At 39.4% G+C, this 117,902-nt stretch overlaps 16 protein-coding genes, 2 long non-coding RNA genes and 3 pseudogenes across 30 annotated transcripts; 20 read left to right on the top strand and 1 right to left on the bottom strand.

Annotated features, from left to right (window-relative positions):
• The first annotated feature begins 400 nt into the window (after positions 1-400).
• LOC146306142 (uncharacterized) lies at positions 401-1,724 on the top strand. The gene is made up of 5 exons (XM_084713181.1): positions 401-486; positions 572-898; positions 982-1,323; positions 1,415-1,537; positions 1,714-1,724. The coding sequence occupies exons 1-5, from the start codon at positions 444-446 to the stop codon at positions 1,722-1,724; spliced, it is 846 nt and encodes a 281-aa protein (XP_084569307.1). The 5' UTR covers positions 401-443.
• A 6,661-nt stretch (positions 1,725-8,385) lies between these two features.
• Positions 8,386-11,008, top strand: LOC146306143 (uncharacterized; annotated as a pseudogene). Its single transcript, XR_014769039.1, has 4 exons — positions 8,386-9,285; positions 10,460-10,585; positions 10,674-10,702; positions 10,805-11,008. The product of XR_014769039.1 is annotated as an uncharacterized LOC146306143 (transcript).
• A 2,219-nt stretch (positions 11,009-13,227) lies between these two features.
• On the top strand, positions 13,228-16,094 carry LOC146306144 (signal-regulatory protein beta-2-like). Its single transcript, XM_084713182.1, has 3 exons — positions 13,228-13,266; positions 14,757-15,147; positions 15,712-16,094. Exons 1-3 carry the CDS (start codon positions 13,228-13,230, stop codon positions 16,092-16,094), a joined length of 813 nt encoding a protein of 270 aa, XP_084569308.1.
• A 354-nt stretch (positions 16,095-16,448) lies between these two features.
• Positions 16,449-17,301, top strand: LOC146306145 (uncharacterized). The gene is made up of 2 exons (XR_014769040.1): positions 16,449-16,592; positions 16,727-17,301. It is a non-coding gene; the product is annotated as an uncharacterized LOC146306145 (long non-coding RNA).
• A 3,572-nt stretch (positions 17,302-20,873) lies between these two features.
• On the top strand, positions 20,874-23,212 carry LOC146306146 (signal-regulatory protein beta-2-like; annotated as a pseudogene). The gene is made up of 6 exons (XR_014769095.1): positions 20,874-20,977; positions 21,037-21,362; positions 21,927-22,268; positions 22,373-22,507; positions 22,616-22,656; positions 23,042-23,212. The product of XR_014769095.1 is annotated as a signal-regulatory protein beta-2-like (transcript).
• A 1,716-nt stretch (positions 23,213-24,928) lies between these two features.
• On the bottom strand, positions 24,929-27,318 carry LOC146306147 (immunoglobulin kappa light chain-like). The gene is made up of 3 exons (XM_084712509.1): positions 27,264-27,318; positions 26,807-27,172; positions 24,929-26,020 (listed from the first exon to the last, which is right to left on the bottom strand). The coding sequence occupies exons 1-3, from the start codon at positions 27,292-27,294 to the stop codon at positions 25,563-25,565; spliced, it is 855 nt and encodes a 284-aa protein (XP_084568635.1). The 5' UTR covers positions 27,295-27,318; the 3' UTR covers positions 24,929-25,562.
• A 1,488-nt stretch (positions 27,319-28,806) lies between these two features.
• LOC146306148 (uncharacterized) lies at positions 28,807-31,903 on the top strand. Its single transcript, XM_084712720.1, has 6 exons — positions 28,807-28,919; positions 29,035-29,379; positions 29,470-29,511; positions 29,620-29,730; positions 29,856-29,890; positions 31,772-31,903. The coding sequence occupies exons 1-6, from the start codon at positions 28,874-28,876 to the stop codon at positions 31,892-31,894; spliced, it is 702 nt and encodes a 233-aa protein (XP_084568846.1). The 5' UTR covers positions 28,807-28,873; the 3' UTR covers positions 31,895-31,903.
• Positions 31,904-33,950: 2,047 nt separating this feature from the next.
• LOC146306149 (uncharacterized) lies at positions 33,951-36,290 on the top strand. Of its 2 annotated transcripts, none has more exons than XM_084712718.1 (6): positions 33,951-34,063; positions 34,179-34,523; positions 34,614-34,655; positions 34,764-34,874; positions 35,000-35,034; positions 36,063-36,290. In XM_084712718.1, the coding sequence occupies exons 1-6, from the start codon at positions 34,018-34,020 to the stop codon at positions 36,183-36,185; spliced, it is 702 nt and encodes a 233-aa protein (XP_084568844.1). In that variant the 5' UTR covers positions 33,951-34,017; the 3' UTR covers positions 36,186-36,290. The 2 variants fall into 2 exon arrangements, with proteins under 2 accessions (XP_084568844.1, XP_084568845.1); XM_084712719.1 differs by having other exon boundaries at positions 35,003-35,034.
• A 9,459-nt stretch (positions 36,291-45,749) lies between these two features.
• LOC146306150 (T-cell surface glycoprotein CD8 beta chain-like) lies at positions 45,750-48,254 on the top strand. 3 transcript variants are annotated; one of them, XM_084712721.1, is made up of 6 exons: positions 45,750-45,795; positions 45,952-46,296; positions 46,387-46,428; positions 46,537-46,647; positions 46,775-46,809; positions 47,557-48,254. In XM_084712721.1, the coding sequence occupies exons 1-6, from the start codon at positions 45,750-45,752 to the stop codon at positions 47,713-47,715; spliced, it is 738 nt and encodes a 245-aa protein (XP_084568847.1). In that variant the 3' UTR covers positions 47,716-48,254. The 3 variants fall into 3 exon arrangements, with proteins under 3 accessions (XP_084568847.1, XP_084568848.1, XP_084568849.1); XM_084712722.1 differs by having other exon boundaries at positions 47,593-48,254; XM_084712723.1 differs by lacking the exon at positions 46,387-46,428 and having other exon boundaries at positions 45,952-46,289; positions 46,539-46,647; positions 47,593-48,254.
• A 2,222-nt stretch (positions 48,255-50,476) lies between these two features.
• LOC146306151 (T-cell surface glycoprotein CD8 beta chain-like) lies at positions 50,477-52,815 on the top strand. 2 transcript variants are annotated; one of them, XM_084712724.1, is made up of 6 exons: positions 50,477-50,522; positions 50,638-50,982; positions 51,073-51,114; positions 51,223-51,333; positions 51,461-51,511; positions 52,172-52,815. In XM_084712724.1, exons 1-6 carry the CDS (start codon positions 50,477-50,479, stop codon positions 52,294-52,296), a joined length of 720 nt encoding a protein of 239 aa, XP_084568850.1. In that variant the 3' UTR covers positions 52,297-52,815. The 2 variants fall into 2 exon arrangements, with proteins under 2 accessions (XP_084568850.1, XP_084568851.1); XM_084712725.1 differs by having other exon boundaries at positions 51,461-51,495; positions 52,174-52,815.
• A 2,057-nt stretch (positions 52,816-54,872) lies between these two features.
• On the top strand, positions 54,873-57,164 carry LOC146306152 (uncharacterized). Its single transcript, XM_084713218.1, has 4 exons — positions 54,873-55,467; positions 55,574-55,603; positions 55,790-55,894; positions 56,734-57,164. The coding sequence occupies exons 1-4, from the start codon at positions 55,275-55,277 to the stop codon at positions 56,751-56,753; spliced, it is 348 nt and encodes a 115-aa protein (XP_084569344.1). The 5' UTR covers positions 54,873-55,274; the 3' UTR covers positions 56,754-57,164.
• A 1,040-nt stretch (positions 57,165-58,204) lies between these two features.
• On the top strand, positions 58,205-63,876 carry LOC146306153 (uncharacterized). The gene is made up of 7 exons (XM_084713184.1): positions 58,205-58,236; positions 58,379-58,479; positions 61,044-61,385; positions 61,574-61,615; positions 61,698-61,808; positions 63,108-63,142; positions 63,715-63,876. Exons 1-7 carry the CDS (start codon positions 58,205-58,207, stop codon positions 63,814-63,816), a joined length of 765 nt encoding a protein of 254 aa, XP_084569310.1. The 3' UTR covers positions 63,817-63,876.
• Positions 63,877-66,752: 2,876 nt separating this feature from the next.
• On the top strand, positions 66,753-69,840 carry LOC146306154 (uncharacterized). Its single transcript, XM_084713216.1, has 6 exons — positions 66,753-66,899; positions 67,037-67,378; positions 68,157-68,198; positions 68,342-68,452; positions 68,559-68,593; positions 69,739-69,840. Exons 1-6 carry the CDS (start codon positions 66,764-66,766, stop codon positions 69,838-69,840), a joined length of 768 nt encoding a protein of 255 aa, XP_084569342.1. The 5' UTR covers positions 66,753-66,763.
• Positions 69,841-72,160: 2,320 nt separating this feature from the next.
• Positions 72,161-74,442, top strand: LOC146306155 (uncharacterized). The gene is made up of 6 exons (XM_084713217.1): positions 72,161-72,206; positions 72,363-72,701; positions 72,885-72,926; positions 73,080-73,181; positions 73,357-73,391; positions 73,879-74,442. The coding sequence occupies exons 1-6, from the start codon at positions 72,161-72,163 to the stop codon at positions 73,999-74,001; spliced, it is 687 nt and encodes a 228-aa protein (XP_084569343.1). The 3' UTR covers positions 74,002-74,442.
• A 1,140-nt stretch (positions 74,443-75,582) lies between these two features.
• On the top strand, positions 75,583-78,437 carry LOC146306156 (uncharacterized). Of its 3 annotated transcripts, none has more exons than XM_084713213.1 (7): positions 75,583-75,853; positions 76,118-76,274; positions 76,431-76,769; positions 76,957-76,998; positions 77,152-77,262; positions 77,403-77,428; positions 78,010-78,437. In XM_084713213.1, exons 1-7 carry the CDS (start codon positions 75,713-75,715, stop codon positions 78,232-78,234), a joined length of 1,041 nt encoding a protein of 346 aa, XP_084569339.1. In that variant the 5' UTR covers positions 75,583-75,712; the 3' UTR covers positions 78,235-78,437. The 3 variants fall into 3 exon arrangements, with proteins under 3 accessions (XP_084569339.1, XP_084569341.1, XP_084569340.1); XM_084713214.1 differs by having other exon boundaries at positions 75,584-75,853; positions 77,406-77,428; XM_084713215.1 differs by having other exon boundaries at positions 75,583-76,274.
• Positions 78,438-81,541: 3,104 nt separating this feature from the next.
• On the top strand, positions 81,542-84,837 carry LOC146306157 (uncharacterized; annotated as a pseudogene). Its single transcript, XR_014769070.1, has 6 exons — positions 81,542-81,666; positions 81,823-82,161; positions 82,349-82,390; positions 82,544-82,645; positions 82,821-82,855; positions 84,522-84,837. The product of XR_014769070.1 is annotated as an uncharacterized LOC146306157 (transcript).
• Positions 84,838-90,335: 5,498 nt separating this feature from the next.
• On the top strand, positions 90,336-92,894 carry LOC146306158 (uncharacterized). Of its 2 annotated transcripts, XM_084712219.1 has the most exons (6): positions 90,336-90,487; positions 90,650-90,988; positions 91,176-91,217; positions 91,375-91,485; positions 91,617-91,651; positions 92,654-92,894. In XM_084712219.1, exons 1-6 carry the CDS (start codon positions 90,352-90,354, stop codon positions 92,753-92,755), a joined length of 765 nt encoding a protein of 254 aa, XP_084568345.1. In that variant the 5' UTR covers positions 90,336-90,351; the 3' UTR covers positions 92,756-92,894. The 2 variants fall into 2 exon arrangements, with proteins under 2 accessions (XP_084568345.1, XP_084568346.1); XM_084712220.1 differs by lacking the exon at positions 91,176-91,217.
• Positions 92,895-96,561: 3,667 nt separating this feature from the next.
• Positions 96,562-98,514, top strand: LOC146306159 (uncharacterized). Its single transcript, XM_084713185.1, has 4 exons — positions 96,562-96,631; positions 96,786-97,124; positions 97,312-97,406; positions 98,306-98,514. Exons 1-4 carry the CDS (start codon positions 96,586-96,588, stop codon positions 98,426-98,428), a joined length of 603 nt encoding a protein of 200 aa, XP_084569311.1. The 5' UTR covers positions 96,562-96,585; the 3' UTR covers positions 98,429-98,514.
• A 2,030-nt stretch (positions 98,515-100,544) lies between these two features.
• On the top strand, positions 100,545-103,084 carry LOC146306160 (uncharacterized). 2 transcript variants are annotated; one of them, XM_084712217.1, is made up of 6 exons: positions 100,545-100,696; positions 100,853-101,182; positions 101,370-101,411; positions 101,565-101,675; positions 101,807-101,841; positions 102,844-103,084. In XM_084712217.1, the coding sequence occupies exons 1-6, from the start codon at positions 100,561-100,563 to the stop codon at positions 102,943-102,945; spliced, it is 756 nt and encodes a 251-aa protein (XP_084568343.1). In that variant the 5' UTR covers positions 100,545-100,560; the 3' UTR covers positions 102,946-103,084. The 2 variants fall into 2 exon arrangements, with proteins under 2 accessions (XP_084568343.1, XP_084568344.1); XM_084712218.1 differs by lacking the exon at positions 101,370-101,411.
• A 2,135-nt stretch (positions 103,085-105,219) lies between these two features.
• Positions 105,220-106,339, top strand: LOC146306161 (uncharacterized). The gene is made up of 3 exons (XR_014769072.1): positions 105,220-105,564; positions 105,740-105,774; positions 106,102-106,339. It is a non-coding gene; the product is annotated as an uncharacterized LOC146306161 (long non-coding RNA).
• Positions 106,340-109,464: 3,125 nt separating this feature from the next.
• LOC146306162 (uncharacterized) lies at positions 109,465-113,647 on the top strand. Of its 2 annotated transcripts, none has more exons than XM_084712222.1 (6): positions 109,465-109,560; positions 109,719-110,057; positions 110,245-110,286; positions 110,440-110,541; positions 110,717-110,751; positions 113,397-113,647. In XM_084712222.1, exons 1-6 carry the CDS (start codon positions 109,515-109,517, stop codon positions 113,496-113,498), a joined length of 666 nt encoding a protein of 221 aa, XP_084568348.1. In that variant the 5' UTR covers positions 109,465-109,514; the 3' UTR covers positions 113,499-113,647. The 2 variants fall into 2 exon arrangements, with proteins under 2 accessions (XP_084568348.1, XP_084568347.1); XM_084712221.1 differs by lacking the exon at positions 113,397-113,647 and adding an exon at positions 111,239-111,798.
• The last annotated feature ends 4,255 nt before the right edge of the window (positions 113,648-117,902 follow it).

A 117,902-nucleotide genomic window follows, 5' to 3' on the forward strand; every position in this document is an offset into this window, starting at 1 on the left:
TTTTTCTCTATTAGGTTTATTAGTGCACACTGTATAAAACATGTTGGGTGGTCTTCTCTGTCTGTGAGACGTGACAATCATATGTATTTGTTTCTTTACAAAGCTTTCATTAGGAATTCTTATATCTCATCTTTGCTGTTTTGGTCATCGGGCCAAATCAAACACAGTCCAGTGACTAGCTGTCCCTCAAGTTTGCACATTTGTTGTTTGAACTGCAGGAAACAGTTCTATCTTAATACAAAATCAGAGAAATCTGTTAAATTATGTCAGTTAAGAGCCGCCAAGCAGAGCTTCTCACTTGTTTTTGTGTGACACAAAAACGCCCACAAATCGACTCCACATATGTCACATACAGACATTTTTCCGCTGAAGCTGTAGCTTTTTTCTTTGACCCCTTTACTGAAACCGCCATCATACAGCACAAGACCACCTGCGAGTGAAGGATGTTCATGTATTATGTGCTCTTCCTCCCTCTCTTTAGAGCCTGTAAGTCACTACATGCAATATTTTTAACACTAAGAATTATTTCAATCTTATTGAGGTCCCTGATTTTCTTCGATCTGTGTTTCAGATGGTGCTCTGCTCTACACTAACCCCGGAGACAACGTGACTTTACTGTGTTTCTGTGACAGCATCAACGACAAACATCTGAGTTGGTACAAGCAGGTTGCAGGGGAGCAACCTCAAGTAATATCCTCTTTTTACAAACATTTACCTGACAGCAACACCTTCTACAACCAGTTTAAAGATGACAAACGGTTTTCAGTTCACGCCGGACAAGGCTTCTACCATCTGAACATTTCTAATGTTCAAGACTCTGATTCGGCCCGATACTACTGCGGACGCACCACTATTACATTCACTGAATTTGATTATGGAATATTTTTGGTTTTAAAACGTAAGTATTTGGGGTATTTTCTGATAAAAAAATGTTTTATGTTTATTTTCTGTCGTAACTCTTTCTAAAATGTCTGTTTTCAGAGTCTAGTCACAGGTCTTTCCTCCTGCAGCCGATGTCCGACTCTGTGCAGCCCGGAGACTCCGTGACTCTAAACTGCACGGTGCAGACTGGGACCAGAGACGGTGAACGCAGTGTTTACTGGTTCAAAGAGGATTCAACAAACTCCGACATGGGTATCATGTACATCCCCACAGACAGCAGCAGTCAGTGTATAAAGAGCTCTGAGTCTGAGTCTCCTACACAGAGCTGTGTGTTTAGTTTATCCAAGAGGAATGTGAGCCAGTCTGATGCTGGAACGTACTACTGTGCTGTGGCTGCATGTGGAGAGATACTCTTTGGGAAAGGAACAAGACTGGATGTTGGTGTTGAAGGTGAGCAAAACATATTTTTAAAAAAATCTCTTTTTTTTTCTTATTTATTTATTTGCTTAGTCTACTTTTCATTGTTTCACAGGGACACATGACTTTTCTCCTGGATTTGTCTGGCTTTGCATGGTTGCAGTTCTGCTTGTGTTAAACATAATTCTCACCTGTATCATCTGCAAAATGCACAGAGGAAAACAACTTCATTCTGGAGGTACAATTAACTCATATTTATCAAAAAAAAAGTTTGTTTGGCTGTTGTTTTGATGAGAATAAGAGTAAAGTTTTACTATATTTTCTCATTTATCTCAAGTGGTATGTGGCCATGTAGACAGTTTTTATTTGCCCAGATTTTAAGGCATCAGTCTGAGGCTTGTTTCTAAACCTCAGTTAATGAATGAAAGTGAATGGTGGTAGACAACACTGAACAGGGAATTAAAATAAAGATCTTTTTCTGTTTCACAACCAGAGTCTCAAGCCAGATGTTCAGCTCCCTCCACAGCAACCGCAGAGGTGAATAAAAACTGCTGACTGTAAATTAATTGTTGAATTACATCTTAACTGCACGCTGCATTGTTCCCTTCATATTATTTTAATTTGTGTGAAGAACAAAATGATTATATGTGATATATTTATTTCCTTACCAGGATAACCAAAATGCAGACAACCTCTATTATGCTGCCTTAAGTGTCGACCTGCGCAAGAGATCAACAAAACAGAGTGATCCGACCTGGAGCGAGTGTGTGTACTACAGCGCAAAGCAGTAGAGGTGGACTAGAACAGGATTCTCTTAGAGTCTCTTTTGAGGTGTAATGCAGATTTAGATTTAAGTTTTAAGTAAGAACTAAACATGCTTTTATTATTTCTTTGTGGTCTGCATTGCTAATGAGCTTATACTGCTTTTGTCTGTTTTTGTTTCTTGCAAATAAAAACCATGTATCTAAAATGAGAAGGCTGAATGTATATCCGAGATATTTTAAGAAGAAACTTTGGTCAGCAGACAGTATCAGACCCTGTCTTAGGAGGAGTCTAACAGTGGGAAATAATCCACCTCAGTTTATGGTAAAGTTCTGTTGTAATGTGTCCTTAATATACTCTAAAGTATAACAAATAATGGGTCTATTGCTGTCTGATAAAGAACATATTTCTAGTTTTTGTATAATCTGATATAAAGTACAGCTTGTTATATCTTGTTAGAGCAGTGTTTCTCAATTCCGGTCCTCAGGCCCCGCTGTCCTGCATGTTTTAGATGTTTCCCTGCTCCAACACACCTGATTCAAATGATCAGCTCATCATCAAGCCTCTGCAGAAGCCTGACAACAACCTGATCATTTGAATCAGGTGTGTTGGAGCAGGGAAACATCTAAAACATGCAGGGCAGTGGGGCCTGAGGACCGGAATTGAGAAACACTGTGTTAGAGTATTGTAAAATAAGGTGAAATCAAAGAAGCCACTCGTGCTTTTAGGATCAAGATTATTTCATACTTTTTGTGTTTATCAGTGTTTTTTAAGCAAATCATATATGTGGATTTTATGTTGTTTATAATCAAATAAACATAATTAAAATTTGGACCACTTTGAGTTTGAGACATTATATGTGTGTGTGTGTGTGTGTGTGTGTGTGTGTGTGTGTGTGTGTGTGTGTGTGTGTGTGTTTAAACCAGAAGTAAATCAGGCTTCTTCATGCTGTTTATGATTGGCTGGTGGCACCATGTTTGATACGGTGACCTCACACAGCCCAGTAAGTGAGTAATGAGTTAACCTGTGTCTGCACTGATGACTTTTCTGATTCATATGAAAACAACTAGAAATGATACCTCTGATATTTTACATTCATCTGAATCATTTTCATAATATACATCTGACCTCGACCTCAACTTGATTATCCCAGGCTGCAGTGTGGGCACAAGATTGAACCCAGGGCAGGTTGATATGGACAAAATCAAATACCACAACACTGTGGCGATGACTATAAGTGCTTTCACAAGATATGAATACAATGAGATTTTACATAAATAACCATCACTATCAGTGTGAATATAATGACTAACAGTTGTTATGTCCCGGTCTAGGGGAACCCTGGCCACAACAGATAATGTGCTCCCTCCGTCTTCCCACACCAAAGAAGGCCAGCAACCACGTTTTCAGGTTCAAAAAAGGAGCAGTTTTTATTTTGCTTCAGGGGGAAACACAGGCCAAAACAATAAACAAAACAATCTAAGGAAAACCCTAAACTTACCTAACGAAGAAAAAACAAAAGGGGAAAGAATGACAAAATACTACCCTGATCTCCTAACAAAAACATAAACAGGAGAAAACAGGTTCACAAAATAAAGGCTGCTCCCCCCCTACTAAACTGCCCTGCTATTTACACGTATTTACAAAAGGTTTCAAGGATTCGAGGCTTCCTCGAAATATGCTCACAGTGCTAACAACAAATTACTCGGAGCTACTACAGTCATCTACTGATCTACAAAGATTACCAAAACCAAACAACTCGTAACACTGTGCTGGCGGTTCTTTGCGGTGGGGAGGCTGGGGAGAGGGAGAATGCAGGCCGTCGGCGCTCATGTAGGCCTAGGACTCTGCCCCCTGACCAATCGCGCGGCAGCAATCGTCGTCATCATCATCATCATCATCCAGCGCCACCTGTTCCCAATTCACACTGGAGCAGCAACACACACACACACTAGGGAGAGGAGACACTATAGCAAAAGGAAAAAACAAAAACACATTCACAAATGACCCACAGGGTCATAACACCCCCCTACCTAAAAATTGGACATTTACCCCCTACAGTAAATGTGCGATTCAAAGAGCTCTAGACAGGGTATCAGCAATGATGTTCTCTAGTCCCTTCTTATAACGGATCTCAACACTAAAGTCCTGAAGCAACAACGACCAGCGCATTAGGCGTTGGTTACTGTTCTGCATCTGGGTCAAAAACACAAGAGGGTTGTGGTCAGAGAACACGACGGTTGGCGTTGAGCTGGACCCAATGTACACTTCAAAATGTTGTAAAGCCAACAATAAAGCCAATGCTTCTTTTTCAATAGTGCCGTAGTGCAACTGGTGTTTTTTGAACTTTTTGAGAAGTAGCAGACTGGATGATCGACGCCTTGCTCATCCTCCTGCAGGAGCACCGCGCCCGCACCGAGCGTGCTGGCATCCACCTCCAACTTAAAGGGGCGCGTGAAGTTTGGCGCCGCGAGCACAGGAGCGATGCAGAGGAGAGCTTTGGCAGCTTCAAAGGCCGCTTGACATGTTTCTGACCATTTAAACAGGGATTTCTGACTTGCTAAGCTGGTAAGCAGAGCAACAACATCAGAAAAATTTTTACAAAACGCCTGGTAGTACCCGGCCATCCCCAAAAAACGGTGGAGCTCGCGGCGCATCCGGGGAGCCGGAAAATCAACGATGGCCCTTACCTTGGCCATAACAGGGCAAACTTGGCCTTGCCCTACTTTCTTACCTAGGTAGGTGACAACAGCCTTACCAAACTCGCATTTGGTCAGGTTGAGTGTCAAAGAGGCGGCACACAAACGGTCAAAAATCTCACGAAGTGTTTTCACATGTTCAGTCCACGTCGATGAATAGGCCACTATGTCATCGAGGTAGACCTCACAATTCCTGACCTCATAAAGGACAGTGTTCATCAGCCGCTGAAAAGTGGCTGGTGCGTTTCGCAACCCGAATGGCATGACCGTGTCCTGTAAAAAATGATCAGGAGTGACAAAGGCGCTGATTTCAGATGCGCGTCTAGTGAGTGGGACCTGCCAATAGCCCTTAAGGAGGTCTAATTTCGTGACGTATTTGGCAGAACCCACACGGTCGACGCAGTCATCCATTCAGGGTAGCGGGAACGAGTCTGGTTTTGTGACGGCATTAACCTTGCGGTAGTCATTACAAAAACGCGGGGTCTGATCAGATTTGGGCACGAGAAGCGAAGGAGACTTCCACGAGCTACAGCTCGGGACGGCGAAACCGTGGTCAAGGAGATACTTAACCTCCTGCTGCATAATGGCGTGTTTCGCAGGGTGCACACGATACGCGTGTTGTTTAATAGGTTGGTTGGCAAATAATAGAACAACTAGAACAGTCTGGTAAGTTCACTTTAATGTAATGCAGCTTTTAAAACAAGGAAAAGGCAACATTTATGTCATATCACAATATCAGAAATCAAAAATCTAAGATGATATCAATATTTTGCTGAGCTCCATTGAAATATACAAAACAGAAATGTAACTTTTCAAAGCAACACAAACTTCATTGTATGAAGATAGAGCAGCAACACCAATCACAGATGCATCTCAAAACCCAGTAAACTGGCCCTTTAATGTAGCACAGCATGGTGGGAACAGTAGTAGACAAAAGAGGTGTGTTCACAATTGACTCTGTCTGCTGTATGGGCTGGAACTTGAAAGCACCACACTGACACTGATGTGCAGACTAGCTGTAAATGATGACACCAGCACAATATGGCAGCGCTCGTATCTGGGATATTTTTGGCTTCATTTTTGGACAGTGGGAGGAAGTGGAGCCGCAGTGTCCATCTTTATTTGTCAATGGGCTCATCAGCCATCAGGGAATACAGTCCCCAATGAGTGTAAAAAAAGATGGACAACAATGTTGTACTTCCTCCCACAAAACAAAAATGAAACCAAAATATCCCAGATACAAGCGCTGCCATCTGACTCTAGTGACATCATTTGTAGTCAGAGTCTGCGCAGCAGTGACCAGTATTGGAGCTGCACTTTCGAGTTCCCGCCCACACAGCAGCTGACTCAGTTGTGAGCTGAGCTCAACTGTCAATCATGGCATAAAACTCCATTCTTATATCATTAAATATCTAATTAAAAACAAGCTAATTAGAAACACAAACATTTGGACAAACAACAGCATGATGAGACCTACTTGAAATGACAGAATCCATGAACTTTAATGTTTTAGTTTGGCCCATGTCCTATTTCTAAACATTTGGAGGAAGTTTTGACCTGTACTGCAGCCAGCCACTAGGGGGGCGCTCAACATGCTTCGGCTTCACTTTTGGAGAGCTGTGGTCCTGTTCACTTCTTATATATGCTGTTGACAGTCCAATGTCAGACAGCTGCAGAGTGTCCTGATGGAAAAATAGCTTTACTTGTTGCTAAAGTAACTAACCGCTAACTGACGTGGCAAACCCATCAACAGACCACCTTTCTACTGTTTTCACTGACATGAAACCTCCATCAGTCTCTGAGGTGGTGTTCTGTCCAAGTCTCACCATGTGCACCAGAAGCTCCCGAATCCAGGACTAGTCAGCTGGTTAATGCAAAGAGACCAAAGTACTTTAAGTATAGTATTTAGTATTTTAAGCACTCTGAAGCTGCAGATTAAAAAAAGACTGAGCAAAATTTTAACATTTCATTCACCCACTTGTGCTGCACATTAAAAAAAAGGGGTTCAGCTGAAAGATTTGATATCAAATACTTATGCTGTAAAGTAAAACGCTAAAAGACAATGCTGTAATATACAACACTGGATGCATGCAGACATAGACATAGCATCTTCAAAAACAAAATCCCCTCTGATCTATTAATACCTTTCTCTAACCAGAAATGTATGCAGAGGGTGCAGTGTTAAAGCCGGGCAGCTCTCTGTGTTTGACGTTTGTTTTAACTCCTGCGGTGAACAAGGTGTGAACTGCAGCGAGCTGGTTTCCGCTGGTGGAAACTTAAGCCTTAGCTAGAAAACAGGAAGACTGGCCTGTGGCCTCCAGGCCACAGCGTACAGCAGCTCAGACTGCAGCCAAGAGCAGAGAGAAGTCATTTTGAAAGGGCAGCTGTGTGAAATGAGAGTCGTGTCTTCAATGCAGATTGCACGCTATGTAGACAATGAGAAATACAAGCCCTCATTAGGAAAGGACAGAATGGTTAACGCTGGAATATAAGTACAGAATGTCATCTTATGTTAACTAATACTGTCAGAGTGAAGATTTCCCTAAATCATCATGACATCATGTATTATAAGCTTGGAACAACTCAATGACTAGAGTGGTTTCAGGCTGGTGTAGCAGTGAGTTCACACACACACACACACACACACACACACAAATAAGTGTCTTAACTGTCATCTCTCAGCCAATCAGCATGGTCTCTGCATGGTAAATCACAGAATGCACTCTAGCGTATCTATCCAATGGAGAACCCATGATGAAGTGCCCTCTACGATGAAAAAGTGATCAGGTGACACTTGGATGCCTCCTCCATGGTGAAAAGGTGATGACATGCCCTCTAGGACACCCAGTGAAAAAGTGATACAATTCTAGTGAAGAAAACATGGTGAAGTTCCCTTGGGTGAAGAGAGAAGAGTAAAGTGTCCTCTAATGTGCCCTTGCAGAGGATAAAATATAATGAAGTGCCCTCAAGGGTGTTATTCTATTGAGGAAAACATGGGAAAGTGACCCAGGGTGCCCCTCTAGTGGAGAAAATGTCATGAGGTGCTCTCTAGGGTGCCCTTTGAGAGAAAACATAATGAAATGCCTTCTAGGGTGCCCTCCCAATGGAGAAAATGTGATGAAGTCCACTAATGGGTGCCTATAAAATGGAGAAAATGCGATGCGGTGCCATACAGGTGGATCAAACAGCAGAAAATTAGAGGAATGACGGTTTAAATTAGGGTAAATTATGTTGAATATGTTGTTCCAGCGTTGTATGCCAACTTACATTGTATGGCATCATAAGCAGTCAAAAGTAGTTGTTTGGCCATATGCAAGTAATTCAGTCAAAATTCATTCAGAGGCTCCGTTGTATGATGTAAAATATAAACAGTATGTGTGATTTCTAATTCAGTGATTCTCCCTCTAAAGTTAATGTCAAGTTCAAGGCTCATGCTGTTGTTACTGTTGTTGTGGATAAAACTCTTGTCAAGGACCAACATTGCTATGGTAGGTGGCACTGAACATTGTGCTCACTGTTTCCAAAATAGGACATTCAATCTGATTGGTCGATCAAACACAGTCTTCTCTGTGAAGAGAGGAGAACGCACAGAGATTCAATTCACTCATCACAGCACCTGAACACGATGACTCCTCCAAACTTTGCTTTGTATCTCACGTGTCTGTTCACGGTGAATATAGGTAAGTCGTGTCTTGTTGCTGTCTGCTGTTTACTGTACTGTAGTACATTTTTATATACTATACTATTTTTGCTTTTGCTGATCCTAGCACAGATTATTACAACATAGTAGCATTAAATTAATTGTGTGTCTGTTTCTTCATTTACTCTTCAGCTCCTACAACAGCTTCAAAACAGTCATCATTACATTTTGTGTCAGTAGATCTTGGAGCTACTGTGACTCTGCAGTGCTTCTGTCAAGATGACGCAACAGTGATGTTTTACTGGTATAAACAAAGTCTGGGACAGAAACCAAAGCTGATGTCGACATTCTACAAGCATAATGATAACAGCACCTTTCATGATGAATTTATGAATAATCCACGTTTCTCCCTTAATTCGGAAAAAAGCAAATATAACTTGAAAATTTCAGATTTGCAAAGTTTGGACTCAGCTACCTATTACTGCTTAGGGAGCAACTTATTAGACTTTGAATTTTGCGATGGTACAACTGTCAGTGTAAAGGGTTCAGGTTTGAACGTCCCAGCTTTGGTCCATCAGTCAGAATCTGAAGGCGTCCAGCCAGGAGACTCTGTGACTCTGAACTGTACAGTACACACTGGGACCTGTGATGGAGAACACAGTGTTTACTGGTTCAAAAACTCTGAAGAATCTCATCCAGGACTCATTTACACCCATGGAGGCAGAAATGATCAGTGTGAGAGGAAACCTGACACACAAACACACACCTGTGTCTACAACTTGCAAATGAAGAACCTGGATCTTTCTCATGCTGGGACCTACTACTGTGCTGTTGCCTCATGTGGACACATATTGTTTGGAAACGGGACCAAGCTGGACCTTGAAGGTAAGTAACTTTCCAGCAGAGGTTGTCTTATTTAATACATAGTGATGATAAAAGGATAGGTTTGTATTTTAAGGGCTTTTTTGATATAATACACAAGGATTACAGAGACCAGAGTTTCCTATTGGCTTGTGATCATGTCTGTAGATGCCATGGGGCAATTCCTTTCTAGCACAACTCAACTGTGGGAGATCTAATCCGTGTTTAATGCAAATTTGTGTTCTAATATTTAGCCAAATTCAACATGAGGCTTCGGCATTCTGAGTTAACTCAGATCAAGTGGCTCTTACAGGGTTTGACATTAACCACGGCCCGATGCCACGAAAAGTTACTCTGTGGCCAACAAATTTTCAATGTAGGCTTGCCTCTGCTAATGCAAAGTTATAATTTCTCAAGTTTTCTTTACCTGGCCAAGAAGTCTTGTTCATTTCACCTGAAAGAATGGCCTTGCGAAACACCACATCACAAATCAAGTGTAATCAAGTGTAAAGTTGCGTTACATTGCCTTTTCTGTACTGTTTCACATTTGGGCCACCAAAAATGTACTTTGGCCACCAAATTTATAGACCTGGTGTCTCCGCCTGGGGCAGATGCTTGCATCTAACCTTGATTTTTGTCCTGGCAGTTGCATGTAGGAATATTTCTTGTATTGCGTCCAACTTACCTACATTCCTCTACCAAGTATCTCTTCGCCACAGCTCAGCAAAGAAACAATTCCCATGGCAACACAATGAGGGGAGTCGAGCCCGGGAGAATTGTTCACTGGCTATAAAACATTGACTGATTAGTCTTTTGAATGGTACATGACATCTGGTTATTGTATTTGGAAGATATGCACTTGACTCGTTTAATTCAGACTGCCGAAGCCTCATAATGAGTTTCATTTACACTTTTTTTAAAGCAGTTATACAGAGAATGAGGACTGTGGACTTTGTCCCCAGTAATTATTATTATATTACCTGTTACTTACATGTAAATCCCTTTACGAAAGGATCTCTTTGTGGCCAGCAGGAGCAAACAACACAACAACCAATAACTCTCTCAATGTACAAATGGGTGTGTCAGTAATTACTTGAAAGTACTCAAACACATCCTTTAATCAATAAGATACACAGATGTGAAAAAACACCTAGCAAAAAGAGCTCTGTAATGTCTCCTGGTGTTTGTCTCTCTACAGATAAGGTGGACTCTCCCAGCTCTGTTGTGTATTTCTTGAGCGGAGCTTTGGCATTCACCACCATCCTGGTTGTTTTACTTGCTGTCAAAGTGTACAAGATGAACAAAAGATGCAGCCAGTGTTCAGGCAAGTGTTACTCTTTGAAGCTGACAGATCGTATTGAGTGCATACTGCATTTGAATAAAAGGACTTTCATTTTGTGTGTCACAACCAGAGTCAGCAACGTCTACCACGAATGCAGTGGTAAGTATCATCTTGTAGTGAAAATATTTTTTAAAAACACAGCAGTATCTTTGTTTTATTTACCTGTACCTTTGTGTGCCTCTGTATGTTTTTTGTCTCCAGTCATGTCAGGATGCAGAGAGCCTCCATTACGCTGCTGTGAGGGTGAACAAGGCCAGCAGACCGAAAAGACAGACAGACAAGAACCAGAGTGAATGTGTGTACTCCAGTGTAAAGCAGTAGAGCTGGACCAGTTCTGTCCAGCAAACACTGTGTATGATTCCACCAAATTCAATAAATATAAAGGCTCACCTTGCAATGAACTAAGCTCGAGCGCTGAGGAAACACTTGTGTCACGTGTCTTCTTTGAAGGGACGACAGTTGTGAAACTTCTCTTGATTTCCATCATGTGTTGCCAAATGTCAAAAATACGTGTTCTGAGTTTTTCACACCACAAAAACATGTTATTAACCAACCAGCCAAAATTTGACTGCTAAGTATGTTTTTTTTTCTGCTCTCAATGTCTCAATGTCAAACACCACTACAACCTGAAACATGTTGTTCCTTCCTTTGTTGTGAATAATTTATTAAATGATTGATTGATTTAAAGACAAAGGTCCGTCCAAAAAATCCTGAACACAGAAATTGTGAACAGCGATTCAGAACTACATAGTTCCTAGTTTTCATATGTTTTCAGGACATATTTTCTATAATGTGTTTAGGAGAAACACTTTTTCCTTTACACGGACTTCAAAGAAGTACACTGACACCGCTGCAGTGCTGCTGGGGTTAGCTACTCTGAGAGTTTCCACAGCTCTAACCAGCCCAGCATCGCTGAGATCACATATACAGCATGTTCATACGTGAGACCAAAGTCATCAAAAAGAATCAAAGACACAATGCTCGTCTTTGTTTGTTGTTTATTGCACACACGATCACAAACAGAAGGGTCTCATGGTTATAGCAACAGTTACACAACAGTGAAGAGGAGAGTTCTCAGACCCTGTCATGTCTTCGTCTCTGTGGTTTCAGGCAGGATGTCTCTACATCAATGATTGTCGTTTTTTCTCTGAATCTGACCTATAGATCCTTTCCACATCTGAGCAGATCTTTGACATAAGTAAGCAGTGACAGAAGTGTTTACATACTTCAGATGAGGTAAAAGTAAGAGATGCTACAATTTTCTACATTAAAAATAATGGAGAGGGGAACACACGAAGACCAGTTAATTCATTCATCAGTTGTATAAAGTCAAGTTTTGTCTGACAAAATCGGTGGTTTTTAAGACTACTTTAGATATGGGCTGTTAAGGCACAGAGGGTCTGATGAAAAGATCCTATTGCAGTGCATTCTGGGAGCTTTAGGAGCTTGATATATACTGTACTAGGGGCTGTACTCACCATTTTAGGGCCTGGTTTTGTTAATTTTGGTCATTCTTTGAAGGCACAAAGGGCAAATGCTGGAACAGCAAGTGAAAAAATAGTGAAGTTCACAGAAATAATGAAGAGTTATTATTTTTGTTTAATTTTCAAAGTTATACGTTTGTTTCTCAAAATTGTGAGATCTATATGTTATTTTGATAAAGTTCCTCATTATATCATTTAAATGATCTTTTTTGTGATCAGTGGATCTGCATCTTGCCTGGAGGTAATCTTGAACACTGCTGGATCTATAGGCCTTTTTTTTATGCACATTCATGTCTGTCTGCTGATTCAGTAAACTCAAAAAATCTAAAAAAAATTAAAAAAAAAAAAAAAAGGTTTTTATGGCTGGAGGCATTATGTTTTCAGCTCATCCTATTTTTGTGAACATATCTCATTAACACCTTGAGGGACTTTCTTCAAACTTCACAAAAAGTTTTCACTGACTCAAAGATGAACTGATTAAAATTTGGTGGTCAAAAGTCAAGTCACAATGACCTCACTGAACACAATTTTGGCCATAACTCAAGATTTTTATGCACTAATTATGACAAAATTACACACAAATATCAAAGAGGATAAATAATGCGGTGATGATATTTTATATACTAAAGGTCAAAGGTCAGCTTCACAGTGACATCATAATGTTTCTCTGTACTCCTCTGTAAAATTAGTCTCTGTGTGAAGGCATCCTGTTTCTGATGACTTTATTCACTGGAATCACACATGTAAAGTGATAACTTACAGTTTTAGGTCGATGAAAGTCAAGACGCATGTTGACTGGTTGGTGGAGACACACAACTGTGAGGCAGTAGTTCTTGACTGCTTGACTGCTCTGTTTTATACAACCACTGACAGCTGACTTCTCACTCATGTGAATCTTGGTGTAACTTTACAAACCCATGTGGTGGCATTGCAGTAGGTGCTTCACCATCTGTTGCCTGGTGGGGATCTGCACTCTACTGAGTGGCCTCTTCTGGTTTGCACATTGCTTCTCTTTTGAACTATGACTGCGCGTTGATTGATGAAAACAAATTATATCTCATGTTTTACTACTACAGAGATATCAGAGCCAGCGGATTTCAAAAGGTCAAGCCGGGATAAGGCTGTTTTTAGCGGGTTAACATGAATGCTAACCGCCTGGTCATCTTGCTAGCTGGCGAGGTATGCTGGCCGTCCCGTTAGCAGGATGACACATCTCCGAAAACTTCGGAGCAAATCTTAAACTACATGCTATCGTGATGAATCGACCACAGATTTTAAGTTTTAATAATCTTAAAATGACATTCTGTGATGCTAATACAGTAGTATTTCAACACTTATAACTTTAAGTTGTGGGTCTTCTCCACTACCATTGTTGTTACGAAATGCATTCTGGGATACATGGCTGCCCCAACTCCACACAAGTCACCACCGGATGCATCCTCGATAAAACGGGCGTGGCAAGAACACATCCAGGTATTTGACTGTACTTGGCGAGATGCGGACTTTTGAATTGAGACTGATGACGTTTCTCAAGTACACAAGAACACAAGTACAGAGAAGAACGCAGACTGAGAAAGGGCTCACATTTTGGATTCGGTCTAATTATCTTCATACCTGTTGGGTTCTGTGAGAACCTCTAAAAGAAACAGACCTTTCAAGTATACTGTACAAAAGATGATGGACAAGCGCTTCTTCACAAGCAGTGGATGTCAGTGTGAAAAGGATGTGGTTACATGACAAGCCCTTTCTCTTCCTGTCATGTATTACAGGTGCAAGAAGAAAAACAATTGAACTTGCTTTTGACAACAACCAGTATTGTTTCATATAGACTGAAAGTTAAAAGAAAGACTTTGGAGCTGTGGTACCGAGGTAAAGTTAACCTTTCAAATAAAATATGTTCTCAGCCGTAAAGGATTCCAACAGAGTCTCTGAATGGATGCTGATTATAACTAAATCTATATATCTATTTTCAGTGGTCATCTTGATGTCAGGACTAACCCAGCAGTAAGGCTGGAGTAGGAAGTTAGAGGAGGATTCTGACACCCAGTGAAACACTACATAGATAGTAGTATCTTTTCCTGTATTAGCCTTATTAGCCGTAAAGAAAGAAAGAAAGTATGTCTGGTAGATTCTACTGCAGCAAGAGAGTAATTCTTACATTGAATCACAACACAGTCTATTTTATTTTGAGTAAACGGGTTATGATTTCTATAAAGAGACACTAGTTTTGAATTTTTCAAATGTATTTGTTGGTGCTTTAAGCACCACAAGCTTAGTACCATTTAGTGCCATAATATTGGTCAGAGGTCAAACATCTCTACGGCCGATATATCTCCAAAATTTGGCAACTCACACCAAAAAAATCTAGCACTTCAGGTAAGAGGAAAAATGTGTATTTTTGTGTTGGGGAGTGAGCTGTCCCTTTAATTGTGAAGACCAAAATGATTTGATTTACTAAGCAGCCAATCAGATGAGGCAGGCTGAAAATGGTGAACCAATCAGGTACTTGACAGATCTGGTATCCTTTCACAGCTGCACGGTGAATGTCAGTCTTCTGTCACTGTCACTCTGATGACCACGCTGGCAGAGAGGATGGTAGTGAGCCTTTTAAATGTTCTCCTGCTCTGGTTTGCGCGTAAGTAACAACAAATTTGTGAGATCTTTTTAAGCGGGAAGTGACTGTATTATTTAATCTCCTTGTTTTTCCGTTAGTTTCAGGTGAAGCACAGCCAAGTGAAATCTCTCAGCCTGCATCTTTCCAAACAGTGGAGCAAGGACAAACAGTTACCATTTCATGTCACATTAATAGTGCAGTAAGAACAAGGATATGGTGCAAACTGAACACTGCAAGGAGACTGCAGGTGGTGTCCTTAACGGATACCTTATACCATCTGACAACATATACTGAGCACACAGACCGATATTCAGTCAAATCTGATAACATCAACAGTCATCTGGTCATATCTGCAGCAATGATGGAAGATGTTGGCACCTACTTCTGTGGAGTGTTGGACTTAAACGATGTTCGTTTTGGACAAGGAACCTTTTTGATGGTTAAAGGTATTCATTCTCAGGGGCTTATCAGTCTACACCCATTCTTGAGAAGTCGGACAAATCAGGTCTTATCAAAAAGAAAAGTTACTACTAACCCTCTAAGTATAGTTTTTGGGGGTTAAAATGATTTATATCCATGAAAATTATGCAATTTATGAAATCTTTTGTTTTTTTTAACTTCTAATTTTACTCTGTGCTGAAAAACAAATCATTCAGAACGACAGACAATTATGAAATTTAAACGCCTTTAAAATCTAAACTAACACAACCTAAAGATAACACATGTGTCCCAGATTGATCTTACAGATTTGAAGTCGATGCTGACAGAAGTGACATAACTCTCAATTCTCAAGTTAATTAAATGAATAAATGTATAAAAGAAATGATTTTCTGTGTCTGATAAAGACAAAAATTCAAGTCCTCAGCTGCAAAAAAAATGCTATTTAATAAAAAAAATTTAATTACTAGGAGGTTGAGCTGTTGTTTTGTCCCAGTTCTCAAGAATGATTCATGATTCAGCTGAATGTGAACATCATGCCAGTGATCGCAGTTTTTGGTTTCTTCCCAAAGGTGCAAACATGATCAGTGACTCTGTGGTCCAGCAGCCAGAGTCTCAGTCGGTCCAGCCAGGAGACTCTGTGACTCTCAGCTGTTCTGTTCACGTCGGTCACTGCGCAGCAGAACTCACGAGCGTCATGTGGCTGAAAAACTCCCATCATTCTGCTCCACAAAGGATTCACTCCTCTGGAAGTCAGAACCACGTCTGTCAGAGGACAGCGAGTGGAGAAACTACGTGTGTGTTCGACTTTCCCGTGAGGAACGTGAGCTCTGATGATGCTGGAACCTACTACTGTGTTGTGACTTCGTGTGGACACACAACATCTGGAAACGGGACCAGGGTTAAAATTCACAGTAAGACAGAAAGATTTCAGTTCAAAAAACGTCTTGTATGAATAGTTTTTTAAGTTTGTTGCCAAAATCTTTAAATGGTTGTTCGTTCTCATAATGTTTAAAGGAGAGGCTACCTTAAATACATCTGTCCATCTGAGTCCAGCTGTTATTGCTCTGATGCTGTCAAATATTGCTCTTGGGATGGTGACACTTCTACTTGTATGGACACTTTGCAAGAATCAAAAGAAAGATCCCACAGGTGTGTAAAACTATATATCATGTTGATTATCTGTATATCTGAAGCAAAAGCAGAGAATAAGAGTAAAGTTTGACTATATTTTCTCATTTATCTCAAGTGGTATGTGGCCATGTAGACAGTTTTTATTTGCCCAGATTTTAAGGCATCAGTCTCTGAGGCTTCTGTCTAAACCTCAGTGAATGAATGAAAGTGAATGGTGGTAGAGAACACACTGAACAGGGAATTAAAATAAAGATCTTTTTCTGTTTCACAACCAGAGTCTCAAGCCAGATGTTCAGCTCCCTCCACAGCAACCGCAGAGGTGAATAAAAACTGCTGACTGTAAATTAATTGTTGAATTACATCTTAACTGCATGCTGCATTGTTCCCTTCATATTGTTTTAATTTGTGTGAAGAACAAAATGATTATATGTGATATATGTATTTCCTTACCAGGATAACCAAAATGCAGACAACCTCTATTATGCTGCCCTAAGTGTCGACCTGCGCAAGAGATCAACAAAACAGAGTGATCCGACCTGGAGCGAGTGTGTGTACTACAGCGCAAAGCAGTAGAGGTGGACTTATTACATTTAATGACTAGAACAGGATTCTCTTAGAGTCTCTTTTGAGGTGTAATCCAGATTTAAATTTAAGTTTTAAGTAAGAACTAAACATGCTTTTATTATTTCTTTGTGGTCTGCATTGCTAATGAGCTTATACTGCTTTTGTCTGTTTTTGTTTCTTGCAAATAAAAACCATGTATCTAAAATGAGAAGGTTGAATGTATATCCGAGATATATTAAGAAGAAACTTTGGTCAGCAGACAGTATCAGACCCTGTCTTAGGAGGAGTCTAACAGTGGGAAATAACCCACCTCAGTTTATGGTAAAGTTCTGTTGTAATGTGTCCTTAATATACTCTAAAGTATAACAAATAATGGGTCTCTTGCTGTCTAATAAAGAACATATTTCTAGTTTTTGTATAATCTGATATAAAGTACAGCTTGTTATATCTTGTTAGAGCAGTGTTTCTCAATTCCGGTCCTCAGGCCCCCTTGTCCTGCATGTTTTAGATGTTTCCCTGCTCCAACACACCTGATTCAAATGATCAGCTCATCATCAAGCCTCTGCAGAAGCCTGACAACAACCTGATCATTTGAATCAGGTGTGTTGGAGCAGAGAAACATCTAAAACATGCAGGGCAGTGGGGCCTGAGGACCGGAATTGAGAAACACTGTGTTAGAGTATTGTAAAATAAGGTGAAATCAAAGAAGCCACTCGTGCTTTTAGGATCAAGATTATTTCATACTTTTTGTGTTTATCAGTGTTTTTTAAGCAAATCATATATGTGGATTTTATGTTGTTTATAATCAAATAAACATAATTAAAATTTGGACCACTTTGAGTTTGAGACATTATATGTGTGTGTGTGTGTGTGTGTGTGTGTGTGTGTGTGTGTGTGTGTGTGTGTGTGTGTGTGTGTGTGTTTAAACCAGAAGTAAATCAGGCTTCTTCATGCTGTTTATGATTGGCTGGTGGCACCATGTTTGATACGGTGACCTCACACAGCCCAGTAAGTGAGTAATGAGTTAACCTGTGTCTGCACTGATGACTTTTCTGATTCATATGAAAACAACTAGAAATGATACCTCTGATATTTTACATTCATCTGAATCATTTTCATAATATACATCTGACCTCGACCTCAACTTGATTATCCCAGGCTGCAGTGTGGGCACAAGATTGAACCCAGGGCAGGTTGATATGGACAAAATCAAATACCACAACACTGTGGCGATGACTATAAGTGCTTTCACAAGATATGAATACAATGAGATTTTACATAAATAACCATCACTATCAGTGTGAATATAATGACTAACAGTGTAAAGGCAAATGATAGAACAACTAGAACAGTCTGGTAAGTTCACTTTAATGTAATGTAGTTTTTAAAACAAGGAAAAGACAACATTTATGTCATATCACAATATCAAGATATCAAAAATCTAAGATGATATCAACATTTTGCTGAGCCCCATTGAAATATACAAAACAGAAAGAGCTTGATCCATGAAATTTCAAATGTAACTTTTCAAAGCAACACAGATTTCATTGTATGAAGATAGAGCAGCAACACTAATCACAGATGCATCTCAAAACCCAGTAAACTGGCCCTTTAATGTAGCACAGCATGGTGGGAACAGTAGTAGACAAAAGAGGTGTGTTCACAATTGACTCTGTCTGCTGTATGGACTGGAACTTGAAAGCACCACACTGACACTGATGTGCAGACTAGCTGTAAATGATGTCACCAGCACAATATGGCAGCGCTCGTATCTGGGATATTTTTGGTTTCATTTTTGGACAGTGGGAGGAAGTGGAGCCGCAGTGTCCATCTTTATTTGTCAGTGGGCTCATCAGCCATCAGGGAATACAGTCCCCAATGAGTGTAAATAAAGATGGACAACAATGTTGTACTTCCTCCCACAAAACAAAAAGCAAGCCAAAATATCCCAGATACAAGCGCTGCCATCTGACTCTAGTGACATCATTTGTAGTCAGAGTCTGCGCAGCAGTGACCAGTATTGGAGCTGCACTTTCGAGTTCCCGCCCACACAGCCGCTGACTCAGTTGTGAGCTGAGTTCAACTGTCAATCATGGTATAAAACTCCATTCTTATATCATTAAATATCTAATTAAAAACAAGCTAATCAGAAACATGAACATTTGGACAAACAGCAGCGTGATGAGAACTACTTGAAATGACAGAATCCATCTTTGGGAAAAATGTGGTGTGTACTTTAATGTTTTAGTTTGGCCCATGTCCTATTTATAAACATTGGGAGGAATTGGGCCACCAAAAATGTATTTTGGCCACCAAATTTATAGACCTGGTGTCTCCGCCTGGGGCAGATGCTTGCGTCTAACCTTGATTTTTGTCCTGGCAGTTGCATGTAGGAATATTTTTTGTATTGCGTCCAATTTACCTACATTCCTCTACCAAGTATCTCTTCGCCACAGCTCAGCAAAGAAACAATTCCCATGGCAACACAATGAGGGGAGTCGAGCCCGGGAGAATTCTTCACTGGCTATAAAACATTGACTGATTAGTCTTTTGAATGGTACATGACATCTGGTTATTGTATTTGGAAGATATGCACTTGACTCATTTAATCCAGACTGCCGAAGCCTCATACTCAGTTTCATTTACACCTTTTTTTAAAGCAGTTATACAGAGAATGAGGACTGTGGACTTTGTCCCCAGTAATAATTATTATATTACCTGTTAAAGACAAAGGTCCATCCAAAAAATCCTGAACACAGAAATTGTGAACAGCGATTCAGAACTACATAGTTCCTAGTTTTCATATGTCTTCAGGACATATTTTCTATAATGTGTTTAGGAGAAAAACTTTTTCCTTTACACGGACTTCAAAGAAGTACACTGACACCGCTGCAGTGCTGCTGGGGTTAGCTACTCTGAGAGTTTCCACAGCTCTAACCAACCCAGCATCGCTGAGATCACATATAAAGCATGTTCATACATCCCATTAGCAGGACAACACGTCTCCGAAACGTAAAACAGTAGTATTTTGACACTTATAACATTTAGTTGTGGGTCTTCTCCTCTACCATTGTTGCTACGAAATGCATTCTGGGATACATGGCTGCCCCAACTCCACACAAGTCACCACCGGATGCATCCTCGATAAAACGGGCGTGGCAAGAACACATCCAGGTATTTGACTGTACTTGGCGAGATGCGGACTTTTGAATTGAGACTGATGACGTTTCTCAAGTACACAAGAACACAAGTACAGAGAAGAACGCAGACTGAGAAAGGGCTCACATTTTGGATTGGGTCTAATTATCTTCATACCTGTTGGGTTCTGTGAGAACCTCTAAAAGAAACAGACCTTTCAAGTATACTGTACAAAAGATGATGGACAAGCGCTTCTTCACAAGCAGTGGATGTCAGTGTGAAAAGGATGTGGTTACATGACAAGCCCTTTCTCTTCCTGTCATGTATTACAGGTGCAAGAGGAAAAACAATTGAACTTGCTTTTGACAACAACCAGTATTGTTTCATATAGACTGAAAGTTAAAAGAAAGACTTTGGAGCTGTGGTACCGAGGTAAAGTTAACCTTTCAAATAAAATATGTTCTCAGCCGTAAAGGATTCCAACAGAGTCTCTGAATGGATGCTGATTATAACTAAATCTATATATCTATTTTCAGTGGTCATCTTAATGCCAGGACTAACCCAGCAGTAAGGCTGGAGTAGGAAGTTAGAGGAGGAGCTTAGTACCATTTAGTGCCATAATATTGGTCAGAGGTCAAACATCTCTACGGCCGATATATCTCCAAAATTTGGCAACTCACACCAAAAAAATCTAGCACTTCAGGTAAGAGGAAAAATGTGTATTTTTGTGTTGGGGAGTGAGCTGTCCCTTTAATTGTGAAGACCAAAATGATTTGATTTACTAAGCAGCCAATCAGATGAGGCAGGCTGAAAATGGTGAACCAATCAGGTACTTGACAGATCTGGTATCCTTTCACAGCTGCACGGTGAATGTCAGTCTTCTGTCACTGTCACTCTGATGACCACGCTGGCAGAGAGGATGGTAGTGAGCCTTTTAAATGTTCTCCTGCTCTGGTTTGCGCGTAAGTAACAACAAATTTGTGAGATCTTTTTAAGCGGGAAGTGACTGTATTATTTAATCTCCTTGTTTTTCCGTTAGTTTCAGGTGAAGCACAGCCAAGTGAAATCTCTCAGCCTGCATCTTTCCAAACAGTGGAGCAAGGACAAACAGTTACCATTTCATGTCACATTAATAGTGCAGTAAGAACAAGGATATGGTGCAAACTGAACACTGCAAGGAGACTGCAGATGGTGTCCTTAACGGATACCTTATACCATCTGACAACATATACTGAGCACACAGACCGATATTCAGTCAAATCTGATAACATCAACAGTCATCTGGTCATATCTGCAGCAATGATGGAAGATGTTGGCACCTACTTCTGTGGAGTGTTGGACTTAAACGATGTTCGTTTTGGACAAGGAACCTTTTTGATGGTTAAAGGTATTCATTCTCAGGGGCTTATCAGTCTACACCCATTCTTGAGAAATCAGACAAATCATGTCTTCCCAGAAAGAAAAATTACTACTAACCCTCTAAGTACAGTTTTTGGGGGTTAAAATGATTTCTATCCATGAAAATTATGCAATTTATGAAATGTTTTGGGTTTTTTTTACTTCTAATTTTACTCTGTGCTGAAAAACAAATCATTCAGAACGACAGACAATTAAGAAATTTAAACGCCTTTAAAATCTAAATTAACACAACCTAAAGATAACAGATGTGTCCCAGATTGATCTTACAGATTTGAAGTCGATGCTGACAGAAGTGACATAACTCTCAATACTCAAGTTAATTAAATGAATAAATGTATAAAAGAAATGTTTTCTGTGTCTGATAAAGACAAAAATTCAAGTCCTCAGCTGCAAAAAAAATGCTATTTAATAAAAAAAATTTAATTACTAGGAGGTTGAGCTGTTGTTTTGTCCCAGTTCTCAAGAATGATTCATGATTCAGCTGAATGTGAACATCATGCCAGTGATCGCAGTTTTTGGTTTCTTCCCAAAGGTGCAAACATGATCAGTGACTCTGTGGTCCAGCAGCCAGAGTCTCAGTCGGTCCAGCCAGGAGACTCTGTGACTCTCAGCTGTTCTGTTCACGTCGGTCACTGCGCAGCAGAACTCACGAGCGTCATGTGGCTGAAAAACTCCCATCATTCTGCTCCACAAAGGATTCACTCCTCTGGAAGTCAGAACCACGTCTGTCAGAGGACAGCGAGTGGAGAAACTACGTGTGTGTTCGACTTTCCCGTGAGGAACGTGAGCTCTGATGATGCTGGAACCTACTACTGTGTTGTGACTTCGTGTGGACACACAACATCTGGAAACGGGACCAGGGTTAAAATTCACAGTAAGACAGAAAGATTTCAGTTCAAAAAACGTCTTGTATGAATAGTTTTTTTAAGTTTGTTGCCAAAATCTTTAAATGGTTGTTCGTTCTCATAATGTTTAAAGGAGAGGCTACCTTAAATACATCTGTCCATCTGAGTCCAGCTGTTATTGCTCTGATGCTGTCAAATATTGCTCTTGGGATGGTGACACTTCTACTTGTATGGACACTTTGCAAGAATCAAAAGAAAGATCCCACAGGTGTGTAAAACTATATATCATGTTGATTATCTGTATATCTGAAGCAAAAGTAGAGCAATATGTTGTGTCACATTCAGCAGCATTGACAGCTGATATCTGTGTTTGCAGCAGCATCAAGATCCAGTGATGAATCTCTCGAAGGCAACCAGGTAATTCATTTGTTTCTTTTAACTTTTTTTGCTCTTCTTCTTCTCGGTCAGCCCTCAACCATTCATCAATCCTCAAATCTCAGCCCTTTTTCCATCCCTGCAAAACCAAAGGGGTCTGTGCCTTTGTTGTTTTAGCCCTGACACCGGATCTTTCTCCAATCCATCAGATTTGCTGAATCTTTTGACTATAATTCATTATCTTTGGTCTGCTATTTATTTTTACTTTTTGTCTGAAAACACTTTGTATGTGTGTATTTTAAAGTGCCACATGAATAAAGCTTTATTTACTCACTTCATTTACAAGGAAGAACTGAATAAGGTCTGTGTGTCACCTCTCTGAGTCCAAACATTCAGAGCAAAATGTTTGCATTTGCATGTCTTTCAGACTGGAGATGCAGTCACCTATGCAGCCGTGTGTTCAGCTCCAAGACGCGCCGCCTGTAGACCAGCTCCAGTGAAATACAGTCCAGATGATACTGTACTTTATTCTGATGTCAGGTACCGTCAACAGGACTGACAGACTCATGAGTAAAGATTCCACCAGGATTTTTTCACCAGACTTGTGACCAATAAGTGTTATGCAGATTCTACTGCAGAAAGAAAGTAGTTCCTACATGAAACTGCTCTCAACAACGTCTGTGGATTATGTTGCGTAACTGAGTCATGATTCTTGGAAAAAGAATGGTTTTGATTTTTTTTATTATTTTTTTTATGCAGCACAACAAGCTATGTGCCATTTATTTGGAGGGAAGGATGACATCTTTATGGCTGATGTCTCCAAAACTCTGCAACTCACACCAAAAAAAATTTAGATGGACAAATAGCACTTGGCCAGGGGTGAAATATGTATTTTATTATTATTATTTTGGGGTGGCCTGCCTTTCAAACCTTTATTTTTTTTTTTTACTGCTAATAGTTTTACATTTTTGTATGATTAAAGATTGCAAATTAAAAATAAACAAGACTGAGAAAGGCCTAGACTTCTTTTTATTCAATATATGCAGAATTCAGGAGCTGAATGTGTGAGTCTGTGAGTTGCTCAGTGAGGTGGGACACCCACCTCTGATTAGAGAGTCAACATTATTTTTTTATGATAGAAATTTAATTATGTATATTTGCCATAAACAGCTGACTCTATGTTAGCACTGGGCTTGCATGTTTCAGGATGATTTGACCTGTGGAGCAAGTTTCAACCCATGAAATGCAGATTTTAGTGCTAGTAAATTTGAAGAAATTTCAGTATTAACAGCACTGATGTGTTTTATCACAATACAGTTATATTATTTAGTTCTAAAAACTTGTTTAAAAGGACCTGCATGTAAAATTTAGTGGCATCTAGCAGAGATCTTGCAGATTGCGAACTCCTCAACTCATCCTCACCTTCCAAACATGTAAGAGAACTTGAGAATTTGTGCTGGTCATATCTATAGACGGTGTTTGTTTTGTCAGTTTGTCTTGTCTGGGCTACTGTAGAAACATGGTGGTGCAACATGATGACCTCCATAGAAAAGGATCCACACCCTGTGTATAAACAGGACTCGTTTGAAAGTAATGAAGATATTCTTATTTTACGGTGATTACACACAAATGAAAACATACTTATGTATATTATAATGCATTTTTCTGCCATATTCTGCCAGTAATCCCCATAAATCTTATCTACTGTACCTTTAAGTGTGTAGTACTTCTTTGATGACACAAGTCAAAGAAAGCAGTTTGTTGTGTGTCAGATGTGTATTCAATGAACATAACACAAGTGACAACATTATTTTCTGAACCCACACAAGGAAGCTTTCCATCTGCGTCTCTTCTACACACAGAATACTTCAGTCATCTTTTAAACAACATAAACAAGCCACGTCTTTCACACTGAGTGTCTTTTTACAGCAATCTTGTGGTCGCCAGTGAAAAAGAACTTTCTATATATTGGCGACCAAATCATGGCCAAATGTGCCTTTAAGACTAGTAGGTGGTTTCAGGCAGGATTTCTATATTTTGCTGCAAAGGGACCTTCACCTCTAAGACCTGCAGTGCATCACAGGAGCCTATTTTTGTCATCAAACTGTAAGTTCAGAATCAAAAGTTCATTGATGTGCCACAACATAGTGCTTTGTGTTTAACCGCACACAGCTTGTTAGCAGAAATAACTGGTGTCATGTGCGCTGTAAAAACAAACTATTTGTTTCCACTTAAAAAAAAGTAAGTGCCTGGGCTGCCGTAAAATTTATTTGAAAAGAGAGGTTGAGGTAATTTTCCAGTGATTCAAAACAAATGAACTTTTTCTAGTTAAATCATTTTATATAATATTAATTCACTTGTACTTGAGAAAACATGTTCAATAAGCTTAAGGTAATAAGTCGAACCAACACTGACGTCACTCTGACACCCATTAGAAACAAATGTGATTATCTCTTACATTTTTTCAGTTTGAAAAGTCAGTTCTTCATTTCAAATTTTCAGGGGTTAGGAACATAATACAATACTAACCTTCATCATGGTTCACAGTGTTTTCATTATTGTGAAAAAAGCAGCCATGACTTATGTTGAAGTGTCATCATTATATGTTTGTATGTCAAGTTAGAAGAACTCATGTTCATAGGATTTTTTTACAGTGTAGTGCTGCTGTAGTTGGAAAGTTAATGGGTTGATTAGACAACTTTAAAAGTTAAATTGTTTTGTTGTTGTTCATACTTTCATTGTATGCTCTACTTTTATCTCCACCTAATTATTCATCCTCTACAAAATACTGACTTTGCATGGGAAGAACAAACAATAGCTTTTTCAAACTGACTTTTATTAATAAGTGTAATAAGGCTTAACAACAAAATTTATTTGGGATCATATATATAGTAATTTAACTGAAAGAGAGATTCTGATTCAAGTGAACATTTTGAGCTCAAACTGCATTAAGGGTTTTTCCTGGTCTTCCTGATGTAAACCAAGAAACAAATGACCACAAAGAAGAGGAGAATCCCGGCTCTAATGATGGAGAGCCAGAATAAGATTCTCATCTGTGCCATTTGGTCTTCAGCGTCAGTTTTGACCAGCAGCTCGCTTCCGGTACCGAACAGGATCCTCCCACAGGAGGCCACAGCGCAGTAGTAGGTTCCAGCGTCAGACGAGGTCAGGTTCGTCTTCTGCAGATGGTAGACACAGCTCTGCGAGGAAGACCCCGGTGTGGAGACACGTCTCCACCCGTTCCTGTGTGCGTGAAAGGTTTTATGGTGAAACCCATGTCTGAACCAGTGAACGGTGTACTCTTCATCACAGGTCCCAGTGTGGACTGTACAGTTGAAAGTCACAGAGCCTCCTGGGTGGACGGTCTCACATGCTGGCCCCTGGACTACTTCCTTAAAGCTGGCTCCTACAAATCCATAGGGACAATGGTCAGAGAATCTGCTGTAAGTCTGTGTAAAGCAACAATAAATTTGTGTTCAGAGTTTGTAACACCACGGAAACATGTTATTAATGATCCAGCCAAATTTAAATGAAATATATGACAACTGAATGTGATAACCATTAAGCACAGTATGTTTCAAATTGACATGTTTATTAGTGAGTTCTTACGCCTGAATCCATCAGATAAATTATCTGTGAGGTACCCACAGACTCCCGAGGTATACTTTTTGTCATATCTCACAGGTGCTTTATTCTATCATTCCAATTTTTCATGACTCACAGTGGGTTTTTTGTAAGGGGTACCAAGGGACTGCAGTCAAAAGCACCCAAACCCTATGCTGATACATATGACACAGATTTCCTCATGTGCTCTGCTATTATATTTATGGGACCCAGTCGTTCTATTAAATATCATCGCTGTCAGGCAGAAACCTTGTATATACAAAACGTTTCAGGCAAAGAAAAAACCGATTACAGTAATCAGTGAAAGTTTATAGCTATTTTTAATACTTTTCAAAAGTAACGTGTTTGTAAAACCCACAGTCAGACATTAAGGTTGGCCAATAGCATTTAAGAAAAAAATAAATACATATGGAGCTATGAGTTTTTTGGACGAGGGATAACATTATAAACAGTATAATTTTTAGTTTTGACTATACAAAAAGTAACACTGACAAATTGTGAATACTTTGGCGAAAGAAAAAAAGAAGAATATTTGGAATGCAAGTCTCTATAACAAAAAGCACAATACCTTCTACACTTAGAAAGACCCCCTCTCCGAATTCCACCACGTTGGAGTGTGAGCTTCCGCAGAAGTACGAAGCTGAATCTGAGAAGCGGACGTCAGAGATGTGTAAATGATTCATCCCGTCCTCCCATTGCACAGAGAATCGAGGGTTCTTCTCCATCCAGGGGAAGACTTTGGATGGTTTATCATACTTGTAAATACTGGACAGGAGCTCAGGTCCACCTCCTAAGGTTTGTCGGTACCAGGAGAAGTGCATCGCCACTTGGCTGTCATAGAAGCAACGTAAAGTCACACTGTCCCCAACACTGGCAGATATAACCCCAGTGTCCTGTTTGACTGCTGACATCTGGATCACAGCTGCCATTTGAACTAGGTCAAGAAGACATAATGTTATAGCAACATAAGCAGATATTTATTTAATAAATCATACGCTGAATGTTTATCAAATCAAGAGACTTACACACTCCAAAGAGGATCGTGTACAGGTGCATCGTCTCAGAGATGTAAAGAGCTGAATGTTTCGAGTGAAAAAGCAGACGACAGCTTAAAAATGAGGTTACATTTGATTGGCTGGTAAGAAGGTCAAACTGTGTGACATTTTACACTTTGGCCACAGTGGTAGGTGTATCATAACAATGACACAGAACATGTAAAATGCAGGTTTTTCCACTTTGTCATTCTAAAAAAGCTGACAATTACAATTTTGACAAATACTTTAAAGGAACAGTTCAGTCCAAAGTTAAATATATATATATTCCTCTGGTCAGTAGTGCTATTTATCCTTCTATATTGTTTTGGTGTGAGTTTTGGAGATATCGGCCGTAGAGATTTCTTCCTTCTTTCAAATATAATGGGACTTAATGGCACAAGTCCTGTGTTGCTCCAAGTACCAAAAAAATACATTTGAAAAAGTCTAAACCAGTGTCTCTTTCCAAGAACCATGACCAATTTGCTCAAAATAATCCACGGACCTTGTTGTGAGCAGTTTCATGTAGGAACTACTTTCTGCACTTCTGCACTTTCTGCTTGAACTTCTTTCTTTCTAAGACAAAGAAAACTTTTTTTTTTGGTGCTTTAGACTTTTGTCTGAATGTAAAAACAGCCTTTGAGGTGACAATAAGCAAACCACCATTTAAGAACAGGATATTTTGGTAGACAGAGATCTTTAGTGCCTCCTACAGGGGACAAGTTGCAATATGTGTTGAGCAGGAGTCAGATGTGATTTTAGATGCCTGTTCTCTTATAGCCCAGCAATTCAGTTGATTAGAAAGGGAAACTGATCTTTGAAGATCAACTAAATATGCAAGAGGATGGAGACTGGCAGTGTGCACATGCACAACAGCTTCTCTGGGTCTGATATAAGGATCTATATAAGAATCTCTCTTAAAGTGATGTCATGATAGCATTTCTTCCGCCCACGTAATCAACACCTCCCTCTGTCACTTTGAGGACTGAGACAACACAGAGAATTTCAAGCAGTGGCTTTCTAGGTACATCATGCTGACCACCGGTGCCCCTCAGGGCTATATGTTCGGCCCACTTCTCTTAACATTTATGCTGCATTCCATTTACCCTGGATGCTGAAATTTGGAGCTGGAAAGGATGTCAAACACATCCATGAAAACCTGTGATGTGCTTGACAAGAATGTAATACATGGTATTTTCTACATACAACTACCATAGCAACATAGGTGCCATGTGATTTTTATTCTATCTAGTTAAGTATTTATAATGCATCTGTTTTTGTTTTACTTGCTTATTTGGTACAACAAACTTGTATGTGCTTTATGCATGTCTCAGCTGCCGTATCAGACTGTTAATGATAATTAACATGTGTGGTGATAATGTGAGGATGTGTTCCATGATGGCTCGATAAAACAAGAGTGGCAGAGGAACTGATACATCAGAAATTCTTTGAGACACATCTTTGTCTTAAATGCCGTCAGATACAGATATTCAGAGAGGACAGATTTCAGCTTCCTTGATTTAACTCTTCAATACCCCGCCCCCTTCCAACGAAAGCCCCTTTACAATTATAAGTGCCCTAGATGTGACACAGTTAGACGCACAATGATGATCTTCGCCTTGATAACAGCTTTCCTTCTCTGCAGCCTCAGTAAGTAGAGCCACTGAATTATTCTGAGGAGCAAATACAATTCAAAGTTTTTCATATTTGTGTTGGTTTATCAGCTGAAGAGTAAATCTCTTGTTGTCTCTGCTGTGTGTTTCAGGCTGGATCTCTGTCTCAGGTTCTGAGTCTCAGACTGTGGACGTTCAGTCTGGTCAAGAAGTCACACTGATGTGCTCCAACATGTCCAGTAGTCCAACGCAGGCAGAGTGGTTCAGAATGATCAACAGAACCAAGCCCCACTGTATCGCCTCTATGTACGGCTCTGATGGTGAAGCTTCATTCTGTGATGGATTTCAAAGAGGAAAGTTTGAAATGAGCTCCAACATGTCCACCATCTTTCTTAAAATCAAGCCAGTGGATTTATCAGACTCTGGACTGTATTTCTGTGGATGTTACATAAAGGGACACACTGTCATTTCCACCGCAACACTTTTAAATGTTCAAGGTAAGATTCAAGCCTCTTTGAAAATATTATTTTCCCATCATATTTACACTGTATCTCAAACATTATTTCATTCCCATCTCTGATTCAAAGGTGATGGTGAATCTGATGATGAAGTGGATCATAGCTCTCAGAGTAAGGTTCTCCTGTCCTCTCTTAAGATTATTTTTGTTTTTCAAGTTACCATAGAGCCATAAAGCCACACGATTAAAAGGCAGTGTGTAATTCTACCTTCTTTTGTAGAGGAGCCTGATGAAATGACAAACCTAATCACTGTGATCCTGGGTGGTGTGACTGTTTTCCTCACTATAGTCATCATTGTTCTGGCTGTTAAAATCAGGAAACTTCAGACAGGTACAACAAATGTATAATTTGTGGTATATAATCTTATAAACTGTGTGAACATGATGGACAAATCCAAACTAAATTGTTTGATCAGTAATAATGAACTAATCAGATTTTTGTCTTCTGCCATTTAGCAGTGAATGAAGGAGTGCAGCCAGAAAGAAACAAGGTGAGTCCATCAATCACTTATATAAACTGTGTTTTGATTTTAATTCAGTATTTAAATGCATAATGAGCCTGTTAAAGATCTTTCTGCCAACCTATGTTACGTTTGTATATGACAGTGTAATTCCTATTTTATGAAGAAAATATTTTCCAGCTTTCCCACTTTAGTCCTCCGGCAGCTCCGCTTCAACTCTCAGTGATTTAAATGCTCCATAAGGACAGCTAGCTTTAGCTTACTTGTTGCTAAAGTAGCTAACTGTTACTGTTAGCTGTCTTTATCAGCCATTACCAGTTTCCTTGTGTAAAGATAGTTTATTGTTGTTGCCTTTAGCTGTGATGCTGCCCTGAGGTGCTGGGAGCCAGACACAGCAAGAAACCCACCTCAGAACTGTTGCCTGGTCCCTTTCATCAAACTGGCCTCTGTTAGTCTTGAAGGCTGTTTTAGTCTGAGTCCGACTTTGTTCCCTGGCAGCTCTCAGTCAGGGAAGAGTCAGTTAATATGACCGCTCTCCCAGCATCACATCCATGGACTGCTTTAGCTGCAGGGTGGGGTGATGGAACAAAGCAGCACTATTGGTGATTATAAATGCCAATCAATGTCTGTGACAAGCCATAAGCAATGTGCATTCTGCTAGTCATTTTATGGGAGCTTTAATACTACAGTCCCGGCTTGCATGAGGAATGGTAATTTTGGTTAAATTTAGGCAACAAAATCATTTTAGGTTCATGTTAAGAAAGTTAAATATTACTTTAAAAAGAATCTCATGTATTCAGTCACTGTTGACCTGCAGTCACTATGACTGGACAGTATATTGCAAGATTGCGAATTTTGCCAGAAAAAAATGAAATACATTACTGATACGCTGAGTATCAACAATTTTCCAACTTGCCAGGAACATTTCCTCATTATGTTCACACGAAACATCTTATGGTCTGCATTATGTTTACCTCGGAACATATTAGCTGTTAAAAAATTTGTTGTATATAAACGTTGGTGCCTCACAGCAAGAAGGTCCTGAGTTCGAATCCCCCAGCTGATTGGGGCAGGGCCTTTCTGTGTGGAGTTTGCATGTTCTCCCTGTGTCTGCGTGGGTTCTCCCTATGTTCTCTGGCTTCCTCCCACAGTCCAAAGACATGCATGCTAGGTTAATTGGTGACTCTAAATTACCCATAGGTGTGAATGTGAGTGTGAGTGGTTGTCTGTCTCTATGTGTCAACCCTGCGATGAACTGGTGACTTGTCCAGGGTGAACCCTGCCTCTCTTCCAGTGTCAGCTGGGATAGGCTCCAGCCCCCCGCGACCCTTCTGGAATAAGAGGTTGCAGAAAATAAATGAATGAATAAACATTGGCCTAATTTCAAGGAAATAGGGTGGTTGTCCCATCTGTTGCTGGTCACATCAAAAAGCAAAAATAATTGCTCGATGATTAATTTAGCCTTTTTAAATTATAATTCTAGCAAAAATCTTCAGTCTTTAAAATGACAGATGAGGTTTACTAACTTGTCGTAGCAAAATTTGTGGTTTTGTTAACGACTGGCTCACTAAGAATGTGAGCAAACACTAGTTGTGGCCATACTTTGTCCCTCTTCCCAAAATTTAGATTTTCTTCTATGTGAAACATGAAAATTCTCTGAAAGAGTTCAGTACAGTTTAAGTAATTAAACAGTTTCTTTTCAAAGCTTTTCATTTAATGTTTGCATCACAGCCAGGACTTGATTAAAAGTCACGTTTTAGCATTTCAATTGGACTTAAACTATGGTTAAAACTCATCTTCCCTTTGTGGTTTGACTCACAAATCATCTAGTTTTACGTATTAGGTTTTCTGTATATGAATTTTTGGCAAATGTATGTCACAGTATGTGACTTTAAATGCTCTGATTTACAGAATCTGGACTCAGACGACCTGAACTACGTAGCTCTAAATTTCCAGGCCAGACAAAAAAGAAAGCGCACGCCTGCACCTGCGCGAGAGCTGGAGCCAAATGTTGTATATGCTGCCACCAGATGAACTCAGGAAGCAACTGGAACTGCAGCTCAGAGCGGAGCTGATGCTTTATCATGATAATAATCTGCTTTTGTGCTTTTGTGTGTGGGTGGATGGAGACAAAAAATAAAGTTTGAAAGTTTATCTATTTTATGGCTCTGTTTCTTTTTGTAGCATTGTGTCTGTTTTATCCTGTCTGAGAGGACAGAGAGCATGTTTAATGAGTGATGGAGGCCGAGTCAGAAAGGACATTAATGGCTGTCAAATTTGTGCAAGGTGAAATAGTTTGTCAGTTTAAGAGAGGTGTGAGATTCATACCACAAGTTAAACAGGAAGAGACAGCACAGTGTGGTCTGAGAACAACTGAGGTGAAAATCACGAGGCCTCTGAGGTCAAATGGAAAGTATAAGAGGAGGCAATGAAAAAAAATAGACAAAAATAAACTAGACCCTGTATTTAAAGTTTTAAAGGAAATTGTTTAGAATAAAATAACAGTATAATAAAGCAGCCCATTGTCATGACAAACTGTGTTATAAGTTACTAACGCAGCTAGATGACTGAGAAAAAAATGAAGTGATATTTTCAAGTACTAAAGCAAAACCCCAAACGAGCCCACGAGGCTGAAAAGAAAGAAAAGACAAAAGGATATGTGGTGCCAAATGAAGTTAACACTAAGAACAAAACAACAGGAAACATTTTTAAACGTAACACTAAGTGGGAAAAAGATTTCTCTTTGCTACTTTGCTAACTTTCAGTGTTAAACAGTGGCTCTGTGTGTGTGTGTGTGTGTGTGTGTGTGTGTGTGTGTGTGTGTGTGTGTGTGTGTGTGTGTGTGGGTGTGTGTGTGTGTGTGTCTGTGTGAGAGTTGTACAAAATTTTGTGTAAAGGTTGCCAAAGGACAGCTGATTAATTGTTCGTGTCTACTGGAAAAAGAGGGCGTGGCAGTGGCCTATAAGAAAAAAGTGCATAACCTCTAAATGGATTTCTGTAACATGACCAAACTCATTAATCGTTTTTCATAGAGTCTTGGTGGAGGCAGCATTGCAATCAGCAGAGTTCTTTTTTCATTATAAACAAATGCCCCGCCTCCTATATTTTAGCCACACCCCTTTACAACTGTTTCTCATAGACTCTTGCAGGTGGCATCATTAGTCTCAGCAGAGAGTTCTAATTACAGTGGTGCCATTTAGCCCCACTGCCCATACTTTAGACATGCCCCTTTCATAAGACACTAACTGTTTGTTTTAGGCACTTGTGGGAGTCATCATTGGATTAAACCAAGATAATTTTTCACTGGTCACAGTTTGCCTCACCTCCTACACTTTGACCATGCCCCCTTTCATAACATAACTTTTTTCTTAAGTCCTCCGGTTGCTCCGCTTCAACTCTCAGTGATTTAATTACACCCTGAGGACAGATGGTTTAAGCTTACCTGTTGCTAAAGTAGCTAACCATTACTGTTACTGTTACATAACTACCATTAACAACAGAACCAGGCTCAGTAGCCTCCCAGTGAATATGGAAAGGGCACCAGGAAGAACACAACCTCTGCCACCAACAGGGAATACAGTTTCATGGTCATTTGCAGAGTTTCTTTATGTAAAGATAGTTTAACTTGTTGCTAAAGTAAATTAGCTAACCTTTGACTGCTTTTAGCTGTGACTCGTCTCTGGGGTGTGGGAGTCAAACACAGCAAGAAACCCACCTCAGCACTGTTGTGTTGCATCCATGGATTGCTTTAGCTGCACTAGTGGGGTGGTGTAACAAACAGCACTATTGTTGACTGTAAACACCAGTCAACATCTGTTACAAGCCCATGAGCAATATGCACTCTTCTAGCCATTTTATGAGAGCTTTAATACCACAGTTCAGGTCCACTTTGGGAAGTATAATTTTGGTTACAATTAGGCAACAAAAGCACTTTAGTTAAGGTTAAGGAAAGTTAAATATTAATGTAGGAATGGCAGAGGAATTGTTACATCAGAAATTCTTGGAGGCATATCTTTGTCTTAAATGCCGTCAGATACAGATATTCAGAGAGGACAGATTTCAACTTCCTTGATTTAACTCTTCAATACCCCGCCCCCTTCCAACGAAAGCCCCTTTACAATTATAAGTGCCCTAGATGTGACACAGTTAGACGCACAATGATGATCTTCGCCTTGATAACAGCTTTCCTTCTCTGCAGCCTCAGTAAGTAGAGCCACTGAATTATTCTGAGGAGCAAATACAATTCAAAGCTTTTCATATTTGTGTTGGTTTATCAGCTGAAGAGTAAATCTCTTGTTGTCTCTGCTGTGTGTTTCAGGCTGGATCTCTGTCTCAGGTTCTGAGTCTCAGACTGTGGATGTTCAGCCTGGTCAAGAAGTCACACTGATGTGCTCCAACATGTCCAGTATTCCAACGCAGGTCGACTGGTTCAGAATGATCAACAGAACCAAGCCCCACTGTATCGCCTCTATGTACGGCTCTGATGGTGAAGCTTCATTCTGTGATGGATTTCAAAGAGGAAAGTTTGAAATGAGCTTCAACACGTCCACCATCTTTCTTAAAATCAAGCCAGTGGATTTATCAGACTCTGGACTGTATTTCTGTGGATGTTACATAAAGGCACACACTGTCATTGTCAACGCAACACTTTTAAATGTTCAAGGTAAGATTCAAGCCTCTTTGAAAATATTCTTTTCCCATCATATTTACACTGTATCTCAAACATTATTTCATTCCCATCTCTGATTCAAAGGTGATGGTGAATCTGATGATGAAGTGGATCATAGCTCTCAGAGTAAGGTTCTCCTGTCCTCTCTTAAGATTTTTTTTGTTTTTCAAGTTACCATAGAGCCATAAAGCCACACGATTAAAAGACAGTGTGTAATTCTACCTTCTTTTGTAGAGGAGCCTGATGAAATGACAAACCTAATCACTGTGATCCTGGGTGGTGTGACTGTTTTCCTCACTATAGTCATCATTGTTCTGGCTGTTAAAATCAGGAAACTTCAGACAGGTACAACAAATGTATAATTTGTGGTATATAATCTTATAAACTGTGTGAACATGATGGACAAATCCAAACTAAATTGTTTGATCAGTAATAATGAACTAATCAGATTTTTGTCTTCTGCCATTTAGCAGTGAATGAAGGAGTGCAGCCAGAAAGAAACAAGGTGAGTCCATCAATCACTTATATAAACTGTGTTTTGATTTTAATTCAGTATTTAAATGCATAATGAGCCTGTTAAAGATCTTTCTGCCAACCTATGTTACGTTTTTATATCACAGTGTAATACCTGACTGGATTATGTTCACAGACAATGGTTCTTTGAAACAATACATTTATAGGTGGCACTATTGGTGATTATAAACGCCAATCAATGTCTGTGACAAGCCATAAGCAATGTGCATTCTGCTAGTCATTTTATGGGAGCTTTAATACTACAGTCCCGGCTTGCATGAGGAATGGTAATTTTGGTTAAATTTAGGCAACAAAATCATTTTAGGTTCATGTTAAGGAAAGTTAAATATTACTTTAAAAAGAATCTCATGTATTGAGTCACTGTTGACTTTTGAATAATGCTGTAGTCACTATGACTGGACAGTATATTACAAGATTGCGAATTTTGCTAGAAAAAAATGAAACACATTACTGATACGCAGAGTATCAACAATTTTCCAACTTGCAAGGAACAACATTTCCTCATTATGTTCACACGAAACATGTTTTGGCCTGCATTATGTTAACCTCAGAACACATTAGCTGTTGAAAATTTGTTGTATATAAACGTTGGCCTGATTTCAAGGAAATAGGGTGGTTGTCCCATCTGTTGCTGGTTGCATCAAAAAGCAAAAATAATTGCTTGATGATTTATTTAGCCTTTTTTTAATTATAATTCTAGCAGCAATCTTCAGTCTTTAAAATGACAGATGAGGTTTACTTACTTGTCGTAAAATTGCATTTTGGAGCAGAATTTGTGATTTTGTTAACAACTGGCTCACTAAGAATGTGAGCAAACTGATTTTGTTTGATTAAAAGTCATGCATTTGCATTTCAATTGGACTTAAACTATGGTTAAAACTCATCTTCCCTTTGTGGTTTGACTCACAAATCATCTAGTTTTACGTATTAGGTTTTCTGTATATGTATTTTTGGCAAATGTATGTCAAAGTATGTGACTTTAAATGCTCTGATTTACAGAATCTGGACTCAGACGACCTGAACTACGTAGCTCTAAATTTCCAGGCCAGACAAAAAAGAAAGCGCACGCCTGCATCTGCGCGAGAGCTGGAGCCAAATGTTGTGTATGCTGCCACCAGATGAACTCAGGAAGCAACTGGAACTGCAGCTCAGAGCGGAGCCGATGCTTTATCATGATAATAATCTGCTTTTGTGCTTTTGTGTGTGGGTGGATGGAGACAAAAAATAAAGTTTGAAAGTTTATCTATTTTATGGCTCTGTTTCTTTTTGTAGCATTGTGTCTGTTTTATCCTGTCTGAGAGGACAGAGAGCATGTTTAATGAGTGATGGAGGCCGAGTCAGAAAGGACATTAATGGCTGTCAAATTTGTGCAAGGTGAAATAGTTTGTCAGTTTAAGAGAGGTGTGAGATTCATACCACAAGTTAAACAGGAAGAGACAGCACAGTGTGGTCTGAGAACAACTGAGGTGAAAATCACGAGGCCTCTGAGGTCAAATGGAAAGTATAAGAGGAGGCAATGAAAAAAAATAGACAAAAATAAACTAGACCCTGTATTTAAAGTTTTAAAGGAAATTGTTTAGAATAAAATAACAGTATAATAAAGCAGCCCATTGTCATGACAAACTGTGTTATGAGTTACTAACGCAGCTAGATGACTGAGAAAAAAATGAAGTGATATTTTCAAGTACTAAAACAAAACCCAAAACGAGCCCACGAGGCTGAAAAGAAAGAAAAGACAAAAGGATATGCGGTGACAAATGAAGTTAACACTAAGAAGAAAACAACAGGAAACATTTTTAAACGTAACACTAGGTGGGAAAAAGATTTCTCTTTGCTACTTTGCTAACTTTGAATGTTGAACAGTGGCTCTTGATCTGTCGCTGGTCCAGGGAGGTGTGTGTGTGTGTGTGTGTGTGTGTGTGTGTGTGTGTGTGTGAGAGAGAGAGAGTGTGTGTTTGTGAGAGTTCTACAAAATTTTGTGGAAAGGTAGCCAAAGGACACCTGATTAACTGTTTGTGTCAACTGGGAAAAGGGGGCGTGGCAGTGGGAGTGGCCTATCACAAAAAGGTGCATAACAGTTTTATGAGAGCTTTAATACCACAGTTCAAGTTCACTTTGGGAAGCATAATTTTGGTTAAATTTAGGGAAATTTAGGGAACAGAATAGTTAAGGTTAAGTTAAATATTAATGTAAGAAAAATCTCACGTATGCAGTCACTGCTGACTTTTGAATAAGGCTATAGTCTCTGTTAACATGTGTGATGATAATGTGAGGATGTGCTCCATGACAGCTCGATAAAATAAGAGTGGCAGAGGAATTGTTACATCAGAAATTCTTGGAGGAATATCTTTGTCTTAAATGGCATCGCATACAGATGTTCAGAGAGGACAGACTTGAACTTCCTTGATTTAACTCAACACCTCAATACCCCGCCCCCTTCCAACGAAAGCCCCTTTACAATTATAAGTGCCCTAGATGTGACACAGTTAGACGCACAATGATGATCTTCGCCTTGATAACAGCTTTCCTTCTCTGCAGCCTCAGTAAGTAGAGCCATTGAATTATTCTGAGAAACAAGTACAATTCAAAGCTTTTCATATTTGTGTTGGTTTATCAGCTGAAGAGTAAATCTCTTGTTGTCTCTGCTGTGTGTTTCAGGCTGGATCTCTGTCTCAGGTTCTGAGTCTCAAACTGTGGACGTTCAGCCTGGTCAAGAAGTCACACTGATGTGCTCCAACCCGTCCAGTAGTCCAACACAGGTCGACTGGTTCAGAATGATCAACAGAACCAAGCCCCACTGTATCGCCTCTATGTTCGGCACTGATGGCGAAGCTTCATTCTGTGATGGATTTCAAAGAGGAAAGTTTGAAATGAGCTCCAACACGTCCACCATCTTTCTTAAAATCAAGCCAGTGGATTTATCAGACTCTGGACTGTATTTCTGTGGATGTTACATAAAGGCACACACTGTCATTGTCAACGCAACACTTTTAAATGTTCAAGGTAAGATTGTAGTCGTGGCTTTAACTCTTTAAAATCTTATTTTTCTCATCATATTTACAGTATATCACATTTTTTTAAATCCTCATCTTTTTTTAAAGGTGATGGTGAATCTGACGATGAAGTGGATCATAGCAACCAGAGTAAGGTTCTCCTGTCCTCTCTTAAGATTATTTTCATTTTGCAAGTTACCATTAGAGTCACTTAATTTCAATCTTAACCGTGTTTACAGCCACACGATTACAAGACAGTTTAATTCATCCATTTCTCTTGTAGAGGAACCCGATGAAATGACAAACATTACGAGTGTGATCCTGGGTGGTCTGACTGTTTTCTTCATGGCAGCTGTAATTGTTCTGGCTGTTAAAATCAAAAAGCTACAGACAGGTACAGCTGACATATTACATACAACATCCTGTTATATCAGGTTGTAACAAAGTATTTGGTCAGTGATACTTCACTAACCTGACTTATCTTTTGTCATATAGCTGCTGATGAAAAATTGTATCCTGACGGAAACAAGGTAAAGTACTAATTATTCTAGATGATATTTAATTGTAGTATGAAATGATATTCGTTTTTGGTTTAAATCATTAATCACTATTCTTCAAATCCAGGATTAGACATTCAGGAACTGTCAAGACACTGTCTGGTTTCATCTTTTTAAATGACCCTAGCTAAACAAGGATGAGACTTAAAGGCATACTATGCAGATTTTTCCTAAAAAACAATGCATAGACTCCACTGCACAGCACAGGGTAGAGAGGGTAAAGGGTACACCACACAGGCAGAGCAGACTGAGGACACAACATAAAGGCAGAGCAGACTGAGGACACAACTTACAGGCAAAGCAGACTGAGGACACAACTTACAGGCAGAGCAAAGGACACAACATACAGACAAAGCTTTCACTTTGGCAGCATTTACATAAATTCCAGCAATGACTGAATGGTGTCACAAACAGCAACTATCAAATCCTGCATAGTATACCTTTAATCATAGTTCAAGTTGTGCCTTTTTGGTGCAAACCAGTGTTCTGTGCAGTATGTGGTTGGAACACAACTTAAAGATTCAGCCTTCTTGCATTAAAGTCCTACAAACTAGTTTGTTTTTCATCAGTTTTGCCTTGTGCTCCTGTGCTACTTCCTGAAAAACTAAGTTACATTGAGATACAGTATATGACACTGAATAATCTTGATTTACAGAATCTGGGCTCTGATGACGTGAACTTTGCAGGACTGATGTTCTTCCCAAAGGCAATAAGAAACAGGAGGCCTGCATCTGAGAGACAAGTGGAGACTCATGTTATTTATACTGCCAGCAGATAGACTCAGGAAGCAACTGTAATTGATGTGATGTCATATTAATCTGCCTCTACACACATGCATACATGTGGGTAGTAGGTGGCAGAAGTCAGTGGTGATTTTTTTTAAAATATTCATGGTCAGTTTGTATTTTCTTGCTAATGTTTCTTTGTATCTCTCTCTCAGGCAAAGGCTTTGTCTTTGTTTGTGTCAAACTTGCTCATAAGGGGAGTCAAAGTGTCTGTTAGGGGGAGGGGTGGTGAGCGAGCCACACATCAGTTTACAGGAAGAGACAGCACCGTGTGGTCTGAGTACAACTGAGGTGAAAGGCCTTTTAAGTCAAAGCTTATAAAAAACAAACTATGAAAACTTAGCTACTTGCTTTTGACTAAATTCTATCAACTGTATTTGTATGACTGGAAAAGAGTGAAACAAATAAATAATGATGGAATAAACCAGCCCTCTGTGGTTACAATCATTGTCTGTATGAGTGGAAAATAAAGTCAGCGCCACAGGAAGGCTTCAGCCATGACCACAAACACTGAGCAACCTGCTGTTTTCAAAGAAGACAAAGAGCAATGCTACTATTATTAACCTTAATTAAGCAATGACACTGACAGGTGGAGGGAGAGATGGGAGATTTTAGCAGTTTAAATAGACTGCAAGACTGGACGGGTGTGTTATGTATGTATTACAGAGAGTGAGGCGTGTCACATGTGATTAGGGGTGCAGCTCGAGTGGACTGCCTGAACTAACTCGCAGGTGTCATGTCATCATGATTTTTCACCATGGTGGAAAAAAAATATCACAAGAGAAAACACAATCAGATGATTATTACTGTTTGTTGCTCATCCCATGGTTTCTATTCCTGGGAGACCTGTGGCTTTAAGGTGTTTTAATTGTCTTTAGCTTTACTCATAGCTCATTTCCTCCATTGATATAGATCAAAACCCTTTGCTCCAGTTGTGCCATGCTATTATCATAAAAGCAGGTATAGCTGTGCACCATCTGAGCTTAAGACAAAACTGTTATTGCTGACAGAGCTCCGACCAATGGGGAAATTCCAACACTCGACCAATCAATGGTGTTTCTTGTTCATAGTGCCAGCCCCCAGCTTTGCTGCAGTCCAGCCCAAAATTAAAAAAAAAAAAACATGTTAAAAGATTTGATAGAGGAGGAGCCTGTAAAGACACTGCCAAATGTCCTTTTAAGGACAATCTGAAAGCAGGGACGGGTGAGTGACATCACCTACTTAGGTTTAGGATAAACCATACATTAAAGTACAATAATGTTTCCACAAGAACGTATTTTACTGCATCTGATGGAAAATACTGACTCTTTAAATGTTTATAGTTGTCTCCATTGTTGGTGAACGTAAAGATGAATATTATAAAGCGGCAGCTTTCTGCTCTGACTGTGGTTACAACAAGCCCTGTGCCCCCTCCCCCAAGTGATTTTCCACTACGGTGAAAACACTTTGTTTATCAGTCTGCACCAAAGCCACAGGAAGACTGGCCCTCAGCTCTCAGCATTAAAACCACAAGCAACAAAAGCTCTGCTACTTTCACACGAAAGCGTTTCTGTTTTCTCTCAAACTGCGAGGATATTTTTCTTCTATATGTAGAAGTTATATTACTTTGTATCTGATCAGCCGTACATCCATCTCTTCTTGAACGGTCAGCTTCTGCACAGACGACACAAGCCAGTTTTCTCACACTCATTTCTCTCTTTTACCTTTAAGCATCAGCATTCTGCTTGCAGAAAATAATGCATTGTGCAGCCAGATGACTGAAACTCAGATACCTGACACAAATGGTTCCCAAACTCAGGAGTGAGGCCCTCTGGGGTGAGTGTGGAGAGACTGCAAGGGGGGTGTGGATGACCAGGAAATAAACAGAGTGAAACAAAGTTGAATGAATATTATTTCTGTAGGGGAAATAAACAAACAAGAGTTTGCTGATGCTATCATGTTCACCTTTATTTCAATAAAGTTCAACTTGAATCCTGTTTTGTCCATTTCTTCCCCAAATATTGTTAATAACTGATCAGAAAATGTGGGTTGGGTGGTGGCATAAACTTTTTTCAGCTTCTCAAGGGGGGGCTGCCAGAAAAGAAATTGTGTATTAATGACATACAGAAACTGAAGAAAAAAATCTAAATTTTATTTGGATCATAAAACAGCAGAAAATGTTGAGCGCTGTTCACTGAATTGGTCACAGAAGCAGACAGCAGTGTGTAACTTATTTGTAGTGACGCCTTCTCTGATAGGAAACTGACATACAATGACAATGCAAACTGTCATATAGTTGCTTGTGTTGATCTTTGTGCTGCTGGAAACTGGAACACTGTGTGTCAGTGGTATGATTGTTGGTGTGGTGTGGTGTGTCACTGTGTGGCGTGTTACTGTGTGGTCAGTAAACATAGAAAAACCCACCTTCCTCTTTGAACCTTCTTCCTGGAGCTCAGTGATTGCAGCAAGTCAATCATCCGCACAATGATGATCTTCACAGCGATAACAGCTTCACTCTTCTGTAGTCTCAGTAAGTACTGGGGTTAAAGTGTGCTCTGTGGCTAACTTGTGTGTAAGTTTAAAGCTGCTCAGATCTTTTTGTGTGTTTGTTGAACCTCTCTGCTGTGTGTTTCAGGCCAGATCTCTGTCTCTGCTTCTGAGTCTCAGACTGTGGAGGTCTGGTCAGGTGAAGGAGTCACGCTGCTGTGCTCCAACTTTTCCAGCTCTCCCTCCCAGATCATCTGGTTCAGACTGGCTGACAGAACGCAGCCCCGCTGTATTTCCTCCATGTACTCTTCTGTTGAGGCCCCTTCATTCTGCAGTGGAGCAGAAAATGGCAAATTTGAAATGAGATCCAACGTCTCATTTGTTCTGGTATATATGAAAAATGTACACCTTTTGTTAATGAGATGAGTTTGTTGTTTCTTTATTTTCACCTTCTCTTCCTTTCCTGAGCATTTTCAGTTGTAAACCTTCACCACTGTGAGACTAATAAAGGAATATCTTATTTTATCTTCCCCCTCCACTGATACCTTAAAATTCCTTCTCATCATAGAGACATGCCTCACCACACTGTTTATGTTTGTATTTATTTTTAATGTATTTTGTTGTTTGTTCATGCTGTTTGTCTTGTGATTATATCACGATATATATCAATTTATGTCTGTAGTTTCACAAGATAATTCCTGTGTTTGTATTTATTCTCACCTGCTTAACCTCTTTGTAAAGAACCTTGGACTGCATTTGTTGTTTTAAATGTACTTTAAGAATAAACTTGACTTGACAAAACCATCCTTTCACCTTTGACACAGTGAGTTTGACACAGTGGAGGAGTAAGGTACACGTTTGACAAGAAAAGACAGCAGTGGTGTCTGAGCGCAACATGGTGAAAATCATGAACAAAATGCTAAATTTGTACAGATGTTTTGGAAAAACAGTATAGAAACTAACCAGCAGGCAACCAACAGCAACCACAGGAAGACTGGTTTCCCGCCATAACCGCACACATCAAAGACCTAGCAGGTGCAGCAAGAACACGCTGCTTAAAATATAAATCAGCCCCTTCAGACACTGTTTCACTACTTCACACTTCACTTTACACAAACTAAGTAACTGAGCTTCTGTCAAACAAACAAACACACTCCTATCTTGCATCCAAGTCAAATCAAGTCAGAGCATCAGCTTCAGAGAGACTGAAGACTTTTACAGGAGGTTACAGGTGGTTGTAGATTGCAAACACCTCATCTTATCCTTTCCTTCCAAGCATGTAGGAGAATCCAGTCAGCGAAACTCATGAAAAATGTGAAATGGCCTGTCTAGAGCTAGTGTTTGGTTTGTCTGCTTTGGGGTACTGCAACATGGCGAGGACTGAAGATATAAAGGGCTCAATGTTGACAGAAACATAAGCCCTGGGCTTAGTGCTGCTGTGTTTTATTTCTCCCCAGGGAACAAGAAGGTCGCCTCTATGAGACTGTGATCGACAGGGAGTGGGCTCTGACTGTCATTTGTGCTTACGCACCAAAAACAGCAGTTCAGAGTACCCAGCCTTCTTGGAGTCTCTGGGTGACATTTTGGACTCTATAGTTAAGCTGGGGAGCTTCACCTCACATGTGGGTAAAGAGAGGTGGGGTACTGGGGCTGTTATTACGAGCCAGTCTTTTGTCCATATCCTCGGCACAAAGTCTGAGTGTCCTGTTTGGGAACCTCGGAACTGTTTTTTTCAGATGACGTTGGCTTCATCAGACCATGACCTTCAGTATGCACCTGTGTAGTGTGCCGCTGAGTGTGAAATGAGTGTGAAATGGCCAGAATGAAAGTCAGTACCTACAAGCCCAAGGTAATGTGGTAAAAAGAAAGCTGAGCCTGAAAGCAAAGTTTTTCATTAACCAGTCAAGCTATGTTCCAACCCTCAGATATGGTCATGTAGTGACCAAAACAACTGAGGTCATAGATACAAGTGGCTGTAATGAGTTTCCTTCTTAGGATAGCTGGGTTAAATCTTAGTTAGGGTGATGACATCTGTAGGGACAATACAAACATGTCAGATGACTACCTACAAACAAAAGAAGAAAGTAATTGTGAACCATTGTGCACAAAAGTCCATCTTCTATCTTCCTGTCCCCATCTCTGTCTGTGTCAGAGCTCAGAGCACCACAATAAAGGTTAAATCCTGAAACTGTGGAAACCATTCTTATTCCTGCACAGTGCAGCAAAAACACCAGGCTAAAAAGAAGATAGTTTAGACGTCCACATGTGGACCACTGTTCTATTAAAATCAACTGTTCAAACATGAAGGGAAAAAGAGGGTGAGAATGAGACAGAGCTCATGTCTTTCATGAACATTTATTGTTTTGCTGCTATTCAACAATGAGGAACACACTTTGAAAAAATGTTCTGTTTATTTAAAAGTGCAGATCTTCACACTGCTGTGCACGGTGGAGACAGAGACACAGCTTCTGTGCTCTGAGTACAGGATCAGCACCTTGGACAGTGCCGTACACGACGCAGTCCTCACTGTTGTGCCACTGTAGCTCAAAGCGTACGCAGCTCTAAATTTCCAGGCCAGACAAAAAAGAAAGCGCACGCCTGCATCTGCACGAGAGCTGGAGCCAAATGTTGTGTATGCTGCGACCAGATGAACTCAGGAAGCAACTGGAACTGCAGCTCGATTGGCAAAAGAGGGCGTGGCAGTGGGAGTGGCCTGTCACAAAAAGGTGCATAACCTCTACATGGATTTCCGCAACATGACCAAACTCATTAACCATTTTTCATAGAGTCTTGGTGGAGGCAGCATTGCAATCAGCAGAGTTCCTTTTTCATTATAAACAAATGCCCCGCCCCTAAACTTTAGCCACACCCCTTTACAACTCATGAACTGTTTCTCATAGACTCTTGCAGGTGGCATCATTAGTCTCAGCAGAGAGTTCGAATTACAGTGGTGCCATTTAGCCCCACTGCCCATACTTTAGACATGCCCCTTTCATAAGACACTAACTGTTTGTTTTAGACACTTGTGTGAGTCATCATTGGATTAAACCAAGATAATTTTTCACTGGTCACAGTTTGCCTCACCTCCTACACTTTGACCATGCCCCCTTTCATAACATAACTTTTTTCTTAAGTCCTCCGGTTGCTCTGCTTCAACTCTCAGTGATTTAATTACACCCTGAGGACAGATGGTTTAAGCTTACCTGTTGTTAAAGTAGCTAACCATAACTGTTACTGTTATATAACTGCCATTAACAACAGAACCAGGCTCAGTAGCCTCCCAGTGAATATGGAAAGGGCACCAGGAAGAACACAACCTCTGCCACCAACAGGGAATACAGTTTCATGGTCATTTGCAGAGTTTCTTTATGTAAAGATAGTTTAACTTGTTGCTAAAGTAAATTAGCTAACCTTTGACTGCTTTTAGCTGTGACTCCTCTCTGGGGTGTGGGAGTCAAACACAGCAAGAAACCTACCTCAGCACTGTTGTGTTGCATCCATGGAAACAGCACTATTGTTGACTGTAAACGCCAATTAACATCTGTTACAAGCCTATGAGCAATACGCACTCTTCTAGCCGTTTTATGAGAGCTTTAATACCACAGTTCAGGTTCACTTTGGGAAGTATAATTTTGGTTACATTTAGGCAACAAAAACACTTTAGTTAAGGTTAAAGAAAGTTAAATATTAATGTAGGAATGGCAGAGGAATTGTTACATCAGAAATTCTTTGAGGCACATCTTTGTCTTAAATGTTGTCAGATACAGATATTCAGAGAGGACAGATTTCAACTTCCTTGATTTAACTCTTCAATACCCCGCCCCCTTCCAACGAAAGCCCCTTTACAATTATAAGTGCCCTAGATGTGACACAGTTAGACGCACAATGATGATCTTCGCCTTGATAACAGCTTTCCTTCTCTGCAGCCTCAGTAAGTAGAGCCATTGAATTATTCTGAGGAATAAATACAGTTCTAATCTCTTTGATTTCAACTTGCAAATTAGTTATAATTTAACAAGTTTTTCATATTTGTGTTGGTTTATCAGCTGAAGAGTAAATCTCTTGTTGTCTCTGCTGTGTGTTTCAGGCTGGATCTCTGTCTCAGGTTCTGAGTCTCAGTATGTGGACGTTCAGTCTGGTGAAGAAGTCACACTGATGTGCTCCAACATGTCCAGTAGTCCAACGCAGGCAGAGTGGTTCAGAATGATCAACAGAACCAAGCCCCACTGTATCGCCTCTATGTATGGCTCTGATGGTGAAGCTTCATTCTGTGATGGATTTCAAAGAGGAAAGTTTGAAATGAGCTCCAACACGTCCACCATCTTTCTTAAAATCAAGCCAGTGGATTTATCAGACTCTGGACTGTATTTCTGTGGATGTTATAGAAAGGGACACACTGTCATTTCCACTGCAACACTTTTAAATGTTCAAGGTAAGATTCAAGCCTCTTTGAAAATATTCTTTTCCCATCAGATTTACACTGTATCTCAAACATTATTTCATTCTCATCTCTGATTCAAAGGTGATGGTGAATCTGATGATGAAGTGGATCATAGCTCTCAGAGTAAGGTTCTCCTGTCCTCTCTTAAGATTATTTTTGTTCTTCAAGTTACCATAGAGCCATAAAGCCACACGATTAAAAGACAGTGTGTAATTCTACCTTCTTTTGTAGAGAAGCCTGATGAAATGACAAACCTAATCAATGTGATCCCGGGTGGTGTGACTGTTTTCCTCACTATAGTCATCATTGTTCTGGCTGTTAAAATCAGGAAACTTCAGACAGGTACAACAAATGTAAAATTTGTGGCATATAATCTTATAAACTGTGTGAACATGATGGACAAATCCAAACTAAAGTTTTTGATCAGTAATAATGACCTAATCAGATTTTTTTGTCTTCTGCCATTTAGCAGTGAATGAAGGAGTGCAGCCAGAAAGAAACAAGGTGAGTTCATCAATCACTTATATAAACTGTGTTATGATTTTAATTCTGTATTTCTGTTGCTGATGAAAAATTGCATCCTGAAGGAAACACAGTGAAGTACTAATTATTCTGGATGATATTTAATGGTAGTATGAATTGATATTCATCTTTGGTTTAAATCATTAATCACTATTCTTCAAATCCAGGATTAGACATTCAGGAACTGTCAAGACACTGCCTGTTTCATCTTTTTAAATGACCCTAGCTAAACAAGGATGAGCCTTAAAGGCATACTATGCAGAATTTTCCTAAAGAACAATGCATAGACTCCACTGCACAGCACAGGGTAGAGAGGGTAAAGGGTACAGCACACAGGCAGAGCAGACTGAGGACACAACTTACAGGCAAAGCAGACTGAGGACACAACTTACAGACAGAGTAAAGTGAGGACACAACATGCAAACAGAGCAGACTGAGGACACAACATACAGACAGAGCAGAGTGAGGACACAACTTACAGACAGAGCAAGTTTGAATGGTATCTTGAATGGTGTCACAAACAGCAACTATCAAATCCTGCATAGTATACATTTAATCTTAGTTCAAATTGTGCCTTTTTGGTGCAAACCAGTGTTCTGTGCAGTATGTGGCTGGAACACAACTTAAAGATTCAGCCTTGTTGCATTAAAGTCCTACAAACTAGTTTGTTTTTCATCAGTTTTGCTTTGTGCTCCTGTGCTACTTCCTGAAAAACTAAGTTACATTGAGATACAGTATATGACACTGAATAATCTTGATTTACAGAATCTGGGCTCTGATGACGTGAACTTTGCAGGACTGATGTTCCTCCCAAAGGCAATAAGAAACAGGAGGCCTGCATCTGAGAGACAAGTGGAGACTCATGTTATTTATACTGCCAGCAGATAGACTCAGGAAGCAACTGTAATTGATGTTTTATCATATTAATCTGCCTCTACACACATGCATACATGTGGGTAGTAGGTGGCAGAAGTCAGTGGTGATTTTTTTAAATATTCATGGTCAGTTTGTATTTTCTTGCTAATGTTTCTTTGTATCTCTCTCTCAGGCAAAGGCTTTGTCTTTGTTGTTTGTGTCAAACTTGCTCATAAGGGGAGTCAAAGTGTCTGTTAGGGGGAGGGGTGGTGAGCGAGCCACACATCAGTTTACAGGAAGAGACAGCACCGTGTGGTCTGAGTACAACTGAGGTGAAAGGCCTTTTAAGTCAAAGCTTATAAAAAACAAACTATGAAAACTTAGCTACTTGCTTTTGACTAAATTCTATCAACTGCATTTGTATGACTGGAAAAGAGTGAAACAAATAAATAATGATGGAATAAACCAGCCCTCTGTGGTTACAATCATTGTCTGTATGAGTGGAAAATAAAGTCAGCGCCACAGGAAGGCTTCAGCCATGACCACAAACACTGAGCAACCTGCTGTTTTCAAAGAAGACAAAGAGCAATGCTACTATTATTAACCTTAATTAAGCAATGACACTGACAGGTGGAGGGAGAGATGGGAGATTTTAGCAGTTTAAATAGACTGCAAGACTGGACGGGTGTGTTATGTATGTATTACAGAGAGTGAGGCGTGTCACATGTGATTAGGGGTGCAGCTCGAGTGGACTGCCTGAACTAACTCGCAGGTGTCATGTCATCATGATTTTTCACCATGGTGGAAAAAAAATATCACAAGAGAAAACACAATCAGATGATTATTACTGTTTGTTGCTCATCCCATGGTTTCTATTCCTGGGAGACCTGTGGTTTTAAGGTGTTTTAATTGTCTTTAGTCTTATTCATAGCTCATTTCCTCCGTTTATATAGATAATAACCCTTTGCTGCACTTTTCACACAAAAGAAAAAAGTAATTGTGAACCATTGTGCGCAAAAGTCCATCTTCTACCTTCCTGTCCCCCTCTCTGTCTGTGTCCCTCTCAAACACACATGCTCCTGCAGCCGTGTCCAGTGCGCTCTCAGCTCACCTGATCGGTGCTCAGAGTGCCACAATAAACTGTGGAAACCATTCTTATTCCTGCACAGTGCAGCAAAAACACCAGGCTAAAAGGAAGATAGTTTAGATGTCCACATGTGGACCACTGTTCTGTTAAAATCAACTGTTCAAAAATGAAGGGAAAACGAGGGTGAGAATGAGACAGAGCTCATGTCTTTCATGAACATTTATTGTTTTGCTGCTATTCAACAATGAGGAACACACTTTGAAAAAATGTTCTGTTTATGTAAAAGTGCAGATCTTCACACTGCTGTGCACGGTGGAGACAGAGACACAGCTTCTGTGCTCTGAGTACAGGATCAGCACCTTGGACAGTGCCGTACACGACGCAGTCCTCACTGTTGTGCCACTGTAGCTCAACACATACGTAGCTCTAAATTTCCAGGCCAGACAAAAAAGAAAGCGCACGCCTGCATCTGCACGAGAGCTGGAGCCAAATGTTGTGTATGCTGCGACCAGATGAACTCAGGAAGCAACTGGAACTGCAGCTCGATTGGCAAAAGAGGGCGTGGCAGTGGGAGTGGCCTGTCACAAAAAGGCGCATAACCTCTACATGGATTTCCGCAACATGACCAAACTCATTAACCATTTTTCATAGAGTCTTGGTGGAGGCATCATTGCAATCAGCAGAGTTCCTTTTTCATTATAAACAAATGCCCCGCCCCTAAATTTTAGCCACACCCCTTTACAACTCATGAACTGTTTCTCATAGACTCTTGCATGTGGCATCATTAGTCTCAGCAGAGAGTTCTAATTACAGTGGTGCCATTTAGCCCCACTGCCCATACTTTAGACATGCCCCTTTCATAAGACACTAACTGTTTGTTTTAGGCACTTGTGTGAGTCATCATTGGATTAAACCAAGATAATTTTTCACTGGTCACAGTTTGCCTCACCTCCTACACTTTGACCATGCCCCCTTTCATAACATAACTTTTTTCTTAAGTCCTCCAGTTGCTCCGCTTCAACTCTCAGTGATTTAATTACACCCTGAGGACAGATGGCTTAACCTTACCTGTTGTTAATGTAGCTAACCATTACTGTTACTGTTACATAACTACCATTAACAACAGAACCAGGCTCAGTAGCCTCCCAGTGAATATGGAAAGGGCACCAGGAAGAACACAACCTCCGCCACCAACAGGGAATACAGTTTCATGGTCATTTGCAGAGTTTCCTTATGTCAGCATAGTTTAATTTGTTGCTACAGTAAACTGAGCAATACGCACTCGTCTAGCCGTTTTATGAGAGCTTTAATACCACAGTTCAGGTTCACTTTGGGAAGTATAATTTTGGTTACATTTAGGCAACAAAAGCACTTTTATAATGTGCATCTGTTTTTGTTTTACTTGCTTATTTGGTACAACAAACTTGTATGAGCTTTATGCATGTCTCAGCTGCCGTATCAGACTGTTAATGATAATTAACATGTGTGGTAATAATGTGAGGATGTGCTGAATGACGGCTCAATAAAACAAGAGTGGCAGAGGAACTGTTACATCAGAAATTCTTTGTCTTAAATGGCATCACATACAGATGTTCAGTGAGGACAGACTTGAACTTCCTTGATTTAACTCTTCAATACCCCGCCCCCTTCCAACGAAAGCCCCTTTACAATTATAAGTGCCCTAGATGTGACACAGTTAGACGCACAATGATGATCTTCGCCTTGATAAAAGCTTTCCTTCTCTGCAGCCTCAGTAAGTAGAGCCATTGAATTATTCTGAGGAGCTAACACAATTCAAAGTTTTTCATATTTGTGTTGGTTTATCAGCTGAAGAGTAAATCTCTTGTTGTCTCTGCTGTGTGTTTCAGGCTGGATCTCTGTCTCAGGTTCTGAGTCTCAGTATGTGGACGTTCAGTCTGGTCAAGAAGTCACACTGATGTGCTCCAACCCGTCCAGTATTCCAACGCAGGTCGACTGGTTCAGAATGATCAACAGAACCAAGCCCCACTGTATCGCCTCTATGTATGGCTCTGATGGTGAAGCTTCATTCTGTGATGGATTTCAAAGAGGAAAGTTTGAAATGAGCTCCAACACGTCCACCATCTTTCTTAAAATCAAGCCAGTGGATTTATCAGACTCTGGACTGTATTTCTGTGGATGTTATAGAAAGGGACACACTGTCATTTCCACTGCAACACTTTTAAATGTTCAAGGTAAGATTCAAGCCTCTTTGAAAATATTCTTTTCCCATCAGATTTACACTGTATCTCAAACATTATTTCATTCTCATCTCTGATTCAAAGGTGATGGTGAATCTGATGATGAAGTGGATCATAGCTCTCAGAGTAAGGTTCTCCTGTCCTCTCTTAAGATTATTTTTGTTTTTCAAGTTACCATAGAGCCATAAAGCCACACGATTAAAAGGCAGTGTGTAATTCTACCTTCTTTTGTAGAGAAGCCTGATGAAATGACAAACCTAATCACTGTGATCCTGGGTGGTGTGACTGTTTTCCTCACTATAGTCATCATTGTTCTGGCTGTTAAAATCAGGAAACTTCAGACAGGTACAACAAATGTATAATTTGTGGCACATAATCTTTTAAACTGTGTGAACATGATGGACAAATCCAAACTAAAGTTTTTGATCAGTAATAATGAACTAATCAGATTTTTTTGTCTTCTGCCATTTAGCAGTAAATGAAGGAGTGCAGCCAGAAAGAAACAAGGTGAGTTCATCAATCACTTATATAAACTGTGTTATGATTTTAATTCTGTATTTCTGTTGCTGATGAAAAATTGCATCCTGAAGGAAACACAGTGAAGTACTAATTATTCTGGATGATATTTAATGGTAGTATGAATTGATATTCATCTTTGGTTTAAATCATTAGTCAGCTGCTCTTCAAATCCAGGATTAGAAATCCAGGAACTGTCAAGACACTGTCTGTTTCATCTTTTTAAATGACCCTAGCTAAACAAGGATGAGCCTATGCAGAATTTTACCTAAAACCAACATATAGACTCCACTGCACAGCACAGGGTAGAGAGGGTACAGCACACAGGCAGAGCAAACTGAGGACACAACATACAGACAGAGCAGAGTGAGGACACAACTTACAGACAGAGCAAGTTTGAATGGTGTCTTGAATGGTGTCACAAACAGCAACTATCAAATCCTGCATAGTATACCTTTAATCTTAGTTCAGGTTGTGCCTTTTTGGTGCAAACCAGTGTTCTGTGCAGTATGTGGCTGGAACACAACTTAAAGATTCAGCCTTCTTGCATTAAAGTCCTACAAACTAGTTTGTTTTTCATCAGTTTTGTATTGTGCTCCTGTGCTACTTCCTGAAAAACTAAATTACATTGATATACAGTATATGACACTGAATAATCTTGATTTACAGAATCTGGGCTCTGATGACGTGAACTTTGCGGGAATGATGTTCCTCCCAAAGGCAATAAGAAACAGGAGGCCTGCATCTGAGAGACAAGTGGAGACTCATGTTATTTATACTGCCAGCAGATAGACTCAGGAAGCAACTGTAACTGATGTTTTATCATATTAATCTGCCTCTACACACATGCATACATGTGGGTAGTAGGTGGCAGTAGTCAGTTGCAAATTTTTTTAAATATTCATGGTCAGTTTGTATTTTCTTGCTAATGTTTCTTTCTATCTCTCTCTCAGGCAAAGGCTTTGTCTTTGTTGTTTGTGTCAAACTTGCTCATAAGGGGAGTCAAAGTGTCTGTTAGGGGGAGGGGTGGTGAGCGAGCCACACATCAGTTTACAGGAAGAGACAGCAGCGTGTGGTCTGAGTACAACTGAGGTGAAAGGCCTTTTAAGTCAAAGCTTATAAAAAACAAACTATGAAAACTTAGCTACTTGCTTTTGACTAAATTCTATCAACTGCATTTGCATGACTGGAAAAGAGTGAAACAAATAAATAATGATGGAATAAACCAGCCCTCTGTGGTTACAATCATTGTCTGTATGAGTGGAAAATAAAGTCAGCGCCACAGGAAGGCTTCAGCCATGACCACAAACACTGAGCAACCTGCTGTTTTCAAAGAAGACAAAGAGCAATGCTACTATTATTAACCTTAATTAAGCAATGACACTGACAGGTGGAGGGAGAGATGGGAGATTTTAGCAGTTTAAATAGACTGCAAGACTGGACGGGTGTGTTATGTATGTATTACAGAGAGTGAGGCGTGTCACATGTGATTAGGGGTGCAGCTCGAGTGGACTGCCTGAACTAACTCGCAGGTGTCATGTCATCATGATTTTTCACCATGGTGGAAAAAAAATATCACAAGAGAAAACACAATCAGATGATTATTACTGTTTGTTGCTCATCCCATGGTTTCTATTCCTGGGAGACCTGTGGTTTTAAGGTGTTTTAATTGTCTTTAGCATTTTTTCCATGCTATTATCATAAAAGCAGGTATAGCTGTACACCATCTGAGCTTAAGACAGGACTGTTCACGCCTATTCATGCTGACAGAGCTCCGACCAATGGGGAAATTCCAACACTCAACCAATCAATGTTGCTACTTGTTCATAGTGCCAGCCCCCAGCTTTGCCGCGGTCCAGCCCAAAATAAAAAAAAGAAAGACATGTTAAAAGATTTGATAGAGGAGGAGCCTGTAAAGACACTGCCAAATGTCCTTTTAAGGACAATCTGAAAGCAGGGACGGGTGAGTGACATCACCTACTTAGGTTTAGGATAAACCATACACTAAAGTACAATAATGTTTCCACAAGAACGTATTTTACTGCATCTGATGGAAAATACTGACTCTTTAAATGTTTATAGTTGTCTCCATTGTTGGTGAACGTAAAGATGAAAATTATAAAGCGGCAGCTTTCTGCTCTGACTGTGGTTACAACAAGCCCTGTGCCCCCTCCCCCAAGTGATTTTCCACTACGGTGAAAACACTTTGTTTATCAGTCTGCACGAAAGCCACAGGAAGACTGGCCCTCAGCTCTCAGCATTAAAACCACAAGCAACAAAAGCTCTGCTACTTTCACACGAAAGCGTTTCTGTTTTCTCTCAAACTGTGAGGATATTTTTCTTCTATATGTAGAAGTTATATTACTTTGTATCTGATCAGCCGTACATCCATCTCTTCTTGAACGGTCAGCTTCTGCACAGACGACACAAGCCAGTTTTCTCACACTCATTTCTCTCTTTTACCTTTAAGCATCAGCATTCTGCTTGCAGAAAGAAATGCAGTGTGCAGCCAGATGACTGAAACTCAGATACCTGACACAAATGGTTCCCAAACTCAGGGGTGAGGCCCTCTGGGGTGAGTGTGGAGAGACTGCAAGGGGGGTGTGGATGACCAGGAAATAAACAGAGTGAAACAAAGTTGAATGAATATGATTTCTGTAGGGGAAATAAACAAACAAGAGTTTGCTGATCTCATCATGTTCACCTTTATTTCAATAAAGTTTAACTTGAATCCTTTTTTGACCATTTCTTCCCCAAATATTGTTAATCACTGATTAAAAAATGTAGGTTGGGCTTTTATAAAATGGCAGAAAATGTTGAGAGCTGTTTATTATATTGGTCACAGGAGCAGACAGCAGTGTGTAACCTATTTGTAGTGACGCCTTTTCTGATAGGAAACTGCTGTTACAGAAGCCAAATTTCGCTCTCCCCAAACCAACCAAACTTCATGGGTGAAATGAGTCATTTTACCACACAGAACTACTTAAACTGAAATTTATTTTTATCTGGAGGACCTTTCTCAAGTAGCTCAAATACCTTTTCTTGCTGACCACGCCCACAGCAGGACATTGCTTTGTTTCTGTGTTGGTGAGTCACTCTGCTTCTCCTAACTATGGATGTGCCAGCTGGCATCTACAGTAGCTAATATACTGACTATAATGTAGAAAAAGACCACATTGGTATCCCTTTAATTTAATGTGAGTGTAGCTTGTATCTGTTGGTGTCTATCCTCATACGTCTGCACCAACGAGTATTAAAATGCCAGACAATGCAAACTGTCATATAGTTGATCTTTGTGCTGCTGAGAAACTAGAACACTGTGTGTCAGTGGTATGATTGTTGGTGTGGTGTGGTGTGTCACTGTGTGGCGTGTTACTGTGTGGTCAGTAAACATAGAAAAACCCACCTTCCTCTTTGAACCTTCTTCCTGGAGCTCAGTGATTGCAGCAAGTCAATCGTCCGCACAATGATGATCTTCACAGCGATAACAGCTTCACTCTTCTGCAGTCTCAGTAAGTACTGGGGTTAAAAGTGTGCTATGTGGCTAACTTGTGTGTAAATTTAAAGCTGCTCAGATCTTTTTGTGTGTTTGTTGAACCTCTCTGCTGTGTGTTTCAGGCCGGATCTCTGTCTCTGCTTCTGAGTCTCAGACTGCAGAGGTCCGGTCAGGTGAAGGAGTCACGCTGCTGTGCTCCAACTTTTCCAGCTCTCCCTCCCAGATCATCTGGTTCAGACTGGCCGACAGAACGCAGCCCCGCTGTATTTCCTCCATGTACTCTTCTGTTGAGGCCCCTTCATTCTGCAGCGGAGCAGAAAATGGCAAATTTGAAATGAGATCCAACGTCTCCACTGTCTTTCTCAAAATCAGGCACGTGGATTTGTCTGACGCTGGGTTGTATTTCTGTGGATTCCACATAAACAGATACTCAGTCATTGTCAGTGCAACATATTTAAAGGTTCAAGGTAAGAATGTTGAGGTGTCATGTAGCTGCTAACATAAAGGATCTCATGGTATTCTATCAAAATAAGGTAAATAACATAAATAATTTTGACATCATCATCCTTAAAGGTCAAAGTGAACATCATGACAACATGCAAGGTAAGCTAAACATCCTCCCTAACCTCACTACGATTTACTACGCAGATTAGAATTTGTCAGCTGATAGAATAAGATCATTTATAAGTGTTAGCGAGATCTCAAGTCAATAACAGATAAGAACAAGAAAAGCATTTCCCTCAAAAACATGTCACAGTTTAACTAATTCATGGTTCACCTTTCTTGTAGGAGAGTCTGGTGAAATAACAAACCTGATTAGTGTGATCCTGAGCGGTGTGACCATTGTTCTCACTAAAGTCATCATTGTCCTCGTTATCAAAATGAGGCAAAGAGGTACCGTTGGATGGCCGTTTTGTTTCTGTTGGTTTTGCACATCTTCTTGACAGTATCCGAACCTGCTGCTTAGCAACAGTGTTGTGCAAGTTCACACTTCACAAGAGCTCACTCAGTTCTGTCACACAGAATAAAACAAACTGGTTCACGCTAATTTCTTATGTTTTATTAAAAATGTCTTTTAAATAGAACATCTTACCAGGGACACTGGAGTCTACATAAAGATGTCAGAGTAAATGGTGCTCAATATTCACGTTTATCATTTTAATGGCCAAAATATCTATAGTTATTAACAACAATTTGCAACAAGAAGTGGTCCAAATCTGATTTTTCTTTTGCTCATATGTGACCAACAGCTGTTTTTTTCATGACTGTGTGAACAGCACAAATCACATGGAATCTGATTATTTAAATTCCGATTTGGGCCACTGTCATATGTGATCCCGAATCAGCTACAAGCTTGATTTGAATGTAATGTGACCTCAGCGTGAACAGATTTCATGCGACTCACATGTCACTCATTTGTCTTAAGTGCCTTGCTGCACTTGCTGCAAGACTGGTGGAGAGACATTGACAGATGAAATTGAGATCCTCAAATTTTGGGTGTCTGTATCTTTGTAACATCAACACTTCTTCCCATACTTTTCTATCAGTAGACAACTTAAGCATTGGTAAGTGATCCACGCAGTTCACCAAAAACATGAGCACATTCAATGAACACACTCTGTTAGTTTGTTCATGCACAACACTGCTGCACAATCAATATGTCTGAACAGAAGCTTCTATGAATAAGCAATCGCTTCAAGTGTAAAAATCATCTGACTCTTTTTCTTTTTCAGAATCTGAACTCATAGATTGATGCATTGATCTTCCATCTAAAAACAATAAAGAAGTGGAAACTGAACCTCATTTAGGCTGCAACTAGAAAGACTCATCGATCCAGGACTACCAGACCACAAACTGTATTACATTCCTGGATGAACATTTCACAAAGCCTGGAGGTTTCAGTCATTCAGGGCCTTTGGAAATTTATCATTGTAGGAAAGTTAAAAATATAAACTCCCTGAATGGCAGGATTAGGGTTATATCTTTTTAGCTAGGTTGAAAAATGACAGTAGGCAATCTGTTTTAATACTATCACAGCAATATGTCTTCTGGCCAGCAGAGGCAGCGTTGAACACAGAGCTGAATAATGAAGTCCTTAAGTGTAACTCTCTCCTGTCACCGGATGAAAGGTGATTTTGATTTAATGTTCTGGTATATATGACAAATTTACACCTTTTGTGAGATGAGTTTCTTGAGTTGTTTTATTTTGTTTTAGTTTGTTTTATTTTGTTGCTTCTTTATTTTCACCTTCTCTTCCTTTCCCGAGCATTTTCAGTGTAAACCTTCACCACTGTGAGACTAATAAAGGAATATCTTATTTTATCTTCCCCCTCCACTGATACCTTAAAATTCCTTCTCATCATAGAGACATGGCTCACCACACTGTTTTTTTATTTATTTATTTATATTTTAATGTAATTTGCTGTTTGTTCATGCTGTTTTTCTTGTGATTTTATCAATATATTCTATGCTACTTTAAATGATCATATATATCAATTTATGTCTGTAGTTTCACATGATAATTCCTGTGTTTCTATTTATTCTCACCTGCTTAACCTCTTTGTAAAGAACCTTGGACTGCATTTGTTGTTTTAAATGTGCTTTAAGAATAAACTTGACTTGACAAAACCATCCTTTCACCTTTGACACAGTGAGTTTGACACAGTGGAGGAGTAAGGTACACGTTTGACAAGAAAAGACAGCAGTGGTGTCTGAGCGCAACATGGTGAAAATCATGATGAACGAAAAATGCTATATTTGTACAGATGTTTTGGAAAAACAAAGTGTAGAAACTAACCAGCAGGCAACCAGCAGCAACCACAGGAAGACTGGTTTCCCGCCATAACCGCACACATCAAAGGCCTAGCAGGTGCAGCAAGAACACGCTGCTTAAAATATAAATCAGCCCCTTCAGACACTGTTTCACTACTTCACACTTCACTTTACACAAACTAAGTAACTGAGCTTCTGTCAAACAAACAAACACACTCCTATCTTGCTTCCAAGTCAAATCAAGTCAGAGCATCAGCTTCAGAGAGACTGAAGACTGTTACAGGAGGTTACAGGTGGTTGTAGATTGCAAACACCTCATCTTATCCTCTCCTTCCAAGTATGTAGGAGAATCCAGCCAGCGAAACTCATGAAAAATGTGAAATGGCCTGTCTAGAGCTAGTGTTTGGTTTGTCTGCTTTGTGGTACTGCAACATGGCGAGGACTGAAGATATAAAGGGCTCAGTGTAAGCTGACAGAAACATAAGCCCTGGGCTTAGTGCTGCTGTGTTTTATTTCGCCCCAGGGAACAAGAAGGTCGCCTCTATGAGACTGTGATCGACAGGGAGTGGGCTCTGACTGTCATTTGTGCTTACGCACCAAAAACAGCAGTTCAGAGTACCCAGCCTTCTTGGAGTCTCTGGGTGACATTTTGGACTCTATAGTCAAGCTGGGGAGCTTCACCTCACATGTGGGTAAAGAGGGGTGGGGTACTGGGACTGTTATTATGAGCCATCCAGTCTTTACATAACCAAAATGAGAGGTGTGTCCATATCCTCGGCACAAAGTCTGAGTGTCCTGTTTGGGAACCTCAGAACTGTTTTTTTCAGATGACGTTGGCTTCATCAGACCGTGTCCTTCAGTATGCACCTGTGTAGTGTGCCGCTGAGTGTCAAATGGCCAGAATGAAAGTCAGTACCTACAAGCCCAAGGTAATGTGGTAAAAAGAAAGCTGAGCCTGAAAGCAAAGCTTTTCATTTTCCAGTCAAGCTATGTTCCAAACCTGAGCTATGGTCATGTAGTGACCAAAAGAACTGAGGTCATAGATACAAGTGGCTGTAATGAGTTTCCTTCTTAGGATAGCTGGGTTCAATCTTAGTTAGGGTGATGAGCTCCAAGCTCTGTGTTTAAAGGAGGTGGTTGAGGTGTCTGATAAGGATGCCTCCTGGATGATTTCTCTGGAGGTTTTCAGGACCATGTCCAACTGAGAGGAGACCCAGGAGTAGACCCAGAACTCACTAGAGGGATTTAATGTCCCATATGACCGGGGAATGCTGTGGGGTCCCCTTGGAGGAACTGGAAAGGATTTCTGTGGAGAGGGACGCCTGGAATACGCTGCTTAGTCTGCTGTCACCATAACCTGATGTGGTCATGATATATGCAAAGTGCTGTGTTTTCCTCTTCTTCTTCGACACATTTATTCATTTTACTGTATATACTTTTGTGTGAATTTTATTATGAAACATTTTTCTGAAAAATACATTTGTTTCATCAGTTCTTATTTTCCTAAAAGCATTTATATAGTCAGTTTTAGCAACAGGATAAGCAATAAAAAGCAGCCTGCCTCTTTATCAGTGATGGATACAGAACATGGTTAATGGGTGGACTGAGTATTCATGTCAGAATACAAACATGTCAGATGAATGACTACCTATGCACAAAAGAAGAAATAAAACAATAATAAATCCAAGATGTAACCTTTTATGAGAGTAGCTACTAGTGATGTGGTCCACCCACAGCAGCTGGAGCAAAGTTATTAATGACTTCCAGAACCATTGTGCGCAAAAGTCCATCTTCTACCTTCCTGTCCCCCTCTCTGTCTGTCCCTTTCAAACACATATGCTCCTGCAGCTGTGTGCACAGCCACACGTCCAGTGCGATCTCAGCTGATTTTTGCTCAGAGCACCACAATAAAGGTTAAATCCTGAAACTGTGGAAACCATTCTTATTCCTGCACAGTGCAGCAAAAACACCAGGCTAAAAAGAAGATAGTTTAGACGTCCACATGTGGACCACTGTTCTGTTAAAATCAACTGTTCAAACATGAAGGGAAAAAGAGGGTGAGAATGAGACAGAGCTCATGTCTTTCATGAACATTTATTGTTTTGCTGCTATTCAAAAATGAGGAACACACTTTGAAAAAAAAATCTGTTTATTTAAAAGCGCAGATCTTCACACTGCTGTGCACGGTGGAGACAGAGACACAGCTTCTGTGCTCTGAGTGCAGGATCAGCACCTTGGACAGTGCCGTACACGGCGCAGTCCTCACTGTTGTGCCACTGTAGCTCATAGAGTTGGTGATATGCAGGGAAAAACTTTTTTTTCAAGCCACTCTATCCAGTGACTACACAGTGTTTTTTTATTCCAGCAGCAGGATAATTTACATCACTCTCACTCTGACAATTTACATCAGTGAGGACGTTTTAGATTCCAGTAGACAGCAAACTGATCACTGAAATACACAGAGGAGATGAAGGAGAGACAGCACCTGGAAATTTCAGTTCATCATGCTTTACAATAATGCAGCACAGAGACGGAGGAGACGAGCAACTGTCTGTCCATCAGTCTCTATAAGAGCAACTCTAGTCTGCAGTGTGTAAACCACAGACCTGTACAGTAACATTATGATTCATGATGATAAATTGTGATTTTTTTTTTTTCAGGTTGGCACATCTGTCCATATTCACACCCTTTCAAAGCTCTAGTCTTCATGTGATGCTCCAAAATCAAAACAAGTTTGTGGTGGGAGCATCGAGGCAGTTTTTTTCTTTTACGTGTTCTTTCGTTCTTTCTTTCTTCTTCAAAACACAAGAGTCAGGTTCTTTTAGTGCGTTTTGACAAGTATCAAGTACTTCCCCTTTAAAAGACAGAAGCATCAAACAATGCAGTCAACATGGATGATTTTATCATAATTTATTACGTTTTTGTTTTTACATGAATCTGATTGGGTGATTGGGTGTCAGTCTGGGTGGGCCTGTGCACTTCCAGGCCCACCCGTAGATCCGCCTCTGCTCTTTATATTGAGATCACTCTTCCTGGGTCATACTCTTTACGGCCATCGCAGAGCTCCAGTCATACACACACATATAATGAACTTCATAACCTTCATAACAGCTTTATTTCTCTGTAAGTAAGTTTATTATTATATGTTCAACTTGCCATGAGTGTAACATATTTACTTAATACTGATTCTCTACCTTTTATTAAGAAATGTTGTTTATCTTCATGATTCTTTAAGAGAAGTGAATCTCTTTTCGTCTGCTGTGTGTTTCAGGCTGGTTCTCTGTCTCAGGTTCTGAGTTTCAGACCGTGGAGGTTCAGACCGGTGAAGACGTCCTATTGCTGTGCACCAATTTGTCCCAGTATGACTCTCCGGCATTCTGGGTCAGACTGGTTAACAGGACCAAGATCAGCTGTATCTCTGTTATGTACAGTTTGAAGAGTAACGTTGATTTCTGTGATGGAGTTCAAAATGGCAAATTTGAAATGAGCTCAAACATGACCACGCTTTTTCTCAATATCAAACAAGTGGATTTATCTGATTCTGGACTGTATTTCTGTGGATTTTACACAAAAGGACGTCCAATTTTTAGTGTGTTTGATTTAAACATTGGAGGTAAGTTAAGCTTTTTTCTTCTGTGTCTTTTGGTCAGCATTTTTGTTTTTCCTATTTATTGTTCTGCTTCTACTGAAAAATTAAATATTGTCTTAAAACAACATCCTGCACACAACAAAATGGCTTTTATCATTTGAAAGCACATCAAACAATATCAGGACTACTTTTATCTTACATTTCTTTAAAAGGCAGTGATGAGCCACATGATGACGTGGACAACAAATCTAAAAGTAAGATTTTTCCAAATTCTTTCATAGTGCAACTTGTCAGTCATTTCCAAGTTTAAGTCTAATTTTATGATCTTTCATGTAGAAGAGTCCGACGGAATAACAACACTGACGAGTGTGATCCTGGGCGCTCAGACTGTTCTCCTCGTAATGGTGATTGTTGGTCTGGTTGTTAAAATCAGGAAACTTCAGACAGGTACTTTTTCAGAGTTTCTGTGTCTGTCTTACATTTGGTTTTGTTTCCATAGTAGTAGGTGTTGCCAGTGTTTAACAATGTTTGCTCACTGCCCCCGTCTAGTCGAATCAATTTTTAGTCAGACGATGGATGCAACAATTTTAGCAGAGAGGAGCAGCAGTCAGATTTCAAACTTAATACTATAGACCACAGTGAAGTTAGTTTTAATTTGAATGTTCCACAGCCATTCTTATCAGTAGAAGGAGTCGAATACAAACTTCCCCTTGGTACACTGTGGGCACAGAGGTTGCTTATCAACCTGTGGATGTCATACAGACTAAACTCTGCTGGAGGGGCAATTAAACAGAGAAACAAAATCACCAAAGAGTCGTGGAATGCAGGCAAACTTAAAAGTGAGTTTTCTGTTGTTGTCACGAAGGTGTTAGCTGGTACTACAGTGTTAAAATTAAGGCTAACTGGGTTAAACCAAGGTAGTCTTGACCAGAAGCTACCATTACAACCGCTGTGTCCTTAACGTTAGCATTATTTTACAACTCATCTGTGGATGTTAGCTACAGTTGTTGCATGTTTTCAAATTTTCCAACCAGCCACCATAATTCATCCCCCTCCCACCTCCTCCCAGGTCTCAGCTCAGAGATGCGTGCAAGTTCACTATACTTACATTTGCTACTTCCAATAAACAAGATAAACCCACAATGTGTCAATAAATTAAAGGGTCTAACACTTATTTTTCCTTATACAGGAATATACAACAGTACAGTTTCTGAATTCAGGTTTTTTCCATTCAACAAACTAGGACAAGCTTTGATTGGCTTGCTAACTCAGCGTAAAAAACCCGTCATTTAAACTCGACAGAAAAATGTGCAAAACTCACCAAAACCGTCCTTTGTTAGTCTGTCCACTCTTCCAACAATCACCAGCTCTGGTTTGGTCGAAATAAACCCTTCATTCATCGTGTTACTTGTGAAAAGATTTGGGCTCTGCAGGCTGTTTTCCTCTCATTCCTCATCCAGCTCTGAACACTCGACTGCAGCTGAGTGGATGTGAACTGACAGCACATCACGGAGCTGCAGCTCTCACTCTGCAGAACATCTAAAGATCTAATGTTGAAAATCAGAGTAGGCAATCTAATCACTGTCATTACTTATATGTTTTCTTGTCTGGTGTGGTCGGTAACACAAGTGCTGTCAATCCTCACTGTGGCATCCCTAGTTGCTACTGGAAATACTCTTAAAGTTGTGTCAATATGCTGGAAAAATGCTTCTAGACAATAATCAATGTTTTGTTTCTGTCATTTAGCTGATACAGAGGAACAGAATCCAGAGCAACGTGAGGTGAGTTAGATTTTAACATTTACTTTCATACATTATATAACAGAGAGAGACCAAAGAGCAGCAGTGACTGTATTGTATTAGCTAATGTTAACTTTCCCTGAAATACAGATATATGTCTATATATGCATATATTTGTACAGGGTATATATGGGTCGATAAGTAACAAGAAGTAGCATTACAGAAAGGCAAAGCTTGTTTGAGCTGCGACAGGGTTGGTCTATTAGAAAGCACTAAAGGACTGTTCCTAATAAATACATATATAGGGTGATACCAGTGCAGTACTGGTGCACGTGATATATTAACCTTAAAATGGGACTACAGAAGCTTCCCGCACACCATCTTTTTTCCTAGGATGGCAAGGTCATGTTCGGTGACAGTTATTCTCTCTATGTATTTGTTCATGTCGGGGTTTAACCTGAGCCAGGCCATACAGCAATGACAGCAATCATATCACAAAGTTGCAGTAGGACTCCCTGTAGGGTTTGCAGTACACAGCTGTTAAAATCAATCATTTAAGATTGTTAAAGTAATGTCAAGTCATCACTCTGAGACTGTAAGTGTTCCTTTCACAGAACGTGGGCTCTGATGACCTGAACTACGCTGCAGTGACATTTCAACCAAAAGCAAAAAGAAGAGAGCTGGAGCCAAACGTTGTTTATGCTGCCACCAGATAGATGCTGGATGCTGTAACTGTCATATCAACATGTTTTGATGCTTTTATGTAACAAAAAACACTCTTGTCAAAGCTTTTTGCAATAAAGATCTGATGCTTCAACTCTCAGAAATGTATTTCTCTTGGTCATAGTCGATTTAACAAAAGAACATATGATTGGTGTTTGATGGAGGAACCAGTCAGGACAATGATGACCGTCCATGTTGTTTTATAAAGAGGGTCAGATGGACGTCTGCCCCAGTTGAGTGGGTGAGTTTCACATCACTCGTTAGACAGGAAGAGGAAGCACAGTGTGGTCTGAACACAACTGTATGAAAGTCACGAGGCCTGTTAGATCAAAGCTTTCTAATGAAAGAACTTGAAGCAAAGCAGTGAACACTGCTGAGAAAAGTCAAAGCCTCTAGAGCCACATAGATTTGCCCACTTTGATAATGCACAATTACACAGTGGCTTTTGAGGAAGCTGTTTTTTGGTGTACACTGCTGTATAAACATGTCAGCACATATAAATGTGCATGTCTATTGCATGTTATTCTACTATTACTCTTACAGACAGTTAATATTGTCAATATTTCATAGAGGCTAAATAACACCATGAGGCTACTGTTTCCACACCAAAGCAAACATTTATCAATCTGAGCAAACAAATGTAAAAAATAGTGTATAAAGATCACAACATCAGCAGGGGACATAGGCAACATTTTTCTTCTCATGCCTACACCTTCATGATTACATTACACATTGTTTAGCAAACCTGTTTTAACAACAGAGAAATAAAAAGATTATTTGTTCTTCCATTATGGTTACTGTGGTGTGTGCAGAGTTCACAGCAGGGCTGTTCTCTCCGCAGAGGTAAAGCATTTTAAGGTGAGTATTTTCTTTCTTGACAGTTTTGTGAGTTTATGCTGTTTTTAGACTATTAAAGCAAAGAGCTTGTGAGAGTTGTAATGTCACCACTCGTATACATGTCCCAGCTGAGATTATTAGAGGATTGGACTCCTTTTGTGGGACGTCGCTGGTTTTGGTTGCTGAGGGAGTAACCGCTTGTTCCCGAAGGGTCGCGGGCTGCTGGAGCCTATCCCAGCTGACATTGGGTGAAAGGCAGCGTACACCCTGGACAAGTCGCCAGTTCATCACACAGACACACAGAGACAGACAACCACTCACACCCACATTCACACCTATGGGCAATTTAAAGTCACCAGTTAACCTAGCATGCATGTCTTTGGACTGTGGGAGGAAGCCGGAGAACCCAGAAAGAACCCAAGCAGACCCAGGACCTTCTTGCTGTGAGGCAGCAGTGCTAACCACTGCACCACCACGCCACCCTGGCTGAGTGTTTGCATTTAAAAAAAAGAAACAAGGAAAGCAGGACGGAGTTTCCCCATAAGTCAACCATGATAAAAATCTAAGGTTTAAGCAGAACAAACACAAAGTACCACCACCCGTATTTGACAGGTAACCACGATTGTGTCCTTTTTTCCCCAAAGTTTCATTTGTGTCACTGGTGAGTAATAGTTTAATTTAATTTGTGGCGTTCATCAAAGTCTTTGAATTTCCATTTTGTTCTTAGGCCTCAAAATTTAAAATTTTAAGAATGCTACAGAACACTTATAAGTCTGTCTGTACAAAAGTCAGGTGGCTTACTTACTTACTTTAATACTTACTATAAAAAATGTTAAAATGTTATTACTGAGAGATTCTTCAAAACCTGTGTACCATTTTGGAGCTCAACTTAGATCAGAGACAAAATGATCCCCACTCATCTGGAAGCACTGACTGCTGCCGCTTTCCTGGCCTTCTACAGAGAGTTTGGTGATCCACTGTTCCCGTGTGCACCTCAAGGCACCGTCTCCACATCCGTTGTCCCTCCACAGAGGGTGGCACGACCTGGCTGCACCTCCACAACAGAGAATCCTCCGGAAATCACTATAATGTGTTCCTCCATGTCTGTTCAAAGGTTATTTTTTCTTCTTGTTGTTCATCAGTGTCATTTCCTTTTCCTTCCTTTTCTTCTTTCAACATCACGTGTCAGATGTGGCTTTTTGCTTTGCAGTTTGCGTGCAGCACTTAACTCTGCTGTCCTCACATATATTTATTAGGGTGTTTCCTTATACTAATAGCAAATTTCCTGGCATGCACATCCAATTTCAAATCAATCGGCGTACTCAGGTAGGTAAGAACAGATTTGGCTGTCAGTCAATTTTTCACAACCTCCACTGCCTGCTTTGTTTTAGAACAAATACAAAGGAAAAGTAAGAAAACATTCATGTGTGAAGCCCAATGCTTCTACACAACAAACCATAGGCAACATAAAGACTACTGAAAGGTCATCACTTACAAAAACGGAGCCCTGTTTTCCAGAAGAGGCTAGTCCATAAAATATTTTAGTGACTTCTGTTATAAATGTATTGTCAAATCACAAGGTCTGAAAAATACCTTAACAATCGTTAACATTCAGTGTTAACACTTCTTTTCCTGAAAGCATGTGAGTCTGATCTCTCTGATCAACAGGATAAGCAGCTAAAGAACAGCCCACCTCTTGACGTTGAATGCAGCCTCACTGGAGCTCAGTTCAGTTGTGGACGTCGCAGATCTACAGACACACGCAGCATGAAGAACTTCCTCAGTGATATTGGGGAGGTGAGGTGTCTGTTGAGGAGACCAAAGCATGTTGAAAGGGTCAGTTGTCTTCTAACAGCACAGGCAACAAAATGTCTATTTAAACACTGACAAAATGTCATTATGATGCAAAAGACTGAGGGAACAATGAGTCACATGATGACATCTTTCACTGTACAGATCATCTAATGTTTGAATATTGACTTCTGTTGTAAGAGTATTGTCAAATAACACAGAGAGAGAGAGACTGAGTTAACATTCTGCATCAACACTTTTTTTTTTTCCTGAAAGCATGTCTGTGGCCAGTTTGATCAACAAGAGAGGCGAATGAGGAACAGCCCACCTCTTTACGTTGAACGCAGCCTCACTGGAGCTCAGTTCAGTTGTGGACGTTGCAGAGCTACAGACACACGCAGCATGAAGAACTTTACCTTGATAACAGCTTTAAGTCTCTGCAGCTTCAGTGAGTACTGACACTGAATTCATCTCAACTACATTTAGAACTTTGGTGACTCCAAACCACCACAACTGAAACTATTCACTTATTTTAAACTTATTGTTCATGTTTCTGTTGTTGAGTTTTTCTGCTGTGTGTTTCAGGCTGGATCTCTGTGTCACTTTCTGAGTTTCAGACTGTGGACGCTCAGCGTGGACAAGAAGTCACTCTGCTGTGTAACAACACAATGACCCAATATCAACCTCTGATATTCTGGTTCAGACTGATCGGCAGAACCAACCCAAGCTGTATCTCTGTTATGAGTAGTGTTAATGCCATTTCATACTGCGAGGGATTTGACAATGGAAAGTTTAAAATGAGACACAACACCTCTTCTGTCTCTCTCACCATCAACTTTGTTGATTCATCTGACTCTGGACAGTATTTCTGTGGATTTTACAGAAGTGGAGGTCCAACTTTCAGTGTGATGTTTTTAAATGTTGAAGGTAAGATCATTCTAAAGTCTTGTTTGTGTTTAGTACCCATTTCTTGGCCATTTATGTTTGTACTACATTTTCATTTTGTCTCCTAACAACACAGGCAACAAAATGGCTATAAACAAAGACAAAATGTGATCATGATAGTGATGGGAGAAACGGTTCTTTCCAGCGTACCAAATCACTAGAATCACCCGCCAAAGTGCTATCATTTGCTCAATTTGACCTTTGGCTTCCAGACACCATTATCTCTCATGGTAAATACCAGAGTAAGAGATTAATGCATTTATTCTGTTAGTTTATTTTTTTTAATTGAAATGGAACATGGAAATTCTGTAAAAATTAAAAAAATAACTGACACTTTCAGGAAACACCAGGTACCAGCAGCACTGTACTTTTGAATTCAACAAAGTTATTGGAAAACAGTCAAACTGTTTTACTGTTAAAAACATTAATTCAAAAGATTTGTTCACCAAATGGTCGAGTAATTGACTGGACCACTGTGAGTGGTTTATACTGGTTAGTGAGCTTCACTTACGAACCTTAAATAGGGCTGAGCCTTCAGTTCAGATCACTGACTAATGACATGAAGGTGGTCGTTCATGAATCCCTGCACATTTATTCAAAACTGAATGAGAACAGATCATTCCAGGAAGCAATTTATTTCAGCTAATTCACTTAAAAGATACGTTTTGGATGAAACATTTCTGATCGACCCAACACTACACTATAATGCGAACCTGTCAAAACTAAATCAAGACTAATTTTATTTTCATTTATTTAAAAGGAAGCAATGAGCCACATGATGACATGGACAGCAAGAGTACAAGTAAGATTCTCCTAAAGATTTTTTCATTGTGCAGATGATGTGAAACAGTTGAACTTGAATTTAGTTTGTTCCATTTTGATTTTAGCCAGGTCTCAAGTCTTAAAAGGGAAAACGAGAGTCTAACTTTATGATCTTTCTTGTAGAAGAGTCAGAAGGAATAGCAAAGCTGATGAGTGTGATCCTGGGTGCTCTGACTGTTCTCCTTGTAATGGTCATCATTGCTCTGGTTGTTAAAATCAGGAAACTTCAGACAGGTATGTTTTCAGAGCTTCTGTGTCTGTCTTAGATTTGGTTTTGACATCCTGGAAAAATACTAAACAGATCAATAAACTGACCAGATATTTTGTGTCTGTCACTTAGCTCACAAAGAAGAACAGAATCTAGAGGACAGTGAGGTGAGTCCCATTTTACTTTTTAGTTTACTGAATTTATTTTTATATATTGTTTGACGGTGACTGAAGAAAAACAACTGGGAATGTCTGGATCAGCTAATATTGTTTTGTTCCTGAAATATTGCAGTGCATCCTCTTCTTTGAAATTGCGTTCAGTTAATACGCCAGTGTCTAATTATCCATTCAGGTGATACACTGAGCTTTCCTATGAAAATATTGTCAGGTGATGTAGTATATAGAGTGAGGACGTCGTATGGAGGAGGTGTGGTGGTTGGATGGTTCAAACAAACACAGGACTCTCATCCAGGAGGGTTTGAGTCCCCTGTAAAACCAAAAGTCAATGTTATTCAAAGTTTCAAGTTCTTCATTAAGTCTTGTGATGAAGTCTTGTACTTATTTTAAACCAAACCATGATCTTTTCCTAAACTTAACCAAGTACTTTAGCATCTTGCTAAGTCTGACCAAGTTTGACAGGGACAGGGCTGAGTCAACTAATAAGGAGACTATCTCCAAGACTAAGTGAGCTAACTAGCTAACTACTGATAATAGCAGAAAGCAGTTGGTTGACTTTAGCAGTAAACTACCTAACTATTGGCACATTAGCTAGTTCTGTAAGCTAAATCACCATGGCACTTGCTCTGTTGTCAAACTGGCCTTCTAACATTTAATAACATCAAGTCTAAATGGTACCACTTTCATTGAAATTCAGGAAATTATTCATGACAATGTTACAAAAGCATTTAACAGTGTAATAAAACTTAATGACATTTTTATGACAAATCCACAGTCCACACTTATAATCCTCTCATGACGGCCAGGGTCAAAACCAACCAGATATGACAGTTTAATGTCATGTGAAAACATGAAGCTAAACAGTTTCAATAAGAGCGATAATGTAAAGTTGTCATAACAAGGACAATATTGACTGGATTAATGTCAGGTTGTCATAAAACAGACGACTCTACATAAAAAATGGCATTATGGACAAAGACATAGTATCAAGTACATTTGTTTATTATTTGTATTATTAAATGAATTTTACCAATGAATATTGGCATCAAATATAGAGTATATGTCAGGTTATATTGTGTGAATTAATAAAATCATGTCCAGTCTCCACATTAAGACTGTAAATACTCTTTTCACAGAATGTGGGCTCTGATGACCTGAACTACGCTGCAGTGACATTTCAATCAAAAGCAAAAAGAAGAGAGCTGGAGCCAAACGTTGTTTATGCTGCCACCAGATAGACTCAGGAGGAGACTGGAACTGATGCTGGATCAGTTCAATATGCTTTGATGCTTTTGTGTGGCTTCTTGATGAGAGCAATAATCACTTTTGTCAAAACTTTTCATTTTGCAATAAAGATCTGATGTTCATTCATTCACAAGTGTCTTTCTACTGCAGAGCTTCAGTTCTCAAAATTTTATTTCTATTTAGCCAAAAGAAAACATATGATTAGGGATCCAGTGTGGACAGTGATGACTGCTCAGGTTGAGTTAGAGTTAGGTCTTATAATGAAGGTTACACGGACGTCAGCAGCAGTGGAGGAGTGAGTGACGCTGACATCACTTGTTTAACAGGAAGAGGCAGCACAGTCTGATCTGAGGCCTGTTAGATCAAAGCTTTCTAATAAAAGAATCTGAAAGGAAGCAGTGAACGTTGGTTGACTTTACATGTGTGACAGGGACAATAAAAGCCTTGACAAGACATTTTGAAAAGGCTTTAAAAAACATAAAGTTCATCTACATCCTGTGTGACTGACCTCATAGCATCACTTCCACATACTAAATGTCCAAATTTAAATCACAGTGTATTTGAAAACTGATAATCAGAAGTATCTATAAAGACAAAAATATTTGACTATCTTCCCATCTGTGGTGACAAACAGCACTGTCTATCATTGAGGTGTCTGTATTATTAATGAAGTCTCAACCAGAGGAAGATCAGCCTTCAGCTCTCTGCATCATAACCACACACGACAAAGACCCAAATGTTTTCAAAGAAAACTGGTACTTGTTCTAAACCAAATCTTATGTTATCTGTAACTAGTTTCAAATAGTGTCACTGCTCCTTTTGTTCAAGTTCTCATTTAAGACTTCATATTCAGCCTCAGTGTGATACACTGAAATGTTGAAGACAAAATTCTAATCCTGAAGTTTTCTCTTTTGGTAGCCAATCATTTATGTTTATACTGTATTTTGACTTCTCCTAAGTCCCACCTCTGTTTGGTCTACGCTCCAATAACAGTTGAGGAAACATGGTACCTTGGTCAACGATATATGTCACATCTTACATTAGCTAATGGCAGGAAAACATTACCTAACTAGCTAGCTAATATTAGCAAAAAGCAAGCTAACTAGCTAGCTAATGATTTATATAGATTAGCCTGCTAGTTAGCGAACATTTTGCTCACACCTACTTTGAGAGGTCCCCCCGCATTTTTCAAAATTTGATTTTCTTTTCAATATACATAGGCTTAGCACATATGCTATTTAAAGTTATAACATGCAACATTTCTGCATTAAAATGTATATAAATGCTAGATTGATGTTATATATTTTGCTCAGCTGTGTACATACATTATCCTAAATATTTCCAACAATGTTCATAGGCAGAGAAATACTGTATTCAAGGTCACAGTGCATTTCCTACTAACTGGTGCTTGCTGGTTGCTATAACTTCTGAAAAACACACCTTATGATGTTATTAAAATAGGCCTTTTGCAATTTTTGAGACAGATTGCAGAATTTACATTATTTTCTGATTCTGTTTGAACTGTGCCATGATATACACAAATGTTTTTTTGTCATTTAAAACATTTCATTTTAAGTCCCAGTTTGTGGTAGGCTTGTTGTAGTCACTGTTGTGTTGTGTTGTTGTGTATGAAACCACACAGGCATCGTAGCTTCAGCAGCTAACATTAGCTTTTAGAGAGAGAAAGTCATTACATCACTTACACGACATCTGGGTGTGTAGCCTTTCTAATTGCGCATATTCAGTCTTATACATCAACAGTTTTACAATGAACGGCGTCTGTCTTGATTTGAAAAATACTCTTTAAAACATCATATGTGTGATTTCTGGCATTTAAAAGCCATGAAAAGATAATCTGTCTCTCACCATAGACAACTGTGCATATGTAGGTCCCACGGTGGTCCACCAGAAGCAGTTTAACTGAGGCACTCTATGCTGAGCTTACTGAACCATCATTTGAACACGGAGTCAAGAGAGGCATGTTCTGCATTCAGTTGCCCTCTATCAACAAAGTTAGATAACAAAGTGATGATTTAAACAATGACAAAGTGTCATTAAGATCCAAAACTGTCTAATTAAAATGAAGTGTCTTGTCTTCAGGAGTTTGACTCCCGTTGAAAAAGTGTTGTCACATAACTGTCATAGAATAACAACATCCTGCATCAACACTTTTTTTTTTTCTGAAAGCATGTCTGTGGCCAGTTTGATCAACAAGAGAGGCGAATGAGGAACAGCCCACCTCTTTACGTTGAACGCAGCCTCACTGGAGCTCAGTTCAGTTGTGGACGTTGCAGAGCTACAGACACACGCAGCATGAAGAACTTTACCTTGATAACAGCTTTAAGTCTCTGCAGCTTCAGTGAGTACTGACACTGAATTCATCTCAACTACATTTAGAACTTTGGTGACTCCAAACCACCAGAACTGAAACTATTCACTTATTTTAAACTTATTGTTCATGTTTCTTTTGTTGAGTTATGAGTAAATCTTTTATTTTCTCTGCTGTGTGTTTCAGGCTGGATCTCTATGTCACTTTCTGAGTCTCAGACTGTGGAAGTCCAACCTGGACAAAACGTCACTCTGCTGTGTAACCAGATGGTCGACTATGAGTCTGTGATATTCTGGTTCAGACTGGTCGACAAAACCAACACAAGTCGTATCTCTGTCATGGACCGTGATGGTCTTGTTACTTACTCCAGTGAATTTCAAAACGGAAAGTTTGAAATGAGCTCCAACATCTCCACTGTCTCTCTGAAAATCAAACAAGTGGATTTATCTGACTCTGGACTGTATTTCTGCGGAGTTAACATAGATGGAGGTCCAGTTCACAGGGTGATTCATTTAAAAGTTGAAGGTAAGATCATTCTAAACTCTTGTCTATCTTTTCGTATTCTGCATTTATGTTTACACTGAATTTTCATATTTCTCTGAGAACAACACAGACAACAAACCGTCTATAAACGTAGACCAAATGTGATTGTGATGCAAATCTGTTGAAATAAAATCAGGACTAATTTTATCTCAATGTCTTTAAAAGGCAGTGATGAGCCACATGATGACGTGGACAACAAGAGTACAAGTAAGATTCTCATCAAGATTTCTTTCATTGTGCAGATGATCAAATGTTTGAATGTGAAACTGTTACACTAAATTCAGTTTGGTCCATTTTAATTTTATCCAGGTCTCAAGTTTCTATAAAAGAATTAAATCTAATTTAATGGTCTTTATTTAGGTGGGTCTGACAGAATAACAAAGCTGATGAGTGTGATCCTGGGCGTTCTCTCTGGAACGCTCATGATTGGTCTGGTTGTTACAGTCTGGAAACTTCAGTCAGGTACTTCAGGAGTACTTCGTCTCATTTTTGGTTGATGGTTTATATACATTCTGCATAAATGTGTCAGTATGATGGTGGAAAATAGCTTTTAGCCAAAATTTAATGACAGCTAAGTTTAGAGAAAGTGATTGCCAGTAATGAGTGTCTAATGAAACATATTGTCTCTGTCATTCAGCTGCCAGTGAAGAAAAGAATCCACGTCAGACTGAGGTGAATCAAGTTTTATTATTTAATGTTACATGTTTTAACATTATCTCTCTTGTTTCTCTTTCACCTTGGCATGATTAGCGACCTGTCTACCTAATTCTACAAAACATACAAAGAAAATAGATTCATATTTCATCATTTTTCACTGATGACTCTCAGTTTTACCTCATTCAGTTTACATAGTTTGTATAATTTGGTATATATGTAAACATATTTTGCACGTTAAAGGCCTTTGTCTTAACTGTCAATACACCAAACTTGTTAATATACATTACATAGAAAACTGGTGACATTTGTCTGATGTCTAGTTCAAAAGTTATAATTTTCAGTTTTTCTTAGAAATCAAAGATGGCCACCAAACAGACCCCTGGAACAATGTGATGACTTGGGAACGTCATAATTTGTTTACCAGATGTCTTGAGGATTACAAAAAGGCGAATGACCTTCCTGCTCGACTAATGTGACGTGTGTAACTGTGTGCTCTTTACAGAATCTGGACTGTGATGAGCTGAAGGATGCAGACCTGAGTTTGTTTCCAACAACAATAAGAAGCAGGAGGCCTGAATCAGAGAGAGAAGTGGAGACTCGTGTTCTTTATACTGCCAGCAGATAGACTCAGAGTGGTTCAGAGAGGAACTGATGCTTCATCATATTCATCTGCTGCTGTGTCCTTTTGTGTTTGGCTGGGAGGAGTTAACATTTTCTTATTGAAAAAAGTGTCAGTCACATGACTAAACACGTGAGCTTTGTTTTATTTTTACTCTCATGTCTCTCTCTCACTCTGTGTCTTGCTAGTTTGATCTGACTTTGACTGTCCAGACAGACCACAGATAGATGGAGGTGTGCAGCAGTGGAGGAGTGAGTGTGGTACAGATCAGCTGTTTGACAGGAAGAGGCAGCACAGTGTGATCTGAACACAACTGAGGAGAAAACTATGAGGCCTGTTAGATCAAAACTCTGTGAAGAGAAAGTCTGAAATCAAGCAGTGAAAACTGTTTTTGTCAAACATCACTGTGGAGACTGGAGATTTTAACTGATGTCAATGTGCTACATGCCTGAATAAAAAATACAATATATTTATAAAACAGTTTGGTTGTTGTATGTATGAATATAAACATGTGACACATACATGTCCATCGTTGCATTTTGCTCTGTGGTGACAAACAGCTCTGTGTGTATCAGATATATATCTGTATCTGTATCTTTACACCTCTGACAGACTCACACTCATCCATCCAGCTTGTAAAAAAAAGTCTGAAGCAGCGTGACACTTTTAAAACCTCATATGAAGCCATCCACTCTACATGTTGTCTTATAATGAGGGTTAGATGGACGTCAGCAGCAGTGGAGGAGTGACTGAGTTTCATATCACTTCTTTAACAGGAAGAGGCTGCACAGAGTGATCTGAACACAACTGAGGTGAAAATCATTGAGGCCTGTTAGATCAAAGGGTCATTTTGATAAAACATAAAATCCATCTGTATGAATATTTCTGTGACTGATAATGAAACATGTCTGTGTGTAAATATGTGAATCAAATCCACAATGCATTTTAAGTTATTAGAAGTATCATCAATGCTAAAAATATTTGACACCCACTGTGCTAACAAACAGCACTGTCTGTATCAGTGAGCTTTCTGTATCTGTGTGATTAATGAGGTCTGAACCAGAAAAGGTTCGGCCTGCAGTTCTCTGCATCATAACCACACAAAAAAATGCTTGATAGCACTTAATAGCAAATGTTATTCATGTTGGATGTCTAAGATGAAATCAGTGACTGAGTGTTATCATTCACCAGCCAGAAAGTCTGGGTGAATGTTGAGGTGACAGCTCTATCCAGAGTCAAAGGACCTGTCTTTGAGTCAGGTGACAGGGAAGCTAACTGCACCACCAGAGCAACACTGAAAGCTGGTATCAAGGAAGCAAAGAGGAGGTATGAACAGTGACTGGAGAGAAACCTCAACACCATCAACACCAAAGACATGTGGGAGGCCTTTAAAAATCTCACAGGCTACGGAAACAGTTTTCACTTTACCAGATGTTACTCAATGTCAACAAATCAAGAACCTGATCGCTAATTTTCAAATGAGCCACACACCCCTGTCTACATCAGTGGAGCTGACGTGGAACACGTGAGTAGTTTGAAGTTCCTGGGAAAGAACACAGAGAACGTATCATAGTCATCACACATCTCCACACGGACAAAGAAGACTCAGAAACAACTGTGTTTCTTCAGGAAACTCAAGAAGGCAAAATTCCTGTGCCAAGCAAGTTTTACAGAGGAGAAATAGAAAGCATCCCGACTGGAAACATCACAGACTGACATGAGATGTGCACGGCTCAGGACAGGAAAACTACACCGCCTCATTAAAACCACCAACAACATTACTGCTATATATCTACTGAGAATCAGTCATATTGGGGAGGTGAGGTGTCTGTTGAGGAGACCAAAGCATGTTGAAAGGGTCAGTTGTCTTCTAACAGCACAGGCAACAAAATGTCTATTTAAACACTGACAAAATGTCATTATGATGCAAAAGACTGATATTTTCATTTTCTTTAAAAGGGAACAATGAGCCACATGATGACGTCTTTCACTGTACAGATCATCTAATGTTTGAATATTGACTTCTGTTGTAAGAGTATTGTCAAATAACACAGAGAGAGAGAGACTGAGTTAACATTCTGCATCAACACTTTTTTTTTCCTCAAACCATTTATGTGGCCAGTTTGATCAACAAGAGAGGCGAATGAGGAACAGCCCACCTCTTTACGTTGAACGCAGCCTCACTGGAGCTCAGTTCAGTTGTGGACGTTGCAGAGCTACAGACACACGCAGCATGAAGAACTTTACCTTGATAACAGCTTTAAGTCTCTGCAGCTTCAGTGAGTACTGACACTGAATTCATCTCAACTACATTTAGAACTTTGGTGACTCCAAACCACCACAACTGAAACTATTCACTTATTTTAAACTTATTGTTCATGTTTCTGTTGTTGAGTTATGACTAAATCTTTTATTTTCTCTGCTGTGTGTTTCAGGCTGGATCTCTGTGTCACTTTCTGAGTTTCAGACTGTGGAGGTCCAACCTGGACAAAATGTCACTCTGCTGTGTAACAAGACTGGCAACTATGAGTCTGTGACAGTCTGGTTCAGACTGGTTGACAAAACCAACCCAAGTCGTATCTCTCGTATGGAGCGTGATGGTCGTGTTACCTACTCTGAGGGATTTCAAAATGGAAAGTTTGAAATGAGCTCCAACATCTCCACTGTCTCTCTGAAAATCAAACAAGTGGATTTATCTGACTCTGGACTGTATTTCTGTAAATCTAACGCAGCTGGAGGTCCAGTTCACAGGGTGATTCATTTAAAAGTTGAAGGTAAGATCATTCTAAACTCTTGTCTATCTTTTGTTTTGTATTCTGCATTTATGTTTACACTGAATTTTCATATTTCTCTGAGAACAACACAGACAACAAACCGTCTATAAACGTAGACCAAATGTGATTGTGATGCAAATCTGTTGAAATAAAATCAGGACTAATTTTATCTCAATGTCTTTAAAAGGCAGTGATGAGCCACATGATGACGTGGACAACAAGAGTACAAGTAAGATTCTCATCAAGATTTCTTTCATTGTGCAGATGATCAAATGTCTTAATGTGAAACTGTTACACTAAATTCAGTTTGGTCCATTTTAATTTTATCCAGGTCTCAAGTTTCTATAAAAGAATTAAATCTAATTTAATGGTCTTTATTTAGATGGGTCTGACAGAATAACAAAGCTGATGAGTGTGATCCTGGGCGTTCTAACTGTTCTCCTTTTAATGGTCATCATCGGTCTGGTTGTTAAAATCAGGAAACTTCAGACAGGTACTTTTTTAAAGTTTCTATGTCTGTGTTACATTTGGTTTTGTGTCAAGTGTTAAAAGTTTTGTCACTATGTTGAAAAAAATACTAAACAGATTAATGACCTGACCAGATATTTTGTTTCTGTCACTTAGTTGATAAAGAAGAACAGAATCCAGAGCGCAGTGAGGTGAGTCCAATTTTAACATTTATTTTTATATATTGTTTGATGGTGACCAACAAAAAACAACTGGGACTGTATGTATCAGTTAATATTGGTTTGTTCCTGAATACTGCAGTCCATTCTCTTCTGCTTACTGCATAGAAATAACACAGCAACTCTGAAATTTCATTCAGCTAATACACCAGCCACACATGACATTTTAACATAATGTCAACACATGAAGCTAAACAGTTTAAGATGGATAATGTCAAGTTGTTATAACAAAGACATCAGACTCTGAGTTAGAATTGACATTACGGGCCAAATGACACTTAATGACAACAGTCATAAACTTTAAATAAGACCATCTTATGTTCATCACAGTTGTCATGACATGGTTATGACAGTGTAATGACTGTCTTATGCACATTCCTTCAGATAAAGTGTATCAAGAACGTTTGTTAATCCTGTGTTATTAGGAATGAATATTGACCTATTATCAATATTGATATTTCCCTCATAAATCCAGTATATGTCAGGTTATATTGTGTGAATTAATAAAATCATGTCCAGTCTCCACATTAAGACTGTAAATACTCTTTTCACAGAATGTGGGCTCTGATGACCTGAACTACGCTGCAGTGACATTTCAATCAAAAGCAAAAAGAAGAAAGTTGGAGCCAAACGTTGTTTATGCTGCCACCAGATGGACTCAGGAGGAGACTGGAACTGATGCTGGATCAGTTCAATATGCTTTGATGATTTTGTGTGACTTCTTGATGAGAGCAATAATCACTTTTGTCAAAACTTTTCATTTTGCAATAAAGATCTAAGTATCTTTCTGCTGCAGAGCTTCAACTGTCAGAATTTTATTTCTCTCAGTCAAAGTGTGATTAGAAAAAAAACATGAATATGGAGCCTTTCAGGACAATGATGACTGTCCAGGTTGTCTTATAATGAGGGTTAGATGGACGTCAGCAGCAGTGGAGGAGTGACTGAGTTTCATATCACTTGTTTAACAGGAAGAGGCAGCACAGTGTGATCTGAACACAACTGAGGTGAAAATCATGAGGCCTGTTAGATCAAAACTCTGTGAGGATAAAGTCTGAAATGAAGCAGTGAAAATGTTTTTTGTCAAACATCACTGTGGAGACTGGAGATTTTAACTGATGTCAATGTGCTACATGTCTGAAAAAAATACAATATATTTATAAAACAGTTTGGTTGTTGTATGTATGAATATAAACGTGTGACACACACACGCCCATCGTTGCACTTTGCTCTGTGGTGACAAACAGCTCTGTGTGTATCAGATATATATCTGTATCTGTATCTTTACACCTCTGACAGACTCACACTCATCCATCCAGCTTGTGAAAAGATGTCTGAAGCAGCGTGACACTTTTCTAAACTCAGAACAACAGCAGAACTACAGCAGGTGCAGCTCTCATCCATCTCCACTGTGTTTGTACTCAGTCTTCTTAATGCAGCTGTCTGCATGTTACTTTTATAGTTAGGACTCAACTCACGTCCATTAAAGAGACAGTTCAGATTTTTTGAAGGGGCATTGTATGAGCTACTTATCCATAGTCAGTGTATTACCTACAGTAGATGGTGGTCAGCATGCTGCCAGTTTGAAGAAGCAGCAGGAGGATCAGGGTAGGAAGCTAAGCAATGTCCTGCTGTGGAAAGAGTCAACAGCTAGATGTGTTTTAGCCGCCTGAAAAAGGCCCATCTGTCTGCAGCAGTGGAGGATCACATCACTGGTCTTAACAGGTATGCTTATGTATGCTTTAAATGCCATTCCCGTAATGATTTTTAACAACATACTTGCTTGTCTTAATGAATTCAAATGCAATTTTAATGATTTCTAAGATCTGTAAAGCACCTTTAATTGCCTCGAGACTGGATGGTGCTATATAAATAAAGCTGCCTGTGCCTTGCTTCATGATCTCTTGAAGAGGAGTGCACTATATTGATGATGCCGACATGATTGATGCATAACACTGAATGTGTTGCACTTCCTGCAAGCCCCAAAACCTGGCATGACACTGAATAAATATATCTGTTATAGTGCAGGGAGCAATCGAAACTGGCAGAGGAGGGAGGCCAGTGGCAGCGACCACTGCCTTGAAGAAAACACCCCCGATAGACCCGCATCTGAGAACCCCCCCACCCCCCCAAAAAAAAACAAAAAAAACAAAGAATCAGAGGACTGTGCCAGCTCGTATAGAGGGAGCGCCATCCAGTGAACTAGCAGGAAGACACCATGCAGTCAGAGCGCAGCCTTTATCTAAGAGATAAATCCTGCAGATTGGCACAGAGGACGCCATGTCCAGGAGCTAAATAAGGGCGACTCTGAGGATGACGCGCTGACGAAGTTGAGAGGCTCATGGAGGGAGAGAACTGCAATTTGTTATGTTATGACAGTGCAGGAGGAATTTGGAAATCATGACTGTAGTTCTCTAAAGGGAGGACTGGACTCACTCTGATTGCACTTACCTATCAACATATCATTCCCTGTACGGCTGCCGACTCTTGCACATATCATGTTACTAGGTTTATTTATTATTATTATTATTAGTAGTAGTATTATTACTTGTATTGTGTGTTTTTATCGTAACTATGTGCCGAGAACTACCAAACGAAATTTCGTTATGTGTAAGCATAAGGACAATAAAGACACTTGAACTTCATCTGACGGACTTACAGGTCTGCTTGGGCTGCAACAGCCGAGAAGACGCATAGCAAATATTGGAATCCCTCCTGATGCCACAGATTCCACAGAACAAATGAATGGGCTGCTTGAACACATCTATGATACCTGTTTAGAAAGCTAGCACCTGAGCCCATCAACTTATCATTTGATGGCATTATACATGGTGTAGTGAAGAGAGAATGCTCAAATGTGAAGGCTGGTCGCGCAAGAGACGGGGCCGGAGCGAGGTGCGGACGGCCGAATAATAATTATCCTTCCTTAAGTATCTTGTGTGCTAGACTTTACTGAGAAGACTTAATAAATAATGTTCCTTCCATACAGATATAGAGGTCGCTGATTAGGCCAAATAGCATCAGTTCTGCCTCCTCTCTGGGTAGACTGACAGACACATGCGATATATGCAAGGCCAATAAATAATAATGCCCAATAGATCATCTATGATCAGCCGAGATCAGCAGTTTTGAACATAGCAGTAATACTTCCTTGTGGCCATGCTTAACGCACTCGGGGGATGCATGAAAAGGCTACCCGAGTTATTGTCTACCTTGGAGAACTGATCTCATGGGCTGAATATATTTGGTGCTTGAGTTGCATACGGCCTACCTAGGAGGGTCTGGACGGCTGAAGCCGGGGAACCTGAGAGGTTCTCGTAGCGGAGGGTGACTGCAGCATGGGGCCTGGGAGCAGAGAGACGCTGAGGAGCGGATGGTTGAGGCGGTCTCCGGCGCTTGGAGGCGTGCGTCGATGGCATGAGTCGAGTCGGTAGACTGCAGGGAGGAGGGCAAGGAGTTGTCCACGGTGCCTGGGATAGAGGAGAGGAGGGAGCGGAGATCAAGGTGCAGTGGAGGCCTCCTCTCATCGCTGAGGAAGCCTGGTTTCCTGGTTCTTAGCGGCCGTGAGCACACGGTGGGGGCTGACTAACGTTGAATCTTGCCCTGGGAGCAAACTCTGAAGAACACAGCACTTGTTCGGACAACTCACGATTTGGGAGAGTGCATGCCCGCTGCAGAAGAAATGCTGGTTCACGAATATGGGATAAGAGAGGGAGGAAGTCGGGGCTGGAGCCCTTGAGGGAATTGAGGTTGTGGTAGGAATCACTTGAGGCGCACCAGGGTGCAAATGGTGAGTAAAACATGAGCCAGTCGCACGACTGACTGAATGACAACGGATGGAGCAAAGACAGAGGCAATTTAAAGTGTGGCAGCAGCAAATTGATTGGCTAATTTATCTACAATGAGCCACATGATGACGTCTTTCACTGTACAGATCATCTAATGTTTGAATATTGACTTCTGTTGTAAGAGTATTGTCAAATAACACAGAGAGAGAGAGACTGAGTTAACATCCTGCATCAACACTTTTTTTTCCTCAAACCATTTATGTGGCCAGTTTGATCATCAAGAGAGGCGAATGAGGAACAGCCCACCTCTTTACGTTGAACGCAGCCTCACTGGAGCTCAGTTCAGTTGTGGACGTTGCAGAGCTACAGACACACGCAGCATGAAGAACTTTACCTTGATAACAGCTTTAAGTCTCTGCAGCTTCAGTGAGTACTGACACTGAATTCATCTCAACTACATTTAGAACTTTGGTGACTCCAAACCACCACAACTGAAACTATTCACTTATTTTAAACTTATTGTTCATGTTTCTTTTGTTGAGTTATGAGTAAATCTTTTATTTTCTCTGCTGTGTGTTTCAGGCTGGATCTCTGTGTCACTTTCTGAGTTTCAGACTGTGGAGCTCCAACCTGGACAAAATGTCACTCTGCTGTGTAACAAGACTGGCAACTATGAGTCTGTGACAGTCTGGTTCAGACTGGTTGACAAAACCAACACAAGTCGTATCTCTCGTATGGAGCGTGATGGTCGTGTTACCTACTCTGAGGGATTTCAAAATGGAAAGTTTGAAATGAGCTCCAACATCTCCACTGTCTCTCTGAAAATCAAACAAGTGGATTTATCTGACTCTGGACTGTATTTCTGTAAATCTAACGCAGCTGGAGGTCCAGTTCACAGGGTGATTTATTTAAAAGTTGAAGGTAAGATCATTCTAAACTCTTGTCTATCTTTTCTTATGTATTCTGCATTTATGTTTACACTGAATTTTCATATTTCTCTGAGAACAACACAGACAACAAACCGTCTATAAACGTAGACCAAATGTGATTGTGATGCAAATCTGTTGAAATAAAATCAGGACTAATTTTATCTCAATGTCTTTAAAAGGCAGTGATGAGCCACATGATGACGTGGACAACAAGAGTACAAGTAAGATTCTCATCAAGATTTCTTTCATTGTGCAGATGATCAAATGTTTGAATGTGAAACTGTTACACTAAATTCAGTTTGGTCCATTTTAATTTTATCCAGGTCTCAAGTTTCTATAAAAAAATTAAATCTAATTTAATGGTCTTTATTTAGATGGGTCTGACAGAATAACAAATCTGATGAGTGTGATCCTGGGCGTTCTGTCTGGAACGCTCATGATTGGTCTGGTTGTTAAAGTCTGGAAACTTCTGTCAGGTACTTCAGGAGTACTTCGTCTCATTTTTGGTTGATGGTTTATATACATTCTGCATAAATGTGTCAGTATGATGGTGGAAAATAGCTTTTAGCCAAAATTTAATGACAGCTAAGTTTAGAGAAAGTGATTGCCAGTAATGAGTGTCTAATGAAACATATTGTCTCTGTCATTCAGCTGCCAGTGAAGAAAAGAATCCACGTCAGACTGAGGTGAATCAAGTTTTATTATTTAATGTTACATGTTTTAACATTATCTCTCTTGTTTTTCTTTCACCTTGGTATGATTAGCGACATGTCTACCTAATTCTACAAAACATACAAAGAAAATAGATTCATATTTTATCATTTTTCACTGATGACTTTCAGTTTTACCTCATTCAGTTTACATAGTTTGTATAATTTGGTATATATGTAAACATATTTTGCACATTAAAGGCCTTTGTCTTAACTGTCAATACTGTATCTGTATCTGTATCTTTACACCTCTGACCAGTGGCAGTAAAAAGTAAAAAGTACTTTAATAAGTATGAAAGAGATCTGATAACACAAACCTTAAGACAAATACTGTAGTTAAGCTTCGAATTACATCCATATCATATTACTCCACAGTTCTACTCAACTTTTTGCTCCACTATATTTGCCTGACAGGTCGAGTTGCTAGTTACTGACAGGAAGCATTTTACTGCTCAAGATGCTTTGAATTGAATTGAATTTTTGAATTGATATGAAAATAATAATTAGTTGTAACCCTATTAGCTCCTTTACAGCCTGGCGGAAGCAATATATGACTTATTTTATTTCTTCATCTAAAGAATGAATTTAAATTAATAATTAATTAAATTAATGCAGTTACAATTTCAAACACTTTCAAGTGCTTTATGTAAAATCCAAGCCCTTTTAAAACCTTGAAAACACCACATTAAAATTCAAGTGATTTCAAAACTTTACTTCAAGGTTAACTGTAACATTTCTGAGGATCTACTGGCAAAATGGAATATAATATTCATATAAACATTTTTATTAATGTTTAATCAGTTGAAAATAAGACAGAGTCGTGTTTATCTACATAGACCGCAGGTCGTCTTCCACGGAGGCCGCCATGTTGCACCATCATGTTCCTACAGTAGCCCAGAACAGACAAACTGAACACTGGCTTTGCATACAGTCTTTAGTGTTTTTCACAGGTTTCACAGACAACGTAATTTCTCCTACACACTTGGCAGATGAGTTTGTTGCAGTCTGTTATATTATTGCTTGATATCACTGAATACTCCACACATGGAAACAACTTATGCAGAAAAAACACACAACAAGCTCTTGATGCTGAACCACTAAAGTTTGTAACTGTAGATAACATGTAGAAAATAGGAAGTTTGTCACTCACAAAGGATGAGAATGTTAAACTTCTGATACAGACACATTTAGAAAAGCTGCTGTGATGAAACATGCAACATTTATTCATTAGATCATTTCAAATTCCACTTGTGTTTCTGTGTTTTCTACCTGGACCTGTTTGTTTCCCAAAATATTTGATGTGCAACTAATCATAAAGAACTTTAAACATGTCAATTATTATCTGTTTCTGTAGTTTAAACACATGTTCAAAGAGCACATAAGAACTCTTTAAAGTATTACATTTCATTTTTATCATCCAGATTAACCAAGATTATGTCAATCTTATTTTATATAAGAGGATTAGTAGTGACTGTCATAGTCTTTTATGTATCTGATGTACATTCAGTAACTTCCTCAAAATTTTCTTCATGAAAATATGTTGTTAAAATGTGAAAAACATCATTATAACAAACTTTTAAGGTCATAAAGTGATACTGATCCGCTCGACTTCATAACTTGGTGAGATATTATTTTTTTCCAGAATCAGGGCTCTGATGAGCTGAACTACGCAGCAAGTGAATTTCTGTCAAAAAGGCAGAAGAAGAGAAGTGGAGCCCAGTGTTGTGTATGCAGCGACTAGATAGGTTCAGACTGATGCTTTATTATATTAATCTGCTGCTGTGCTTTTGTGTGTGATGACAGAATGACTTTCCATCCTTTTGCCCAAAAAAGAAAAAAAAAAAAGCACAATCTTCTTTTACATGCTGAGTTTTGAATTGTATCCCTTTTTTCAAAGATGTAATTAGATTACATCAATGCAGAAAGTAGATATTTTACTATAAAGGCTGACTTAATAAGCTGTGTGTCTATATTGTTGTGTGGAATAAAACTACAAAGATACAGCAGCCATCCAGTTTTATGATCTGGTTGTGTGTTTGTGTTTTTGAAGTGAACATGTTCGTGTGGTTAGAAAATAGTATCTGCATCAGCCGAGAGGGAAGTTTTGACCACAGAAAGACATCAGCTTTATTTTCTCAAGCTGTTTTTTTCCACTGTAGCCACAAACACCACCATTTACATCTTTAGTTTAGATCACACATTAGATGGGGATGTGTTGCTGATACACTTGTGCAGCGCTTGAAGACAGACGTGTGAGGTATCCTAAAAAAAACAAAACAATCTGGCGACAAAGTGGGCCTCCATCAGAGATTACACCTCCTCACACAGACTTATAGACACTCATACATCTTTTGTAGATAGATGAAGTTTACCTTTTTTAAGGTCATGATGAAGCATCATTGCTCTTGGGGAACTTGTTGTGTGCAGCTCTGATGTCTCACTGAGTGCTGTTTGTCACCACTCTGCAAAGTGCAACAACGGACATGTGGGTGTCATTTTATTTTCTTTATCACAAACATGAAACACTGTGATAGATTGTGTTTTCATTCAGACACTAAGCAGACTGCAATGATCAAATAAGGTCCTTAGATTTTGTCTTCAGTGTCTTCAGAGCTGACGCACATTAAAATGGACAAACAGAATCTAGCTGGGATCATTAAAGACTTTAATAATCTGCACAGTGAAGGAAAGTCTTTGGGACATTCTGACTTTCAGACCTTCATCAATGTTAAGATGTGATCTGTCCTTACTGCCCAAAACATTTGACTGAATATGGATACTACATCATTTTGAAAGATTTTTAAACAGCCACATGATACAATCATGCATTGTCCATTAAATACAGTGAGAAACAAACATGTCTGAACAGGCCCGAGTCATGTGATAAAAACATGCAGGCTGAGCAACTGTCACACTGCTTCAGCTTTCTTTTCACCGGTTTGAAAGACTCTGATGCACCATGTGGAAGTAAACTGCTGCTGTGAGTCTGAAGTGTGAAGAGGGCCGTTTTAGAAATACTGAGGTCACGAGTCGTGTCCTTGTGCCTGTGCTTTCAACACTCAATACTCAAGCTGATCCAAAGAATTAGATAAGAATAAGTTAAAAACATGGCATGACAGTGAAAAATGAGTGTATAAACTGTAGTAGAGCAGTGGTGGCCGGTCTGAGAGGAATGAGGGAAAAAAATACAAAGGTGCATCGTGGAGCAGCAGCTAATCATTTGTGCATTTAAGGTGAAACATTTCCAATTCCTAATTTAGGTCTAACTTTTTTTTATTGTACAACAGCTACTACAACTCTGTCATAAAAACACACAGGGAACTGTTGAACTATTTCACAGCACATGGAGGCCCAGTAATTTTCTCATCTTTCAGGCACAGCAATGTGTGTCTTCTTCACTGGAGGTATGAGAGTTTTATTGCACAAAAGAATTTGAAGAAGTCAGAAACGTGTGTGAAGAGTGTAATAATGATTATGAAAGTTTTTACACAAATACATGTATAGAACGGCTTCCTCATTGTGTTTTGTACCCAGTCTTGTCAATGCAGCTTCCTGCATGTTACTTCAGAAATGTCACTTACTCATTACTCTTTTTTACTCTTTTCTACACACCTGAGGGTAAGAAAGTCTAAGATGTGATGAGCAAAAGTTGATGATTTAATATTCCAAAACTCTGACCGAACCAAATCTAACTGACTTCAATTGTTCATTTAGTTTTTCTTGTAAAGCTCATCAAAAGAAAAAACTTCATAAATATACTTTGGCTTTTATTGAACATTTTGCATTTTTGAATAATATATATATATTCTTTTTTTTTTTTTTTTTTTTTTTTTTTCATTATCTGCCAATAATTTATTGGACCTGTTATTTGCAGTGTTGTGCATCTATGTTCATAGTGTTCTATCAAATAGTTGTGTGAAGAATGAAGAAAGAGAGGTGGGGAGAAGTTCTGTGTCGAACAATCTCATCTCCCAAATGTAGGACCATGTTGCACCATCATGTTCCTACAGTAGCCCAGAACAGACAAACTAAACACTGGCTCTGTATACAGTCTTTAGTGTTTTTCACAAGTTTCACAGACACCATAGTTTCTCCTACACATTGATGTGGCAGACGAGTTTGTTGCAATCTGTTATTTTATTGCTTGATATCACTGAATACTCCACACTGGTCCTTTAATTCAGCTGTCATGGAAACAACTTATGCAGAAAAAACACACAACAAGCTCTTGATGCTGAACCACTAAAGTTTGTAACTGTAGATAACATGTAGAAAATAGGAAGTTTGTCACTCAGAAAGGGTGAGAATGTTAAACTTCTGAAACAGACACATTTAGAAAAGCTGCTGTGATGAAACATCAACAACTCTCTCTCTCACTCTGTGTCTTGCTAGTTTGATCTGACTTTGACTGTCCAGACAGACCACAGATAGATGGAGGTGTGCAGCAGTGGAGGAGTGAGTGTGGTACAGATCAGCTGTTTGACAGGAAGAGGCAGCACAGTGTGATCTGAACACAACTGAGGAGAAAACTATGAGGCCTGTTAGATCAAAACTCTGTGAAGAGAAAGTCTGAAATCAAACAGTGAAAACTGTTTTTGTCAAACATCACTGTGGAGACTGGAGATTTTAACTGATGTCAATGTGCTACATGCTTGAATAAAAATACAATATATTTATAAAACAGTTTGGTTGTTGTATGTATGAATATAAACATGTGACACACACATGTCCATCGTTACATTTTGCTCTGTGGTGACAAACAGCTCTGTGTGTATCAGATATATATCTGTATCTGTATCTTTACACCTCTGACAGACTCACACTCATCCATCCAGCTTGTTAAAAAAAAGTCTGAAGCAGCGTGACACTTTTAAAACCTCATATGAAGCCATCCACTCTACATGTTGTCTTATAATGAGGGTTAGATGGACGTCAGCAGCAGTGGAGGAGTGACTGAGTTTCATATCACTTGTTTAACAGGAAGAGGCTGCACAGAGTGATCTGAACACAGCTGAGGTGAAAATCATTGAGGCCTGTTAGATCAAAGGGTCATTTTGATAAAACATAAAGTCCATCTGTGTGAATATTTCTGTGACTGATAATGAAACATGTCTGTGTGTAAATATGTGAATCAAATCCACAATGCATTTTAAGTTATTAGAAGTATCATCAATGCTAAAAATATTTGACACCCACTGTGCTCACAAACAGCACTGTCTGTATCAGTGAGCTTTCTGTATCTGTGTGATTAATGAGGTCTGAACCAGAAAAGGTTCAGCCTGCAGTTCTCTGCATCATAACCACACACAAAAATGCTTTATAGCACTTAATAGCAAATGTTATTCATGTTGGATGTCTAAGATGAAATCAGTGAGTGAGTGTTATCATTCACCAGCCAGAAAGTCTGGGTGAATGTTGAGGTGACAGCTCTATCCAGAGTCAAAGGACCTGTCTTTGAGTCAGGAGACAGGGAAGCTAACTGCACCACCAGAGCAACACTGAAAGCTGGTATCAAGGAAGCAGAGAGGAGGTATGAACAGTGACTGGAGAGAAACCTCAACACCATCAACACCAAAGACATGTGGGAGGCCTTAAAAAATCTCACAGGCTACGAAAACAGTTTCCACTTTACCAGATGTTACTCAATGTCAGTGTAGCAGCATAGACTTGTCTATTCTCTATGTAATTTGCCACTGCTTGTAATGAGCACCGCTGGTGGCTATCGATGAAGTGGGCCAGTACAAAAGTGGCAGTCTTCCCACCAGTTCTTTCTTTGCGCCAACATCATCGCCGGCGCATCACTTCCAGGTCAGAGGTTGTTTGGCCCAACAGGTATGGCTGCACGCTGCTTCACCACGCTGGTTGTAGTGTTTTATTTGTGTTCTTAAGGCATTATTGTTGTGTTGTAGGGCGACTGCTTGTGTGTGACTCTGTGCCCTCTGTATGTGCTACTACATTTGTTTGGCTGTGTCCGTTGCTGTTAACAGGGTATGTATGTGTATCATAGCGTGCACCGCATCATTTTTAGTGTATGTAGCAATGCTAATAGTATTTTTCTTGGTTAGGTGTTACTGTAACCAGCATATTGGGGCCACTGCTGTTTTGTCTTTGCCGCTGCTTTGCGTCACACTGCGGTCTTCAAGACGTTTCACAGCTATGCTTCCACAAAATAGACGCTTTGCTGCTCTGTCTCCACGTCCTGTGTATGACGAATGTTTGGCCAGGGCACAATTTTTAACCGGGCTTTGGTCCCTTTTACATAGACTGAATGAGTGTGTGAAAGTGTGGGTTACATTCTGTTATTTTTGGGTTATCTGTCTGAATTTATTTGTATATTTCTGTTTGGGATGACCCCGATTTTGTCTGCTTGTATAATTCATTTGTTAATTTGGTTAATTTGAGAGATTTTCTATAGGTAATTCAGTAATTCAGTAATTGTTTGGGTTCGGTTTTCTTTTCTTTAGCTTTGTTTTTTTTTTGTTTTTTTTTTTTGGTTTACATGTGTTAAAGTTGTTCTAATTGGGCAGTTATTGGCTGTATGAGTATTTTGTGAAGTTTAATTTTGTGACCTGCCCATTAATTTTAATTTTTGTTAGATTCTGATTCATTGGTTTTCTGTTGTTTTGTTTTGTTGCAACCCCGCTAATTTGTTTTATTTTCCCCCCTTTCCAGTTGCCGGTGCTGGTGATTTGGTGGTGGCATCCTCCTGTCCTGTCTGCATTGTCCCTGAGTGTGTGTGTGTGCCTGGTGATTTAAGTTGATTAACCTTTTTTCTGGTGGATCCCCCCCGCCCTAGTTTTCACCTATCCACTAGGTCTCAGCTCTGATTAGGTTTTCCCCTATCCCCCTTTCTGTGTGAATATTTAATTAGTGTTTTTTTTTTGTTTTGTTTTTTTTAAAGAAAGAATGATTTTTTAATTTTTTTAAAAAAAGTGTATTTTAAAACCAGGTCTCATGCCTTTTGCTTAAATGAACCTCTGTGCCTTGTGTTGCAGAAGTAATTCTCTGGGTGAAACTACCAGGGTGGCATTGTTGAGCCCACCACCCCTACTTTTTTTTTTTTTTTTTTACAATATTCGCTTTACATTCTTTCACAAAGACAACATTACTGCTATATATCTACTGAGAATCAGTGATATTGGGGAGGTGAGGTGTCTGTTGAGGAGACCAAAGCATGTTGAAAGGGTCAGTTGTCTTCTAACAGCACAGGAAACAAAATGTCTATTTAAACACTGACAAAATGTCATTATGATGCAAAAGACTGATATTTTCATTTTCTTTAAAAGGGAACAATGAGCCACATGATGACGTCTTTCACTGTACAGATCATCTAATGTTTGAATATTGACTTCTGTTGTAAGAGTATTGTCAAATAACACAGAGAGAGAGAGACTGAGTTAACATTCTGCATCAACACATTTTTTTTTTCCTCAAACCATTTATGTGGCCAGTTTGATCAACAAGAGAGGCGAATGAGGAACAGCCCACCTCTTTACGTTGAACGCAGCCTCACTGGAGCTCAGTTCAGTTGTGGACGTTGCAGAGCTACAGACACACGCAGCATGAAGAACTTTACCTTGATAACAGCTTTAAGTCTCTGCAGCTTCAGTGAGTACTGACACTGAATTCATCTCAACTACATTTAGAACTTTGGTGACTCCAAACCACCAGAACTGAAACTATTCACTTATTTTAAACTCATTGTTCATGTTTCTGTTGTTGAGTTATGACTAAATCTTTTTTTTATTTTTTCTCTGCTGTGTGTTTCAGGCTGGATCTCTGTGTCACTTTCTGAGTCTCAGACTGTGGAGGTCCAACCTGGACAAAACATCACTCTGCAGTGTGACAAGACTGGCAACTATGAGTCTGTGACAGTCTGGTTCAGACTGGTTGACAAAACCAACACAAGACGTATCTCTCTTATGGACCGTAATGGTCTTGTTACCTACTCTGAGGGATTTCAAAATGAAAAGTTTGAAATGAGCTCCAACATCTCCACTGTCTCTCTGAAAATCAAACAAGTGGATTTATCTGACTCTGGACTTTATTTCTGTGAATCTAATGCAGCTGGAGGTCCAGTTCACAGGGTGATTCATTTAAAAGTTGAAGGTAGGATCATTCTAAACTCTTGTCTATCTTTTCTTATGTATTCTGCATTTATGTTTACACTGAATTTTCATGTTTCTCTGAGAACAACACAGACAACAAACCGTCTATAAACGTAGACCAAATGTGATTGTGATGCAAATCTGTTGAAATAAAATCAGGACTAATTTTATCTCAGTGTCTTTAAAAGGCAGTGATGAGCCACATGATGACGTGGACAACAAGAGTACAAGTAAGATTCTCATCAAGATTTCTTTCATTGTGCAGATGATCAAATGTTTGAATGTGAAACTGTTACACTAAATTCAGTTTGGTCCGTTTTAATTTTAGCCAGGTCTCAAATCTCCAAAGATAAAACAGTAATAGTAATTTAATGATCTTTCTTCTAGAAGATTCTTACAGAATAACAAAGCTGATGAGTGTGATCCTGGGCGTTCTGACTGTTCTCCTTGTAATGGTCATCGTCGGTCTGGTTGTTAAAATCAGGAAACTTCAGACAGGTACTTTTTTAAAGTTTCTGTGTCTGTCTAATATTTGGTTTTGTGTCAAGTGTTAAAAGTTTTGTGACTATTTTGAAAAAACTAGTAAACAGATTAATGACCTGACCAGATATTTTGTTTCTGTCACTTAGTTGATAAAGAAGAACAGAATCCAGAGCGCAGTGAGGTGAGTCCAATTTTAACATTTATTTTTATATATTGTTTGATGGTGACCAACAAAAAACAACTGGGACTGTATGTATCAGTTAATATTGGTTTGTTCCTGAAATACTGCAGTCCATTCTCTTCTGCTTACTGCATAGAAATAACACAGCAACTCTGAAATTTCATTCAGCTAATACACCAGTGTCCAGTTCTGTGTGCACCCCGGGGCTGATTCAACTAATTAGACGGCTGGTTCCACAATTAATCGAGTCAACTGGCTAAAACCAACTACAGTCAACAGCAGACAGTGATTTGTTTACTTCAACAACAAGTAAATTAACTAAACACTCTCTGTCCATTAGATGACTCTGTAGGCTAAATTATCTTTGTGCTGTACTTTGACACCAAACTGGTGTTGTAACATGTAATAACATCTCTATGACAAGTTCAGAATGTACCACTTTGTTTGATGTCCAGGAAATTATTCATGACACTGCTGACAGTGTAATAAAACTTAATGACATTTTTATGACAAGTTCAGAATGTACCACTTTACTTGAGGGGAAGGAAAATATTTATGACACAGTTATCATGGTCTCATAACTGACAATGTCAAAACCAGCCACACATGACATTTTAACATAATGTCAACACATGAAGATAAACAGTTTAACATGGATAATGTCAAGTTGTTATAACAAAGACATCAGACTCTGAGTTAGAAATGACATTATGTGCCAAATTACACTTAATGACAACAGTCATAAACTTTAAATAAGACCATCTTATGTTCATCACAGTTGTCATGACATGGTTATGACAGTGTAATGACTGTCTTATGCACATTCCTTCAGATAAAGTGTATCAAGAACGTTTGTTAATCCTATGTTATTAGGAATGAATATTGACCTATTATCAATATTGATATTTCCCTCATAAATCCAGTATATGTCAGGTTATATTGTGTGAATTAATAAAATCATGTCCAGTCTCCACATTAAGACTGTAAATACTCTTTTCACAGAATGTGGGCTCTGATGACCTGAACTACGCTGCAGTGACATTTCAATCAAAAGCAAAAAGAAGAGAGCTGGAGCCAAACGTTGTTTATGCTGCCACCAGATAGACTCAGGAGGAGACTGGAACTGATGCTGGATCAGTTCAATATGCTTTGATGATTTTGTGTGACTTCTTGATGAGAGCAATAATCACTTTTGTCAAAACTTTTCATTTTGCAATAAAGATCTAAGCATCTTTCTGCTGCAGAGGTTCAACTGTCAGAATTTTATTTCTCTCAGTCAAAGTGTGATTAGAAAAAAAAACATGAATATGGAGCCTGTCAGGACAATGATGACTGTCCAGGTTGTCTTATAATGAGGGTTAGATGGACGTCAGCAGCAGTGGAGGAGTGACTGAGTTTCATATCACTTGTTTAACAGGAAGAGGCAGCACAGTGTGATCTGAACACAACTGAGGTGAAAATCATGAGGCCTGTTAGATCAAAACTCTGTGAAGATAAAGTCTGAAATGAAGCAGTGAAAACGTTTTTTGTCAAACATCACTGTGGAGACTGAATATTTTAACTGATGTCAATGTGCTACATGTCTGAAAAAAATACAATATATTTATAAAACGGTTGTTGTATGTATGAATATAAACATGTGACACACACGCCCATCGTTGCACTTTGCTCTGTGGTGACAAACAGCTCTGTGTGTATCAGATATATATCTGTATCTGTATCTTTACACCTCTGACAGACTCACACTCATCCATCCAGCTTGTGAAAAGATGTCTGAAGCAGCGTGACACTTTTATAAACTCAGAACAACAGCAGAACTACAGCAGGTGCAGCTCTCATCCATCTCCACTGTGTTTGTACTCAGTCTTCTTAATGCAGCTGTCTGCATGTTACTTTTATAGTTAGGACTCAGCTCAGGTCCATTTAAGAGACAGTTCAGATTTTTTGAAGGGGCATTGTATGAGCTACTTATCCATAGTCAGTGTATTACCTACAGTAGATGGTGGTCAGCATGCTGCCAGTTTGAAGAAGCAGCAGGAGGATCAGGGTAGGAAGCTAAGCAATGTCCTGCTGTGGAAAGAGTCAACAGCTAGATGTGTTTTTTCTGCCTGAAAAAGGCCCATCTGTCTGCAGCAGTGGAGGATCACATCACTGGTTTTAACAGGTATGCTTATGTATGCTTTAAATGCCATTCCCGTAATGATTTTTAACAATATACTTGCTTGTCTTAATGAATTCAAATGCAATTTTAATGATTTCTAAGATCTGTAAAGCACCTTTAATTGCCTCGAGACTGGATGGTGCTATATAAATAAAGCTGCCTGTGCCTTGCTTCATGATCTCTTGAAGAGGAGCGCACTATTGATGATGCTGACATGATTGATGCATAACACTGAATGTGTTGCACTTCCTGCAAGCCCCAAAACCTGGCATGACACTGAATAAATATATCTCTTATAGTGCAGGGAGCAATCGAAACTGGCAGAGGAGGGAGGCCGGTGGCAGCAACCACTGCCTTGAAGAAAACACCCCCGAAACTACAGATAGACCCGCATCCGTGAACCCCCACCCCCCCCCAAAAAAAAACTAAGAATCAGAGGACTGCGCCAGCTCGCATAGAGGAAGCGCCATCCAGTGAACTAGCAGGAAGACACCATGCAGTCGGAGCACAGTCTTCATCTAAGAGATAAATCCTGCAGATTGGCACAGAGGACACCATGTCCAGGAGCTAAATAGGGACGACTCTGAGGATGACGCGCTGACGAAGTTGAGAGGCTCATGGAGGGAGAGAACTGCAATTTTGTTATGTTATGACAGTGCAGGAGGAATTTGGAAATCATGACTGTAGTTCTCTAAAGGGAGGACTGGACTCACTCTGATTGCACTTACCTATCAACATATCATTCCCTGTACGGCTGCCGACTCTTGCACATATCATGTTACTAGGTTTATTTATTATTATTATTATTATTATTATTCTTATTATTATTATTATTATTATTATTACTTGTATTGTGTGTTTTTATCGTAACTATGTGCCGAGAACTACCAAACGAAATTTCGTTATGTGTAAGCATAAGGACAATAAAGACACTTGAACTTCATCTCACAGAGTTACAGGTCTGCTTGGGCTGCAACAGCCGAGAAGACGCATAAGCAAATATTGGAATCCCTCCTGATGCCACAGATTCCACAGAACGAATGAATGGGCTGCTTGAACACATCTATGATACCTGCTTAGAAAGCTAGCACCTGAGCCCATCAACTTATCATTTGATGGCATTATACATGGTGTAGTGAAGAGAGAATGCTCAAATGTGAAGGCTGGTCGCGCAAGAGACGGGGCCGGAGCGAGGCGCGGACGGCCGAGTAATAATTATCCTTCCTTAAGTATCTTGTGTGCTAGACTTTACTGAGAAGACTTAATAAATAATGTTCCTTCCATACAGATATAGAGGTCGCTGATTAGGCCAAATAGCATCAGTTCTGCCTCCTCTCTGGGTAGACTGACAGACACATGCGATATATGCAAGGCCAATAAATAATAATGCCCAATACATCATCTATGATCAGCCGGGATCAGCAGTTTTGAACACAGCAGTAATGCTTCCTTGTGGCCATGCTTAACGCACTCGGGGTGACTACCTTGGAGAACTGATCTCACATGCTGGATATATTTGCTGCTTGAGTTGCATGCGGCCTACCTAGGAGGGTCTGGACGGCTGAAGAACCTGAGAGGTTCCCGTAGCGGAGGGTGACTGCAGCATGGGGCCTGGCAGCAGAGAGACGCTGAGGAGCGGATGGTTAAGGTCTGGTCTCCGGCGCTTGGAGGCGTGCGTCGATGGCATGAGTCGAGTCGGTAGACTGCAGGGAGGAGGGCAAGGAGTTGTCCACGGTGCCTGGGATAGAGGAGAGGAGGGAGCGGAGATCAAGGTGCAGTGGAGGCCTCCTCTCATCGCTGAGGAAGCCTGGTTTCCTGGTTCTTAGCGGCCGTGAGCAGCACGGCGGGGGCCGACTGATGTTGAATCTTGCCCTGGGAGCGAACTCTGATAAACACAGCACTTGTTCGGCCAACTCACGATTTGGGAGAGTGCATGCCCGCTGCAGAAGAAACGCTGGTTCACGAATATGAGATAAGAGAGGGAGGAAGTCGGGGCTGGAGCCCTTGAGGGAATTGAGGTTGTGGTAGGAATCACTTGAGGCGCACCAGGGTGCAAATGGTGAGTAAAACATGAGCCAGTCGCACGACTGACTGAATGACAACTGATGGAGCAAAGACAGAGGCGATTTAAAGTTTGGCAGCAGCAAATTGACTGGCTACCGCGACCGTGGCAAAATCTGATTGGATAGTAAAGACGAAGGTGAACGCCCACAACAGCTGATTAGAAGGAATGGGAAGAGAGAGATGGAGTAAAGGAAATTATGAATGAAGACGGCGTAATAGAAGGTCTTCCTGATTGAACTTACGCTGAGATTCATTTCTGCTATATATCTACTGAGAATCAGGCATATTGGGGAGGTGAGGTGTCTGTTGAGGAGACCAAAGCATGTTGAAAGGGTCAGTTGTCTTCTAACAGCACAGGAAACAAAATGTCTATTTAAACACTGACAAAATGTCATTATGATGCAAAAGACTGATATTTTCATTTTCTTTAAAAGGGAACAATGAGCCACATGATGACGTCTTTCACTGTACAGATCATCTAATGTTTGAATATTGACTTCTGTTGTAAGAGTATTGTCAAATAACACAGAGAGAGAGAGACGGAGTTAACATTCTGCATCAACACTTTTTTTTTTCCTCAAACCATTTATGTGGCCAGTTTGATCAACAAGAGAAGCGAATGAGGAACAGCCCACCTCTTTACGTTGAACGCAGCCTCACTGGAGCTCAGTTCAGTTGTGGACGTTGCAGAGCTACAGACACACACAGCATGAAGAACTTTACCTTGATAACAGCTTTAAGTCTCTGCAGCTTCAGTGAGTACTGACACTGAATTCATCTCAACTACATTTAGAACTTTGGTGACTCCAAACCACCACAACTGAAACTATTCACTTATTTTAAACTTATTGTTCATGTTTCTTTTGTTCAGTAACTAAGTCTTTTTTTTTTCTCTGCTGTGTGTTTCAGGCTGGATCTCTGTGTCACTTTCTGAGTTTCAGACTGTGGAGCTCCAACCTGGACAAAACGTCACTCTGCTGTGTAACAAGATGATCGACTATGAGACTGTGACATTCTGGTTCAGACTGGTTGACAAAACCAACACAAGTCGTATCTCTCGTATGGACCGTAATGGTCATGTTACCTACTCCGAGGGATTTCAAAATGGAAAGTTTGAAATGAGCTCCAACATCTCCACTGTCTCTCTGAAAATCAAACAAGTGGATTTATCTGACTCTGGACTGTATTTCTGCGGATTTTACATAGGTGGAGGTCCAGTTCACAGGGTGATTCATTTAAAAGTTGAAGGTAAGATCATTCTAAAGTCTTGTCTATCTTTTCTTATGTATTCTGCATTTATGTTTACACTGAATTTTCATATTTCTCTGAGAACAACACAGACAACAAACCGCCTATAAACGTAGACCAAATGTGATTGTGATGCAAATCTGTTGAAATAAAATCAGGACTAATTTTATCTCAATGTCTTTAAAAGGCAGTGATGAGCCACATGATGACGTGGACAACAAGAGTACAAGTAAGATTCTCATCAAGATTTCTTTCATTGTGCAGATGATCAATTATTTCAATGTGAAACTGTTACACTAAATTCAGTTTTGTCCATTTTAATTTAATCCAGGTCTCAAGTTTCTATAAAAGAATTAAATCTAATTTAATGGTCTTTATTTAGGTGGGTCTGACAGAATAACAAAGCTGATGAGTGTGATCCTGGGTGTTCTCTCTGGAACGCTCACGATTGGTCTGGTTGTTACAGTCTGGAAACTTCAGTCAGGTACTTCAGGAGTACTTCGTCTCATTTTTGGTTGATGGTTTATATACATTCTGCATAAATGTGTCAGTATGATGGTGGAAAATAGCTTTTAGCCAAAATTTAATGACAGCTAAGTTTAGAGAAAGTGATTGCCAGTAATGAGTGTCTAATGAAACATATTGTCTCTGTCATTCAGCTGCCAGTGAAGAAAAGAATCCACGTCAGACTGAGGTGAATCAAGTTTTATTATTTAATGTTACATGTTTTAACATTATCTCTCTTGTTTTTCTTTCACCTTGGCATGATTAGCGACCTGTCTACCTAATTCTACAAAACATACAAAGAAAACAGATTCATATTTTATCATTTTTCACTGATGACTGTCAGTTTTACCTCATTCAGTTTACATAGTTTGTATAATTTGGTATATATGTAAACATATTTTGCACATTAAAGTCCTTTGTCTTAAGTGTCAATACACCAAACTTGTTAATACACATTACATAGAAAACTAGTGTCCTTTGTCTGATGTCTAGTTCAAAAGTTATAATTTTCAGTTTTTCTTAGAAATCAAAGATGGCCACCAAACAGACGCCTGGAACAATGTGATGACTTGGGAATGTCATAATTTGTTTACCAGATGTCTTGAGGATTGCAAAAAAGCGAATGACCTTCCTGCTCGACTAATGTGACGTGTGTAACTGTGTGCTCTTTACAGAATCTGGACTGTGATGAGCTGAAGGATGCAGACCTGAGTTTGTTTCCAGCAACAATAAGAAGCAGGAGGCCTGAATCAGAGAGAGAAGTGGAGACTCGTGTTCTTTATACTGCCAGCAGATAGACTCAGAGTGGTTCAGAGAGGAACTGATGCTTCATCATATTCATCTGCTGCTGTGTCCTTTTGTGTTTGGCTGGGAGGAGTTAACATTTTCTTATTGAAAGAAGTGTCAGTCACATGACTAAATGTGTGAGCTTTGTTTTATTTGTACTCTCATGTCTCTCTCTCACTCTGTGTCTTGCTAGTTTGATCTGACTTTGACTGTCCAGACAGACCACAGATAGATGGAGGTGTGCAGCAGTGGAGGAGTGAGTGTGGTACAGATCAGCTGTTTGACAGGAAGAGGCAGCACAGTGTGATCTGAACACAACTGAGGAGAAAACTATGAGGCCTGTTAGATCAAAACTCTGTGAAGAGAAAGTCTGAAATCAAGCAGTGAAAACTGTTTTTGTCAAACATCACTGTGGAGACTGGAGATTTTAACTGATGTCAATGTGCTACATGCCTGAATAAAAAATACAATATATTTATAAAACAGTTTGGTTGTTGTATGTATGAATATAAACATGTGACACACACGTCCATCGTTGCATTTTGCTCTGTGGTGACAAACAGCTCTGTGTGTATCAGATATATATCTGTATCTGTATCTTTACACCTCTGACAGACTCACACTCATCCATCCAGCTTGTAAAAAAAAGTCTGAAGCAGCGTGACACTTTTAAAACCTCATATGAAGCCATCCACTCTACATGTTGTCTTATAATGAGGGTTAGATGGACGTCAGCAGCAGTGGAGGAGTGACTGAGTTTCATATCACTTGTTTAACAGGAAGAGGCTGCACAGAGTGATCTGAACACAGCTGAGGTGAAAATCATTGAGGCCTGTTAGATCAAAGGGTCATTTTGATAAAACATAAAGTCCATCTGTGTGAATATTTCTGTGACTGATAATGAAACATGTCTGTGTGTAAATATGTGAATCAAATCCACAATGCATTTTAAGTTATTAGAAGTATTGTCAGTGCTAAAAATATTTGACACCCACTGTGCTAACAAACAGCACTGTCTGTATCAGTGACCTTTCTGTATCTGTGTGATAAATGAGGTCTGAACCAGAAAAGGTTCGGCCTGCAGTTCTCTGCATCATAACCACACAAAAATGCTTTATAGCACTTAATAGCAAATGTTATTCATGTTGGATGTCTAAGATGAAATCAGTGAGTGAGTGTTATCATTCACCAGCCAGAAAGTCTGGGTGAATGTTGAGGTGACAGCTCTATCCAGAGTCAAAGGACCTGTCTTTGAGTCAGGTGACAGGGAAGCTAACTGCACCACCAGAGCAACACTGAAACCTGGTATCAAGGAAGCAAAGAGGAGGTATGAACAGTGACTGGAGAGAAACCTCAACACCATCAACACCAAAGACATGTGGGAGGCCTTAAAAAATCTCACAGGCTACGAAAACAGTTTCCACTTTACCAGATGTTACTCAATGTCAACAAATCAAGAACCTGATCGCTGATTTTCAAATGAGCCACACACCCCTGTCTACATCAGTGGAGCTGACGTGGAACAGGTGAGTAGTTTGAAGTTCCTGTGAAAGAACACAGAGAACGTATCATAGACATCACACATCTCCACATGGACAAAGAAGACTCAGAAACAACTGTGTTTCTTCAGGAAACTCAAGAAGGCAAAATTCCTGTGCCAAGCAAGTTTACAGAGGAGAAATAGAAAGCATCCCGACTGGAAACATCACAGACTGACATGAGATGTGCACGGCTCAGGACAGGAAAACTACACCGCCTCATTAAAACCACCAACAACATTACTGCTATATATCTACTGAGAATCAGTGATATTGGGGAGGTGAGGTGTCTGTTGAGGAGACCAAAGCATGTTGAAAGGGTCAGTTGTCTTCTAACAGCACAGGAAACAAAATGTCTATTTAAACACTGACAAAATGTCATCATGATGCAAAAGACTGATGTTTTCATTTTCTTTAAAAGGGAACAATGAGCCACATGATGACGTCTTTCACTGTACAGATCATCTAATGTTTGAATATTGACTTCTGTTGTAAGAGTATTGTCAAATAACACACAGAGAGAGAGACTGAGTTAACATTCTGCATCAACACTTTTTTTTTCCTCAAACCATTTATGTGGCCAGTTTGATCAACAAGATAGGCGAATGAGGAACAGCCCACCTCTTTACGTTGAACGCAGCCTCACTGGAGCTCAGTTCAGTTGTGGACGTTGCAGAGCTACAGACACACGCAGCATGAAGAACTTTACCTTGATAACAGCTTTAAGTCTCTGCAGCTTCAGTGAGTACTGACACTGAATTCATCTCAACTACATTTAGAACTTTGGTGACTCCAAACCACCAGAACTGAAACTATTCACTTATTTTAAACTTATTGTTCATGTTTCTTTTGTTGAGTTATGACTAAATCTTTTATTTTCTCTGCTGTGTGTTTCAGGCTGGATCTCTGTGTCACTTTCTGAGTTTCAGACTGTGGAGGTCCAACCTGGACAAAACGTCACTCTGCTGTGTGACAAGATTGTCGACTATGACTCTGTGACAGTCTGGTTCAGACTGGTTGACAAAACCAACACAAGTCTTATCTCTCGTATGGAGCGTAATGGTTCCGTTACCTACTCCAGTGAATTTCAAAATGGAAAGTTTGAAATGAGCTCCACTGTCTCTCTGAAAATCAAACAAGTGGATTTATCTGACTCTGGACTGTATTTCTGTGGATTTAACATAAATGGAGGTCCAGTTCACAGGGTGATTCATTTAAAAGTTGAAGGTAAGATCATTCTAAACTCTTGTCTATCTTTTGTTATTTATTCTGCATTTATGTTTACACTGAATTTTCATATTTCTCTGAGAACAACACAGACAACAAACCGTCTATAAACGTAGACCAAATGTGATTGTGATGCAAATCTGTTGAAACAAAATCAGGACTAATTTTATCTCAATTTCTTTAAAAGGCAGTGATGAGCCACATGATGACGTGGACAACAAGAGTACAAGTAAAATTCTCATCAAGATTTCTTTCATTGTGCAGATGATCAAATATTTCAATGTGAAACTGTTACACTAAATTCAGTTTGGTCAGTTTTAATTTTATCCAGGTCTCAAGTTTCTATAAAAGAATTAAATCTAATTTAATGGTCTTTATTTAGATGGGTCTGACAGAATAACAAAGCTGATGAGTGTGATCCTGGGCGTTCTGACTGTTCTCCTTGTAATGGTTATCATCGGTCTGGTTGTTAAAATCAGGAAACTTCAGACAGGTACTTTTTTAAAGTTTCTATGTCTGTGTTACATTTGGTTTTGTGTCAAGTGTTAAAAGTTTTGTCACTATGTTGAAAAAAATACTAAACAGATTAATGACCTGACCAGATATTTTGTTTCTGTCACTTAGCTGATAAAGAAGAACAGAATCCAGAGCGCAGTGAGGTGAGTCCAATTTTAACATTTATTTTTATATATTGTTTGATGGTGACTGACAAAAAACAACTGGGACTGTATGTATCAGTTAATATTGGTTTGTTCCTGAAATACTGCAGTCCATTCTCTTCTGCTTACTGCATAGAAATAACACAGCAACTCTGAAATTTCATTCAGCTAATACACCAATGTCCAGTTCTGTGTGCACCCCGGGGCTGATTCAACTAATTAGACGGCTGGTTCCACAATTAATCGAGTCAACTAGCTAAAACCAGCTACAGTCAACAGCAGACAGTGATTTGTTTACTTCAACAACAAGTAAATTAACTAAACACTCTCTGTCCATTAGATGACTCTGTAGGATAAATTATCTTTGTGCTGTACTTTGTCACCAAACTGACGTTATAACATGTAATAACATCTCTATGACAAGTCCAAATGGTACCACTTTGTTTGATGTCCAGGAAATTATTCATGACACTGCTGACAGTGTAATAAAACTTAATGACATTTTTATGACAAGTTCAGAATGTACCACTTTACTTGACGGGAAGGAAAATATTTATGACACAGTTATCATGGTCTCATAACTGACAATGTCAAAACCAGCCACACATGACATTTTAACATAATGTCAACACATGAAGATAAACAGTTTAACATGGATAATGTCAAGTTGTTATAACAAAGACATCAGACTCTGGGTTAGAAATGACATTATGTGCCAAATGACACTTAATGACGACAGTCATTAACTTTAAATAAGACCATCTTATGTTCATCACAGTTGTAATGACATGGTTATGACAGTGTAATGACTGTCTTATGCACATTCCTTCAGATAAAGTGTATCAAGAACGTTTGTTAATCCTATGTTATTAGGAATGAATATTGACCAATTATCAATATTGATATTTCCCTCATAAATCCAGTATATGTCAGGTTATATTGTGTGAATTAATAAAATCATGTCCAGTCTCCACATTAAGACTGTAAATACTCTTTTCACAGAATGTGGGCTCTGATGACCTGAACTACGCTGCAGTGACATTTCAATCAAAAGCAAAAAGAAGAAAGTTGGAACCAAACGTTGTTTATGCTGCCACCAGATAGACTCAGGAGGAGACTGGAACTGATGCTGGATCAGTTCAATATGCTTTGATGCTTTTGTGTGACTTCTTGATGAGAGCAATAATCACTTTTGTCAAAACTTTTCATTTTGCAATAAAGATCTAAGCGTCTTTCTGCTGCAGAGGTTCAACTGTCAGAATTTTATTTCTCTCAGTCGAAGTGTGATTAGAAAAATAAACATGAATATGGAGCCTGTCAGGACAATGATGACTGTCTAGGTTGTCTTATAATGAGGGTTAGATGGACGTCAGCAGCAGTGGAGGAGTGACTGAGTTTCATATCACTTGTTTAACAGGAAGAGGCAGCACAGAGTGATCTGAACACAACTGAGGTGAAAATCATTGAGGCCTGTTAGATCAAAACTCTGTGAAGATAAAGTCTGAAATGAAGCAGTGAAAACTGTCTTGTACCTGAAGTCAATGTGCTACATGCCTGAATCTGAATAAAAAATACAATTTATTTATCAAACAGTTGGTGGTTGTATGTATGAATGTAAACATGTGACACACACGTCCATCGTTGCACTTTGCTCTGTGGTGACAAACAGCTCTGTGTGTATCAGATATATATCTGTATCTGTATCTTTACACCTCTGACAGACTCACACTCATCCATCCAGCTTGTGAAAAGATGTCTGAAGCAGTGTGACACTTTTAAAACCTCATATGAAGCCATCCACTCTACATGTTCCATGTTTAAGACAGATGACAGCAGAACTACAGGAGGTGCAGCTCACAGGCTACAAAAACAGTTTTCATGTTACCAGATGTTACTCAATATCAACAACACCAAGAACCTGATCTCTAATTTTCAGAAAAATGAGCCACACACCCCTGTCTACATCAGTGGAGCTGACGTGAAACAGGTGAGTAGTTTGAAGTTCCTGGGAAAGAACACAGAGAACGTATCGTAGACATCACACATCTCCACACGGACAAAGAAGACTCAGAAACAACTGTGTTTCTTCAGGAAACTCAAGAAGGCAAAATTCCTGTGCCAAGCAAGTTTTACAGAGGAGAAATAGAAAGCATCCCGACTGGAAACATCCCAGACTGACATGAGATGTGCACGGCTCAGGACAGGAAAACTACACCGCCTCATTAAAACCACCAACAACATTACTGCTATATATCTACTGAGAATCAGTGATATTGGGGAGGTGAGGTGTCTGTTGGGGAGACCAAAGCATGTTGAAAGGGTCAGTTGTCTTCTAACAGCACAGGAAACAAAATGTCTATTTAAACACTGACAAAATGTCATTATGATGCAAAAGACTGATATTTTCATTTTCTTTAAAAGGGAACAATGAGCCACATGATGACGTCTTTCACTGTACAGATCATCTAATGTTTGAATATTGACTTCTGTTGTAAGAGTATTGTCAAATAACAGAGAGAGAGAGAGACTGAGTTAATATTCTGCATCAACACTTTTTTTTTTTTCCTCAAACCATTTATGTGGCCAGTTTGATCAACAAGAGAGGCGAATGAGGAACAGCCCACCTCTTTACGTTGAACGCAGCCTCACTGGAGCTCAGTTCAGTTGTGGACGTTGCAGAGCTACAGACACACACAGCATGAAGAACTTTACCTTGATAACAGCTTTAAGTCTCTGCAGCTTCAGTGAGTACTGACACTGAATTCATCTCAACTACATTTAGAACTTTGGTGACTCCAAACCACCAGAACTGAAACTATTCACTTATTTTAAACTTATTGTTCATGTTTCTGTTGTTGAGTTAAGACTAAATCTTTTATTTTCTCTGCTGTGTGTTTCAGGCTGGATCTCTGTGTCACTTTCTGAGTCTCAGACTGTGGAGGTCCAACCTGGACAAAACGTCACTCTGCTGTGTGACAAGATTGTCAGCTTTGATACTGTGACATTCTGGTTCAGACTGGTTGACAAAACCAACACAAGCCATATCTGTCTTATGGACCGTAATGGTCATGTTACCTACTCCAAGGGATTTCAAAATGGAAAGTTTGAAATGAGCTCCAACATCTCCACTGTCTCTCTGAAAATCAAACAAGTGGATTTATCTGACTCTGGACTGTATTTCTGCGGATTTTACGAAAGTGGAGGTCCAACTTTCAGAGTGATTTATTTAAAAGTTGAAGGTAAGATCATTCTAAACTCTTGTCTATCTTTTCTTATGTATTCTGCATTTATGTTTACACTGAATTTTCATATTTCTCTGAGAACAACACAGACAACAAACCGTCTATAAACGTAGACCAAATGTGATTGTGATGCAAATCTGTTGAAATAAAATCAGGACTAATTTTATCTCAATGTCTTTAAAAGGCAGTGATGAGCCACATGATGACGTGGACAACAAGAGTACAAGTAAGATTCTCATCAAGATTTCTTTCATTGTGCAGATGATCAAATGTTTGAATGTGAAACTGTTACACTAAATTCAGTTTGGTCCATTTTAATTTTATCCAGGTCTCAAGTTTCTATAAAAGAATTAAATCTAATTTAATGGTCTTTATTTAGATGGGTCTGACAGAATAACAAAGCTGATGAGTGTGATCCTGGGCGTTCTCTCTGGAACGCTCACGATTGGTCTGGTTGTTACAGTCTGGAAACTTCAGTCAGGTACTTCATGAGTACTTTGTCTCATTTTTGGTTGATGGTTTATATACATTCTGCATAAATGTGTCAGTATGATGGTGGAAAATAGCTTTTAGCCAAAATTTAATGACAGCTAAGTTTAGAGAAAGTGATTGCCAGTAATGAGTGTCTAATGAAACATATTGTCTCTGTCATTCAGCTGCCAGTGAAGAAAAGAATCCACGTCAGACTGAGGTGAATCAAGTTTTATTATTTAATGTTACATGTTTTAACATTATCGCTCTTGTTTTTGAGAGATTGTCTTTGTCTTAAGTGTCAATATACCAAACTTGTTAATATACATTACATAGAAAACTAGTGTCCTTTGTCTGATGTCTAGTTCAAAAGTTATAATTTTCAGTTTTTCTTAGAAATCAAAGATGGCCACCAAACAGACCCCTGGAACAATGTGATGACTTGGGAACGTCATAATTTGTTTACCAGATGTCTTGAGGATTACAAAAAAGCGAATGACCTTCCTGCTCGACTAATGTGACGTGTGTAACTGTGTGCTCTTTACAGAATCTGGACTGTGATGAGCTGAAGGATGCAGACCTGAGTTTGTTTCCAGCAACAATAAGAAGCAGGAGGCCTGAATCAGAGAGAGAAGTGGAGACTCGTGTTCTTTATACTGCCAGCAGATAGACTCAGAGTGGTTCAGAGAGGAACTGATGCTTCATCATATTCATCTGCTGCTGTGTCCTTTTGTGTTTGGCTGGGAGGAGTTAACATTTTCTTATTGAAAAAAGTGTCAGTCACATGACTAAACGTGTGAGCTTTGTTTTATTTGTACTCTCATGTCTCTCTCTCACTCTGTGTCTTGCTAGTTTGATCTGACTTTGACTGTCCAGACAGACCACAGATAGATGGAGGTGTGCAGCAGTGGAGGAGTGAGTGTGGTACAGATCAGCTGTTTGACAGGAAGAGGCAGCACAGTGTGATCTGAACACAACTGAGGAGAAAACTATGAGGCCTGTTAGATCAAAACTCTGTGAAGAGAAAGTCTGAAATCAAGCAGTGAAAACTGTTTTTGTCAAACATCACTGTGGAGACTGGAGATTTTAACTGATGTCAATGTGCTACATGCTTGAATTAAAAACACAATATATTTATAAAACAGTTTGGTTGTTGTATGTATGAATATAAACATGTGACACACACATGTCCATCGTTGCATTTTGCTCTGTGGTGACAAACAGCTCTGTGTGTATCAGATATATATCTGTATCTGTATTTTTACACCTCTGACAGACTCACACTCATCCATCCAGCTTGTAAAAAAAAGTCTGAAGCAGCGTGACACTTTTAAAACCTCATATGAAGCCATCCACTCTACATGTTGTCTTATAATGAGGGTTAGATGGACGTCAGCAGCAGTGGAGGAGTGACTGAGTTTCATATCACTTGTTTAACAGGAAGAGGCTGCACAGAGTGATCTGAACACAGCTGAGGTGAAAATCATTGAGGCCTGTTAGATCAAAGGGTCATTTTGATAAAACATAAAGTCCATCTGTGTGAATATTTCTGTGACTGATAATGAAACATGTCTGTGTGTAAATATGTGAATCAAATCCACAATGCATTTTAAGTTATTAGAAGTATCATCAATGCTAAAAATATTTGACACCCACTGTGCTAACAAACAGCACTGTCTGTATCAGTGAGCTTTCTGTATCTGTGTGATTAATGAGGTCTGAACCAGAAAAGGTTCAGCCTGCAGTTCTCTGCATCATAACCACACACAAAAATGCTTTATAGCACTTGATAGCAAATGTTATTCATGTTGGATGTCTAAGATGAAATCAGTGAGTGAGTGTTATCATTCACCAGCCAGAAAGTCTGGGTGAATGTTGAGGTGACAGCTCTATCCAGAGTCAAAGGACCTGTCTTTGAGTCAGGAGACAGGGAAGCTAACTGCACCACCAGAGCAACACTGAAAGCTGGTATCAAGGAAGCAGAGAGGAGGTATGAACAGTGACTGGAGAGAAACCTCAACACCATCAACACCAAAGACATGTGGGAGGCCTTAAAAAATCTCACAGGCTACGAAAACAGTTTCCACTTTACCAGATGTTACTCAATGTCAGTGTAGCAGCATAGACTTGTCTATTCTCTATGTAATTTGCCACTGCTTGTAATGAGCACCGCTGGTGGCCATCGATGAAGTGGGCCAGTACAAAAGTGGCAGTCTTCCCACCAGTTCTTCGTTTGCACAAACATCATCGCCGGCGCGTCACTTCCGGGTCAGAGGTTGTTTGGCCCAACAGGTATGGCTGCACGCTGCTTCACCTCGCTGGTTGTAGTGTTTTGTTTGTGTGCTTAAGGCATTATTGTTGTGTTGTAGGGTGACTGCTTGTGTGCGACTCTGTGCCCCCTGTATGTGCTACTACATTTGTTTGGCTGTGTCCGTTGCTGTTAACAGGGTATGTATGTGTATCATAGCGTGCACCGCATCATTTTTAGTGTATGTAGCAATGCTAATAGTATTTTTCTTGGTTAGGTGTTACTGTAACCAGCATATTGGGGCCACTGCTGTTTTGTCTTTGCCGCTGCTTTGCGTCACACTGCGGTCTTCAAGACGTTTCACAGCTATGCTTCCACAAAATAGACGCTTTGCTGCTCTGTCTCCACGTCCTGTGTATGACGGATGTTTGGCCAGGGCACAATTTTTAACCGGGCTTTGGTCCCTTTTACATAGACTGAATGAGTGTGTGTAAGTGTGGGTTACATTCTGTTATTTTTGGGTTATCTGTCTGAATTTATTTGTATATTTCTGTTTGGGATGACCCCGATTTTGTCTGCTTGTATAATTCATTTGTTAATTTGGTTAATTTGAGAGATTTTCTATAGGTAATTCAGTAATTCAGTAATTGTTTGGGTTCGGTTTTCTTTTCTTTAGCTTTGTTTTTTGTTTTGTTTTTTTTTGGTTTACATGTGTTTAAGTTGTTCTAATTGGGCAGTTATTGGCTGTATGAGTATTTTGTGAAGTTTAATTTTGTGACCTGCCCATTAATTTTAATTTTTGTTAGATTCTGATTCATTGGTTTTCTGTTGTTTTGTTTTGTTGCAACCCCGCTAATTTGTTTTATTTTCCCCCCTTTCCAGTTGCCGGTGCTGGTGATTTGGTGGTGGCATCCTCCCGTCCTGTCTGCATTGTCCCTGAGTGTGTGTGTGTGCCTGGTGATTTAAGTTGATTAACCTTTTTTCTGGTGTATCCCCCCCGCCCTAGTTTTCACCTATCCACTAGGCCTCAGCTCTAATTAGTTTTTCCCCCATCCCCCTTTCTGTGTGAATATTTAATTAGTGTTTTTTGTTTTGTTTTGTTTTTTTTAAAGAAAGAATGATTTTTTAATTTTTTTTAAAAAAGTGTATTTTAAAACCAGGTCTCATGCCTTTTGAGTAAATGAACCTCTGTGCCTTGTGTTGCAGAAGTAATTCTCTGGGTGAAATTACCAGGGTGGCATTGTTGAGCCCAACATTACTGCTATATATCTACTGAGAATCAGTGATATTGGGGAGGTGAGGTGTCTGTTGAGGAGACCAAAGCATGTTGAAAGGGTCAGTTGTCTTCTAACAGCACAGGAAACAAAATGTCTATTTAAACACTGACAAAATGTCATTATGATGCAAAAGACTGATACTTTCATTTTCTTTCAAAGGGAACAATGAGCCACATGATGATGTCTTTCACTGTACAGATCATCTGATGTTTGAATATTGACTTCTGTTGTAAGAGTATTGTCAAATAACACAGAGAGAGAGAGACTGAGTTAACATTCTGCATCAACACTTTTTTTTTTTCCTCAAACCATTTATGTGGCCAGTTTGATCAACAAGAGATACGAATGAGGAACAGCCCACCTCTTTACGTTGAACGCAGCCTCACTGGAGCTCAGTTCAGTTGTGGACGTTGCAGAGCTACAGACACACGCAGCATGAAGAACTTTACCTTGATAACAGCTTTAAGTCTCTGCAGCTTCAGTGAGTACTGACACTGAATTCATCTCAACTACATTTAGAACTTTGGTGACTCCAAACCACCAGAACTGAAACTATTCACTTATTTTAAACTTATTGTTCATTTTTCTTTTGTTGAGTTATGACTAAATCTTTTTTTTTTTCTCTGCTGTGTGTTTCAGGCTGGATCTCTGTGTCACTTTCTGAGTCTCAGACTGTGGAGGTCCAACCTGGACAAAACGTCACTCTGCTGTGTAACAAGACTGGCAACTATCAGACTGTGATATTCTGGTTCAGACTGGTCGACAAAACCAACACAAGTCGTATCTCTCTTATGGACCGTAATGGTCTTGTTACCTACTCCAATGAATTTCAAAATGGAAAGTTTGAAATGAGCTCCAACATCTCCACTGTCTCTCTGAAAATCAAACAAGTTGATTTATCTGACTCTGGACTGTATTTCTGTGAATCTAATGCAGCTGGAGGTCCAGTTCACAGGGTGATTCATTTAAAAGTTGAAGGTAAGATCATTCTAAACTCTTGTCTATCTTTTGTTTTGTATTCTGCATTTATGTTTACACTGAATTTTCATGTTTCTCTGAGAACAACACAGACAACAAACCGTCTATAAACGTAGACCAAATGTGATTGTGATGCAAATCTGTTGAAATAAAATCAGGACTAATTTTATCTCAATGTCTTTAAAAGGCAGTGATGAGCCACATGATGACGTGGACAACAAGAGTACAGGTAAGATTCTCATCAAGATTTCTTTCATTGTGCAGATGATCAAATGTTTGAATGTGAAACTGTTACACTAAATTCAGTTTGGTCCATTTTAATTTTATCCAGGTCTCAAGTTTCTATAAAAGAATTAAATCTAATTTAATGGTCTTTATTTAGATGGGTCTGACAGAATAACAAAGCTGATGAGTGTGATCCTGGGCGTTCTGTCTGGAACGCTCATGATTGGTCTGGTTGTTACAGTCTGGAAACTTCAGTCAGGTACTTCAGGAGTACTTTGTCTCATTTTTGGTTGATGGTTTATATACATTCTGCATAAATGTGTCAGTATGATGGTGGAAAATAGCTTTTAGCAAAAATTTAATGACAGCTAAGTTTAGAGAAAGTGATTGCCAGTAATGAGTGTCTAATGAAACATATTGTCTCTGTCATTCAGCTGCCAGTGAAGAAAAGAATCCACGTCAGACTGAGGTGAATCAAGTTTTATTATTTAATGTTACATGTTTTAACATTATCTCTCTTGTTTTTCTTTCACCTTGGTATGATTAGCGACATGTCTACCTAATTCTACAAAACATACAAAGAAAATAGATTCATATTTTATCATTTTTCACTGATGACTTTCAGTTTTACCTCATTAAGTTTACATAGTTTGTATAATTTGGTATATATGTAAACATATTTTGCACATTAAAGGCCTTTGTCTTAACTGTCAATACACCAAACTTGTTAATATACATTACATAGAAAACTGGTGTCCTTTGTCTGATGTCTAGTTCAAAAGCTATAATTTTCAGTTTTTCTTAGAAATCAAAGATGGCCACCAAACAGACCCCTGGAACAATGTGATGACTTGGGAACGTCATAATTTGTTTACCAGATGTCTTGAGGATTGCAAAAAAGCGAATGACCTTCCTGCTCGACTAATGTGACGTGTGTAACTGTGTGCTCTTTACAGAATCTGGACTCTGATGAGCTGAAGGATGCAGACCTGAGTTTGTTTCCAACAACACTAAGAAGCAGGAGGCCTGAATCAGAGAGAGAAGTGGAGACTCGTGTTCTTTATACTGCCAGCAGATAGACTCAGAGTGGTTCAGAGAGGAACTGATGCTTCATCATATTCATCTGCTGCTGTGTCCTTTTGTGTTTGGCTGGGAGGAGTTAACATTTTCTTATTGAAAAAAGTGTCAGTCACATGACTAAACACGTGAACTTTGTTTTATTTGTACTCTCATGTCTCTCTCTCACTCTGTGTCTTGCTAGTTTGATCTGACTTTGACTGTCCAGACAGACCACAGATAGATGGAGGTGTGCAGCAGTGGAGGAGTGAGTGTGGTACAGATCAGCTGTTTGACAGGAAGAGGCAGCACAGTGTGATCTGAACACAACTGAGGAGAAAACTATGAGGCCTGTTAGATCAAAACTCTGTGAAGAGAAAGTCTGAAATCAAGCAGTGAAAACTGTTTTTGTCAAACATCACTGTGGAGACTGGAGATTTTAACTGATGTCAATGTGCTACATGCTTGAATTAAAAATACAATATATTTATAAAACAGTTTGGTTGTTGTATGTATGAATATAAACATGTGAGACACACACATGTCCATCGTTGCACTTTACTCTGTGGTGACAAACAGCTCTGTGTGTATCAGATATATATCTGTATCTGTATCTTTACACCTCTGACCAGTGGCAGTAAAAAGTAAAAAGTACTTTAATAAGTATGAAAGAGATCTGATAACACAAACCTTAAGACAAATACTGTACTTAAGCTTCGAATTACATCCATATCATATTACTCCACAGTTCTACTCAACTTTTTGCTCCACTATATTTGCCTGACAGGTAGAGTTGCTAGTTACTGACAGGAAGCATTTTACTGCTCAAGATGCTTTGAATTGAATTGAATTTTTGAATTGATATGAAAATAATAATTAGTTGTAACCCTATTAGCTCCTTTACAGCCTGGCGGAAGCAATATATGACTTATTTTATTTCTTCATCTAAAGAATGAATTTAAATGAATAATTAATTAAATTAATGCAGTTACAATTTTAAACACTTTCAAGTGCTTTATGTAAAATCCAAGTCCTTTTAAAACTTTGAAAACACCACATTAAAATTCAAGTGATTTCAAAACTTTACTTCAAGGTTAACTGTGTAACATTTCTGAGGATCTACTGGCAAAATGGAATATAATATTCATGTAAACATTTTTATTAATGTTTAATCAGTTGAAAATAAGACAGAGTCGTGCTTATCTACATAGACCGCAGGTCATCTTCCACGGAGGCCGCCATGTTGTACCATCATGTTCCTACAGTAGCCCAGAACAGACAAACTGAACACTGGCTCTGTATACAGTCTTTAGTGTTTTTCACAAGTTTCACAGACACCATAGTTTCTCCTACACACTTGGCAGATGAGTTTGTTCCAATCTGTTATTTTATTGCTTGATATCACTGAATACTCCAGACTGGTCCTTTAATTCAGCTGTCATGGAAACAACTTATGCAGAAAAAACACACAACAAGCTCTTGATGCTGAACCAGTAAAGTCTGTAACTGTAGATAACATGTAGAAAATAGGAAGTTTGTCACTCACAAAGGATGAGAATGTTAAACTTCTGATACAGACACATTTAGAAAAGCTGCTGTGATGAAACATGCAGCATTTATTCATTAGATTGTTTCAAATTCCACTTGTGTTTCTGTGTTTTCTACCTGGACCTGTTTGTTTCCCAAAATATTTGATGTGCAACTAATCATAAAAAACTTTAAACATGTCAACTATTATCTCTGATTCTGTAGTTTGAACACATGTTCAAAGAGCACATAAGAACTCTTTAAAGTATTACATTTCATTTTTATCATTCAGATTAACCAAGATTATGTCAATCTTATTTTATATAAGAGGATTAGTAGTGACTGTCATAGTCTTTTATGTATCTGATGTACATTCAGTAACTTCCTCAAAATTTTCTTCATGAAAATATGTTGTTAAAATGTGAAAAACATCATTATAACAAACTTTTAAGGTCATAAAGTGATATTGATCTGGTCGACTTCATAACTTGGTGAGATAAGTGACTGTTAAATATTCTTTTTTTTTTCCAGAATCAGGGCTCTGATGAGCTGAACTACGCAGCAGTGAATTTCTGTCAAAAAGGCAGAAGAAGAGAAGTGGAGCCCAGTGTTGTGTATGCAGCGACTAGATAGGTTCAGACTGATGGTTTATTATATTAATCTGCTGCTGTGCTTTTGTGTGTGATGACAGAATGACTTTCCATCCTTTTGCCCAAAAAAGAAAAAAAAAATGTAGAATCTTCTTTTACATGCTGAGTTTTGAATCGTATCCCTTTTTTCAAAGATGTAATTAGATTACATCAATGCAGAAAGTAGATATGTGTCTATATTGTTGTGTGGAATAAAACTACAAAGATACAGCAGCCATCCAGTTTTATGATCTGGTTGTGTGTTTGTGTTTTTGAAGTGAACATGTTCGTGTGGTTAGAAAATAGTATCTGCATCAGCCGAGAGGGAAGTTTTGACCACAGAAAGACTTCAGCTTTATTTTCTCAAACTGTTTTTTTCCACTGTAGCCACAAACACCACCATTTACATCTTTAGTTTAGATCACACATTAGATGGGGATGTGTTGCTGATACACTTGTGCAGCACTTGAAGACAGACTTGTGAGGTATCCTAAAAAAAAAACAAGATGGCGACAAAGTGGGCCTCCATCAGAGATTACACCTCCTCACACAGACTTATAGACACTCGTACATCTTTTGTAGATAGAGGAAGTTTACCTTTATTAAGGTCATGATGAAGCATCATTGCTCTTGGAGAACTTGTTGTGTGCAGCTCTGATGTCTCACTGAGTGCTGTTTGTGTCTCTCTGATGTCTCACTGAGTGCTGTTTGTCACCACTCTGCAAAGTGCAACAACAGACATGTGGGTGTCATTTTATTTTCTTTATCACAAACATGAAACACTGTGATAGATTGTGTTTTAATCCAGACACTAAGCAGACTGCAATGATCAAATAAGGTCCACAGATTTTGTCTTCAGTGTCTTCAGAGCTGACGCACATTAAAATGGACAAACAGAATCTATCTGGGATCATTAAAGACTTTAATAATCTGCACAGTGAAGGAAAGTCTTTGGGACATTCAGACTTTCAGACTTTCATCAATGTTAAGATGTGATCTGTCCTTACCGCCCAAAACATTTGACTGAATATGGATACTACATCATTTTGAAAGATTTTTAAACAGCCACATGATACAATCATGCATTGTCCATTAAATACAGTGAGAAACAAACATGTCTGAACAGGCCCGAGTCATGTGATAAAAACATGCAGGCTGAGCAACTGTCACACTGCTTCAGCTTTCTTTTCACGGGTTTGAAAGACTCCGATGCACCATGTGGAAGTAAACTGCTGCTGTGAGTCTGAAGTGTGAAGAGGGCCGTTTTAGAAATACTGAGGTCACAAGTCGTGTCCTTGTGCCTGTGCTTTCAACACTCACTACTCAAGCTGATCCAAAGAATAAGATAAAAGTTAGTTAGTAGTAGTTAGTATAAACTGTAGTAGAGCAGTGGTGGACTGTCTGAGAGGAATGAGGGGAAAAAAATACAAAGGTGCACCATGGAGCAGCAGCTAATCATTTGTGCATTTAGGGTGAAACATTTCCAATTCCTAATTTAGATCTAACTTTTTTTTTATTGTACAAGAGCTACTACAACTCACTGTCATAAAACACACAGGGAACTGTTGAACTATTTCACAGCACATGGAGGCCCAGTAATTTTCTAGTCTTTCAGGCACAGCAATGTGTGTCTTCTTCACTGGAGGTATGAGAGTTTTATTGCACAAAAGAATTTGAAGAAGTCAGAAACGTGTGTGAAGAGTGTAATAATGATTATGAAAGTTTTTACACAAATACATGTATAGAACGGCTTCCTCATTATGTTTTGTACCCAGTCTTGTCAATGCAGCTTCCTGCATGTTACTTCAGAAATGTCACTTAGTCATTACTCTTTTTTACTCTTTTCTACACACCTGAGGGTAAGAAAGTCTAAGATGTGATGAGCAAAAGTTGATGATTTAATATTCCAAAACTCTGACCGAACCAAATCTAACTGACATCAAATGTACATTTAGTTTTTCTTGTAAAGCTCATCAAAAGAAAAAACTTCATAAATATACTTTGGCTTTTATTGAACATTTTGCCTCAGAATTCAAATTAAATCTGTCAAATCACATTTTATAAAGAACATTAATCTGATGTACTTTCATTACTAGAATAATATATATATATATATGTATATATATAAAGATATATATATATTTTTTTTTTTCATTATCTGCCAATCATTTATTGGACCTGTTATTTGCAGTGTTGTGCATCCATGTTTATAGTGTTGTATCAAATAGTTGTGTGAAGAATGAAGAAAGAGAGGTGGGGAGAAGTTCTGTGTCGAACAATCTCATCTCCCAAATGTAGGACCATGTTGCACCATCATGTTCCTACAGTAGCCCAGAACAGACAAACTAAACACTGGCTCTGTATACAGTCTTTAGTGTTTTTCACAAGTTTCACAGACACCATAGTTTCTCCTACACATTGATGTGGCAGACGAGTTTGTTGCAATCTGTTATTTTATTGCTTGATATCACTGAATACTCCACACTGGTCCTTTAATTCAGCTGTCATGGAAACAATTTATGCAGAAAAAACACACAACAAGCTCTTGATGGTGAACCACTAAAGTTTGTAACTGTAGATAACATGTAGAAAATAGGAAGTTTGTCACTTTGTCACTCACAAAGGGTGAGAATGTTAAACTTCTGATACAGACACATTTAGAAAAGCTGCTGTGATGAAACATCAACAACTCTCTCTCTCTCTTTCTGTCTTGCTAGTTTGATCTGACTTTGACTGTCCAGACAGACCACAGATAGATGGAGGTGTGCAGCAGTGGAGGAGTGAGTGTGGTACAGATCAGCTGTTTGACAGGAAGAGGCAGCACAGTGTGATCTGAACACAACTGAGGAGAAAACTATGAGGCCTGTTAGATCAAAACTCTGTGAAGAGAAAGTCTGAAATCAAGCAGTGAAAACTGTTTTTGTCAAACATCACTGTGGAGACTGGAGATTTTAACTGATGTCAATGTGCTACATGCTTGAATTAAAAACACAATATATTTATAAAACAGTTTGGTTGTTGTATGTATGAATATAAACATGTGACACACACATGTCCATCGTTGCATTTTGCTCTGTGGTGACAAACAGCTCTGTGTGTATCAGATATATATCTGTATCTGTATCTTTACACCTCTGACAGACTCACACGCATCCATCCAGCTTGTAAAAAAAAGTCTGAAGCAGCGTGACACTTTTAAAACCTCATATGAAGCCATCCACTCTACATGTTGTCTTATAATGAGGGTTAGATGGACGTCAGCAGCAGTGGAGGAGTGACTGAGTTTCATATCACTTGTTTAACAGGAAGAGGCTGCACAGAGTGATCTGAACACAGCTGAGGTGAAAATCATTGAGGCCTGTTAGATCAAAGGGTCATTTTGATAAAACATAAAGTCCATCTGTGTGAATATTTCTGTGACTGATAATGAAACATGTCTGTGTGTAAATATGTGAATCAAATCCACAATGCATTTTAAGTTATTAGAAGTATCATCAATGCTAAAAATATTTGACACCCACTGTGCTCACAAACAGCACTGTCTGTATCAGTGAGCTTTCTGTATCTGTGTGATTAATGAGGTCTGAACCAGAAAAGGTTCGGCCTGCAGTTCTCTGCATCATAACCACACAAAAATGCTTTATAGCACTTAATAGCAAATGTTATTCATGTTGGATGTCTAAGATGAAATCAGTGAGTGAGTGTTATCATTCACCAGCCAGAAAGTCTGGGTGAATGTTGAGGTGACAGCTCTATCCAGAGTCAAAGGACCTGTCTTTGAGTCAGGTGACAGGGAAGCTAACTGCACCACCAGAGCAACACTGAAACCTGGTATCAAGGAAGCAAAGAGGAGGTATGAACAGTGACTGGAGAGAAACCTCAACACCATCAACACCAAAGACATGTGGGAGGCCTTTAAAAATCTCACAGGCTACGAAAACAGTTTCCACTTTACCAGATGTTACTCAATGTCAACAAATCAAGAACCTGATCGCTGATTTTCAAATGAGCCACACACCCCTGTCTACATCAGTGGAGCTGACGTGGAACAGGTGAGTAGTTTGAAGTTCCTGGGAAAGAACACAGAGAACGTATCATAGACATCACACATCTCCACACAGACAAAGAAGACTCAGAAACAACTGTGTTTCTTCAGGAAACTCAAGAAGGCAAAATTCCTGTGCCAAGCAAGTTTTACAGAGGAGAAATAGAAAGCATCCCGACTGGAAACATCCCAGACTGACATGAGATGTGCACGGCTCAGGACAGGAAAACTACACCGCCTCATTAAAACCACCAACAACATTACTGCTATATATCTACTGAGAATCAGTGATATTGGGGAGGTGAGGTGTCTGTTGAGGAGACCAAAGCATGTTGAAAGGGTCAGTTGTCTTCTAACAGCACA

This window comes from Lutjanus erythropterus, chromosome 23 (assembly GCF_056507025.1).
Source record: "Lutjanus erythropterus isolate fLutEry1 chromosome 23, fLutEry1.hap2, whole genome shotgun sequence".
NCBI lineage: Eukaryota > Metazoa > Chordata > Actinopteri > Lutjaniformes > Lutjanidae > Lutjanus > Lutjanus erythropterus.

Bases quoted from the DNA above. Each gene is read 5' to 3' on its own strand.
- LOC146306142 (XM_084713181.1), top strand. From the start codon at position 444: ATGTTCATGTATTATGTGCTCTTCCTCCCTCTCTTTAGAGCCT. The intron at 487-571 runs GTAAGTCACTAC...TCTGTGTTTCAG, and splicing joins CCTCCCTCTCTTTAGAGCCT to ATGGTGCTCTGCTCTACACT. The intron at 899-981 runs GTAAGTATTTGG...GTCTGTTTTCAG, and splicing joins AATATTTTTGGTTTTAAAAC to AGTCTAGTCACAGGTCTTTC.
- LOC146306144 (XM_084713182.1), top strand. From the start codon at position 13,228: ATGAATGCTAACCGCCTGGTCATCTTGCTAGCTGGCGAG. The intron at 13,267-14,756 runs GTATGCTGGCCG...GATCTTTTTAAG, and splicing joins TCATCTTGCTAGCTGGCGAG to CGGGAAGTGACTGTATTATT. The intron at 15,148-15,711 runs GTATTCATTCTC...TTCTTCCCAAAG, and splicing joins AACCTTTTTGATGGTTAAAG to GTGCAAACATGATCAGTGAC.
- LOC146306147 (XM_084712509.1), bottom strand. From the start codon at position 27,294: ATGCACCTGTACACGATCCTCTTTGGAGTGT. The intron at 27,173-27,263 runs GTAAGTCTCTTG...TTCTTGACCTAG, and splicing joins CACGATCCTCTTTGGAGTGT to TTCAAATGGCAGCTGTGATC. The intron at 26,021-26,806 runs GTATTGTGCTTT...ATGGATTTGTAG, and splicing joins GGTCTTTCTAAGTGTAGAAG to GAGCCAGCTTTAAGGAAGTA.
- LOC146306148 (XM_084712720.1), top strand. From the start codon at position 28,874: ATGATGATCTTCGCCTTGATAACAGCTTTCCTTCTCTGCAGCCTCA. The intron at 29,512-29,619 runs GTAAGGTTCTCC...CTTCTTTTGTAG, and splicing joins AGTGGATCATAGCTCTCAGA to AGGAGCCTGATGAAATGACA. The intron at 29,731-29,855 runs GTACAACAAATG...TCTGCCATTTAG, and splicing joins AATCAGGAAACTTCAGACAG to CAGTGAATGAAGGAGTGCAG.
- LOC146306149 (XM_084712718.1), top strand. From the start codon at position 34,018: ATGATGATCTTCGCCTTGATAACAGCTTTCCTTCTCTGCAGCCTCA. The intron at 34,064-34,178 runs GTAAGTAGAGCC...TGTGTGTTTCAG, and splicing joins TTTCCTTCTCTGCAGCCTCA to GCTGGATCTCTGTCTCAGGT. The intron at 34,524-34,613 runs GTAAGATTCAAG...TCTGATTCAAAG, and splicing joins AACACTTTTAAATGTTCAAG to GTGATGGTGAATCTGATGAT.
- LOC146306150 (XM_084712721.1), top strand. From the start codon at position 45,750: ATGATGATCTTCGCCTTGATAACAGCTTTCCTTCTCTGCAGCCTCA. The intron at 45,796-45,951 runs GTAAGTAGAGCC...TGTGTGTTTCAG, and splicing joins TTTCCTTCTCTGCAGCCTCA to GCTGGATCTCTGTCTCAGGT. The intron at 46,648-46,774 runs GTACAACAAATG...TCTGCCATTTAG, and splicing joins AATCAGGAAACTTCAGACAG to CAGTGAATGAAGGAGTGCAG.
- LOC146306151 (XM_084712724.1), top strand. From the start codon at position 50,477: ATGATGATCTTCGCCTTGATAAAAGCTTTCCTTCTCTGCAGCCTCA. The intron at 50,983-51,072 runs GTAAGATTCAAG...TCTGATTCAAAG, and splicing joins AACACTTTTAAATGTTCAAG to GTGATGGTGAATCTGATGAT. The intron at 51,334-51,460 runs GTACAACAAATG...TCTGCCATTTAG, and splicing joins AATCAGGAAACTTCAGACAG to CAGTAAATGAAGGAGTGCAG.
- LOC146306152 (XM_084713218.1), top strand. From the start codon at position 55,275: ATGTACTCTTCTGTTGAGGCCCCTTCATTCTGCAGCGGAGCAGAAAAT. The intron at 55,468-55,573 runs GTAAGAATGTTG...TCATCCTTAAAG, and splicing joins AACATATTTAAAGGTTCAAG to GTCAAAGTGAACATCATGAC. The intron at 55,895-56,733 runs GTACCGTTGGAT...TTTCTTTTTCAG, and splicing joins TATCAAAATGAGGCAAAGAG to AATCTGAACTCATAGATTGA.
- LOC146306153 (XM_084713184.1), top strand. From the start codon at position 58,205: ATGGCGAGGACTGAAGATATAAAGGGCTCAGT. The intron at 61,809-63,107 runs GTACTTTTTCAG...TCTGTCATTTAG, and splicing joins AATCAGGAAACTTCAGACAG to CTGATACAGAGGAACAGAAT. The intron at 63,143-63,714 runs GTGAGTTAGATT...TTCCTTTCACAG, and splicing joins AGAATCCAGAGCAACGTGAG to AACGTGGGCTCTGATGACCT.
- LOC146306154 (XM_084713216.1), top strand. From the start codon at position 66,764: ATGAGGAACAGCCCACCTCTTTACGTTGAACGCAGCCTCACTGGAGCT. The intron at 66,900-67,036 runs GTGAGTACTGAC...TGTGTGTTTCAG, and splicing joins TTTAAGTCTCTGCAGCTTCA to GCTGGATCTCTGTGTCACTT. The intron at 68,199-68,341 runs GTAAGATTCTCC...TCTTTCTTGTAG, and splicing joins CATGGACAGCAAGAGTACAA to AAGAGTCAGAAGGAATAGCA.
- LOC146306155 (XM_084713217.1), top strand. From the start codon at position 72,161: ATGAAGAACTTTACCTTGATAACAGCTTTAAGTCTCTGCAGCTTCA. The intron at 72,207-72,362 runs GTGAGTACTGAC...TGTGTGTTTCAG, and splicing joins TTTAAGTCTCTGCAGCTTCA to GCTGGATCTCTATGTCACTT. The intron at 73,392-73,878 runs GTGAATCAAGTT...TGCTCTTTACAG, and splicing joins AGAATCCACGTCAGACTGAG to AATCTGGACTGTGATGAGCT.
- LOC146306156 (XM_084713213.1), top strand. From the start codon at position 75,713: ATGAGATGTGCACGGCTCAGGACAGGAAAACTACACCGCCTCATTAAA. The intron at 76,770-76,956 runs GTAAGATCATTC...TGTCTTTAAAAG, and splicing joins GATTCATTTAAAAGTTGAAG to GCAGTGATGAGCCACATGAT. The intron at 77,263-77,402 runs GTACTTTTTTAA...TAGTTGATAAAG, and splicing joins AATCAGGAAACTTCAGACAG to AAGAACAGAATCCAGAGCGC.
- LOC146306158 (XM_084712219.1), top strand. From the start codon at position 90,352: ATGAGGAACAGCCCACCTCTTTACGTTGAACGCAGCCTCACTGGAGCT. The intron at 90,488-90,649 runs GTGAGTACTGAC...TGTGTGTTTCAG, and splicing joins TTTAAGTCTCTGCAGCTTCA to GCTGGATCTCTGTGTCACTT. The intron at 91,486-91,616 runs GTACTTTTTTAA...TCTGTCACTTAG, and splicing joins AATCAGGAAACTTCAGACAG to TTGATAAAGAAGAACAGAAT.
- LOC146306159 (XM_084713185.1), top strand. From the start codon at position 96,586: ATGAAGAACTTTACCTTGATAACAGCTTTAAGTCTCTGCAGCTTCA. The intron at 96,632-96,785 runs GTGAGTACTGAC...TGTGTGTTTCAG, and splicing joins TTTAAGTCTCTGCAGCTTCA to GCTGGATCTCTGTGTCACTT. The intron at 97,407-98,305 runs GTGAAACTGTTA...TGCTCTTTACAG, and splicing joins AGATGATCAATTATTTCAAT to AATCTGGACTGTGATGAGCT.
- LOC146306160 (XM_084712217.1), top strand. From the start codon at position 100,561: ATGAGGAACAGCCCACCTCTTTACGTTGAACGCAGCCTCACTGGAGCT. The intron at 101,676-101,806 runs GTACTTTTTTAA...TCTGTCACTTAG, and splicing joins AATCAGGAAACTTCAGACAG to CTGATAAAGAAGAACAGAAT. The intron at 101,842-102,843 runs GTGAGTCCAATT...CTCTTTTCACAG, and splicing joins AGAATCCAGAGCGCAGTGAG to AATGTGGGCTCTGATGACCT.
- LOC146306162 (XM_084712221.1), top strand. From the start codon at position 109,515: ATGAAGAACTTTACCTTGATAACAGCTTTAAGTCTCTGCAGCTTCA. The intron at 110,287-110,439 runs GTAAGATTCTCA...GTCTTTATTTAG, and splicing joins CGTGGACAACAAGAGTACAG to ATGGGTCTGACAGAATAACA. The intron at 110,542-110,716 runs GTACTTCAGGAG...TCTGTCATTCAG, and splicing joins AGTCTGGAAACTTCAGTCAG to CTGCCAGTGAAGAAAAGAAT.